Source organism: Gymnodraco acuticeps, unplaced genomic scaffold (assembly GCF_902827175.1).
Source record: "Gymnodraco acuticeps unplaced genomic scaffold, fGymAcu1.1, whole genome shotgun sequence".
NCBI lineage: Eukaryota > Metazoa > Chordata > Actinopteri > Perciformes > Bathydraconidae > Gymnodraco > Gymnodraco acuticeps.
The window spans coordinates 146,135-290,313 of NW_022990963.1; the positions used below are offsets into that span (position 1 = coordinate 146,135).

At 41.3% G+C, this 144,179-nt stretch overlaps 3 protein-coding genes across 4 annotated transcripts in view; 1 reads left to right on the top strand and 2 right to left on the bottom strand.

Annotated features, from left to right (window-relative positions):
* The first annotated feature begins 12,001 nt into the window (after positions 1-12,001).
* On the top strand, positions 12,002-60,896 carry kcng2 (potassium voltage-gated channel, subfamily G, member 2). The gene is made up of 3 exons (XM_034235178.1): positions 12,002-12,375; positions 25,555-26,431; positions 58,960-60,896. Exons 2-3 carry the CDS (start codon positions 25,640-25,642, stop codon positions 59,782-59,784), a joined length of 1,617 nt encoding a protein of 538 aa, XP_034091069.1. The 5' UTR covers positions 12,002-12,375; positions 25,555-25,639; the 3' UTR covers positions 59,785-60,896.
* A 4,652-nt stretch (positions 60,897-65,548) lies between these two features.
* Positions 65,549-118,939, bottom strand: LOC117558791 (solute carrier family 66 member 2). 2 transcript variants are annotated; one of them, XM_034235182.1, is made up of 5 exons: positions 118,222-118,939; positions 117,084-117,217; positions 110,039-110,089; positions 85,163-85,379; positions 65,549-67,646 (listed from the first exon to the last, which is right to left on the bottom strand). In XM_034235182.1, the coding sequence occupies exons 1-5, from the start codon at positions 118,422-118,424 to the stop codon at positions 67,436-67,438; spliced, it is 816 nt and encodes a 271-aa protein (XP_034091073.1). In that variant the 5' UTR covers positions 118,425-118,939; the 3' UTR covers positions 65,549-67,435. The 2 variants fall into 2 exon arrangements, with proteins under 2 accessions (XP_034091073.1, XP_034091074.1); XM_034235183.1 differs by lacking the exon at positions 110,039-110,089 and having other exon boundaries at positions 118,222-118,935.
* A 3,270-nt stretch (positions 118,940-122,209) lies between these two features.
* arid1ab (AT rich interactive domain 1Ab (SWI-like)) overlaps positions 122,210-144,179 on the bottom strand; it is a gene marked incomplete in the record, with an annotated part of 91,880 nt that continues 69,910 nt past the window's right edge. Inside the window, 9 exon segments of the mRNA XM_034235179.1 lie at positions 122,210-124,224; positions 127,511-128,596; positions 129,127-129,257; positions 129,817-130,609; positions 132,174-132,270; positions 133,613-133,732; positions 135,029-135,158; positions 135,422-135,597; positions 136,752-136,878. Of these exon segments, the coding sequence (XP_034091070.1) occupies positions 123,529-124,224; positions 127,511-128,596; positions 129,127-129,257; positions 129,817-130,609; positions 132,174-132,270; positions 133,613-133,732; positions 135,029-135,158; positions 135,422-135,597; positions 136,752-136,878 (3,356 nt within the window).

The following is a 144,179-nucleotide window of genomic DNA, read 5'->3' on the forward strand; positions in this document are numbered from 1 at the left end:
AAAACGTCCCTTTAGGTAGAATCTGAGCCAGTCTGAACAAAGGGACCCTCTGTTTTCACAGGATTGGCAATGAAAGCTTCCATTTCCCAAAAGCCTTTCATGTCCTTTTAAAAGCAAGACAACACTTTAATCTTTTGATTGTTTTGAGACAGGGGATTAAAATCAGGATTAATCCGTTTTGTAACCACTGAAAGCTATAAACTCCACAGCGTCTCTGCGGTTTATTATATCACCTTGTTTTGGCAAAGAAATTGGCAGCAAGTTTCTGACTTTGGATGTCTGTATCTTTTTGAAAAATAATTGCCTATTCATGCATCCAGCAGAATTCATGAATCCACATAGCAATATTTTGGAGTTGTGTTAGTTTGGATAAAGTTAACTTTAAAATTCACTCGTCTTTCAGTTCTGTGTTGGAAAGTTTTAAGTCAATGTACTGCTCTGATTGGTTAGCTGGCCGGCTCTGTTGTGATTGGTCAACCGCTTAGGGATGTCCCGCCCTTTGGCCTATCACGTACCATGTAATGGAGTAGTAGCCATTATAACGGAGCGTCCACACGGCGGCGTGCGTTGAAGCTTGCCGGCGGGCGTGTCTGACGCTCGACCAACAACCAATCACATGAATCTCCCGCCCCGGACACACAAGCATGCGGTTTGATTGGCTAGAGCTTGTACTGGCATATGATTCGATTGGCTGACGCTTCCATCGAAGCTTCAAAAGTAGAACATTGCTCTACTTTTGAAGCGATGTGGGATGTGCGTAGCTTTGCGTCACCCCATTCAAAGTGAAGCTTCAACGCACGCCGCCGTGTGTAAGCTCCGTTAGTGTTACATAGTGATATCACACTTTTATGGGAGCAAACAAAGGAGTCCAATGGAGGTGTTTCATGCTGACCATGGAAAAGGAAGGCCAAATGTTGGTACTACACTTGTGTTCTACTCTGTGACGTCATTTGGGCCTAACAAGACTTTTTCCCATTGGCTCACATTGTGAAAGAGAGGTCTGTCAGTGTGTTTTTTCAAAAGCCCTTTAAATCATTAGGGTCTAAAAGTTGTAAAATGCGCTAAAAGCCGAATCCAGAGTTATTTCCCATCTCCATTCTTTTGGTCCATTCATTGGAGGCGGAGCTTAAGGAAAAGACAAGAACACAAGCTCTATTGGTACTTTTGTTCTGGAATCAGACCATTTTGGCTTCATGCGCCACTGACCAACTTTCATAGGATTGAAGGAGGCCCCACCTCTTACGCTGTATCCATTTCTCTTGATACATCCATGGGAAAAGCACGTGTGGGCTGTTAAGTGCACGTTAGCTACTTGTACGTTAGCTACGTGTACAACAGCTCAATGCAGATTTTTTTTATGTCTACAGATTGGTGTTGAGCAGATTTGGTTTCTGCATTTTATCTGGAAAGAACTGCCTGAATTAAGGTTGTTGACAGCAGTGAAACTGATTTGTAAATGTTGGAGTTATAAAACCAAAGCAACTGGCTTGAAGACACAAAGTTTAAAAGAGGGTAACTAGGGTGATACTTCTCTGTGGTTCAGTCATACCTAGCAACCGTGTGCACATAACACTTCAGTCATTGTATCCATTGTTGCTGTAAACATATAGATTCTTTATATGTTACGTATGGATGAATAAGAGCATTTTATTCAACATGTACAACTTTGGCTATAGAGCACATGCTTCGGCCTTGGTTGATACTTTCTGAATCCACCTCCTATTCAAAGTGGAATGACATTTAAAGAAAGTGTCTACAAAAGGGCTCACATTACATCACTTGTTAGACGCTTGTATCCAAAGCGACTCACATACTCAATACTGTGGGCAATCCCCACAGGAGCAATTTGGGGTGAAGTGTCTCAGGGACACAACGACATGCTGACTGCAGTGGGGTTTGAACCTGTGACCCCCTGATCCGAACACCAACGCTCAACCCACTGCACCACACGCCTCCCTACCATTAAAACCGAGTTACCTAATTTATTCAGCTCTAAAGTGCCTTTGTTCTAAACTGATTTGGGCATTATGATTCATTATTTCAGAATAATAGCTGGATGTTGGAGAGCCAGACCTTTCAAAGGACAAATACATCTCTCTACTTAAAAAGAAAATGCAGTTAGAAAGAGTAAATGGTGGCGAGGTTCATGTGGGAATGAATGCCATTCGGACCTGACATTTGCCCTGTTTCCCCTCTCTCTATAAGCATTTATTTTACCGCTTTATTTCCACTGAGATCCTCATTAGCTGTTTCCACAGTGACCAATGCTCTCGCCTTGATAAACAGAAAATAATAATAATAATAAAACAGCTCTTTTCTATTATGTTTGACTGATATCTGCATTTTCATTTGTGTTGCACTGTCCAAATGTGTTTGTTGTTGCAATTGTAATTTGTTTTCATGAATATGCAAAGTTCAAAAGTCCTTGGAAATGGGCTCGGATAATGAAATGCTATTTAATTGGAGCTATTTGGCTTTGAGTTTGTAAAAGGACCTTGACAAAGATTTAAAGAAGGGCTTAGCTTAAATATATATACCCTAAAACATTGAATAATAAAGAAAATGCAAACAAAGGAGTCCAATGGAGGCGTTTCAGGCAGGGGGGGGGGAAGAAACTCTGGAGGGAACATAGACATTTTAGCCTTTGCAGACCATTTACATGCACTAAAACCTATATAACACACTACAGGGAAATACATATAAATCCTAATAAGGCCTCTTTAACGCATGCTTTACCTTTTAATTTAATGTATACACTTACTCTCCAAAATCGAGGTTCTTTCCGGGCCAACAACCGGGCTGAGTATGCTGAACTAGTGAGAGAATCGCTGGCAACTCCAACAAAATGAACATATTTGACCGTGATTTAATTGTAATACACGTTTCTAAATGATGCCGAAGTAACAACATACTGATACCGGTTATTACAAACATGAATTAATGCTTTGACAAGTCTGCAGACAGACGGCAGGCGAAACACCTTTTAAAATGTGTGTTCTCTAAATGGAGATCGGCTAAGCTAACGTTGTATATGCTCCGACCGTCCACACTCACAACAACGGCCTACAGACATAAATAAACCAGCGACTGTATTCGCCATGACACAGACAGTCTGTGGTTTGTACTTGTTTCACTTTTGTCTAGTTTCTCATCGGTATCATCGGAAGTTGATTTGTCTCCGCCATCTTGAGTAGCGTCCCAGTGGCCTTATTTTTTCCGGAGGATCGAGGAGTGATAACGGAGGAGCGATAATCGAGGAACTACCAGACCGTACTGTGTATCGCTCACTGATTGGATGGTGCAACACATGCACTGATCTGGCTGCTGTCAGACGATCAGCTGTGCGGAGTCATCACAAACGGAGCGTCGCTTCACGTGACGCTCCGGAGGAAACGACGTCCCATTGCTCTTAAAACTAATTTCCCTGCTTCTCGTGGTTTCCTTGCGTCTCTCCATGCTTCCCTGGTGGGAGGGACTAGTCGCAGGGAAACGACGCAAGTGAGGGACGCAAGGAATCCATTTAACCGAAGTGAGATGCAGCTTAAATACACAGAAGGGTAATCACAGGACAAGACACAGCTGGGCAGGGGAGGCAGAAACACAAGGGCAACAGGTGAACACAATCAGACAATCAGACACACCAGGGAAGCTAAAGACAGGAAGGCAAACACAGGAAGTAGGACCAGACAAGACAAAAGGAGGAAAACATTTCAAAATAGAAAAGGTGGAAAATGAAAACATAAATCCAAAACCATGACAGTGGCCGTTTCTCAATGTCGAGTAAAGCTGCTCCAGAGCCACTATCTCAAGCATACTACGTCCTCGAGTGCCGCCAAAGGACTGTTCCAATGTCCAGCATACTTGGAATTCTACCGAGCCCGGCGTACTTCGTAGCGAGAAATTTCGAGGCTGCACATGTGTAGACTCCGCGGTCTTAAAATCCCCACAATGCTTTGCGCACGGGCCAATTTCCCCAAATCTGTGGCGGAAAATGTAAGGCGGGGCCTCTCATGTGACGCACACTTGCTCGCCTGGTCCACTCTTTGTTTTCCGAATGCCAGGAAGGATTCTTGCCTCGCTTCTGAAGCAAGTGACTCGGAAGACATGTGCTACCAAGCAAGCGTACTCGACATTGAGAAACACCCAGAGAGACTCTCATTACATCAGCAGGTTGTAATCCTGAGGCTAAACCTGGTGTCAGCTGATTCATCATTTACATTTAGCGAGGAGTCTGTTCAGTCTATAGAGCTGCAGGGCGCTTGAAAAACAACCCACTGTGAAGAGAAAATGGATCAATACGCTCAGCAGACCCTAATGAAACGAAAGATATATTTCATCAATCCTGTAAAGAAATCATTAACCTGAAAGTTCATGAGTATTGATTGGTAGCTTATTTGGTTACATATACAATTGATTACCAAACAGCGGATCTGGAAGGATGGAAAGATTGAAGAGGAACTGAGCTGAAATATGAGATAGAAAAGTAAAGGGTTTTGCTCTTAAAATAATCATTATCGTTCAGTTATGAGTAAACGGTACATAGTTAGCTTAACATAATCAATTCCCATCGAATAGGTTACCCAAAGTAAACATTTATTATTTAGCTAGGTAGCAGAACTATTTTTAAATTTGCTATAGGCTGGTTACTAGTGCTGCGTACCTGGACTCACATTCAGGTTCAGGTCCGGACTCAAGTCCAGAGGTTCAGGCCCATGGCTTGTGTCAAGTTGTGTGAGTAACTAAAGTGAACTTATTGTGAGCTAATTATCAATTGAAAATAAACTCATAATCAACTCAAATTCAAACTCGTCAGGTTTATTGTGCTCCCTTCCAACTTGTGTCTACATTTCTCTATACGCATTACACTGTTACACACCTACTATACAGTATACACTGTAGTGACTGTACAGTCAGAGTGTACTGTACTGTCTGTACACCATGTCTTTTCTACAACTCTACATGTGTACATTATACAGTACATACTACATACATAGTGATGTACATACATACATACAATTTTGATACAAATGTCATACATAGTTAACTTAAGCATCTATCATCCATGTCACTCGGACAGTGAGGAGACTGTGGGCTGTCAAGACTCAAGACACTATGTCTAAGCCAATCACATCGCTAGCTTCCCTTGACGTCACACAGATCTCGCTAGCAGTTGCGATATTTTGCGAGACTTCGTGAGTTCAGTAATGGCCGCCATATCAGAAGCCGATACGATGTTTTTCGTCTTTTCTCAGCGCACATTTTCTCGATCTATGGAAGGTTTTAGATGGTTTAGAACAAAAAGGAGAATATACGTAAGCGCTAGTTTTTTTGCGAGTCCAAGTACCGGTTCCCGACGTTCCGGTTTTAACCGGACTTGAACTGAAACTTTTTACAAGTCCAGTACCGGTTCGGCGTACCGGTACGCAGCACTACTGGTTACATTTGATGACAAAATGAACATAGTCAAAAGAAATAGCTAAAAGATGACGTAGTTAGCCGAAAAATAATGTATGGTGAAAAGTGGTAGCTAAAAAAGAATGGGTTTTACATGCTAAAGATAATGGGTAGTTAAAATGGATGACTAAATATAGAACATATGGTTAAATAGATAGCTTACAGTCAAAAAAGTCAGACTAAACTAATGGTTTAAGGGTTAAATGTGAGGACAAACGTAGCATAGTTGAAAAGATGGCAGATAGCCAACAAATCATGAAAACAGTTGGCTAAAAACGATGGTTGGGAAATCCAGCTCTGCTAATCCAAGGATATTAAAATGTAGTTTGACCAAACAAAGACAATGATAGTACAATACATGCTTTTACGTAATTCATCTAAAAATAAACACATAACAACAAGACAGGTTTTCCACCCTCTAAGGCGCTGAATACAAACATGGCTCATGATGACTTTGAGACCAATAAAATGCTTCTTAATCTTCTTCATTTTTTTGGCTGCAGGACAGTTTCAGGCTTGAGAGGACAGAGGCTTGAAACATGTTGTGAACATAATCTCACGTTCAGTGGCTCGTTACTCACGGCCCAGTCACTTCAGAGGGAGGGAGGAAGAGGGGGAGCCGAGATGATGAAGTGTATTACTCACACACATGCTGATGCAGCATATTCGGAGCAAGGTAATTCATCAATGTCAGGCGCTGGTGGTGTGTGGTAAATTGCAGAATCAGTGTAAATCATATAGTTACTTATCTCTCAGACTGTACACACATTGTGCTGATGCTTTTTTCTGTCGCCCAGAGTATATAAGCTTTTAATATAATGGATGAAAACCTAAAATAGCTCCCTGACTCAGAATGGTTAAATTAAATATGATATTACACAACGAGAAACTTGCATATTTACTTCATTTTCAAGTGGCTTGTGGACTAGGAAACACCTTGAATAACACTGGGGCGGGGAAAGTCAGGAGTTTTGCTCATGAAGGAGGAAACGGGGGATACATAATGTCTGTAATGCAGAAAAATGTGCCTGGGAGAATCATTTACCTTGATGTAAGCTGGAATAAACTGTAGAAACTAAAGTCAGACATAAACAAGAGGGGAAAAGGACTTTTGGAGTTCAATACGCCTCGAGGGGACGTCTGAAGAGTTTCTCTTTTGGCTGACTGTGTAACTTTCCTAATTCCATTCAAATGTCTAATTAACTCTCCCCAAATTTAAACGATCTTCTACTATCTAATCTTTATGGTCTTTTCTCCCTGTAGATCCATTTAATTGGGGTAATTTGGATTCAAGCGAGGACATTTTCTAGTGTTACCTTGCAGATTTAAAAACTGATGTTATCACGCTACAGCATGCGCTTCTTGATTCGAAACTGCTATTGAACAGTAAGAAAACCAAAGCAAAGCTTTTTGCTCCCAAGTCAGCGTCCTCTTGCCTCTCCATTGACACCCGAGACTCTGTTGAGTTTGTCGATACATACACATATCTGGGCTTTTAGTTGGACAGAAATCTGAACTTTAAACACCACATTGAAGTTCTAACAAAGAAATTGAAATTCACTCTTGGCTTCCTTTTCAGACTTACATTTTGTTTTTCAGCTTCATCCCGTAAAAGGTTGCTCTCTGGCTTATTCCTGTCCCAGCTGGACTGCGGTGATACCATCTATAGATTTGCCTGTCCCACTGTTTTGGCCAAACTTGATCCACTCTACCACGCTGCACTGCGTTATATATCAAATGCACCCTATAGGACTCATCATGCACACTGTATAGCCTAACTGGATGGTCCTCACTTAGTATGCGTAGGATGCAGCATTGGTTTTTATTAATGTATAAAGCCATTTTAGGAAAGCTTCCACATATGTGCCAGATTTGCTCCAGTTTGTGACTCTTACAGCCTCAGACCCAGTGCCTGGATACGGGTCCAGGTTCCTGCCGTGCGGACTGAGGCTGGAAAAAGGAGTCTTTTTCATTCTGGTCCTTGGTCTTGGAATGACCTTCAATCACGCCTCAAACTGACGGCACTTGTCCCGATAGCCGGTTTTAAATTGAAGTTGTCTGAGGTCCTTACCACCAGCTGCTCTTGCAGTAATAAGTAGTGTACCTTTCTTACTCATTTCATTTCAAGCCTTTATTTACCCAGGTGTATCTCTTGAGATCAATGATCTCTTTTTCAAGGGAGACCTGCTCAAGTAGGTTCCACATGAAACATAAAAACATAAAACAACAGAACAACAAAAAGGACATCATACAGCATCATTACAGGGGTTACAATTTACAATAACTATCCACATGAGCAGGTACCAACAGCTTCCGATTGAGTAGCATCCAACCGAGCTTTAAAAACATTTAGTGGCACCAGATTGTTCAGTTTCCATTTCAATTGCAGACTATTCCAAGACAGAGGAGCTGCGCATCTAAAAGCTTTCGTCCCTAAGACAGTCCTAGCAGTTGGCATATTTAATAAAACTACAGCATGCGATCTCAGGCAGTAGCCACTTACAATTCTCCGTGAGATCAGGGAGCAGATGTAGGATGGAAGTTTCCCTAACATGGCTTTGTAGATGAAAATGTACCAGTGACTGAGCCTCCGTACAGTTAGTGAAGGCAAACCAGCCCTTGTATACAGGGTACAGTGAGGGGTTAATGCTTTACAGTTTGTCACAAATCTCAGTGCGCTGTGATACGCAGCATCTAACTTGACCAGGCAATTGGCAGGTGCATTCATATAGATCAAATCACCATAGTCCAGCACAGGTCAAAAGGTCACAGAGCCTTTTCCTGGCCTCAAGCGAGAAACAGGACTTGTTCCTGTAGAAGAAACCTAGCCTAACCCTCAGCTTTCTAAGCAGGTTATTGACATGAAGTTTAAAAGTGAGACAATCATCAAGCCAGATACCCAGGTATTTGTAACAGGTAACCACTTCAAGTGTTATTCCTTGCGTAGTTACAATATCTAAAACAGGCTCTGGTGTCTTTTAAATGTACTGTCCCAAATGTGCACAATGTAGTGACTGCTTTTTCGTCTTTTGTTTTCTTAGTTGTGTACTCTGTATTTTATATGTCTGTGTTATGTGTTGGTGGGGGCGTGTGGCGCAGTGCGTCGTGCATTGATGTTAGAATCAGAGGGTCACAGGTTCAAACCCCACTGCAGTCAGCATGTCGTTGTGTCCCTGAGACACTTCACCCCAAAGTGCTCCTGTGGGGATTGCCCACAGTATTGAGTATGTGAGTCGCTTAGGATAAAAGCGTCTAACAAGTGACATGTGATGTGATGTGTAACGTTGCTGCCTTCTTGGCCAGGTCAGCATTGGAAATGAGATTTTATCTTTTTATCTGGTTAAATAAAGATACAATGATTCAACATGTTTCTTCTTAGATGCATTCAAGGTCAAGACTAAGTGTAAAAGAAAAGTCCACAAAAAAGAAATCCACATACACTAAACTGAACAATCAAAAGTGGTGTGATTACTTATTTTATACCTTGCATTTTAAGTCATTTATGTTGTATTTGAATGTATTTAAATGTATTCCTATTGCTTTCAATGTGTTATTCGTCATTATCCAGCCAATAACACTTCCAAATACATTTTCTCCTTAGCAACGGTCTGTTATTAAGAATTAGCAACCTTTGGAATGTCCGAATTGACCAATTAGAATCGAATATTCTACTGTGCAGTGTAATAATAACAATTGCAATTATTGGCGTCGGGCCGAACCACGCCCCTTAGCTGTGATATAATGACCATATACCAGCCTGTCGTGAGCTATTGCTTAAATAACACATTGTTACACTTATGTATGTATAGTTGAACTACTTAAACACATATTTGCTCATTTAAATTAAGCCCATGTTGGTTGGTATGGTTGGTATGACCATCAGTGTACAATATGTTGAGTTAAAGGTCACCTATCGTGCTATTTTTAGGCAATAGCATAGGTCTCAGATATATACAAATATATAAAAAACATGTCTATGAAGTGTTTTGCTCAAAATACCAAACAGATCATTCTAGCCATGCCTCATGTCCCTCTATTTCACTTCCTGTTTCAAAAGTGCTGATCTGGGGTATAAAGCTTTTTTTTTTTAAATAAATTGATACAATAAAATAAAAGAGGAGGGGTCTGAGCTCATGCGGGACCCGGCAGCTACTGTCTAAACTAAATACTGCCGTGATGAAACGCCATATCATGGATTATCAAGGATTCTCTCTGAAACAGTTTGGAGCTCAAAGGCTTTCTCTCTTGCCGGTTATACCACAAGGTGAGTTCCTTTTTACTTCCTGCTTCTTCACACACATGCTCTCCAGTACAGGTTAGCTCTGAGTGTTAGCGATGCTAATGTAAACACCGACCATATTACGTCCAAAACAGTCGGGCATTGTTTCTGATAGCAACGTTTCTGATTGGGCCGTGGGTCCACATTTCAGATATTACGTCATATCGGACACAAATCTGGATCAGCTCCGTTGTTCCCCCGTTTTTAGAGATTTGGGTACGGAGGAAAAGAGAGAGGGTTTTATTTTCTGACGCTGCGTGAATTCCCCGACACACCGGGGACACATAGTTATGTAGAGAAGACATCACAAAGTGCATTTCGCATGACAGGTCCCCTTTAACAAACTTTGGATATCAATAAAGTTGATTATTTTAAGCTAATACCGAGATTCTAAACAAAGCTTAACTTTGTAGTTTCGTTGCCTAAACATTACCATATATTTGTTTCAATTGACATTAACCACATGTGTAAAACTGCTGCTATAATAGGAGAGAAAATATTTCCATTGACATTTTATTGAGAATGCAGTTTACTTATTTATATTTAAATACTCATTACAGTACATTTGTTCAATAGATGTCAGGCTGGGAGTTTGCTGGATTTAAAGTGGAACATTTTACTTTATTAGTCATTGAGTTTTCTTCTTTACTGTTTTTTTTATCTAAAAGAAGCTGTTAATAAAGTTTTCCCCCATATGGAAAAAAGGTCAGAAGACAAGCAGCACAGACCTGACAGTGTAGTGTTTTGCTCAAGGACTCTTCAGCAGGATTAACGGTTCTCCATGTGGTTGACAGGTTATTTTGTACAAGCAACACACTGTCACTTAAAACAATGTGTCCTTCGTTCTTTTTTGAAAAATGTTCCTTTTAAAATCTGGCCTGAATCATTTCGATGTCACCACACACCGTTTAGATATCCTGCAAATGGACATCTGTAGTGCCATCACCACTGTTTACTTTGGCTTCAATCAGACTCCCGCAATTATTGCCTCTCTCCTGTCTCTCGCTCGGGTCAGCTGACGTCGTGTTGACAGAGCCGGCTGCAATTAAAGAGTCAGAGAGACGGGCTTTCAGCTGCAGGGACACAAAGCCACAATATCAACATTATTTACACTCTGCATGTCCCAAAGTATTAGATTAATCCTAAAGTTGTTTTTCCTGTTTGGAAATAACTGGTGTCTTTGGAGAAATTGGGGTTTCCCAATATTGAATTAATGAACCATGGGCAACACAGATAAATAAATACCAATCATTGTGTGATATTACTCTATACTGATCTACACATGTTGAAATCTTGAACACTGTCTTTGTCTCTTTGGTGAAGATAAAATACAATCCAATTATAACATTCTGTCAGACTAGAGGAAAGAACAAAATCACATTCAACACTTTTTGTAGCTGTAGAGTTCTCCTAAATACACAACAAATGTGCATCTTATTTGCATACATTTTCAAAAACCTTGTAACACAATAATCAACTGGATAAGTGTAATATTGACATGTATTACTTTGCAATTTGACAAAGCAATTTGCTCATACTCTTGACTTTCTAGATTCATTTATTTCTATATTCTGAAAACGCTTACTGAACGATTTGTTTGTACATCCTTCATAGCCTGGTTTGGTTTTGTGCTGATAGGGTCAGTGCAACTCAAGTTAAAGCCTTCTTATTGATATGTCTTGTCACTATTTGCATTGCCTTTGATATCGAGGCAAGTAATGGATCCGGATACTTTTTTTACATTGTGATACTTATTACATAATTCCAACATGCAAATATAAAATACAATAAGTGCAAAAGACGAAATACATCAATACGTGATAGCCTACAGTATATGTCGACTGCACTCAGATGACACACACACACACACACACACACACACACACACACACACACACACACACACACACACACACACACACACGCACACACACACACACACACACACACACACACACACACACACACACACACACACACACACACACACACACACACACACACACACACACACACACACTCCCCCTGACGCTAGTCTCGGTTTCAGACACGCAGTTTGACAGAGCGAGACGCACCGAGGAGAGCGCACTGTCTCCGGACTCACCTGAAGAGAGAGAGCGGTGTGTGTGACCATCATCCAGCTGGAACCTGCTCTGACACACACACACACACACACACACACACACACACACACACACACACACACACACACACACACACGCCACACACACACACACACACACACACACACACACACACACACACACACACACACACACACACACACACACACACACACACACACACACACACACACACACACACACACACTGCCCAGCTACATCTGCCACGTCGCCTCTCATGGACAGCAGTCTGCGGAGTGAGGATGTGGAGAAACATGTCTCCCTGTTTGGATTCTCTTGTGGATCAAAGCCTTCTTCTTCTTCTTCTTGCTGATATTTTAACCGCGTGAAGAGCGACTTTAAGGACTCTTTTAAAAAGCTCCGTAAATCCAGCTTTTTTGCTATAACAATGTCCCAAAACATTTGCGTGGAAAAGTTGGAGGCATGCTGCAGGTTGAAGGCTGCGAAGGCGCGAGACTGAAACTGAAGCAGAATGACACGAGCCTGGCAGCGAACTGGGTAACTAGGATTGACGTTTTTTTTAATCGCGTTCCTGCTTGTTTTAGCCTGAATAAAGCCATGCATATTGTCTAATGCGTTAACCCAGGACACATTGGAATAATAATAATAACATTGAACACAAGCGTTTGTTATTATAGCAGATTGTATTCCCTATGTGACAAACGTATTCCCTGTAATATCCTATTAGTTTACTATAGAGAGTAGACGGCGTGAAAAGAGCCACACATATTGTCTAACACTTTAAGCCAGGACTAAGCAATAACATATTAAACATAACTCTTTATTATATTAGCAGCAGTGTAATTTCTCAGTTGATGTGACAAACTTATTTCCTGTAATATTCCATTAGTGCACTATAGAGGGTAGTAAAGCGGCTGCAGAGGCTAATGGTGCTCAATTAATGCTTTCCTCATACATTTATTTATTTATAATAATAATAATAATAATTCAATTATGTTCCGCAATGGACTCTGAGTTTCCTAATGGATCTCACCATGTTATTTTATTACACTGTTTCAATGGAGGTAGCCAACTGTACGTTTTTCCTATCATTTACACTGGATACATTTCTTTATTTACTATAATACTGCTTGTTTTAGATTGAATAAAGCCACACATATTCAAGCCAGGATAAATTAGAACCATTATATATTGTTTAATAATATAAGTAGTATATTTCCTCAGTGTTCCCCTATGTAACATACTTATATGAGACTTACATTTTCCTGCAATGTCCCATTGGTTTACTTTAGAGGGTATGGGCTAATAACCATCAATCAATGCTTTGCATAATGTTTTTTTATTACTATATTCATCTCATGATGTTCCTGAAGGCACTTTTAGTTTCCTTGTGGTACATTGATGTATCTCTTCCTGTTATTTTATTACACTTTTTCGTAGTTTTCCAATGATTTATGGATGCCTCCTGTCTTTTACATGTACACTTTGTCTTCTCTCTACTTACTAGTGATTGAGTAAAGGAGTTTTCCTTTAAGTAGATGAGAGGCTTTTAAAGCAACTGCTTTTCTTCTCTGTTATGGATTGTCCATATAGACATGTCACTGCCCCCGTCCCCCCGTCCCCCCGTCCCCCCGTCCCCCCGTCCCCCCGTCCCCCCGTCCCCCCGTTGTGCAGCCAGGGATCATTAACCTGTTCTTGTGTGCAGTATATTCTCTTAGTCCCCAGAGTCAGAACTAAACATGGAGAAGCAGCGTTCAGTTATTATGCTCCAAATATCTGGAACAAACTCCCAGAAACCTGCAGGTCCGCTGCAACTCTGACTACTTTTAAATCCAGGCTGAAGACTTTTCTTTTTGTCGCTGCTTTTAATTGAACTATTCATATCTTAAGACTGCACTGTAACTTTTATCACTGTAACTTTGATCCATGTATTTTTTCTTTTAATGTTTATTTTATTAGCTTTTCTTTTTAATGACTGATTTTAAATGCCATTTTCTTAATCTCTTTCATTTTTTGTAAAGCACTTTGAATTGCCTGGTGTTGAAAAGTGCTATATAAACTTTCCTTGCCTTGCCTTGCCTTGCCTCGCCTTGCCTCGCCTTGCCTCGCCTCGCCTTGCCTCGCCTCGCCTTGCCTCGCGTTGCCTCGCCTTGCCTCGCCTCGCCTCGCCTCGCCTTGCCTCGCCTTGCCTCGCCTTGCCTCGCCTTGCCTCGCCTTGCCTTGCCTTGCCTTAGGATGAACTAATTAGAAGGAATTCATATGTTTTTTTTTACCTTGTTTTGTTAGCGTTTTTCTTACTCCTTATATCCTTAACCCACTCATTAGTCTTCCTGTAGCTAAAGGTCAGCTAATTTTTCGTCTTGGCAAAATATAGAAAAGAGGAGAGAGAAGGGAAAAGCTCCACATTGCTAATTGGACTCTAATAGGACAGATGACATTGCAATATACAATTATAAGTACACAGTACACGTGAAAAGACACAAGTTCAAAAGACAGAATTGTGTGCTACATCTCAAGTTGTGCCTTATTTATTTTCTGTAAATATAAGATAAGATAAGATGAACCTTTATTAATCCCAGAGGGGAAATTCAGTTGTACAAAGCAGGACAGCAATATATGCAAATTAGCCCACATTAAATAAGATTATTCTCACATCTAAACATAACATTTCGTTTAGCGTGTGATACAACATGTAGGCAATCAAAGAAGAGAGTTTCATGGAGATATGTAACCCTCATCCCATAGAGCGAGGTAAAAGGTTAAGAAAGTATGTTTAGTCTAAGAAATATACACGATAATCCACTATATCAGAATACAGATACTGATTACAAACCATTCATCTTATATAATAAGCAGATATAACATAATATTATTCTTGTGTGGGCAAAGAACGCTAATGACACAAATGAGATGTCACATGGTTCATTTGACTGTTCTTCTCTGCTGTGAATTATAAACTCTCGGTCTTAATAACTTCAACACATACTCCACTTTTTAGGCTTCGGATAGCTTCCTTTTCCCTGCCAGCTATTTTTTGAGCACATTATCTCCTCTCTGTCTCACACACTGTTAAATCCAGCTCTTTCAATCAGCTGTTTGTCGCTGAGGGGCAGGCTCCGAGAGCAGGTTTCAATTTCAATTAGAGATCAGCACGGAGCTTCTGAGCAGCGCTACTGACGTGAAGTGAGAGAGAGTGGTGGTTAAAACTGAAGTCTTTAGCAGGGGAACAGGCAGAGAGAAAATAAGTGGGACAACTTTAAACTGAAAGAAAGAGAAAGGCTGGAGTTGAAAGTGCAATAGGAAAAAAATACATACTGGGAACTTTGCACAACTTGTTTCAACAGTTTTGACATAATCAGAAGACACATTCGACACAAAAACTCAGAAGAAAATCAAGTTTAGATTACTTTCTTGATATACTTTATGTCGATTTGTATTAAAGTGGACATATTATACTAATGTTCAGGTGTATATCAGTATGTAGTGTCTCTACTTTAAAGAGTCCTCTCCTGCTGATGTTCAGGTGTATATCAGTATGTAGTGTCTCTACTTTAAAGAGTCCTCTCCTGCTGATGTTCAGGTGTATATCAGTATGTAGTGTCTCTACTTTAAAGAGTTCTCTCCTGCTGATGTTCAGGTGTATATCAGTATGTAGTGTCTCTACTTTAAAGAGTCCTCTCCAGCTGATGTTCAGGTGTATATCAGTATGTAGTGTCTCTACTTTAAAGAGTCCTCTCCTGCTGATGTTCAGGTGTATATCAGTGTGTAGTGTCTCTACTTTAAAGAGTCCTCTCCTGCTGATGTTTAGGTGTATATCAGTGTGTAGTGTCTCTACTTTAAAGAGTCCTCTCCTGCTGATGTTCAGGTGTATATCAGTATGTAGTGTCTCTACTTTAAAGAGTCCTCTCCTGCTGATGTTCAGGTGTATATCAGTATGTAGTGTCTCTACTTTAAAGAGTCCTCTCCTGCTGATGTTCAGGTGTATATCAGTATGTAGTGTCTCTACTTTAAAGAGTCCTCTCCTGCTGATGTTCAGGTGTATATCAGTATGTAGTGTCTCTACTTTAAAGAGTCCTCTCCTGCTGATGTTCAGGTGTATATCAGTATGTAGTGTCTCTACTTTAAAGAGTCCTCTCCTGCTGATGTTCAGGTGTATATCAGTATGTAGTGTCTCTACTTTAAAGAGTCCTCTCCTGCTGATGTTCAGGTGTATATCAGTATGTAGTGTCTCTACTTTAAAGAGTCCTCTCCTGCTGATGTTCAGGTGTATATCAGTATGTAGTGTCTCTACTTTAAAGAGTCCTCTCCTGCTGATGTTCAGGAGTATATCAGTATGTAGTGTCTCTACTTTAAAGAGTCCTCTCCTGCTGATGTTCAGGTGGATATCAGTATGTAGTGTCTCTACATGTCTCCATGCTTTAATGTTCAAAAAGCTCTTTATTTTTCTCATACTGTCTGTGCTGCAGCACCTCTTTTCACCCTCTGTCTGAAACCAGAGCTCAGTCTGCTCTGATTGGTTAGCTGGTCAGCTCTGTTGTGATTGGTCAACCACTGAGAGATGTCCCGCCCCTTATCTCCTATAATGTGATGGAGCGCTAGCCAATAGGAGCACAAGTGTCCCATAGTGATGTCACTATGTTCCGGATCATTTTTCAGTTACGGAAACAGCCTTGGCAGAGATCTTGGCTCTCCAAGTGTTCTTTAAGTTACAAAATGTTTTACGATCAAACTTGGCTGGTCCACTGTGTAGTGTGTGTGTGTGTGTGTGTGTGTGTGTGTGTGTGTGTGTGTGTGTGTGTGTGTGTGTGTGTGTGTGTGTGTGTGTGTGTGTGTGTGTGTGTGTGTGTGTGTGTGTGTGGATACATAATGTATTTATTTCTCCAAGCCTTTGGTTACTTACTGCTAACAGAAAATGCTCCAGTGGACCTCGCTGTAGTTTCTCGTCCCTGCAGAGCTGAACAGCCTCTCAACATGAAGAGAGAACGCCATTGACTTTCAAACACTTTTCCTGTTATCATAGAAGCATTCCCAAGCTAGAGTAGTCCGTCTTTCATTAACTGAAACAATGTCCTGTAATACACAATATTTAAAATACATTTCTCTCAGTGTGGCCACAGAGGAAGCACTCTGCTGTGTGGAAAAGATGAACGATAATGACTGATCTTTCTCTGGGAATATGAGGGGCCAAAATCGAATAAAAACGTATTTGTGTGTGTGTGAGTGTGTGTGTGTGTGTGTGTGTGTGTGTGTGTGTGTGTGTGTGTGTGTGTGTGTGTGTGTGTGTGGGTGTGTGTGTGTGTGTGTGTGTGTGTGTGTGTGTGTGTGTGTGTGTGTGTGTGTGTGTGTGTTTGTGTCACCAGAGTATTTTTGCAAAAGCAAATCTCCCAATAACTCATCCACCAGCTCCGAACTCCAATAAGTGGATAGTTCAAGTTCCTCCTTTAAATATCTTTCAAGGCAAGGCAAGGCAAGTTTATTTATATAGCACTTTTCAACACAAGGCAATTGAAAGTGCTTTACAAAAAATGAAAGACAATAAGAAAATGGCATTTAAAATCAGTCATTAAAAAGAAAAGATAATAAAAGAAACATTAAAAGAAAAAGTACATGGATAAAAGTTACAGTGCAGTCTAAGATATGAATAGTTCAATTAAAAGCAGCGGCAAAAAGAAAAGTCTTCAGCCTGGATTTAAAAGTAGTCAGAGTTGCAGCGGACCTGCAGGTTTCTGGGAGTTTGTTCCAGATATTTGGAGCATAATAACTGAACGCTGCTTCTCCATGTTTAGTTCTGACTCTGGGGACAGAAAGCTGACCAGTCCCTGAAGACCTGAGAGATCTGGATGGTTCATCATTTAGCAGGAGGTCAGAAATGTATTTTGGGCCTAAACCATTCAGTGCTTTATAAACCAGCAGCAGTATTTTGAAATCTATTCTTTGACACACAGGAAGCCAGTGTAAAGACTTCAGAACAGGAGTGATCCACTTTCTTAGTGTTAGTGAGGACTCGAGCAGCGGCGTTCTGAATCAGCTGCAGCTTTCTAATATATTTTTTAGTGAGACCTGTGAAGACACCATTACAGTAGTCCAGTCTACTGAAGATAAAAGCATGGACAAGTTTTTCCAAATCCTGCTGTGACATTAGTCTTTTAATCCTAGATATATTCTTTAGGTGATAGTAGGCTGATTTAGTAACTGTTTTAATGTGACTGTTGAAACTCAGGTCAGAGTCCATGACTACACCTAGATTTCTGGCTTTATCTATTGTTTTGAACATTGCAGACTGAAGCTCAGCGCTAACTTTTATACGTTCTGACTTGGCTCCAAAAACCATTACCTCAGTTTTGTCTTTGTTTAATTGGAGAAAGTTCTGACACATCCAGTCATTGATTGGTTCAATGCACTTACTCAGTGTTTTAACTGGAGAATAGTCTCCTGGTGAAATGGTTATGTACATTTGTGTGTCATCCGCATAGCTATGGTAACTTATTTTGTTGTTTTTCATTATCTGAGCCAGTGGTAGCATGTAGACGTTAAAGAGAAGAGGCCCCAGGATGGAGCCTTGAGGTACCCCACATGTCATATTTGTCAACTCAGATGTGTATTTACCTATAGAAACAACGTTTTTTCTGTCCTTTAAGTAGGATTCAAACCAATTTAGAACTGTTGTCCCACCCAGTTTTCAATAGGTAAATAAATGTCATTTGTGTGTAGAAAGACTCGTTTACTTGGATCAACAGTTTATAATTCAAACTGTAGAAACCAAGCCATGATGTTTTGTTATTTTTCCTTGTGGACATCAAGATCCTGTCTTGCTGTGACTCGGAAACTAAAAGGAGCTCTCTGTCTCGGCCCTTCAGACTGCGATGATCCTGTAATCATGAATGAAAACTCTTTCCAGGATAATTGCAGTTCAGGAGAGACATTCTGCATCACTCTACATCATGAAATCATATTCTCTCAGCTGATTGCTGTGCATGTTTTAAAGTAAGGAGCCGTTCAGGTGATGGTTCAGAGTCATTCAACACCTCTCTGTCCCAAAATACACTTCTGCTTCAGGGCTTTTATGAAAATGAAGATGGAGGCATACTTGCCAACCCTCCCGATTTTCGCGGGAGACTCCCGATTTCATTCCCCTCTCCCGGTTTCCTCCCGGGGTCATATTTCTCCCGCATTTCTCCCGATTTCTGACAAAATCAGATTTACTCAGGACTGTTTCCACTCTGACTTTAATACAGGTACACCATTGTTTGGTTTCCATGGTAGCGCGTCTCTTTAGTAGCACGCGCAACTGGAAGTCTGAGAGGCTTAGGAAGATAGTCACATAAAACAGAACAAGAATCGACAACTCCACCCTCTGCTCACTCCTTTCCTGCAAAATACAGTTCCAGCCCACACATATGCTCCATCAAGGATGGTGCTTCAGGCCGCAAGGCAGTGCACTTACAACTACAATAGGCATGTTAATGTTAATCTAATACAGCTCCGGCGATCCCCTCCTCCCCCCCCCCCCCGCGGTGGTTTTGAAATGCTCCCGATTTCTGAGGTCTCAAGGTTGGCAAGTATGGATGGAGGGGATGTGGAAAGGCGGATGTTTGAGTGATGCATGAGTTGCAGATATATGCAAAGAGGCATTTGAATTGTACAGTGGTGGAAAAACAGAGCAGAGTTTAAAAGTCCTCCACCTTTTAACACTCTGATGAAAGAAAATAGTTTCTTTAAAGAAGCTTGTGTGACCTCCAGCTTTTAAGGAGAGAAGCAGATTATGGAATGTTTTTACCTTTTATCACATCGATTAACATCTTAACCCCAAGCTAAGAGGCGTTCAGGGTCGCAAATCTATAGCAAAAACCTTTTCAAATAAAGATTAATTCAACTAATGAGGACAAGAGAGATTTAAAGTACACACAATGAAATCAGTTTTTCACTCAGCAGGTAAATTGTGCACAAAGAAATGCTAAAACCGTTGTATGCTTAACAAATCTTTACAGCTCATTCGCTTTTTATGGAATAAGTGTATACTTAGCTACTGTACACCACTGGCATGTATACACAGAGATGGGGTCGTTACTAAAAAAAAGTAATATATTACATATTACATATTACTTTTTAAAATAGTAAAATATATTACACTACTTCGTTACTCTCTACATAAAGTAACTCGTTACTTTACTCGTTACTTACTCGTTACTTACTCGTTACTTTACTCGCAGGGCCGGCCCGCCCCTCCCTACAGGCAGATCACGCAGACTGCGGCGCAACCTACAGTGTAAGCGTGCCACAGTTTTGCCTCTGCGAGACTCCACTTGCACCCGCAATTACTATTGCATTAAGGAAGACATAACACAAGTCTTTCTTTTGATATGCTCTAAAATAGGCTACCAGCCACACAACAAGCTAACAGTCTGTGAAACGTCAAGACACTAATGAATGAAACCAGTTCAAGACGCATTATTCTTATCATTCTTTTTGAGCGCAGTAACGGTAAGGTAACTAATTACTTATTTATTTAGTATTCCATAACTTAGTAACAGAGATGGTCAAACTAAAGTGGTAGAGACATGGCAGAATTCCTACAATGAAGCGGGGCATTGAACTGTTCACCCGTGAGAGGGCGATCAACAAAAGAGAGCGAGCGGCCCCGTTGAGGGAGTTCACAGATGAGAAGACTCAGCCATGTTTATGCAGCACTGCACGTGGAGATGTGGTCTCGCAAGTCGCGCAGATTACATAGGCCTACATGTATATAAACCTGCGGCGGAAACCCCTCTAGTCTGTCAGTGAGTGTGATTATTTTATAAAAGTAACGAAGTAACGCGTGTCGGGGCAATGTTAGTAACTGTAGTGTGATTACTGAATTATAAAAGTAACGCGTTACACCACTCCGTTACCGGCAAAGGTAATATTATTACAGTTACTTATTTTAGTTGTTATTATTGTTACACCCAACTCTGTGTATACATATACTGTAACATATGAAGTATTCCCATGATTCAATAAGCCTCGTTGGCCTCTCTGTGAAGCTCATCCTATAGAAATATATTCTCTCTGTGCTCCTTTAAACCCCCCCCCCCTAGGTTCAGTGTCATGCTCAATAAACCTCTGCTGTCAGAAGCATTTTGCTGAGTCGCTGTGGAGCTCTCTGACCCCCCTCCTTTCGAGAAAACAGCAAATGACTGGGCATATAATATAAAAGAGTAAACTCTGAGGATAGCTGCAGGGGTCTCACTCTTAATTTGATCTGACGATGCCCCCGCTTCATCATCTCTTGCCTCAGGTGCAGAACAGATATCGTTAGATGGCCTGTTGCTATAAAACAGCCCTAGTTATGTTTATTTTGCATCCAGATGTTCCTGTATTTAATAAAACAAGAAGTGTCTCAGCTTGATACGGCAGCGTGGCTTCAGAAGAGTGTAATTGGATCTAAAGAGAGGGTTTTTGTGTGAAGAGAGTCAACCCAAACAGACATTTTCACTATTTGATCAGCGAGTGATGAGTCAGCAAAAGCAGCAGGGGGTCCGACTTGCTGTCAAGATGAAATAAAAACGTATTTATTATTAATGTGATAAAGTAACATATTTGTACTGTGAGGTTGTTGGATCGTTTACATTTTGCAGCTGGTCTGGGAGAGAAAATTCCTCTGGTCTCCAGGTATTAAAAATAGTTTAAAAAAGTGAAATAGTGCAATAAGAGTCTATATAATATGCCAGTTATTGGAATGATATATTAGAGAAATAGATAAATAATGGCTAAGTAGATGAATGTTATGGATGTTGTTTCAGCAGTTCAGGTGTTTAACAGTCTTATGGCCTGTGGGATGAAACTGTCTCTGAGTCTGGTGGTTTTAGTCCCGGATGCTGCGGTAACGCCTGCCAGACGGCAGCAGACTGAACAGTTTGTGGCTGGGGTGATGCAGGACTTTTATAATCCTGAGGACTTTCTTCCTGAGCCGCTGGGAGTAAAGGTCCTCCATGGATGGCAGCTCCGTCCTGGTGATGTTCTGTGCAGTTTTCACCACCCTCTGTATAGCCTTACGATTGAGGGTGGTGCAGCTGCCGTACCAGGCCGTGATGCAGCCAGTCAGGATACTCTCTATGTACCTGTAGAAGGTGCAGAGTATCCTGGAGTCCATGTTGAACCTCCTCAGCCTGCGGAGGAAGAAGAGCCGCTGTCGAGCTTTCTTGGTGATGGTGTTAGTGTGAAGAGTCCATGTCAGGTCCTCAGTGATGTGGACACCGAGGAACCTGAAGCTGCTGACTCTCTCCACCGTAGTCCCATTGAAGGCGATGGGGGCGTGTCCCTCTCCCTGCTGCTTCCTGTAATCCACAATCAGCTCCTTGGTTTTGCTGACGTTGAGATGGAGGTTGTTATCCTGGTACCAAGATGTCAGATTTTCAACCTCCTCTCTGTACGCCGTCTCGTCGCCGTCTGTGATCTGGCCGATGACGGTCGTGTCGTCAGCAAACTTCACGATGGTGTTGGAGCTGTGTGTGGCCACGCTGTTGTGAGAGAACAGGGAGTAGAGGAGAGGGCTGAGCACGCAGCCTTGAGGGGCTCCGGTGTTGAGGATCAGGGTGGAGGATGTGATGTTTCCCACCCGCACTGCCTGGGGTCTGCCCATCAGGAAGTTCAGGATCCAGTCACAGAGGGCACTGTTGAGCCCGAAGTCTCTGAGCTTGATGGCCAGCTTGGAGGGCACAATGGTGTTGAAGGCTGAACTGTAATCAATGAACAGCATTCTCACATATGTGTTCGTCTAACAGCTACTGTACAGTTACGTCATACATCCCTTAAAAAATGTCAAACTCCTTTACAATCAACTTAACTACATCCTTAACCACATAAATAAGTAATGCATTGTTCTTATAAAAGCCTTGTCCTTTTGATCCTTTCTCATGTGGACAGAAAAGCCTGTTTTGAATAATGCCTTCAGAAGCTGTGTGTTCATATGAAATGAAACATGAATAAACCATAACCACATACATTTAACATGTGTTTGCTTCACATATGTTGTATGTAGCCGTTGATGCGTTGCTTTTAGACCATCCCTGCCTCATTGTGCTGTTTTCACAGTTACTTATACAATGCCTGGTGGTGCATTGAATGGAAAAACAACATTATTAGTGTTTACGCTTTTGGTTCAGGCTGACATAAAGTGGCTTTTCTTTGATCTTCCATTGTAATTAGAGTGCAGAGAAGATTTACATATACACTGTTTTTGTCTTGCGGGTCTTTTTCAACATTATTTATGTGTTCTTCTTTCATTCAAACAAGAGATGTAGTTAAAAACAAGGATTGTACAGTTGACAAAATGTGTTTTCCTTTGTGAGGACTACAATATATATATATATATATATATATATGTGTTTCCTCTCTAAGTCTGATGCTGTCCAATTTAGGTGGATTCAAAGTCACAGCACATACCATGGACCGAATGTTTTATGATATAATAGAAAGATGTAAACACATTGAATACATGTATTTGCTGGCTATTCTTGATGTTCTGATTTGCTGAATGGTCTCAAGTCTCCTCACATACCGTGTGAAGCAGGAAATATTTTCTTTAGAGATTAACATTGTTGTCTGACTGAAAGCGAATGCGTCATAGATTATACTGAAAGAGACCAAGTTAGTACAGTCTGTCCATGTCTGAAAAGAAAAGTGTTTATAGGTTTTGGTAGAAAGTGATGCACCAAAATGAATCCACTCATTCTAGGCACTTATCTAATATAATGAACATTGCTAATTGTGCAATACAGCTAATAAGCTACGATAGCTTCCTCAATTCTGGTTCGTCAAGATGGCTTTCGTTTGGTCAAAATGTTAATGCAATTGTATTTGCATGAGCAAATGCACAAATCAAGGCGATTCAACTAGAACTGAAATGCTTTGTGACCAGGTCTAAGAGATGGACTAGACACAATAATCATTCAAATGGATATAATGTTTCTTCAGCCATTCAACTAGTACTTTGTCTGAGACATACTGACTTCTTTAAAACTTTTAAAGACTGACGTATCTCAAGTGTTTGCTGAGGAGATAGATGGATGAATGGATGGATGGATGGATGGATAGATGGATGGATAGATAGATAGATGGATGGATGGATGGATAGATAGATAGATAGATAGATAGATAGATAGATAGATGGATGGATGGATGGATGGATGGATAGATAGATAGATGGATGGATAGATGGATGGATAGATGGATGGATGGATAGATGGATGGATAGATGGATGGATAGATAGATAGATAGATAGATAGATAGATAGATAGATAGATGGATAGATAGATAGATAGATAGATAGATAGATAGATAGATGGATAGATAGATGGATGGATGGATGGATGGATAGATGGATGGATAGATAGATAGATAGATAGATAGATAGATAGATAGATGGATAGATAGATAGATAGATAGATAGATAGATAGATAGATAGATGGATGGATGGATGGATGGATGGATAGATAGATAGATGGATGGATAGATGGATGGATAGATGGATGGATAGATGGATGGATAGATAGATAGATAGATGGATGGATGGATAGATAGATAGATGGATAGAATTAAACCATGCAATCCTAAAAAGCCTGCATAGACACTGAGTAAATGTAATAATAATAATAATAATACATGTGATTTATAAAGCGCTTTTCCTGGTGCTCAAAGCGCTTTACAAGCAAGTAAAGAAGAAAAATAACAAAAGTAAAAAGTGCTAAGCTAGGTGGAATAAGGGTGAAGGCTTAGTGGATTAGGAGTTGAAGGCAAGAGTGAAAAGGTGAGTTTTGAGGGATTGTTTGAATGAAGTGAGAGTGTTGACAGATCGGCCATGGCTGTAATGGTTGTCTTTATCAGGGTGAGCGAAGCAGGCAGGACCCAAATGCAGGAATTCAAGGTTGAACTGAAAATACTTTTATTTCAAGGCTACAAAATACACATACAGAGCAGAACTCTCTCCCCAGTGAACACATTCAATTTAGATAAGGATCTCACACCAACTGAAAGATGAACAGAACTTAAATACCAGCAAGAGTTTATGTTTATTAAGGATCCCCATTAGCTTTTGCTCTTGACAAAAGCTACTCTTCCTGGGGTCCGACACTTAAAACAATACAACAATAATACAGCAACATTCAAGATGTAAGTCCTGACATCATTAACAACATCTCCAACATCATCAACAATGTCATCCACTTTCAATATCAATCTCAGCCAAGGATGAGTGCACAAGACACCCACCAGTACAAAGCTCACAGCTCACAAGGGTACATGGTCATTAGTAGATGGCCCTTCAATCTCTTCTTGAAAGAGGCTCTGGACTCTATTTCAGCAAGGTAGTTTGGAGTTCCATTCCTTTATAGCTCTATAAGACACAGAAGAGTTCAGAAGATTTGTCCTGGGTTTAGGTGCCAGTAGATGGCCTGATGTAGCTTGTCTCGTCTTATGGTCATGCTCGTCTCTTGTGCAAACTATTTGATCATAAAAATACAGTGATCACCAAGACAAGACACAGGTGGGGAGCGAGAGAAAACACAGGTGAACACAATCAGGTAATCAAACAGGAGGGAAATCCAGAGACAGGAAGTAAGAGCAGACATAACTAGGGGGGTGCACCTTTCAGAATAAAACAGGAAAACAAAGACAGATCTTAATAATACAAAATAAAACACAGACAGATCGTGACAGTCTTTTCTTTTCTGTCCCACAGAGACGTTCTGTGTTGCTGAATGGGTGACAACATCTAGTCACCTCCCCTGTGAACACCATCACATTGTGCAGGAAAAGTGTCCGTGATGTACCAGGAGGTGGCCTTCCTGGCAGGTAGCTCCGAGCACCAGTTCACCACCTTCCACTTCCAACCTGTGGAGAACAAGAAGGAGGTCCTGGCCAAAAAGGGTTTGTTCTACAAGCGAGCCAAGCTTCTTCTCCAGCCTCAGCCTCGACAACAAGATGGAGGAGAGATCGGCCTTTCTGACGGGGCGGCCATTATCAACGTCGGCGGGATAAAGTACCAAATCCCTTGGTCTACGTTGGACGAATTCCCTTTGACTCGATTGGGGAAGTTGCGAAGCTGCAGCAACGAGGATGAAATCATGGATTTGTGCGACGATTACGACAGCAGCCGAAACGAGTATTTCTTCGACCGAAGTCCGTCGGCTTTCCGCACAATCGTGTGTTTCTTAGCCGCGGGGAAACTGAGGCTACTGAGGGAAATGTGCGCCTTGTCGTTCCAGGAGGAGCTGCTCTATTGGGGGGTGGAGGAGAAAAATCTAGACTGGTGCTGCCTTAGGAAACTGAGGCTCAGACAGGCGGAGTTCAAGGAGCAACAGAGACTGGAGGAGGAAGAGGAAGCAGAGCTAACAACGCCACAATCCTGCCAGGAGAGTCCACAACCGCCTGAGATGGAGGCTCCAGAAGAGACTCGAGCGGGGGGATGCATGAGGAGATTAAGGGACATGGTGGAGAACCCACACTCTGGTTTACCCGGGAAGATCTTCGCCTGTTTGTCGGTTATATTTGTAGCCATCACCGCTGTGACGCTGTGTGTCAGCACCATGCCAGACCTCAGGGAGGAGGAGGAGAGGGTGAGTCTCTTCGCTTTTACTTTCAGTCATAACTTATATATCCTTGCCCTTCTTTTTCACAGATTCAGGTATCCAAAAAGTCCAATCTCATATGTTGTTTGCCAATCTTCCGTTTCTGGAATGAAGTTTTGTCTTGTGTAACCATTAGCCAATCAGCAACCAAGGTAACCCCCCCCCCCCCCCTCTCCTCTCTTATCACTTGAATCTCCTCCTAGAGCACCATTGAGTTCTTTGTAACCAAATCTCTCTCAGAGGGGCGTGGGTAGGGGCTCCTTATTTTCATCTAAAGCAGGGGTGCCCAACCTTTTTTGAACCGAGAGCTACTTTCAAAGTTGCCAGTCTGCCGAGATCTACCAGTCCAAATAGAGAGGCGTAGCCATTACTGACAGCCTACTACCAGGTAAATACACACTTCTACTTGTATAAAACTGACCTTTGTACGATGAATACTTCATAAAATACTGCAGATCCTTTATCTTACCTCTTTCTAATCTACACACATACAAGTATTTAACTGAAGTTACACAACAGTGTTGTTGATACAGAGTTGGAGTTTATTCACACGTCACTACAGTGGGTAATGTTTTCAAGAAACATTGAACAGTGCTGCCACACATGACACAGGAAAACAAGAAAAGACTCTGAACCCATTCTTTGCCATTATATACAAATAGTGTTGCTACAAAAGTATACATTCGGCTTACTAAGACAACTCAGATCTGAAGCTACACAGGAATCTGCTGCCAAAATGCAATAAAAAAGACAAAATTAATAGAATCAAACCCTTTTTTTGTTGCATTTTAGTAGAATATAAAAATAAATGCCTTTTAAAATAGGATGCAAGCAACACTAGTTTCTTAACCTGAATTGATAATAGACTATAATCAATTTAAACAGAACAGATCTTAATGTTTGCATTCTTATACAATTTTGTACAATAATTATAATGAATAAGTTCAAACAAACTAAAACTTACAGCTGATTAATAACGGTATCAAACTTGAGTTTTTATCAAAAACCTGTTGAAATGCTGCTGTTATTTTTACTGTCCCCAAAAAGCCCGTCGGCAGCCTCCAGGAATGCTTCTTTCACAACTTCGCCGTCTTTGAAAGACTTCATGTGTTTCGCAAGAACGTGACTGACACGATAAGATGCTCTGGTAGCAGCCTTGCTCTTGTTGTTGGGCCTGGTGGAAATGGACTGCTGTGCATTTAGCTGTCCTTTCAGGCCCCTCCCCTTTTGGGAGCGTCGGGCAGAATTAGGAGGGAATTCCGTCTCGTAGCGTTTGTGCACTGTTTTGAAATGCTGCTCCTAAATTACCCTTCTTCGATAAAGCCACGCTCGCATTGCAGATGAGACAGATGGACTTTGAATTGGAATAGATACAAAAATAATCATCCTCCCACTCGGAGTGAAAATTATATATTTTGGGCTTTTTTGCTTCTGCCATAATTGCGGTCTTGTGTGTGCGGTCTGTCACTCCTGTTGACAAGGTCGGACAACAACGTCAGCGAAATACTGCCCAATGCCCACCAGCCACGCCCCGACACATGGGGTCACGCCGGCCAATCACAAAGCTTTGATGCGTTCAAGTGCATTATTCTGGCACAGGAACATTATGTTACAGGACATTAACGATAAAACAGAATGTTGTTGTTCTATTTTTAGACACATCTCGCGATCGACTGGGAATCTCCTCGCGATCGACCGGTCGATCGCGATCGACTGGTTGGGCACCCCTGATCTAAAGTAACAGACAGAGAATCAGCACTTTGGAAACAGGGCTGAAACAGAGGGGATTATGGGTAATGCTGCAATGATCTGTTTGGTGTTTCAGCCAATCAGAGACATGTTCTGTATCTGAGACCTGTAATATATTGATGAGAAACAGTACAATATGGGACCTTTAACTTGGAGTGATGTAACTGTTCAAAAGCAATCGTCTTCAACATTTCTATCTATCATGGACACAGATTAAAATCCCAAAATGTCCTGAAGTACAGTTTTTGAGGAAATGCACTTCACAACATTCACCCTCTAAATCAGTGGTTCTCAACTGGTGGGTCGCGACCCAAAAGTGGGTTGCGGACCTGTTAGTAGTGGGTCGCGGATGTGTGAGTGAAGAAAAAAAAATTGGAAAAAAAAATTGAAGCATTAAAGCATGGAGACAAAACATTTAAAAAAAAATTTTGGGGGAAAAAGTCAAACTTTTATTTTGAAGGCCCGATTTTCTTACGCTGTGCATGCATTATACATCCATGGTGCATGCAGTCGGCGATGGACTGGAAGTACCGGAGACCATAAACGGTTTTGAAAACTTCTGTCACAGTGATCATCTTCTCAATAAAATATCTTTGCTGATGTTTTTTCTTCTGGCCAATCAGAATCAAGATTGTTGCCGGAAGTCCCCACGGAGAATAACTTAGCGGTAGAACTCTTCTTTATACATCCATGGTTACAACTTCAGATACAAATGAACATATAATGAAATATGACCCCCGGTCTGATGACTGACAGGTCACAGAACAATGGGAGCTATCTACCCTTACCCACAATTTAAAAGTAAGTCACACAGACTCTCTCCTCTTTGCTCTTCTCGCAGCAAGATGTCAGAACAAAGTGAAAAACAAACAATGGTATACAATATTAACATGTCGGGTAGTAATACATCTATTTATTTTCTTCTCAGAGTGTACCAGAATGCATAGTTTATGTTAGTATTTCTAAAAATCTCCTGGGGGAGAATCCCCACAGACAGCATGCGCCTTTTTATACAGTTCAGCTTTGATTCCATCATCTCATTAAACCTTTTTTAAAAGCATACTTTAGTTCTGTGAAGGGATATAAGGGATATTTGCACTGTACTTCACTTTAATTAATATTGTATGCTATGCTATGTATTGTATGCAACAATAAAACTGAACTCCTTCTCATCGGCTCCAAATCCACCCTCAGCAAAACCCCCAACCTGACAGTCACCATTTATGGCACCCCTGTTTCCCCCTCCACCCAGGCACGCAACCTTGGCGTTATATTTGACCCCACCCTCTCCCTCGAGCCCCACATCCGTCAAGTTGTAAAAACCTCATTTTTCCACCTCCGCAATATTGCCAAACTCCGTCCCTCTCTCACCCGCCCTGCAGCTGAGCGACTCATTCACGCCTTCATCTCCTCCGCCTTGACTACTGCAACTCACTCCTCTACGGCAGTGGTTCCCAAACGGTGTGCCGTGAGGCAAGTCCGGGTGTGCCGTGGGATGTTGTGACAACCATACGTTATTATTGCAATATACAACTACACAAAAATAATTATGTTTTAATTTACTATATCAGTACTTTGTAGGTTTATATGTACGCAATCTGCGCGATTTGCGCGTCCACATCTCCACGTGCAGTGCTGCATAAACATGGCTGAGTCAGCGATAACTTTCGAGGGGTGGAGGTATGCCCATTATTTTGAGTTCGTCCGAAGAATAGACAGGAATGTGACGGTGAGGTGCAAACTGTGTCCAGGCCAGCAGCTGTTATCCACTGCTGGAAACACCACGTCACACCTCAACAAACACCTGCAAAGAACTCATGCTAAGGTGAAGCTACCGCACAGCTATTTGTTGTTTGTTTATATCACGCAGTCTGTTCTTCTTCTCTGTACATTACATTACATTACATTGCATTTAGCTGACGCTTTTATCCAAAGCGACTTACAATAAGTACATTCGACCAGGAAGACACAACCTTGAAGAAAACAGAATCATATAAGTATATCAGGTTTCATAGAGCCAAACATTTCAAGTGCTACTCAACTGGCTTTAGGTAATCCAGTCCTTTATTAGTATAAAAGTGCTTCGTTAATAGTTCTAACGCTCGAAGTGGAGTCGAAAGAGATGAGTTTTCAGTTTGCGCCGGAAGGTGTGTAAGCTATCTGCTGTCCTGATGTCAATGGGGAGCTCATTCCACCATCTTGGAGCCAGGACAGCAAACCCACGTGTTTTTGCCGATGGGAACTTGGGTCCCCCTCGCAGCGAGGGCGCAACGAGTCGTTTGGCTGATGCAGAGCGTAGTGCACGCGCTGGGGTGTACGGTTTAACCATGTCCTGGATGTAGGAAGGGCCAGATCCATTCGCAGCACGGTAAGCAAGTACCAGTGTCTTGAAGTGGATTCTAGCAGTTACCGGAAGCCAGTGAAGGGAGCGGAGGAGCGGAGTGGTGTGGGAGAATTTAGGAAGGTTGAAAACCAGACGAGCCGCTGCATTCTGGATGAGCTGCAGAGGTCGAATGGCACATGCAGGTAGACCAGCCAGGAGGGAGTTGCAGTAGTCTAGGCGTGAGATGACGAGAGCCTGGACCAGAACCTGAGTCGCTTTCTGAGTCAGCTGGGGACGTATCTTCCTGATGTTGTAAAGCGTGTATCTGCAGCAGCGGGTTGTAGCAGCGATGTTTGCAGTGAAGGACAGGTTGTTATCTAGGGTCACACCCAGATTCCTTGCAGTCTGAGTCGGGGAAACAACTGAGGTGCCGATGTTGATTGTCAGGTCAAGAGTTGGACAATCTTTTCCCGGGAGGAAGAGCAGCTCAGTCTTGTCAAGGTTGAGCTTGAGGTGGTGAGCAGACATCCACTGAGAGATGTCAGCTAGACAAGCAGAGATGCCTGTCTTCCGGTTGTTGCCTGTTTTGAATGACAAATACACACTACCGCCACTTGCTGGTAAGGAAAGTTATTGCCACTCACGCGCAGTTCGTACGTGCTCGGCGAGTAAAGTAACGAGTTACTCTATGTAGATAGTAACGAAGTAGTGTAATATATTACTTTAAAAAAAAAGAAGTAATATCTAATATATTACATTTTTTTAGTAACGACCCCATCTCTGGAGTTGGCGTTCTCTACTCTGATTTACATGAAGAACAACAGGAGGTCACGGCTCTCTGTTGAACAGGACTTGTGAGTGGCCCTCTCCTCAGTGCCACCAAGGATTAAAAAATGCTGCGCGCCCCGACAGGCACATGTATCTCACCAATTTGTAAGTCGGCAAAAATATTTACAATAGCACATGTTTCAATGCTGATTGCTGAAATGTTACATTTATAATTTGTAGTTCAGGACCATGCAGTGCAGCTTCCTTGCATTGACAGTTCTCTGTGCTGAATTTCTGCTGACTTTCCTTTGCCTCATTTTTTATTTTGTGACCTGTCTGGTTTAAATGAGTGTGTTGCTGCTTTGATGAAGCCTAATTTGATAACGTTTCAAATTAATTTCTGAAATATTTCGTTAATAAATATTTCATGAGTAATATAGTTGTCTTTGTCACATTTTATTTGGCATTAGTAAATAATTATGCACATTTACAGATATTTTACATGATATGAGTGATAACACATGTTATAAGGGCTATTTTGCACAATAGGTGTGCCTTGAGATTTGTACTTGTCCTTTGGTGTGCCTTGGGCACAAAAAGTTTGGGAACCACTGCTCTACGGCATCAGCTCCACCTCCCTCAGTAGACTCCAGCGTGTCCAGAACGCAGCCGCCAGACTCCTCACCCACACCAAATCATGGCATCACATCACCCCGGTCCTCAAAGAACTCCACTGGCTCCCCGTTTCACACCGCATCCACTACAAACTCCTGGACCTCACTTTCAAAGCCCTCCACCATCTGGCCCCCCCCCTACCTCACTGACCTCCTCATCCTCTACCAACCACCCCGGTCCCTCAGATCCACCTCAGCCGGTTTGCTTTCCACCCCCAAGGCCAAACTCCGGAGCTTCGGGGACAGAGCCTTCTCTGTGGCAGCCCCGAAGCTCTGGAACTCCCTCCCCCAATACCTCCGTGAGTCTGAGTCCCTCACCCTGTTCCAGTCCCGCCTCAAAACCCACCTCTTCAACTCTGTATCCATAAGCCCCCCCCCCCCCTCTCAACCAACTTCCTCCTGACTGCTTTTCGGTTTTGTTTCTTTTTGGCATTGTCTTTGTTTTGTTTGTCTACCCTCCCTCCCAAATGTAAAGCGTCTTTGGGTTCAAGAAAAGCGCTATAGAAATAAAATATATTATTATGCTGAAAAGCGTATATTTTACAGCACATTTTTTTGTTGAATAGATTTGAGTGCTTCAAAATGTTGGGTATTAACCAAGTAAAAAGTGGGTCCCGAGGCCTGACCAGTTGAGAACCACTGCTCTAAATATTATGTCTCCTGCAGAGTAATAGAGTTCTCTGTGTGGTGTTTAACAAAAGCTTAAACCCTTGCATGCTCAACAGATCTTCCAGATTAACCAACACATCCTCACTCCCAAGTCGGCCTATGTTGACGTTATGTCAAGTCCTGTGTCGGCTTTTTCCAACGTAAGGGGGGGGCCTTAGCGTCCATTTTCAACGCAAGGAGGGGGCCCTTAGCGTCCATTTTCAGCTTTCCGGGATGTCCATATGCTTCTATGGACGCTCATGGAAGCACGGCATTCGTTTGTGTCGGCTGCCCTTAAAGGCAATGTGAGCGTCCATTCTCATTGGATAACGGAGAATTGTACACCCGGAAGTAAGTATTCCCCTTACTGTCGATTGAGTTTACAGTGATATCTGCACTACTCATCGACTAAAAAACACCAGATTATCCTTGTTAATTACACAACATTGATTGGTTTAAATTGTGTGCAATGCTTTTGTATTTTTCCCCTTCGATTCGGAGAAACAAATATTTTTTCGGAGTAAAGGATGGCAGAAGACACTACACTACCCAGAATCCCCAGCTATCGTTTGGCCTACACCATGTGCTCTGTTTGACGTCACGTGATCTTCAAATTTCTCCCTGCAGAAAAAAAAACATGGCCGAACTTCGTTTTATTCTCGGTGGAAAATGCCTATTTTAAAGTTAGTTTGGCCATTAAAATGCGTTTTGATGTCCTTTGATGCGAGAAATATGAGTTGTTATTTCAGATTATGTGTGCAGTGGATGTACATGATCTTTAGTTTGCTAGTTATTACGAAGATTACTTCAGGAAATTGCGTCCATAACGTTTTCATTGTTACCAAGGTGGTTGCTAGGGACGCTGCTATCGATATTATTTCTGTTATGTTGTGTAACTATTTAATGGTGTTATCTTTATTTCTACCCCCTTCCCCGTCAATGTATAGTGTTGGTACACAGCGCAAACGTATTAGTTTAACAAAATCCGCATCTAAAGATACGTTATTTTCCCCTGTGCAATTCCAGTCTCACATCTCACAGCACATCGTCATTAACAAATACCGGAAACAGACCGAAAACATTTAAAAAAAATAAAATAATACTTTATTCCGAGTGTGCTTGCTTTTCTCTTTGGAAGTCATCACATAACGGCATTGTAATACACGGTTCGGCTGCATTAAATATGACATATCTGCCGTAGTTCTGTATTTATAGAGCCCTGATGAGAAGACTTCTAGACAAACATGAGGAACTGAAAACGTGACGTGGATCATAAATATATCAGCCATTAAACAACATCTTACATTTATTTTCACACAATACGTCTCCTTGCAGTATCAACACTAATTCGGCTGACTTTTATATTTGATCCAATTGGTAGATAGGCTGTATTTACACCATAAAGGTGCACACCTGATATAAAGGGACACCTAGTGGTTAAAGCATGTTATTGAATGTCATTATTTTTATTATTAGATATTAATAGGATCCCTATAAAGTATATTCATTACTCGTTATTCTCTACTAATAGTTAATTAAAGACTGTATATAATGACTATTTTGCACATCCCTTTCAAGATTTCAAGATTTTCTAAGGTTTATTGACATATCATATAGGCCTACACAACTATGGTGTAGTTATGCATTGAATGAAAAACTTGGGTCGCAGGTTCCTCAATAGTGCATTACAAGACATCTATCAATATTTGTGCATACCTCCAGCAATGTTAACTATGTTGAAGCACTTATTTTAACTGATATTATACATAATGTATTATACTCTTATAAGATGTATGTAGATATTTCATCTCCGGCCTTGTCAGGTATTGAACAATCAATAAATAAAGAACACAGAATTGTTGAATATAAAACACAGAATTTGTGTGATCATACTAAATGATTTACAAATAAACACCACTGCATATTTAACTGTTACACATGCTGATGTAACGCAAATGTTCCAACTTGGGATCAATAAAGTATATTTTATCTTAAGCTGATCGATGGCTATACTGCCATATTTGCAAAATGTGCCTCTGAACCTTGACAAGTGCATGTTTCAGGCTTATCAATTAATGTAATGTAATGTAATGTTATCAATTAACAACAGGGGTCACAAACATAAGACCAGCTGTTAAATAAAGCTCTTCTGACCTTAGCTGGCATGTGTGTATATATATTAATGCTGCCCATTATGGGCACAAGCAATTTTCACCCATTTATTAATTATATGTTTTAAATGTAAGTGTTTCCTATCCCCTAAACCTCCAGGGATGTACACAGTTTAATACTGGCAACTTCTTATTATGGGAAATACGAAAACGTCTTTTAAAACTACAACTCCCAGTAGAGACGTGCCATAGATAGAGAACATGTTGCGAAACAGAATAGCCAGCATGTGTAGTTCTGGGGACGGGGTGGGGGAGGGGGGGGACGCGGTGGTCCCGTTCAAATCCAGTTTTGGACAGTCTGCCGTTCGAGGCTCGGCGTAACCCTCGGAGCACACTCTCCAATCACAGAGCTTGAGGACTATCACGGGGTTTGTCAAACAGAGCACATGGTGTAGTCCAAACGATAGCTGGGGATTCTGGGTAGTGTAGTGTCTTCTGCCATCCTTTACTCCGAAAAAATATGTGTTTCTCCGAATCGAAGGGGAAAATACAAAAGCATTGCACACAATTTAAACCAATCAATGTTGTGTAATTAACAAGGATAATCTGGTGTTCTTTAGTCGATGAGTAGTGCAGATATCACTGTAAAATCAATCGACAGTAAGGGGAATACTTACTTTCGGGTGTACAATTCTCCGTTATCCAATGAGAATGGACGCTCACATTGCCTTTAAGGGCAGCCGACACAAACGAATGCCGTGCTTCCATGAGCGTCCATAGAAGCATATGGACATCCCGGAAAGCTGAAAATGCGTTGAAAATGGACGCTAAGGCCCCCCCCCTTGCGTTGGAAAAAGCCGACACAGGACTTGACATAACGTCAACATAGGCCGACCTGGGAGTGAGGATGTGTTGGATTAACACAGCATTATACAACACACGTAAATTTAAGGAACCTTGCTCACAGGATTAGTTTTTTATTCCTAACAGCCTTAGGGATGAATGCAGAGGCTACAGTAGGATTCAGATGATGTTGATGCAGCACACAGTCTTCCTCCATTGTAAATCAAAGTGACAGAGACAGAGGCGAAGGCTCAGGGACACCGAGGCTTACTCTCCTTTCACTTGAATACCAGATTAATGTGGATCTCCTCTCAATGTTTCTGCAGCACACATTGCTTCATAAAAATCTAACTCCCCCCAAATCTATGCAGTAATTGAAAGTGCCTATACAACATGAAGAAACATATTTTTTTGTTCTGGGATTCAGATTCAAAATCCCACAGATATTCTCTCCGTGCAGTTGATTTTAATTGACCTGCTTTCAAAAATGAATATGAAATAGGATCAAGTGAAAATGAAATAAACTCATTATGTTATATAACATGATGATTATGGAAATTGTAGCCATGAAGTCTTAATTCGCAGAGTAAAAAGCGTGTTTACCCAAAACCATATCTACACACCAGCTGACCAGTAAACAAATTAGGAGCTTTAAATGGAAATTAAATGGATTCATATTGTGTGTCGTCTCCATGCTGAAGCTTCATTTAAACAGATGTCTTTTAACCGTAGACTCTACATGGCTGACTATAGAGGCATGTATTTTTTCTCCCACAGATTTGGTGTTAAAACAAAAATGTCACCATGAAAAACAGGATAGAAAATATGTTACTCTTGAAGGGGAATTTCACAATTCAACATGAGCGAACTTGTCTCATTAAAAAAAAGTTTGAAAACATCTGCATTTAAAAAAACATGCTCATATTCAGGTGTGTATCAGTATGTAGTGTCTCTACTTTAAAGAGTCCTCTCCTGCTGATGTTCAGGTGTATATCAGTATGGAGAGTCTCTACTTTAAAGAGTCCTCTCCTGCTGGTGTTCAGGTGTATATCAGTATGTAGTGTCTCTACTTTAAAGAGTCCTCTCCTGCTGATGTGCAGGTGTGTATCAGTATGTAGTGTCTCTACTTTAAAGAGTCCTCTCCTGCTGATGTGCAGGTGTGTATCAGTATGTAGTGGCTCTACTTTAAAGAGTCCTCTCCTGCTGATATTCAGGTGGATATCAGTATGTAGTGTCTCTACTTTAAAGAGTCCTCTCCTGCTGATGTTCAGGTGTATATCAGTATGTAGTGTCTCTACTTTAAAGAGTCCTCTCCTGCTGATGTTCAGGTGTATATCAGTATGTAGTGTCTCTACTTTAAAGAGTCCTCTCCTGCTGATGTTCAGGTGTATATCAGTATGTAGTGTCTCTACTTTAAAGAGTCCTCTCCTGCTGATGTTCAGGTGTATATCAGTATGTAGTGCCTCTACTTTAAAGAGTCCTCTCCTGCTGATGTTCAGGTGTATATCAGTATGTAGTGTCTCTACTTTAAAGAGTCCTCTCCTGCTGATGTTCAGGTGTATATCAGTATGTAGTGTCTCTTCATGTCTCCTTGCTTTAATGTTCAAAAAGCTCTTTATTCTTCTCATACTGCCTGTGCTGCAGCACCTCTTTTCACCCTCTGTCTGAAACCAGAGCCCAGTCTGCTCTGATTGGTTAGCTGGCCGGCTCTGTTGTGATTGGTCAACCGCTTAGAGATGTCCCGCCCCTAAGCACCATATTGGCAATTTGAAAAGAAAGTGGTTGAATGTTATGCTAAAGTAGTAACCTGTTAGACATGCCTAAATAAGAGGATGGTACTCATTACTTACAGCCTCTGTTCTCTAATGAGGTCTGAAAGTGAAAGCAGAGCCTTTCCACTTGTTGCTGCATTTAGCTTTCATCTTGCAGGAAGAAGAAATATATTTCTACCTCAGGCTTCTGTTCACACTCACTACACATGTTGCCACAGTCAGTGACAAGTGGAGCAAAAAGACGCAAATTCAATCTGACAATGTCTTCCTCCTCGAGCCTTTTCATGTCCGCCCTTTGCAGACAAAAAAAGCTTTGGAGATGTGGCTGCAGATCATCTTCTCATCGTGCTAATTTAACACTTGAAAGACGTCCAGTGTGATTAAAGAATAGCTTTAGCATTAGCATCCGTCAAAAATGTGTCTCCATCAGTGTTTGTATGCGAGCTTCAAAGGGAACATCAATCAGGAAAACAAAGCAGATGAAACCAGCTTAAACGTCGTCTCATTTGATCTCAAATTAAGAGTCATCTGTCGCTACACGGCTGGTGAATCTGCAGCTTTAATTACTTGAATCAGAAGAGCAACAGGTGTGATTATGCCTCAGATTCTGGACAGCTGGAAACAGTGTCACAGTGGAGCCAATTAGCCACCTGGAAGTGGTAAAACGAGGTGGTGGCGGTTCATTCGAAGTGAGAACCCAATCTGAACCAGCCCCAAAACGCAAAGTTGTATGGGTATAATGAGGAGGCTGTGTCATTCTTGGCAACTCAGGATAACACAATGAAGGGAGGCTAACCACAATATGACATTTATTTTTATATTCTTAACTATCAGGAATATTAGAGATGGTAAAAATAAAGTAAAAGTGCCAAACCAAATGCAAAACCCTGCAAAGATGTGTTTAACTGAAGTGTGTTGTGTAAGAAAACAGAACAATGTGACCTTAGAAGAGAAGAAACTATATTAAGTATAAAAAATGATTCTATTGATAGGAAAACCTGCCTTTCATTAAGCATATTCAGGCTGTAGCCCAAAATTGAAACACTTGAGCACATACTACAGTTTAAAAAAGCCGATATAAAATCTGAGCTGACAGAAAATCCTCCGTTTTAGTTTAAAGGGGACCTATCATGCAAAATGCACTTTTTGATGTCTTCTCTACATCAACATGTGTCCCCGGTGTGTCGGGGAACTCACGCAGCATCAGAAAATAAAACCCTCTCTCTTTTCCTCCGTACCCAAATCTCTAAAAACGGGGAACAACGGAGCTGATCCAGATTTGCGTCCCATATGACATAATATCTGAAATGTGGACCCACGGCCCAATCAGAAACGTTGCTATCAGAAACAATGCCCGACTGTTTTGGACGTAATATGGTTGGTGTTTACATTAGCATCGCTAACACTCAGAGCTAACCTGTACTGGAGAGCATGTGTGTGAAGAAGCAGGAAGTAAAAAGGAACTCACCTTGTGGTATAACCGGCAAGAGAGAAAGCCTTTGAGCTCCAAACTGTTTCAGAGAGAATCCTTGATAATCCATGATATGGCGTTTCATCACGGCAGCATTTAGTTTAGACGGTAGTTGCCGGGTCCCGCATGAGCTCAGACCCCTCCTTTTTAAAGCTTTATACCCAAATCAGCACTTTTGAAACAGGAAGTGAAATAGAGGGATATGAGGCATGGCTAGAATGATCTGTTTGGTATTTTGAGCAAAACACTTCATAGACATGTTTTTTATATATTTGTATATATCTGAGACCTATGCTATTGCCTACAAATAGCATGATAGGTGAACAGGGAGGCGTGTGGTGCAGTGGGTTGTCCGTTGGTGTTTGGATCAGGGGGGTCACGGGTTCAAATCCCACTGCAGTCAGCATGTTGTTGTGTTCCTGGGCAAGACACTTCACCCCAAATTGCTCCTGTGGGGATACTGTATTCAGTATGTAAGTCGCTTTGGATAAAAGCAACTTACATGTAATGTAATACACACAGTCTTGGACACTTTCTTGAAATCTGCTCTTAATTGGTAAAGTGCTTTTGCTAATTGCCACTGTTAAGTATGCCGCCATTGCAGAACCTGTATAACTCCATTAGCTTTGATCGCCATCCATTTACATCTGTTCAGAAACTCCCTATAAAACGAATGAATTGATTCCTCAAATATATTGTATGTTTGTTGACCAAATGTTTTTGAGGCTTCAGTTATTGCAGTATAAAGATCATTAATATAATAATGCTAAACCTACATAAACCTTGACTTGTAAGCTTTTAAATGATACTGCTTTAAATGCAATACTCAAGCTTTTGATTTGACTAAAATGGCTATTAAGACCATTTAATTGAGATGAAATAGATACACTTTTATTTTAAACTTGAATAAATGTTTTTGAACTGTGGAAACAAGCTTTAAAACAGCACATTTTAAATGTGTATGGGTAACAAGTTAACAATGGCGGAGCTAGGCTTGGGCTCAAGCCCCGGATGTTTTCTGAAAAGCCCCGGATGTTTTCTGAAAAGTCCCGAATGCTTTCTGAAAAGCCCTGAATGCTTTCTGAAAAGCCCCGAATGCTTCACGTAAAGTAATGTGCAGTACCGGAGTCCAACAGAGAGGCAGCAGCTGCGGGACAGTATCCTGCGTACTGCGTAGCCTTCCCAGCCCTGAAGAAGAAGTGATCCTTCGTTTGCGTGAAGAGTCTGCTTTATGCGCTCCGCAGTAGCCCCGCACAGACGAGATCACAGTACATGAGCGTGCTCCATTAGCACCCCCCCCCCAACAACTTGAACAATCTGGCTAAGCCCCGGATCTCCTACAATCCTAAATCCGCCTCTGCTAGCAAACAGGGACAATTTTCACATCCAGGCAATATGATTCAACATTTGCCATCATTCTGTATATAGAGAGGTGAAGTCCAGCCCATCTACTTCCGGTCCATGGGACCTTATTTCGGAAAAATGATGTATTGAAGTCAATGGGGAGAGAAAACGTATCTTTCGATTCCGTTTGAATTGTGCCACGAATTACACATATGATGTTTGTCAATCTTAAAAAATAATTTCCATGTAAAAAAAGTCACAGTTTGTCGTAAAACTGTTGAAATATAAGACTATGAAAAATACGCAACTAGAAAGACTACAAATCCCAGAGTCCCGGTCCCGCATGCTGGCTCTCACGGAACCGACTAACTCCCCTTGTGTGTATGCACAGCTCACAACGTGCCCAGACTTGGAGTGATTTCCACCTCTTTTAATACTTTCCGCCTCATTCTGAAAGAAAGAAGTGAAATGTTTCAACGTGACGGCCGTCTTGGTGTGTGGTGCGAGACGGGAGATGTAGTTCATTGAGCGGTTTCACACAAAACAAAGTGTTACTTCACAGTTTTACGACACATTTAAAATTATCTTTTAAATTGACAAACATCATATGTGTAATTCGTGGCACAATTCAAACGGGATCGAAAGATAATCTTTCTCTCCCCATTGACTTCAATACATAATTCTCCCGAAATAAGGTCCCATGGAGGAAAGGGAGGGACTTCTCCTCTCTATACTTTATATCAAGAGAAACATAAGGATGACCCCACCTTTCACAAATAAATGCAAGGCGCCCACAGCATTTGTATTTTCCACAAAATGAAGTCATGATGCTTTCAGACGTGTGTTTTCCCGCCTAAATTAAATTGCAGGGTGCATCACGAGGCCAATGCAACCTAAACCCTGCAGGAAGCGGCCTTCTGTATGCGCTCGGTCACTTGAGCCGGAGGAGAGAGTTCCTGTAGAAAAACATTTTTTTTTAGAAAGCACTTTGCTGGCTTTCTAATTTAATGTGGCTCTTTGAGAAGCATTCTGTGGTTTTCTCAAGCCCTCTCTCAACAGAAAAAAGGAGCTTTATTACATTTCATATTTCATGGTCGCTCGTTGCACTCTCTGGATGAATAGGGGATTAAACATCCCAAGTGTTTTGTCGATGCTTATTCTTGCCCCACATAAGCATCTTTGAAACTTCCCATTTTTCTCCCGGCTGTGGATATAACCTTTCAGTGACTCCGCTCATGTCTCTGAGCCCTATATATACTGCTTTGTGATGTAAATCCCTGACACTTTAAAGTACACCCTCACCACGGTCATATATCATCACAGGGGGAGAGGGTGTGGACGGATGGAGAATAAAAGTGTGAAAAATAGAGATTTTGTTGTAGTGTATGCTGAAAAAAGGTGGAGATCAGTCATTCCTCCTGATGGTGAGAAGGGTGAAATGCTGTTCATGTAACCCATCATGGAGGAGATGATTTGTGTTCCTCGTTCAGAGCTCGACATATCATTTTCTGTTGGGTCGGAGAGAGATTTCTTACCAAGTACTTAATTTAACCCTCCTATTGTCTTCGTTTCCCCCCCTTACTTTGGTGTTCGCGGTCAAATTTGACCGGTCCTGTTTTAACTGCTATTACATTAACACAAAAACCATTAATTACATGTCATTTGTTAGACGCTTTTATCCAAATTGACTTACATACATTCAGTACTGTGGGCATTCCCCACAGGAGCAATTTGGGTGAAGTGTCTCAGGGACACAACGACATGCTGACTGCAGTGGGACTCCAACTTGCTACCCCCTGATTCAAAGTCCAGCACTCTACCCACTGAGCCACAACCTCCATTAATCATCACCAAATGTCATTTAACACCGTTTCAAACTGTAGATATTGTATCAGACTACTGGTATACATGAAAAACTGCAGTAAATATACAAAGAATAGACACTGAACATATATCGCGCGTGCCAGGTGTGATTCACATGGGGGGATGGGCACATAAGGGGGGGGGAACACATATACACTGTAAAATGTTTGGCTGTAAAATTACAGTAAATTACTGGCTACTAGTTGCATGGATTTCACAGTAATTTACTGTAAATATTTCACAGTAATTGACTGTAAATATTTCACAGTAACTTACTGTATATATTTTACAGTTAATTAGAATAAAAGTACAACTAAATACTGTGACTTTACAGTTGCCATGCCCATGGAATTACTGTGATATAGCAGTACAGAGCTGTGGTATTATGGTACCTTGCTGTACATCAATTACAGTAATTACCTGTATGTTCACACTATTACTGTAGAAGTAATGCAACACAGTAGCCAGTAATTTACTGTAAATATACAAATCTAAATAATACGATAATATATTGTAAATTTGACTGGGATTGTACCATAATTCAATCAGCTCAATCAACAAAGAAAAACAAAGAAAATGCCCATTGTAACTTTGTATTACTCCATTGAAGTGCAAAGTACATTTCACAGTGTCTTGGAAATGTTGTTACGGCCCCAACCTCTACTCCGTAGTGGCTTGTGCTGAGACCCGCAACATGAAAGAATACACGCAATAACCGGTACTTGGTAACGAGCATTTATTGATAATCGTTTGCTCACACAAGCTAAATGGGAAACAAAAAGAGGTCTGGAGGACTGGCCAAAAGGAACAAACAGAAGGAGGGAACCCGAGCCAGCGATACCACGGACCGTAGGACCCAGAGCTCCCCCCCCCAACCAGAAATCAATTATAAACCCTATGGGAAACAAAATAAAGCCGCAAAAACTGGACTACCAGGTCCTCCAGGCTAAACATAAACACATCTGCAAAAATATGGCCTACAGCTCAGAATGGCAAAGAGGTATTCTAAGGACAGTGTCTCCGGCGTTAGGATAGGCGAGACATCCTTCTCCTCCAGCTTCTCTTTATATATAGACACGGCTGAGTGGAATTTGGAACACCTGGGCAGAGGCGGAGCCAGGGGCAGACCAGGTGCACCTGGGCAGAGGCGGAGCCAGGGACACAGAAAACAAGGAGGGGAGCACTTAACACATGTCTACACAGACATCCACTCAAAGTCAACAATTTTTCTGAAGAATGTGCTGACATGGAGGTTTAAATTGCCATGCCTCTTTTTGGCTTTCCAGCCCGTCTCAGGATTAATGCCCAGGATGCACCTGAAAACACTAAGCCAAGACAACAATTTCAATTTTACATAGATGTATATGTTGCCTCATTTATTTTAAAGCAGATGCAGCGGTGCCCCTTTCAATTTAAGTAAAACCTGCACCAAAGAAAGAAATTAGTATTTAAAGCCAAGCAAGAGCGATAAAAGCAAGAAAATCACTTAATTTGTTGTGTTATCACAGAGGATGTTCTGAATACAGTATTTTACTGTGAAATAATACAGTAACATGTTGTGAAATCCTGGTAATCATTTATCCTGTACATTCACAGTAATTAACTGTGCCTGTATTGATTTCACTGTGAAATTCTAAATTACAGTGTTATATTGTGAACATCACAGGTAAAGACTTTAAAGTGGTAAAACAGTAATTTATTGTAAAATATTACAGCTAAATATTGTGAAATCATGGTAATATTTTACAGTGTAGAGTATGTGTGGTGTGTGTGTGTGTATGTGTATGTGGGTGTGTGTGTGTGTGTGTGTTTTATCTGATTCGGATGGTTACTAATTCCTTTTCTTTATGGCGGTCACCATGGGTGTTACAAAGTTGACTAAATCATCCAAAATTCAATGAAAGTGGTGATCAGCAATATTATATGTTCAGAAGATGTCTACTGTGAAGGATATCATACAGCCTTAAAGGTGCGGTAGGTAATTTTGGAGAAACCAGCTCGAGTGCGCTAGAATTTGAAAATACACAGCCGGAAGAAATCTGCCACTTCCTTACAGAGCCCCTCCTCCAACACACACGAACACGCACATGACCAATGAGGGCACGAAGTTTGTGCCCCGATGGAAGGCTGACAGGCAGGTAGGCCATCCAGTTACTTTAGCCGGGCCGGCTCAGATGATTGGTCGTGCTTTTTACAGAACTACGGCTTCAACAGATGACATTTTTTTATGGATTTGTTGTCAAAGCACTTCAGATATTCATTGCTATCGGGATATTAAGAGCATTCCATGGAATATAACAATAAGTGTATCTCGAGCCGGTTTCTCAAACTTACCTACCCCACCTTTAATGTAATCGAATGTAAAACTAAAAAAGTTATGATTGATAAAAGTAGTAAATCGGTCAGATTTGACCCGAAGACAACAGGAGGGTTAAATCCCCCGTAGGAACATGGTCCAGATTTCTATCTGAACTTCAGTAAACCTTCTCTAAAGTAAGACAGATTAAGATAAAATAAGGTAAGATAAGACAAGATAAAGGAAGGGAAAGGGAGATAAAGTAAGATACGAAAGGATATGATAATGTAAGGTAAGAAAAGATAAGGCAAGGTGAGGTAAATTGTACTTAAGTTAAGTATTTTAGTAAATGTACTAACTAACAATGGTTAAACGACTGAACTACTTTCCAAATAGTAAAGTCAATAATAGTTGCCCAACTGCACTTTATCATATGTTAATCATCTATTACATTTGTATTATTATTATTATTATTATTATTATATAGAGAGGCGAAGTCCCTCCCTTTCCGGGGGGGCTCCATGGGACCTTATTTCGGAAAAAGTAAGCATTGAAGTCAATGGAGAGAGAAAGATTATCGTTTGATCCCGTTTGAATTGTGCCACGAATTACACATATGATGTTTGTCAATTTAAAAGATTCTGGGATTTGTAGTCTTTCTAGTTGCGTATTTTTCATAGTCTTATATTTCAACAGTTTTACGACAAACTGTGACTTTTTTGACATCATGTGTGATTCATGGCACAATTCAAACGGGATCGAAAGATACGTTTTCTCTCTCCATTGAATTCAATACATAATTTTTCCGAAATAAGGTCCCATGGGTCGGAAGTAGATGGGCGGGACTTCGCCTCTCTATTATCAAATTAAGGGTCATAAAGATTGAAATGTTGTAAAATAAGGATACGCTGTGATAAAAGTGTTAAAAGTAGAAGTACATTACATTTAAATGTAAATCTAAATGCAAAAAGGCACACGTTAAATTCAAATGCAATGAAGTACAGTATTTGGTTTCAGGATTTATTTAGAATCTTGAACAACTGATAATAAAGAGGTTAAATAATGTATTTATTTCTCCAAGCCTTTGGTTACTTACTGCTAACAGAAAGTGCTCGCTGTAGTTTCTCGTCCCTGCGGACATGAAGGGATAACACTTTTCCTGTTATCATAGAAGCATTCCCAAGCTAATGCAGCCCCAATGTCCTGTAATACCCAACATTTAAAATACATTTCTCTCAGTGTGACCACAGAGGAAAAGATGAAGGATAATGACTGATGTTACTCTGGGAATATGAGGGAACAGTTGGGCCAAAATCGAATAAAAACATTTAAAGTCCCAGAAGACGGAGCTTTGAAGATGTGTCCAAATGGTTTACTGTGTGTGTGTGTGTGTGTGTGTGTGTGTGTGTGTGTGTGTGTGTGTGTGTGTGTGTGTGTGTGTGTGTGTGTGTGTGTGTGTGTGTGTGTGTGTGTACCGGCTATAACAGGCTGTTCCTGCCGTTCATGTTCGGGCCTTTAGACCTCGTCTGCTCCTGCACCGTCCCCGGCTGAACACTGTGTGTGTGTGTGTGTGTGTGTGTGTGTGTGTGTGTGTGTGTGTGTGTGTGTGTGTGTGTATATACACATGGATGTACAGAATACGTGTACTCTATTTATTTACGTAAAAAAATGCTTTTGGATTTAAGAAATACTGTTTCTTTGTTTTGTTTAATTTATTGCTGCCATAGAATAAATGTGTTTTATATTTTGAGCAAAGTACATGTATGGACAGACCAAGTCAATGAATAAAAAACTGTCCACATTTTCTAATTTTCTCCTCATCAGTTATGGTTGTGTATTTTATCACAGAGAGGGTAGAGAGTGTGTGAGAGCGTACATATCGATATATAGTACATTAGATTAAATCAGAAGAAATGTAAGGACCCCCATGGGGAATATGAGTGGTCCACAGAGGAGAACAGGCTATAAATAACAGCGTACACACAGAGTGGTCCTGTTGTTGCAGGAGGTAGAGGGTCAGCTATTATCAGAGGAAAAGCACATATTGTACTTTTTAAACATTTGAAACAAACATTAGACATTATACATATTGGCCAAGCCTTTAAAAAAAACTTCAGTGTTGCAAGACATCAGTTCCAGTATTCCTTAATCTTCATTTTTGTTTTAAGTCAATGCAAATGCACCAATTTGCTTTGGGGATTACAGGTTCAAGGGAATACAACTATTTTGTTCAGAAAGCTCCTGCTGTAAAGTTATGCTGCATACCCAGTATAATAAATATTTATTGACAAGCAGCCAAACAGCTTGGGTCGAGGCCAATGCCCCCGTGCGTTTGAGTTATAGCAGGCTATTGAAGAATAAATAAATGACCTTAATGATTAAAAAATTGGATCAAGCTCAACGGTGGATAAGAACTCTTTATCTTGTTCCCAAGGCCGATGTTTTTTAAAGGGCCCATGTCATGCTTTTCTGGTTATCACCCGTCCCCTTGTGTTATGAAGGTTTTTCTGCATGTAAACGGTCTGCAGAGTCACAAACCCTCAAAGTGCACCCTGTAGCGAGTAAAACTCTAACACAGAGAAGACCTGTCTGTGCTGCCCCAGAACGCCTCGTTGGAGATTTCTCTTTTTCCATTGTTTGCTTCCTGGGTTCTGTGACGTGTGAACACCCAAATCAACAACAAATGAGCGGATTGGCCCAAATGGACCAATCCGTGGAGCACCTCACACACCAGGACCCCTTGGCTAACTAACAGGGAGTCTCCATTGACTTGCATAGAGCTCCCTGGTTGGTAATAGAGGAGTTGGGATGGTGGAGAAATGCTCTCCGCAGCAGACCCATTCTCACAGCGTTATAAACCTTTTTCTTTCTCAATATCAAGCCACACTTATTGTTTTTACTTCGGCTGTTAGTGTTTGTGTGTGCTCAGGATGAGTTTAGCTTGTTCTCGCTGTATCGCCGACACGGAAACCTGTCCGCTTCTCGCAGCAGCGACCCTCGCAACGTCCCGACCAATCAGAGCACACTGGGCTCGCAGGGAGGGGGGGGGGCAGGAGCTCCAACAAGCCGTTTAGGACAGAGAGTGAATACACATACTATACAGAGATGCTGTATGAGAAACCAATGTGAGTTTGGAAAATTGCACAATTTAAATCTATTCTAGTCGACCTTAACAATGGAAATATGATCAGTAGAAATGGCCGTGACATGGGACCTTTAAGATTTCAAAAGTAATCATGCTTAGTGCATCTCAGAGTACTTTGATCCTGAATCGTAATCACAGGAAGAAACTCATGGAGGAATGACTGAGAATATTACGTTTTTTGGTCATTTTTAGAAATGATTAGACACTCAGCAGGTCACTGAGCGATTAACTCAGTGGGAACATCAAAGTAATTTGTAAAGATTGGTGGAAAATGACTCATCAGCTCAGATTTCTCCCTCAGGCAGGTTTCCCGTTAACTTGCAGTAATCTCACACTCTGCACTCTGAATGAAATCATTTAAAATATAATTATGAAAAGGATAGAAAAAGTAGTTTGACTGACAGGGTTGAGATGCAGCAGACAGGCCTGAGGCGCTCTGAAGACAGTGATTTGTGACCGGTTACATCAGTACTAATGATTATTTAATATATAGTGGGGTGCATGAGCATATCCCAGCATGCACTGTGTGAGTGGCAGGCAGCCGTCAGTATTTAACAGTGCTATAAATAGACTGACTTATATACAGTGTGTTTTCCATCGGCTATGTTTCCAATTCCCCAAAACTTCAGCCAGACCATAAGTGACACAAATCAATTCTGCATGTGAAGGGATTCAAACGGAGCAACCATATCTTCATTTGTTATTCTTCAGTTGTATACAATTATCACCTTGCATACCATAATGATTTTTGATGGAATAAACGAAAGAAAGAAAGTTACACCCAGACCAACTTTCAGACGGAAGATGTACTTCCTGTGTGGTGGGAATGTATGTATCAATGTGGATAGAGAATCAAACCATTCAGCAGTCTTTGTCGTATTTTATTTCTTGCAAGAAAGTTCAGTCAGTCACACAGAGAGCATACAGTCTGCAGTGTGAAAGACCAAGAATAGAGTTTAATATTTAAACACAGAGAGAGGAGAAAGGGAGGGGTTGAGTTTGGTGATAACAAAGGGGCATTCTGGGAGTTAGGGAGGCCGTATCAGGAAGGTCATACTGCTGATGCACAGAGAGAGTAACCAACAAAACTGCAACACATCTTCTTCATAAGGAATGTTCCGAAGCTTAGCTAAGAAGTGTGAGAAGTAGTAAATACAGATTAACATTAGCAAATAAGAATCACACAATGATATTATTAAAGTAAGTAAGTGTCGTAGCAGCTTTCTAATCAGCTGTGGTCTAGAGAGAATAATCAGTAAGGTAACAAACGTACAGCAACACAATATTCGTATTAAAAGCAATAAGGATCTTTATACTTGCAAGTATGACGTCTCCTCCAAAAGAGCACGTACCTTTCTGAGTGAAACAGTCTCTCTTTATAGGAGGACATCAAAGCAGATTTACATTACAACAACATTCTGGGAAGCCAGCTGACACCCCCTCTGATACAGTATGCAAAACCTTCACTCAATACAAGACAATGGGATATACAGATACCCCTCAGCCACAGTATGCAAAAACCTTACCCCCTCTGTTGACCACACATACATTTAAGAATCTCTCCCATGCTGTGACCTAATCAGAGGAACAGTTTACAGTCTGCAATGTTAATACACTTGATCACACAATTTCCATAACAGTAAGTGAGTATAATATGTTTCTATTACACCTGTTTTTTGGTTGGCCCTCAACTTGTGTTAATTAATTGGTTAGTCGGGTTTACTCACTAATGGCGCATTTCCACTGCAGCGCGGTTTAAGCGTGCCGTGCCGTGCCCAGCCCGTTATTTTGTTGCGTTTCCACTAGGGGTAGTTCCGGCTAACGGGTACTCGTTCACAGTTTTTCTGGCTCTCCAAAATCCAGGTTCTTTCCAGGCCAACAACCGGGCTGAGTATGCTAAACTAGTGAGAGAATCGCTGGCAATTACAACACAATGAACATATTTGACCGTGATTTAATTGTAACACACGTTTAAAAATGATGCCGAAGTAACAACATACTGATACCGGTTAGTAAAAACCATGAATTAATGCTTTGACAAGTCTGCAGACAGACGGCAGGCGAACAACCTTTTAAAATGCATGTTTTCTGAATGGAGATCGGCTAAGCTAACGTTGTATATGCTCCGACCGTCCACACTCACAACAACGGCCTACAGACATAAATAAACCAGCGTGCTAAGAGCTAACGGCTGATGTTGGTTTTGTGTTTTGCATTGAAGATGACGTCACGGCTCCGCCTACACTGCGTTACTATAGTTACTGCCCCAGTTCCTAAACTGTAATGGAAACGCAGCATAAAGTGAGCTTGGCCTACCAAGGCCTAACTATACCGTACTAAGCCGTGCGAGGCCCTGCAGTGGAAATGCACCATAAGACTGTGTCCTAAGCAGTTGTCAGAGAAAAGGCTTTGTGTGGCTGTTGACACTAAATCTGCATTTGGTACAATATCTGCCGTGGCTGACAGGGGCAGACGCATTACAACTACCCAAAACATTTCCATTAGGAGTTTACTAAAAACGCTGCAAATACAAAACATTGCAAGAAGCTGAAAACACAACGGAAACCAGGGGACACTAAAGAGTGACGCACACAGCTGGAATCGAAGCACATGTTGACGTATTGGGATTATAAAGTTGGCCAACTATCACTGTCCCTGGAAACTTACCTAAAGTGTACATTTGGCTTATTTTAACAATGTGTGTGATTCCTTCTGATAATATTGCAGGTCTGCAAGCTAGCTATCCTAGTCCTTTACAAATATTCTGACCAAACACTTACAACAACAGACTAACTCTGTCAACAGTGACAGTGTATTAAGATTAGATAGATAAGAAGCACTTTATTCATCCCAATTTGGGAGATTTTTGATAATTTGTATTATCCCTGAACGTCAACAATTGCTCCGGTCCCAGTTGTGTGCATCACTTTTTAATGTCCCCGTTGTTTCGTTTGTGCAGTGGTGGAAAATGAAAAATGTTTCCACCGCTACATTTCTGAAGCTACATTGGTTTCTCTTAAAGGTCCCTATTATACTGTTTTTCATCAAAACATATATCTCTGAAGTGATTGGCTCCAAACACCAAACAGATCATTGCTGCATTACCCATAATCCCCTCTGTTTCAGCCCTGTTTCCAAAGTGCTGATTCTCTGTCTGTTACTTCAGATAAAAATAAGGAGCCCCTCCCCACGCCCCTCTGAGAGACATTTGGTTACAAAGAACTCAATGGTGCTCTAGAGGAGATTCAGGTGATAAGGTGGGGGGGGGGGTACCTTGGTTGCTGATTGGCTAATGGTTACACAAGACAACACATCGTTATGACATCATAAAGTGGCCAAAATCTGATCAGCTCATTTTCAGACAGGTTTTTATAGAAATGGATCAAAAAGAGAGAGAATCTTTGTTCCTGAAACTTTCAGAGTCTCTTTCCACAGAGGGGACACATGTTGATGTAGAAGAGACATGAAGAAGAGGGGACACATGTTGATGTAGAAGAGACATGAAGAAGAGGGGACACATGTTGATGTAGAAGAGACATGAAGAAGAGGGGACACATGTTGATGTAGAAGAGACATGAAGAAGAGGGGACACATGTTGATGTAGAAGAGACATGAAGAAGAGGGGACACATGTTGATGTAGAAGAGACATGGAGAAGAGGGGACACATGTTGATGTAGAAGAGACATGAAGAAGAGGGGACACATGTTGATGTAGAAGAGACATGAAGAAGAGGGGACACATGTTGATGTAGAAGAGACACGAAGAAGAGGGGACACATGTTGATGAAGAAGAGACATGAAGAAGAGGGGACACATGTTGATGTAGAAGAGACATGAAGAAGAGGGGACACATGTTGATGTAGAAGAGATATGAAGAAGAAGAAGGGACACATGTTGATGTAGAAGAGACATGGAGAAGAGGGGACACATGTTGATGAAGAAGAGACATGAAGAAGGGTATTTTTCACAATAGGTCCCCTTTAATGGAAGTGTTTTTGTCACCTGACAGCCACCATATGTCCAAACCCTGTTGTTTGGTTTCCATGCTTCAGCTGTATCGGGGTCAGAGTCCCCTGATCGCTGAGACAGATAATTGTGTGCTTTTAATTTGATTCCTCAGTGTGAGCTGGAAATGCACTCAGACAGAAAAGCCTCTGACAGAGAACATCACAAACACGCTGGTCGAATTCAGGGAAAACTGACACACTCCCATGTGAGAGAATGAAAGAGGAGGTGTGAAACATTCTGGTTAGCATGTGAGCTCCTTAAGGATTTGGACAGAAGCACATGTATTGGTTTTGGCTGCAGGCTCATATTACTTTGGATGGGAAATGACAGCATGTGGTTGTTAGAGGGAGGATTTCAGCTCAAATGCTTTAACTTCAAGATTTGCTGCAGTGCTTTAATGTAGCCTCATTATAGGAAGTCAAAAAATACTTTGCATGAAGAGTCAAAGGGGGATTCATAGACATTAAGCGTCTAATGGGCTATAGAGAAACAGGAAATATGAAACTACTGCAGTTGCTTCTATAATCTATCAAAAATGTTTTTGGCATTCTGAAAACATATGGGAGTAAAGAGTGTTATATTCTGTATCTCTCAAATGTTTGGTTATGTTTGGCTTAAAGTCCCCTCAGAGGGAAGCAGACAATCTGTTCTCCTAACCACCTAAAAGATATTTTATGATATCACATTTCAAAATAAGTGTATGTAAGCACTGCAGCCGCTTTGCCGCAGACATGTAGTAGAGGCTCAAAATAGCTTAAAATGGATAAAAACCTTTATCACAATTAATAATAATAATTCCTTACGTATATATATAGCGCTTTTCCAGATGCTCAAAGCGCTTTACAAATACACATTACACACATGTAACGGACAATACCCACAGGAGCAAATTCAGGTGAAGTGTCTTGCCCAAGGACACAACGGCTTTACAGACGCAGTGGCGGCGGGTTTCGAACTGGTGTTCCCCAACACCCCCTTGATTTGAAGATCAACGCACAGCCACTCCGCCCATCTTCACACCTCGAAGTCATCAAGGTGCTTTACAAGTACACATTACACACATATATATACATACATTCATACTTACATATATACATACATGTAATGGTCATGTACTGTGGACAGTACCCACAGGAGCAAATTCGGGTGAAGTGTCTTGCCCAAGGACACAACGGCCTGACGCGGTGGCGGGTTTCGAACTGGAGTTCCCCAACGCCACCCTTGATCTGATGATCAACGCACAGCCCACTGCGCCACTCCGTCCCGACTAGACTTTTAACAATAAACTTTAAAATACTGAATCCCCACTGCATCATTCACTCTATGGAAATATTTAATTGTCAAAGTTGCGCTTATAGTATTTTATTGCAATAAAATAAATCATAGACTGCAAGTTTGAGAATTCATAATCGTAAAGTGGTCTTTTATAGCGCATTCACAGGGATTTTGGAACAGCTGCATCTGAAAATAAGTTTGATATTGCCACCACAGAACTAAAAGCACAACACATAAATCGACCTACAGATCTATACCACATTTTCCTCATGATGACGTCTTTCCATATTGCAGTTTATTGCTGCTGCCGCTCTGTGAATAACTGCAACCCCAGCGCTGCCTATCAGTGATTTACAAGCTCCTTAATGGATTTAGCAAAGTTTGGTCTCTAGGGCAAAAAATGCTATTTGCAATATAGGCTAAGTGTAGGCTACACTCTGAAAAATGCATGAAGCTCAATCTGAGAGCAGGACTTCATTTCTGAGAGGGCAGTCTCTTGGAATGACTTATCCTTGCTAGCACAGCTATTGACTGAGCAAATAGTAAAGCAAATGTTTAGTTTATATTTATATTCACGCTTGCACACATTCACACCTGGAGGAAAAGCTTTAAAGGGGCCCTATTATGCTCACTTTCAGGTTGATATTTGTATTCAGTGTCTGTGACATGTCTCGCTTTAATGTTCAAAAAGCTCTTTATTTTTCTCGTACTGCCTGTGCTGCAGATGCAATGCAGAGCCAATTTAAATGTTTTAATATGCAGGGTATATTAGGAGTACAGTAGCCTACTGCATCGTGTTATGTGTTTTCACATGTAAAAGCATCTATTAATTACCATCCATCATCCATCCATCCATCTTCTCCCACTTATCCGTGGTCGGGTCTCGGAGGTAGCAGTTCCAGCAGAGAGCCCCAAACGTTCCTTTCCCTGGCCACATCAACCAGCTCTGACTGGGGGATCCCAAGGCGCTCCCAGGCCAGCGAAGAGATATAATCCTTCCACCTGGTCCTAGGTCTACCCCTCGGTCTCTTCCCAGCTGGACGTGCCTGGAACACCTCCCTAGGGAGGCGCCCAGGCGGCATCCTTACTAGGTGCCCGAACCACCTCAACTGGCTCCTTTCGACGCGAAGGAGGAGCGGTTCAACTCCGAGTCCCTCCCGGATGACTGAACTTCTCACCTTATCCCTAAGGGAGACGCCAGCCACCCTGCGGAGAAAACCCATCTCGGCCGCTTGTATCCGCGATCTCGTTCTTTCGGTCATGACCCATCCTTCATGACCATAGGTGAGGGTAGGAACGAAAATGGCCCGGTAGACAGAGAGCTTTGCCTTCTGGCTCAGCTCCCTTTTCGTCACAACGGTGCGGTAAAGCGACTGCAGTACCGCTCCCGCTGCTCCGACTCTCCGGCCCATCTCACGCTCCATTGTTCCCTCACTCGAGAACAAGACCCCGAGATACTTGAACTCCTTCACTTGAGGTTACCTATGATTGTTAAATAAAGTGGTCAAAGTACAATCATTTCCTCTAAATTGTAGTAGATTAGAAGCATTAAGTATAGCATGGAAATACTCAAGTAGCCTACTCAAGAACTAAAGTTCAAATATTTAAAAATAATACTTGAGTAAACGTTATTTCCACCAATGCAATTGAACACATTTCATTGTATTAAGTAGGATTTAAAAGTTTTAGAGAGACAGAAAAAGTGTTCTTGATTGCTCCACAAATCCTAATTAATCCACCAATAATTAACTGACGAAAAGTGAAGCAAAGAATATTTGTTCTGCAATTAATAACACTTAAGTAAGTGCAGGAAAATGAGAAGCACACCATTTTTTTTCAAAGTTTCCCCCAGGGGTGACTTTGCTTTAATAACCAAGTAATCTCTTATAATTTAAATTATTTATGAATCGCTATTTCAGCAGTCGTGGAAGAATAGATTAGCTTTAAAAGAGAGGATATTTCAGATGTGTTTTTGTTAAAGCTCACATGGTGCAGGCTCGTCTGTGAACGACACCGCTGACAGTTAATTATCTGCGTAACATCGGCGGCGTAACTTCAGATTTCACCTCTTGAACGCTCTGGTTTGATATGTGGTCTTTCCTAAATGAGATAATCAAAGCCTTTTGTTTTACACTTCATGAATCTTCCAGCAGATTCTCGTTTGTGTTTGTGTTGTAAGATCAAAACGCTTCAACCTCTGTCAATGACGAAGCCATGAATCAAACGGCAGGCTTTGAAATTGATTTTTAATTACTGACTTCATATGAACCCTTTTCCACTGAGATTAGTTCTGGTTTAGACCTCTACAAATGTGTATTTTTGTTCAGTTCTAACTAACGTAATAAAGGATTATATATTTTAAAGTTTCTCTTGTATTAAATGGATTATTGTAGCCTATGCACCAAAGCCTGTCAGACTTAATTACAAAACTCAGAGAAAAAATAAATAAAAGGTAAATGTCATATTTGATGACATTTAGTTCAGTCTCATTTAGCTTTTGTTAGTAAACTGCAGTTTTTGTTTACACATATACAAGCTATACAAACATGCACCAGTGGGGTAATTAGTGACGTATTTATGTCGTAGAACAAAACATGAAAATCTCCTCAGCTTGTTTCAGGCATCTAACGAAACATACATTCCAAAAAACGCTGACTTTGAGGCGAGGGAACCAGAAATTGTATAATACTGACTCATTCCTGCACCACTCAATGGGGTATTTCTGCTGTTGTGTAACGAAACCATTAAAGCTCCCCAATTATACTGTTTTTCATCAATATATTACAGGTCTCAGATATATACAGAAAATAAGGAGCCGCTCCCCACGCCCCTCTGATGCCCCTTTCACACCAGCGCTTTTACAGCTCCGGCTCGGAGCTGGAGCCTGAAAAGTGCCGGTTTTTCCTGTTCACACCGCAGTGGCGCCGGCTCTTAGCTCCGGAATCCGGTTCACTTCCAGCTCCAAAAAATTGTCGGTCTAGAGGCAAGAGCTTCGGAGCTAAGAGGTAGCGTCGCTTACGTCTCTCTTACGTCGAGGCGTGCAGGAAACTAAACCCTCCTCCCCTGAACATGGGTCGACTGTCATGCCTGCCTACAAGCAGTAGTGCTTATAAACACACGTTATAAAGTCAGGCAACACTAACCAGGCTTCGTGTGATTCTGTTTATTTGTACCTTACTTTGACCATCCGTTCAGTCATTGATCATTGTGGAGAGGGGCAGACGTGTTGTTTTGTATTATAGCAGCTATCGGATGGAATCAATACATGGGCTGCACAGGTTGTCGTGTCCGACTATCACAAGTAGAATCATAATAAAAATACGCTGGTAAAATGTGCCTGTAGAAAACGGTTTATGCCACAATAGGATAGCAATAGCAAGTAGTCCCTTTAGCTTCGGTTGCTATGCTAACATCACCCATTTTATACCAGAGAAACTTTCATAACAGCGTTGTGATGCCAAACAGCGTCAATTCAGACTGACACACATTCAGGGGAACTGGGGATATGTATCAGCTGCTTGTGTGAGTCAGACAGTGAATACTTTAGAGCGGCCGCAGCAGTGTGAGCTAATCGAGCTAATCGGGAGCTAACGGGAGAATAAACTCCCGTGGAAGAGCAGCCAACACTGCAGCGGTCGGTAAATTCTGCAGAAACACATTAATAAACAATGAACCACGGCACTCTGGAGAAAAGCATAAGGTTGGAGAAGTCGTTATTTAATTTAATCTGGCTTCGTGTGATTAAAAGCAACACGATCATCGACCCGACGCAGTTGTTGTTGTTGTGAGCGCCGTAACGCCGTTGGGGAGCAAATCAGCCACGTAAACGGTGACGTCATGACGCAGCAGCGGCAGCACCAGTCGGGTGCTGGGCGGTGTGAACAGAGCGGGAGCAGAAAAGGGAAACCGGAGCTGAACCAGAAAAGCTCCCGCTCGGAGCTAGAAAGGGAAAAGCGCTGGTGTGAAAGCCGCATGAGAGAGATTTGGTTACAAAGAACTCAATGGTGCTCTAGGAGGAGATTCAGGTGATAAGGGGGGGGGGTTACCTTGGTTGCTGATTGGCTAATGGTTACACAAGACAAAACATCGTTATGACATAATACTGTGGCCAAAATCTGATCAGCTCATTTTCAGACAGGTTTTTATAGAAATGGATCAAAAAGAGAGAGAATCTTTGTTCCTGAAACTTTCAGAGTCTCTTTCCACAGAGGGGACACATGTTGATGTAGAAGAGACATGAAGAAGAGGGGACACATGTTGATGTAGAAGAGACATGAAGAAGAGGGGACACATGTTGATGAAGAAGAGACATGAAGAAGAGGGGACACATGTTGATGTAGAAGAGACATGAAGAAGAGGGGACACATGTTGATGTAGAAGAGACATGGAGAAGAGGGGACACATGTTGATGTAGAAGAGACATGAAGAAGAGGGGACACATGTTGATGTAGAAGAGACATGGAGAAGAGGGGACACATGTTGATGTAGAAGAGACATGAAGAAGAGGGGACACATGTTGATGTAGAAGAGACATGAAGAAGAGGGGACACATGTTGATGTAGAAGAGACATGGAGAAGAGGGGACACATGTTGATGTAGAAGAGACATGAAGAAGAGGGGACACATGTTGATGTAGAAGAGACATGAAGAAGAGGGGACACATGCTGATGTAGAAGAGACATGAAGAAGAGGGGACACATGTTGATGTAGAAGAGACATGGAGAAGAGGGGACACATGTTGATGTAGAAGAGACATGGAGAAGAGGGGACCAGTGTTGTGCTAGTTACTGAAAACCAGTAACTAGTTACCATTACTAGTTACTTCATGTCAAAAGTAACTCAGTTACTTTACTAGTTACTTACACCCAAAAGTAATGTGAAAAGTAACGTTTTCGTTACTTGAAAAAGGGTCTCCCATTAATGCCCTTATAGCCTTCATTTCAGTACTGTTATTGCATTGGAGAATAATACAATCTGTTAATCAACTTGACATGCATTATATGCAATCTGGATTGCATCGATATTAGCTGGCTTTCCATTTTTGTATATTCTTTCTCCAGGTAGTTGGAAAAAGTTTTCCGTCCCATATGCCGTGTCCCTGAAAGCGGGTGACTCCACTGTAGCAATAGCCTGCATGTGTTCTACAACATACCGTGCAATGGCTTTATCGACTTTTCCCTGGCTAGCAGTCCCTTGGTTAAAATCCAGCCGCTGTTGCTTATGTGGAGGTGGAGTGGCGTCGGCTGAGTCTCTGTGGTCTTAGCTACTAGCTTCGTCCCAGCATGTTGTTTTTGCAGATGTTTCAAGATATTTGAATTACTGGTTTGGGCAGTAGATAGGATCTTTGTCCCGCCAAGACACAACTTACATTTAACAGAAACGTTATTTTCTTTGTGCTCGACAAAAGTGAAATAGTGAGAATATCTCCAGGTGGAGAAACTAGACTTGAGCTCCGCCGCCGCCGCCATGATAGTCTTGTTAGTAAACAACACAAACACGCCCACAGCGCGTCTCCGCATGTGACACAGGAAGTATCAAAGTACATTTACTCAAGTACTGTACTTAAGTACAGTTCTCATCTCTGTTCGCCTGGCTGTTGACTATATAAAAAAACTAACGCAGTAACGCACCATGTAGTAACGGTAACTGAGTTACTGAATTTAAAAAGTAATGCGTTAGAGTACTAGTTACTGCCAAAAATAACGGCGTTACAGTAACGCGTTACTTGTAACGCGTTAGTCCCAACACTGGAGGGGACACATGTTGATGTAGAAGAGACATGAAGAAGAGGGGACACATGTTGATGTAGAAGAGACATGAAGAAGAGGGGACACATGTTGATGTAGAAGAGACATGAAGAAGAGGGGACACATGTTGATGTAGAAGAGACATGAAGAAGAGGGGACACATGTTGATGTAGAAGAGACATGGAGAAGAGGGGACACATGTTGATGTAGAAGAGACATGAAGAAGAGGGGACACATGTTGATGTAGAAGAGACATGAAGAAGAGGGGACACATGTTGATGTAGAAGAGACATGGAGAAGAGGGGACACATGTTGATGTAGAAGAGACATGAAGAAGAGGGGACACATGTTGATGTAGAAGAGACATGAAGAAGAGGGGACACATGTTGATGTAGAAGAGACATAGAGAAGTGGATTTTCGCATAATAGGCGACCTTTAACGTCTATCTGTCTATGTGCTTTTGTTTCCCTCTCCGCAGGGTGAGTGCTCCCAGAGGTGCTACAACATCTTCGTTCTGGAGACGGTGTGCGTCGCCTGGTTTTCCCTGGAGTTCCTACTGCGTTTCATCCAGACTCAGAGCAAGTGGACGTTTCTTCGTACGCCTCTGAACCTCATCGACGTGTTGGCCATCCTCCCGTACTACATCACTCTCATCGTGGACTCTTTTTCTGTCGGCGGGAAACAAACAGGCTCCGGGAACAACTACCTGGAGAAAGTGGGGTTAGTTCTCCGAGTCCTGAGAGCTCTACGGATCTTTTACGTGATGCGTTTGGCTCGACACTCTTTAGGCCTGCAGACACTCGGGTTAACAGTGAGAAGATGCACGCGAGAGTTCGGACTTTTGCTGCTTTTCCTTTGCGTAGCCATGGCTCTTTTCTCCCCACTTGTGTTCCTAGCTGAGAGCGAGTTGGGCGCCAAGCAGGAGTTCACAAGTATCCCCGGGAGTTACTGGTGGGCCGTGATCTCCATGACCACAGTAGGATACGGAGACATGGTGCCAAGAAGCATCCCTGGACAAGTGGTGGCACTCAGCAGCATTTTGAGTGGAATCCTCCTCATGGCGTTCCCCGTAACGTCCATTTTCCACACCTTCTCACGCTCCTACATAGAGCTTAAAGAAGAGCAGAATCGCGCCTCGAGGCACAAGCCGGGTTCGCAGGATAGCACCAAGTCTCAAAACAGTGAAGATTCTCAAGAGACGGACAGTTATCATGGGATCACTGAGGCCTCGGCTACATCACTGCAGAGGAGGAAGTTCCTTGCTGCACAAAGGGCTGCTGACATTAGAGCGATGAAAACTTAGCTGCTTCGTTTGTGTTTCATGTGGGACTCCAAAGGTTGACAAGCTGCAGGATGGTGGGATTTTCCTTCCCGGGAGATTGAGGTCCCGGCTTTGATCGTGTGAAGCGCTTGTGCTCCAGGGTGTATCTGAGTTTCTTAAGTTTTACTGAGGAGCTGCAGAGCATACATTTGAACTTGAAAAGACTGCAAACAGTATAACATTCATGAATAAACAACCAGTCAAATGAGATCTAAAAAAATGACAGTTCTGAGTGACTGTGATTCACATAAGTCTGCAAAAAAAAGGGAATTCCAACACCAAAACATCACACGTTGTTATTCAGACCTCAGACTAATAATTTATGTTCCTCACGTAGCTACTTATGAGAATAAAGGTGTTTGCTGAGACTTCAGACATGGAGCTTCATTATTGATGTGCCATATCATCTCCATGTACTCTGTATTTGCTCAACCTGGGGCTCTAAGGTTTCACACACGTTCATAATGATGTCAGCACTTTTATTTGCAATGATGCAAAGCTAATTCATATCCAGCATGATTACACAAGAGTAATTTCTCTTTCAAAGGGCTATGCAGTCAGTTTGGGACATTTTGTTCACTGTGGAATGACAAGAGGATGTTTCTACACTTACCAACATCCAGTTATCTTACCATATATGTGGGTAAAAGGCCAGTAGAACATTAAGAGGGTTGTGTGACTGGTTAAACATCATCATTCAGGCACTAAAACCCACAGACCTTTTAATGACTAAAACCATTTCAGATAATTAATAATAATGTAACCAGTCTTACACGATTTCCTCTAATTGCTCATACAGCACTTCATTTCATTTCACTTGAGTGCCTTGTACTGAAAAAACCCCACAACATTCTGCTAATTATTGTAACTCATCAAGTGCTCGAGAGTGCAAATTAGATATGTTTATAAGCACGGGCATGTTTATTCTCAAAACTCTGAACTCACTGAATCATTACAAAAGCATGGAAATATTAGAACACTTAAAACAAATATATCCACTACAGTATATGCCAGTTTTTAAGAAGTTAGAATATTGTTTTGATTAAGTGGATGGTGAAATAAGACATAATTTGAATAAAAAAAAGTTAAATGGATCTCTGCTTTGCGTCATGAATCGGTAGCCTCTTCTGAAAAATGTAATAATGAAAACAGTCCCCAAGTGGAGAGGCTTTGATTTTACAATTAAATTATACACAAGGAAGCTCTCAAATTTGCAAGAGTGCGTGCTGTGCTTCTGCAATTATGACATCCTGAATTGGTCCGTCTGCGGCTTGAGTCATGTTTTCTTTTCCACATCCGTTATTAATAATGAAATAATGATGTTTCCTGGAGTGGTGTTGGCACAATGCGATGTAAATCTGATCAATACTGACAGCACTTTGAAAAAATGAGCCTGTGGAAGTAGTAGCTCGAGCTCTTGATCGTGTTGCTAACGGGTAGTGATGGCAAAATGAAGCTTTGAATGAAGCGTCGAACCACTTGGACAATTGTGTCGGAAATAGGTTCATTTCTCGAAGCTTCAGTTACAGCGACCTCTCCTGGCGAAGTGCAAGGCTGCAGTGGGTTTAACGTATCTTTGCCTTGAAAAATATTCGATGCACACACACACTAAGACTGAATTGAATATCATGTTCTATTTGCAATTAAAGATTGATAATTGTGTGTATTGGGTTATTGAGAAGAGACTAGAGAGTGCTGGAATTTTCTTTGGGAGGAGAGGGCCTTTTATCAGTTATTAAAGTTGAAAAGCAATGATTAAAAATACATCCATTCCGGGCTTTGAACCAGCTGCGCGGAGGACATCGCCGCATTCGGGCCGCCGGCTCGACCCACTGGGCTATCTATTCCTTAACATATTGAAATGTTTTTATATTACTGATAATTGTCTTTTTGTTCACAACTTCTCCACATTTCGAAGTGTTTCCCGAGCCAGAACGACCTATCTTTCTTCCTGGCTTGCTCTATAATGATATCAAATGCAATACCAACAACAACTCAACAGCAACAACGCAAACTACGACAACAACCCACACATTGCGCATTGTTTAGAGCGGTCATAAAGTGTTGAAGCGCTCACATTTGAAACTGTTTCAACCTGTCACCTGTCAGAATCGAGGCAGTGCATTGAATCGCGTGATAGGACCGCGAACCAGTCAAGTGATTCATTCAGGAAATGAAGCAGTTGCTGCTTCGGACGTCACATGTCACGTGATTTGAAGCAGTTGCTGCTTCGCACGTCATATGTCACGTGATTTGAAGCAAGCTTCGAAGCACTGCTTCTATGGAATAGAAGAAGTCCAGGGTTGAAGCTCAGTGTTGCCAACTTGGCGATTTTCTCGTTAAATTTGGCGGCTTTCCAAACCCTCCGGCTACTTATTTGAGTCAAAAGCGACTAACGACTAATCTAACGATTTATAATGGTGTTATTAGGGACTTTTCTGGTGTTTGGAGACTCACGTATTGTTCTGCAGTTAACGAGCCGCGGGTGCTGCCGTGAGCCCCGCCTCCCTCCCATAGTACTCACAGGCGCTCAGACTGACAGTTGCCTGGCCGCAGCAGAGCTGTTGCTGCAGTCAGAGCAGAGAGGAGACAACCACACTCCCCCGCGTCGAGACTGCAAATGAATTGCGCATGCGCCAACTGCCAAGCCGTCCTGGTTTTGAGCGGGATTTAAATGTAAATGTTTCCTCACTCACTTTCACACTATAATAAAGTTATGTTCTGCTTAAGACGGGGAAGCAACAAAGTAATTGTACCTTGCAGAATAGAGACATTTCTGATCTACTGTCGTCTGGATTTAACTCCGGTGGTTTCGAGTTTTGATCCTTGAAGGGTTGGGAACGTTTTTTGTACTCCCCTCTGCCATGCTCTCTCCTACAGCCGCCATTACATGATATGCAAATTAGGCGATGACGTCATTTAGCGACTTCTGGCGACTTTTCGGACAGCCAATAGCTACTTTCCTTACTATGGAGTTGGCAACACTGTTGAAGCTCCGTTCGAAGCTTCAGTGTCAAACTGCCATCACTACTAACGGGAATAAAAGACCCTGAACTAAATTCACCTTATGGCCGTGATCTCAAGCAGGTTATTTTAGACTACTCTTCTTCAAAGTATGTTATTAAAAGGCTTGTGATTAAATCAGAGATAGATCTTTTGATTTTAAAGATAGAAGACACCATTCTGGTTCCAAGGATGAAGGCCTTTACACAGCTAGCGTGTGACATACATGCTAACGTCACGAAGCAAAACAATTCTTATCAGCAGCAAATTTACAACTGAGCTGCCTCAATTTGCATCCCAAAATATCAGCAAAATAAAAATGTTACAGTTTGAATTGATTATTACCACAGGAAAAACACTCCTGGTGTGAGCTAAAGGCCTTTAGCATTAGCGTATTAGCTAACAGTTGCTAATGCACACATCCAGGCAGACACAGAGCATCATTAGCATTTATTTGGAGTGTCTTTATGACAGTTAGTCCAATATTTACTTCCCTTTTCACCGTGGTTTGTGGTTGCCAGCTCCTGAAAATTATCTGGATATTTAGCTGCTAAATGCTGCAACGTGTTCACCAGCTAAATGCTAAATTAGCTACCATGGCTTCGGATCTTTTCCATTTACTGAAAGGAAATCAATGGGGCCGTATTAAGAAGACTCATTACAGTATTTTTACAGTAGAGTTAATAAGGTGAAAGACCTTCCAAAACAACTAAAACATTTAAAGAAAGGTTATTTTGTTTATCTACTACTAAGATATATGCATTAGGGGTGGGCGGACCGATCCCAAAATATCGATACCTCCGATATTACGTTACGTTTCAAAATATCGATACTAGAGCCAATAGGATCGATACTGTTATACTTTTTTTCTCGTCTCCTCTACTCGTCAATTTCTTCAAAAAACGATGTGCAGACGAACACAAGTATATGCTCTTTTCTTCTCTCTCCACTGCTGTCCTCTTCTCCTCGAGGCTCCCTGCCTGAACGCCGATTATCAAGCTGACTGACAGCAGCCAGCAGGGCAGGACAGCAGCAGCCAGCGACTCGCGAGTGCAACACACACACACGCGCATGATGGCTGAGAGAAAGAGCAGCGTTGTGTGGAGCAATTTCACAACTGGCCATTAAAACTTAGCGAACTGTGATGTGTACAAGAAGACAGTTCGCTACTTTGGCCACTTTGTATTGTTATTTTTCATGTTTGCACTTTAAATTTGCAAAAGTAAAACGTGTATTTGTCTATAAAAACTGTCCTGTCTTTATTCATGAAAATGAATTCAGATTTAGTCTATTTATGATGATTTCAGCTCAAAAATCATGTCATGCAGCTCTCCCCTATATGAAAGTACATTAGACGCTTTTCATTAAAAAAAATATATCGGTATCGATATCGGTATCGGCGATACTGGCCCTGAAATACTTGGTATCGGATCGAATCCAGATTTTGTGTTATCGCCCACCCCTAATATGCATTGCAACCCAGTCTCACGGCATTTCGTGTTATAGCAATGTATTTCTATTGGTAGTAGCCTATGTCTCGTGCCTGCACCACGTCTTTTTGTCCGGTCGGGTCTTGGAATACCAGAAGCTGTGTGGTTCATAAAAATATTTTCTTACTCAATATCTTACCCTAAGCCTAACCCTATCCCTTTTATTTTAAATTGTATAATGTCGGACTTTTTTTGCCGTCCGCGAGGAAAATAAATGGCTCAGAGCCTCAGAATACTGACATTTCTTAAATCTTTTTTTCTTTCTAATGTGTTATTATTTGGTGCAGGCACGAAACACGCTACCAATAGAAATACATTGCTTCTAAAATCGTTCTGTGTCAGAATACTGAAATCTGTATTTTTTAAATCTCTTTTTGTTTCTAATTTGTTATTATTTACATTGCTTTTAAAATCGTTCTGTGTGACACGAAATAAATAGGGAAATCGTGTTGGTGAACACGAATCAATAGATTACATTAATTTCGTGACTATAACACGAAATGCCCTGAGACTGTGTTGACATAGCTTCAGATTGTTTCCATTTACTGAAGTGAAATTCATGGGGCTGTAGTAATAGGACTCATTACAGTATATTTACTGTAGAGTTAATAAGGTGAAAGACCTTCCAAAACAACTAAAACATTAAAAGAAAGGTTAGCTACTACTAAGATATATGAGTTTAGAAAAGTGCACCATCACTTCCAATATTTGCAAAAGTCCATAGCAGCCGTTTTTAAGTATTTATCAGTCAGGGAAGCACCACTCAAATCCCTCAGGAAGAATTGTATTTGAGTGTTGTGTTTTTATGACCTTGAGTATGAATTCAAAGTCTTTATATCATGAAGCGCAGAAGTTTATTTGTTCCATCATCTTCCAATTTTCTTTAACAAATTGATGGTTTAACAATATGCATGAACAAAAATGCACATATCTTATTTAATCTATGAGGGACAGACCATCTTTGTTAAAGGCACTTGGTGACCTATAAAGGGAATATTATAAATCTGTATCTGCTTACATAATCTGACGTCTTTTCAAATCCCTCCTTTCACCCGTTCTGTGCTGGCACATTTTGTCTGTCTCCCCGCTTACAATTAATGTGCTTAATATTTAGATTGCATATGCCCAGAGACGGACCTCGGCTTATTCTTCCTTTGACAACTGATGTCTGCCAGAGCTGAATCGCTGACGGGAGAAATGATGGATGTCTGCACAACTGACACAAACATCTCCAAACAAAACATGACGCATGAGTCTCTCCGTGTCCTCTTTATTGGGTGCAAATGCCATATTATTCACTGGGATGGAAAAAAACTAAAATGTAACATAGTAAAAAAATTGCTTAAAATATATGCTGGTAACGTGTTTTTTTTGGTACATAAACAAAACTATACGTGGGTTGCACAAATAAGAAAATGCACAACATGGCAGTTTGTGGGGAAAAAAAACCTTCACGTGACAGAATCAATATAGAAATATAAAAGAATAACCAAGTGAAACCTACCACATGTATTACAATCACCCTCACCACTGTCTAAATAAACAACAGTCATACACTAGATTCATATTTAATAAAATGATAACCAAATAAATAGGGTGACTACAAACGTGTAAACACAAAAGAAGTACGAATCCACAACTAAGAAGTGACCTTTTTGGGGGATATTTTAAGAGTGGGGAAAGAAATATTCTGCTGCCTCATCCCTCTGGAACAAAAAAAGGGAAGTTTTCATTTCTTAGGGCTTAGCAGAGGAGGACAGATTTGGGTCTGCTCGGGTACACAGTTCACTGAAGAGCTGACAGTCCTGACACCTCCGAGTTTAGCATTCCTCACCTCCCCAAAGAAAGATTACAAACAATAACAAAATAAAACTCGTGAACGTGTTATGTGACTTCCTCTTCCCCGTCCTAAAAGGAAATGACTGTCTTGTGATAAAAATGGCGATGAGGTAAAACCTTCCCAAAGCAGCAAATGAGATTGTATTTGTATTAACAAATAATATGGTTATCCACAGCTGATTGGAAGTGAGGTTTCTGGACATATTCAGAAGTAGTCTGGTATAAAAAGGGTTTCTAAAAGAATAATTTGGCTGTAATTATAATTGGCAAGTTATAATCTCTCTTAATTCGGATTTAGAAACCTACGGGATAATCCGGATTTAGCTCAAAAGTACGCATTTATTAGCCTGTTCTTGCAAACTTGCGTTAATGACTTTGCATGCAATTGTGTTCAGTCTTAACGCACCTGAACTACTTTGGGGTTTCAGGATTTTGTGGAATGAAAAATGTCCTTCATGGCTTCAGGACAAGTAGTCCTGGGTTTGGCTTTACGACAAACTGTGCAACCTGAACATGGGGTTGATGATTGTTCCGACTTCAGACAAAAGACTGCCCTTATGTCTTCAACAAAAGCTCTCCGTTACCATCAAGGCCTCTTGTGTTTATTATTATTAATTGTTAGTTTAACCCTTTTGGGATTTTCCTTTATTTGGTAAAAGTCTGATTGCCTCTAGTTTCCTACGATCCCATTCCTCCCCAACTATCCCACACGATTGAGTTTGTCACAGCACATTATCACCAGCTGTCCAACAAGTGGCAGACTGACCAGCATTTCTCCACTGTGTTGGGAGATCATTTTGTACATTCAGTAATGTTGAATATTATTTTGATTGATTCATACATTTGGATTGCTCGTAAATGCAGCAAGCCATGTTTGAATGTGTGTTTTAAGGCCGAGGGTCCATGCCACAATCACCAGCTATGGTTCACATTTCGTTGTGCACAGATTATAGTGCATACATCTGCAGTTATTTACCGCGTATATTCTCACGAGTGTGTGCATTATATTCTCCACATGCACAAAGATAAACTCTGCATTCCATCATGTCCAGTTTGAAAACAAGTCAGTAGGATAAATAAAAAGGAACGTTCGTTTGTAACAAGTGTCCGTCAGGTACCGTTGAAAACACAGTCTGTGTATCTTCATGCCTTATGGGTGTGTGTGTGTGTGTGTTTATTTATACTTAAGGGAGCAGCCTGCATCATCTCAAGGTGCTTTGGTACTCCTGTGTGTTTATACTTGTTCACAGCCCCTCTTAAAAGTGCTTCCTCAGTCACTGTTGTGTCTTCAGAGGGGGTTTTCAGAGGGCTTTGGCACTGGTGGTGTGAGAGGCGGTGTGGGAAACTGGTTTCTGAGGGAAGCGGCTGTAGTAATACACCTGGAAGAGGATGGTGAAGTCCACAAAGACCTGCAGAAGGCCACAGGTCCAGAACTGAACGGGAGCCTGAGTGAGCAGGAAGTATCCCGTCTTAAAGGTGTCGCCGCTGGTCCACATCAGCACCATCTTGATACTGGGGGGAAAGGGAAAGAGAAGGGAAGATTAATCTATTATTAAAGTCATTATTAACAATCGAATAATAAATGTCATCATACTTAATTTTATAACAACATTTTAAAGTTATTTCATATACTACTACGACTATGAAAACTAAATAAATAAAGTTATGATTGAAATGGATGATCAAAGTGGACACATTATCAATATATGTAACAGTATTTATTCATATGTTACTCAAGGGAAGATTCATATTTTATTTAAATTACATACTTATTTTTATAATGACATTTGGGGTTCCTACAATAAACCTCAGCTCCAACAATTAACCTCAACAAACAATAATAATGAAATTCGTTTTTGGAGTAGAGACATTCCTAATAATTGCAATTATTTCACTTATTATTTATATATTTTACAGAATGTATTCGTGTGTTTCTGTACATTTCAACTTGGCATTAACATCATCTCTTGTAAACAGACCTGTAATGCACCTTAAATAAATGTCCATACTGTTCTCATATATGTTTTTGCTGTGTCTCGATTCAATTTGTTGTTAATGACAGCAGAAAACTGGACAAAAATATGCAATATCAGTTTAGTCAAGAAGGGAACAGTACATTTTCAATTATGGGAAATTGAATAATGAATCTTCTCAGAGCGCAGGTTTCTCATTAACTCTTGTTTCCAACGATTAACTTCATAAAAGTGTTTCCGGTACACTCTGAGCTGGCTGTTCTTAGGATGAGTTACAGTAAAGCAAAAGAGTAAATGTTGGGAAAAAAGCGTCATGTGATTTAAAAAGGTGAAGAGTTCTTTACAGCCTGAGCTTCAGCCTCTCGCTGGCATTTGGAAGAGCTGTAAACTCAACTAATGAGATCGAAAAGGGAAGTCTAACAAGGGGAGAAGCCAACAACTTTCTATACAGGTCAGACTTAAGAATAGACAAAGACTGTATACACTGAAAAAACGAGGCCTCTGAAAGTACAGCAAGACTCCACTAATGGTTCTGGGTGTTTTCTACAGCATCAACACTTCTGCAGAGTCCTTTTTCTTTTTCATCAACTACTTCATGCTTGAGGCAGGAATAAATATAGGCAATGCTGGCAGAGAAAGGACTGAGCCAGCTCTAAATCTACAATGCTCCGGTCTGCAAAAGCACACTCAGGAATCCTCACATGTGCTTTTCTGAAAGTACCTCCCTACAACAATGCAAAAACTCATGCGGAGACATTTGAAGTCCTTTCACTCGAGCGTATCCCTTTGGTTAGTCAGCACTATTTGAATAAGCTACGCAGGAGAGTGTCTGAATAGGTGCTATTCAAATTCAAAGGGTTGGTTTAGGGTAAGAGATGCAAAATAGTTTGGGATTTATTTGTCCAGATTGTGAGATTTCCTGCCTGAATCTAATGCATTTTGATTTGCAGAAGTTCTCTACTCTGCAATGGAAAGGCCATTTCTCTAGAACCAACTGTGCAGAAAATACATTTTGACCTCCAACAAGAATGTTTGTTTTGTTTGTCAAAAAATATTACAGAAAAAATAACAGGTTGGATCTTCATGAAACTTGGTGGAAAGGCGTACAATTGGCCAAGGAAGAAGCCATTACATTTCGGAGCAGAGCCAAAATAGGTTGTTAATGCAGGACACTATTATATTTTAGAGCGTGTGGGTTTGGTTAGTCAGCAATATTTGAATAAGCTCTGCAGGAGATGTTTTACTCCCGGAGTTAATGCTTTTAAAATCTAATGCGAGTCTAATGCGTTTTGATTCAATGAGGTATTTTGGGTATTTACTTACGTTGTTATGTCGTAGGACAAAACTCTAAAGCTTTTTAATCACAGACATTATGTCAGGCATCTAACCACAAACAAATAAAAATTGCTGCACCACTCTAGGGTTGCTCTAAAACACAGGTGTCAAATTCGAGGTCCGGGGGCCAAATCAGGCCCTTGGTAGATTTAATTTCGGCCCGCAGGATAATTTGTAATTACTTTTAGATCTGGCCCTCCGGTATATTGCACGCACACCTTCACTCCATCCTGAGGGTCTCCTCCGCTCAGAGCCTGACCCCAAACATTGATGACCTTGCACCCAAGATGAGATGCCAAGTATCTGAACTAGCATCACAGAGCAGCAACCTGAGTTTAATGGATGCTTCCTTCTGCACTTTTTCTCTCAGGGAAATAGTTTTGTTGAAGCTGTTGTTGGCCTGTGGGAAAATGTACTCATAAGAAATGACTCTGGAGAAGCTGCAGATAGAGCCATAAGAAATGAATGCAACTGATTATTTAATGTTGTTTTTATAGGCAATCATTTAAGCTTTGTTAGTTCCAGGTTTAATATGTGCAATAAGTTCATTTCAATAAGTTCTGCAATAAACATTGAACCAGTCCGGCCCTCGACTAGTACCCATTTTTTAAATTTTGGCTCACTGTGTGATTGAGTTTGACCCCCCTGCACGAAAAGAACATACTGAAATAAACACAACAAAGCTTTGACTCCCGCAGCAGGAACAACATGGTGGCATTACGATAAAGAAAACAGGAGTATTTGTGTTTGACTATCTTTCTATAAGCCTCTCAAAGATGTAAAACATGGATGCGAGGTAATCTTGTACCATAACAAGATTACCTCGCCCTGCAGAGCGAAGTGTAACCCCAAATATCTGTCTATCAGTCTTTCTGCCTCGCTGGGGTAAAGCTGTGCAGCCAAATCTCCTCATTTGTAAAGCCAATGTGTGCAAACCTTTTTGCTCATACTTTCTTATTCTCCCCCCCCTTGCTCTTTCCCAGCACAACCTCTGAATGTCGAGCTTCAATTTTCTACAAGCCCGCTCACCACAGCAATTTCTATTCTGTGTCCTTTTGTAGTCCATTTCCTGTTGTTTGTCTTGTCTTACCCCGGCTGATACTTCACTAAATCCACTGTTTTAATTTGTAAGGTAAAATTGTAAATGTAAATTGTAAATCTGTAACCCTGTAAGGTGTCCTTGAGTGTTATGAAAGGCGCCCCCCAAAATAAATGTATTATTATTATTATTCCTCACTGTCCATTCATCTTCCCACCACCTTTCCCTCGCCCTCTATAGCTTTTTGCATTTCCTCCACCCCCGGCTTCCCCCCCCTTAGTGGCTGCTGTGTGAGTTGTGATGATGTGAATCCGCAGCTAATGACGAGAGACGCAGGAGTCGTAGTTTGATCAATTCCTCCGATGGTTCCCTAATAAGAGGTAACGCGAGGAAGGGCAGAGGAACAGGCTGCAACATGTCCTGCTACTTATCCGTCACCTTCTCCGGCACATTTATCGAGGCAGGATGAGAGAAAGCACGCTGAGAACTGGGCTGATATGAAGATGGTGGAGAAGGACTTTACAATTTGTACACTGGTTTGCAGAAGCACCGAATAACACTAGCTTTGTTTGTGTTGCTGTGAGTACATACATGTAACTATACTATATAAGGTTAAAGCACACAATGTTTTTTAGGCTATGCAAAGATGGAGGAATTTGCAGGTATTTTGAAATGTTTTCAGGGTTTTAAGAATGTGACTTTGTTCTGGCTCAATCTATTACGAAAAGAGATGCATCGATTGAATTGTCCGATTGCAATTTCTCTTTGTGCCTAGGAACTGTAATTGTTAGCAAACGTTTCACACATCGTTGTTTGTGTTGATTTTTATTGGACAAAATTGAAGTTTTAGATAAACAAAATATATTAAACTTAACTGTCAATCCTTTGTTAATATGGGTATAGCTTGATTTTGTTTGCCAGTGTTTACAGGATAACTTTTTTGGAGTTAGTAGTCATCAAGTTGGGAAATATTTCTGATTATGCCAACCTTGCTATTGTTAATCGTCGATTGGTCCGGCATTTACTTGTGTTTTAATTGATCTGATCACAAGTAGACAGATCTTTTCTCAATCAAACGACATTTCCTCCCACTCATTTAAAAGCAGCATTTGTCACAAGCTAACAGAAGTGTTGCTCTTTGGTTAGTTTAGCTACAGTCAGCAACAGCAACTCCGCTGTGTACTGGGTACAAATAGACATAAGAGCTATTCTGCTTATTTTCAGGTTCACATTTGTATGTTGTGCCTCTACGTTAACATGTTTCCATGCTTTGATGTTCAAAAAAGGTTCCATATTTGAGAAGGCCAAACCTATGTGATGTATTAAAGGTGGGGTAGGTAATTTTGGAGAAACCAGCTCGAGTGCGCTAGCATTTGAAAATACACAACCGGAACAAATCTGCCACTTCCTCACAGAGCCCCTCCTCCAACACACACGAACGCGCACATGACCAATGAGGGCACGAGGTAAGGGTGTGCCCCGATGGAAGGCTGACAGGCAGGTAGGCCATCCAGTTACTTTAGCCGGCTGATTGGTCGTGCTTTTTACAGCGCTACGGCTTCAAAGCACTTCAGATATTCATTGCTATCGGGATGTTAAGAGCATTCCATGGAATATAACAAAAAGTGTATCTCGAGCCGGTTTCTCAAACTTACCTACCCCACCTTTAATACATAATTTAAAATATATAATCATCTTACTAAACAGACTCAGTGAAGTCTGGAGTCAATGCCATTAAATGTTTTATCCTCTCTCCAGCTTTTATTCGGCTGCCTTCCAAACAGCACATGATGGAGGTGGAAGCAAAGCGTCAGCATTAAATCACTAAGCATCAATTATTAACTTAAAAACTGGAAAGTATAACCGGAAGAGTTGCAGCGGAGTTCAGAAGAAAATTGTTTTCGAGAAAAAGTGTTGAAGGAATAAGAAGAACAAAGCCATGTATCACAAAATGAGAGCCTGCACTGTTTTTTTTAATACAGAAATGTGCTTTCTGTGATTCAACAACAGCTTGCTTGCTGAGCAACAGCACACAAAAGGGGATTTTGTACTTAAGAAGCTGTAATGCCTGAAGATAACCACTTAATGTGTGTAACTCAGACTCCTGAAGCCACAGGTTTAAATTCAATTGAACTTTGAAAGCATTTTCCACAAAGACTGTTTTCTGCCTTCAATCTCTCTTCTGTTAAAGAAGATCTCTCTGGAGCCATGTTTTCAAGAACTGCAGTACAAGTTCTCAACAAATGTTCCTAAAATACGCAAAAGGAAAAGTGTTTCATCTGCTACTCTAAGGCCAAAATGAGGAGTTCGATCATCGATATGAAAAATACAGAGTGTGGATTGGCAGCTGGAAAGGTGTAAATTCACTTCTGGGGCACGAGGTGTCCTTGAGCAAAAAATAACCCCGAACTGCTCCCTGGCGCCCAACCCTAATAATAATAATTCATTACATATTACACATATTGGACATGTAACAGTGGATACTGAAAACCATGGCAGCCCTTTCGCTCGGACACCCCTCCACTGATGCATCTGTACACTTCATATGTGTGTTTATGCACTTCCTGGCAACACAACAACAACAGAATGTACCCTGAAGAAACAGAAACATATCGAGTGATTTTCATGTTTCCTGACAGATGATCTGAAGGGTCTCCAGCTGCAGGGAACCAGAGCCACGAAACAGCACGTCAATACAGATCCATACCAGCACGTGTGTGTGTGTGTGTGTGTGTGTGTGTGTGTGTGTGTGTGTGTGTGTGTGTGTGTGTGTGTGTGTGTGTGTGTGTGTGTGTGTGTGTGTGTACAGCAGGCTAAATAAGGCCCTGGCCTTCTTATCTAGCTCACTGGGATGCAGCTCAGATCCACAAGCCTCCCTTATAAGGCAGCAGCTGGACGTCCCATCTCTCTGTTTCTGTGTTGTGTTAATCTGTGTGTGTGTTGTGATTTATTTGTTTAATGGCAGGCTGCTCAGTATCAGAACATTCCTCTGGCTCTCTAGGCTGGGAACCATCTCTAATAATAGCTGCAGCCTGAAAACCACACACACACACACACCTTCCTGTATTTACAGAAGCACTGGCTGAGAGAGTTTCCATTGGTGCCAAAGTTTCAAATATTATTTATTATTGACATTACTTACTACTTATTTTCACTATGTTTGTGTACTTCTATAATTTATTACACATTTGTTTTGACAAATTCTGCTGATGTTCAGGTGTATATCAGTATGTAGTGTCTCTACTTTAAAGAGTCCTCTCCTGCTGATGTTCAGGTGTATATCAGTATGTAGTGTCTCTACTTTAAAGAGTCCTCTCCTGCTGATGTTCAGGTGTATATCAGTATGTAGTGTCTCTACTTTAAAGAGTCCTCTCCTGCTGATGTTCAGGTGTATATCAGTATGTAGTGTCTCTACTTTAAAGAGTCCTCTCCTGCTGATGTTCAGGTGTATATCAGTATGTAGTGTCTCTACTTTAAAGAGTCCTCTCCTGCTGATGTTCAGGTGTATATCAGTATGTAGTGTCTCTACTTTAAAGAGTCCTCTCCTGCTGATGTTCAGGTGTATATCAGTATGTAGTGTCTCTACTTTAAAGAGTCCTCTCCTGCTGATGTTCAGGTGTATATCAGTATGTAGTGTCTCTACTTTAAAGAGTCCTCTACTGCTGATGTTCAGGTGTATATCAGTATGTAGTGTCTCTACTTTAAAGAGTCCTCTCCTGCTGATGTTCAGGTGTATATCAGTATGTAGTGTCTCTACTTTAAAGAGTCCTCTCCTGCTGATGTTCAGGTGTATATCAGCATGTAGTGTCTCTACTTTAAAGAGTCCTCTCCTGCTGATGTTCAGGTGTATATCAGTATGTAGTGTCTCTACTTTAAAGAGTCCTCTCCTGCTGATGTTCAGGTGTATATCAGTATGTAGTGTCTCTACTTTAAAGAGTCCTCTCCAGCTGATGTTCAGGTGTATATCAGTATGTAGTGTCTCTACTTTAAAGAGTCCTCTCCTGCTGATGTTCAGGTGTATATCAGTATGTAGTGTCTCTACATGTCTCCATTATTTAATGTTCAAAAAGCTCTTTATTTTTCTCATACTGCCTGTGCCGCAGCACCTGTTTTCACCCTCTGTCTGAAACCAGGAAGAAGACATAGATTTAGGTAAAAGTTTGACTTGAAATAGTGCTACTTGCAACTTGTGGAAGGAGTAGATACAGTAAACACAAACATGGTTATCATGAGCCAAAGAGGAAACAAAAAACAAGCCAAGACTGAGGATGCATTTACAACATCCTCATTAAATATGAATAGTTTGAAAAAGGATACCGGTCCTATTGACAATGATGTCATTTGCCTGTACACTAACACAGAGGTATTTCTTTTACCACAGTATGCTATTGTTTTACAGTGAATACAGCTGATACTTCCAGAACAAAGCATACAGTGTCCTCTAAATCTCTCACCCCGGCACAATTATTCTGTCTATTTGTGGATTTCTCCACACACTAAAGTGGTTTTCATGTGGCTGCAATAAAAGGCACCTCACTACTTTAACAGTGGGGTCTTTTTCAAGCCTGTTATAAATGGAAAAACCCAGTGGTATAAGTGCAGAAAATGGATTAAACAGTGTGATTTCTCAGCTTTAAATGTTAAGGCCCAGACAGAGAATTTGAATCTTTCTTTCGTCATAATTGTCATAATATCTTTTGGTGCAACAGTTCTCATTTCAGCCAGTTTAAATGTCAACTGTGTCCTTGTTGTTGTTGGAGAAAGAATACGTTAAATGTAAAAGAGGGGAAACGAAATGGCACTGAGGGTCAAAAAAGAAAAGAAAATTGAGAGTAGGAGAGGATATGGGACATCGCATACACACAATGCATGAGGGGCATTAACGCATATCTCCAAGGAGCCATCATGGATGGTGTCAAACAGCATCAGTGAGGTTAACAGAGGACGTTGGGGTCAATAGGGCCACAGTGACGCGTCCTAAAACCCGGAAGTACGTTAGCATGTTACCACTTCCGGTTCCTTCGACAAAAAAGCAATTCAATCTCTCCATAGGGTTTTGGAAACTCTCTGGAACTAAGGTCTGTGGTTGAGACTCATTGAAGAGACGGATCACGTTTTGTTCTACGACATTAAATCATCAGCAGTGACCCCACTGGTGATTTCTGAAGAGTGGACGTGTCTGAGAAACGATGGTTGTTACCAAGTGGCTGAATAGGACTACAGAAGTTGTCGAGGTCGTTGTACGTCATTACACCAGATCTCTCAGGTCTTCAGGGACTGGTCAGCTTTCTGTCCCCAGAGTCAGAACTAAACATGGAGAAGCAGCGTTCAGTTATTATGCTCCAAATATCTGGAACAAACTCCCAGAAACCTGCAGGTCCGCTGCAACTCTGACTACTTTTAAATCCAGCAAGAAGACTTTTCTTTTTGTTGCTGCTTTTAATTGAACTGTAACTTTTATTCATGTATTTTTTCTTTTAATGTTTATTTTATTAGCTTTTCTTTTTAATGACTGATTTTAAATGCCATTTTCTTAATCTCTTTCGTTTTTTGTAAAGCACTTTGAATTGCCTTGTGTTGAAAGGTGCTATATAAATAAACTTGCCTTGCATTACGCCGAACACGTAAACACTCCTCTAAGTTAGTTTCTGTTCTGCTTGAAAGCAAGTCCCTGCCTCCTGCAGAGTGTTCAAACAAACGCTTCAACTCGCTCCATTTAGAATCTGTAGTTTGAATATGGATCTTAAGTCGGCGTGACGTTGAAGACGCGACCCTGCTGTAGTTCGTTCATAGCTTAACGTTAGCATTTTGCTTCTGGCGACTAGATTTATAATTCGAAAATGATAAAAGTAGGGTAGACACGTGGAGATTATCCGGCTGAACAAAACGTGATCCGTCTCTTCAATGGTTCTCAACCACAGACCTTATTTCCAGCTGTTTTCCAAAATCCTATGGAGAGATTGCATTGGTTTCTGTCGAAGGAACCGGAAGGAGCTTGCTTCCGGGTTTTAGGACGCGTCACTGTGGCACTCTATATACATCAGAAACAAAACCAAACACCTTCAGCTGTTTCCTCATAGGATTCATCTCATCTGTCCATATTTTATTATTAAAAACTGCTCTGCTGCTGCTTCTCTGACGGTGCTGGTAGTGACAATATGAAGTATTTTTGGAGGGCTCCCTCAACAAAAGCAATGAGATCTTTCTATTATTTTTGGCATTATTGCATGTAATCTATCTCTGAAGGGAACACAGGGATTGTAGCCTTTGCAGACCATTTACATGCACAACAACTTATATATAAACCCACTAGGAAAAATACCAAAAAGCACAATAGGGCCTTATTTCAGCCATCCAACCAAAAATAGGTTCTCACTTCTACTAGACCCATTCCTACACCACTCTATATGACAGTTTGCATCATGGCTACAGCTCTGGAAGTAGTTTGACACTTGTTAAAAATGTGTCTCCAGTTGGAGCGTGGGCTTTAACTTGGAGGATGTTTTTTTTTGGGATCCTATCAATCTTTTCTTCCACCAACTTACAGGAAAAGACACCTTGTTTTACTTCTCCTGCCTGTTAGTTGTTGTGTCTGCTAAATGCATGTGTGCACTTGTTCATTCAGACTTTCATTAATTCCCTAACCCTTCCTTCTGCGTGCATCAACATAACCAAATTATTCGTGATTTAAGTAATTTATTTGTGCTTTTAAAAATAGCACGTTGAAAGAAAAACATCCTCACTTCATGGGATCTTGCTTTCTCTCCTTGCACACACACTTCATACATACACACAGAAACCTTGAACGGAGTGGTGAGGTCTAAGTAACCTAGCAACAGCATGCCAGACCCAACAGGTTGTGAAGGGAGAGAAGAGGACACAAACAATATCATCCGACTACTATGGCAGCCTTGTACACACACACACACACACACACACACACACACCACACACACACACACACACAACACACACACATCACACACACACACACACACACACACACACACACACACACACACACACACACACACACACACACCACACACACAGCACACACACACACACACACACCACACACACACACACACACACACACACACACACACACACACCACACACACACACACACACAAAATCATACTTCCTGCTGTTGGGTTTGATAGCACGACAACTTGAAGGCTCTTTCTAAAACATCCATAGCAATCAGGAGGCTTTTTGTGCCAAGACTTCAGAATAAAAGTGCTTTTTTCTACAGGTTCCATCAATCAGACGGGAGGAAATCCATCATGGAAGTGGGAAAAAAACCAGAAGGCATTGCAACCTCAGGAAAGTTAAGTGTTTTGATTATAGGCTGTATTTAAAGATACCATTATGTGCACCCTGGCTGAAAGCATGTTGACGCATAGAGTGGGGCAGCCATGACATATGTTTTGCAGTTAGCACTCCCTGGTTCCTCAATAACTAAATAAATAAAAAATAATGTTTTTTTTATTATGCACGAGTCAATTGACGGGTATTTGAAACACTATTATAAAATATAAAACCATGCCTTCATGATGTCATTAATTGCATACAGCCTTTCCTATCAATTGTTTTTAATCTTAATAATAAACCGAAATAATATTTAACTGGATTTCGGCCATTTGTCAGACACATTGACACAAGTTCGCAAATGTTTCAATGGGAAAAACGTTTATTTTAAGTCTGGGTAATATCATATCCACCCTGACTGAAAGCATCTTTACGTACAAGCCCAAGTAGGACATTTGAAACAGCGGCGTTTCGCAAAGAAGAAAAACAAACCCCGACCATATTAATCTGAACGAGAGAGAATTATTGTTATTACAAGGTAATTTTTTCGATTATTTGAGAAGAGATCCTTTTAGTGTACATTCTTAGAAGAAGTGAGAAATGGATTGAACTTCTGGTTGACGGCTATCAAAGGGGAAAAATAAGAAACTGTAAATGTATGCAATCATTTATGGCATTAATATCTAATTATTTTCAGTTGATTGATAAAAAAAAGTTGATTCAAGAACAAAACTCTGTTATTAGATCCTTATTCTTCTTGTATGACAGTTATTGCTCAATCTGAAAAGCCTTTCCCAGCTTTGGAATTTCTCTGTTAGCGCAAGATAACCAGAGGTGGGAAGTAGTGGAGTTCAAATACTTCGTTACTGTACTTAAGTACATTTCTCTGGTATCAGTACTTTACTCCACTACTTATTTTTCTGATGACTTTTTACTTTGACTTCTTACATTTTGAACACAAGTACCTGTACTTTCTACTTCTTACATGTTGAACACAAATACCTGTACTTTCTACTTCTTACATTTTGAACTCAAATACCTGTACTTTCTACTTCTTACATGTTGAACTCAAATACCTGTACTTTCTACTTCTTACATTTTGAACCCAAATACCTGTACTTTCTACTTCTTACATGTTGAACTCAAATACCTGTACTTTCTACTTCTTACATGTTGAACCCAAATACCTGTACTTTCTACTTCTTACATGTTGAACTCAAATATCTGTACTTTCTACTTCTTACATGTTGAACTCAAATACCTGTACTTTCTACTTCTTACATTTTGAACCCAAATACCTGTACTTTCTACTTCTTACATGTTGAACTCAAATACCTGTACTTTCTACTTCTTACATGTTGAACCCAAATACCTGTACTTTCTACTTCTTACATGTTGAACCCAAATACCTGAACTTTCTACTTCTTACATGTTGAACCCAAATACCTGTACTTTCTACTTCTTACATGTTGAACCCAAATACCTGTACTTTCTGCTTCTTACATGTTGAACTCAAATACCTGTACTTTCTACTTCTTACATGTTGAACCCAAATACCTGTACTTTCTACTTCTTACATGTTGAACTCAAATACCTGTACTTTCTACTTCTTACATGTTGAACTCAAATACCTGTACTTTCTACTTCTTACATTTTGAACCCAAATACCTGTACTTTCTACTTCTTACATGTTGAACTCAAATACCTGTACTTTCTACTTCTTACATGTTGAACCCAAATACCTGTACTTTCTACTTCTTACATGTTGAACTCAAATATCTGTACTTTCTACTTCTTACATGTTGAACACAAATACCTGTACTTTCTACTTCTTACATGTTGAACACAAATACCTGTACTTTCTACTTCTTACATGTTGAACACAAATACCTGTACTTTCTACTTCTTACATGTTGAACTCAAATACCTGTACTTTCTACTTCTTACATGTTGAACACAAATACCTGTACTTTCTACTTCTTACATGTTGAACACAAATACCTGTACTTTCTACTTCTTACATGTTGAACACAAATACCTGTACTTTCTACTTCTTACATGTTGAACTCAAATACCTGTACTTTCTACTTCTTACATTTTGAACCCAAATACCTGTACTTTCTACTTCTCACATGTTGAACACAAATACCTGTACTTTCTACTTCTTACATGTTGAACACAAATACCGGTACTTTCTACTTCTTACATGTTGAACACAAATACCTGTACTTTCTACTTCTTACATGTTGAACACAAATACCTGTACTTTCTACTTCTTACATTTTGAACCCAAATACCTGTACTTTCTACTTCTCACATGTTGAACACAAATACCTGTACTTTCTACTTCTTACATGTTGAACACAAATACCGGTACTTTCTACTTCTTACATTTTGAACCCAAATACCTGTACTTTCTACTTCTTACATGTTGAACCCAAATACCTGTACTTTCTACTTCTTACATGTTGAACCCAAATACCTGAACTTTCTACTTCTTACATGTTGAACTCAAATACCTGTACTTTCTACTTCTTACATGTTGAACCCAAATACCTGTACTTTCTACTTCTTACATGTTGAACACAAATACCTGTACTTTCTACTTCTTACATGTTGAACCCAAATACCTGAACTTTCTACTTCTTACATGTTGAACCCAAATACCTGTCCTGTACTTTCTACTTCTTACATGTTGAACACAAATACCTGTACTTTCTACTTCTTACATGTTGAACTCAAATACCTGTACTTTCTACTTCTTACATGTTGAACACAAATACCTGTACTTTCTACTTCTTACATGTTGAACACAAATACCTGTACTTTCTACTTCTTACATGTTGAAGCCAAATACCTGTCCTGTACTTTCTACTTCTTACATGTTGAACACAAATACCTGTACTTTCTACTTCTTACATGTTGAACTCAAATACCTGTACTTTCTACTTCTTACATGTTGAACACAAATACCTGTACTTTCTACTTCTTACATGTTGAACACAAATACCTGTACTTTCTACTTCTTACATGTTGAACTCAAATACCTGTACTTTCTACTTCTTACATGTTGAACACAAATACCTGTACTTTCTACTTCTTACATGTTGAACACAAATACCTGTACTTTCTACTTCTTACATGTTGAACTCAAATACCTGTACTTTCTACTTCTTACATGTTGAACTCAAATACCTGTACTTTCTACTTCTTACATGTTGAACTCAAATACCTGTACTTTCTACTTCTTACATGTTGAACACAAATACCTGTACTTTCTACTTCTTACATGTTGAAGCCAAATACCTGTCCTGTACTTTCTACTTCTTACATGTTGAACACAAATACCTGTACTTTCTACTTCTTACATGTTGAACTCAAATACCTGTACTTTCTACTTCTTACATGTTGAACACAAATACCTGTACTTTCTACTTCTTACATGTTGAACACAAATACCTGTACTTTCTACTTCTTACATGTTGAACTCAAATACCTGTACTTTCTACTTCTTACATGTTGAACACAAATACCTGTACTTTCTACTTCTTACATGTTGAACCCAAATACCTGTACTTTCTACTTCTTACATGTTGAACTCAAATACCTGTACTTTCTACTTCTCACATGTTGAACTCAAATACCTGTACTTTCTACTTCTCTCATTTTCCAAACAGCTGGTTCCTTTAGTCTGAATGTGTGTTTGGTGCGTGATCATTATTCTTTAGAGTCATTGCGTGCCTATTGATTTGAACACGATCCGTGTATCCATCATTTCCTGGTCTTCTCTAAAGAAGAGGGACCAATGGAAACGTTGTCATGTTGCCGTTGTTCAGCATGGAAACATTCATTAGCTAACAATGACATTATTGTTCTATTAATATAAAGGGAGGTCAGGTACTCTTTAAAACAGCTGCTAGTTATGGGTACTTTTCACTGAAGTACATTTCAAAGCTTCTTTACTTTTACTTGAGTAAAGAATATTAGTCAGTACTTCTACCAGAGTATTTTTAAACACCAGTATCTGTACTTCTACTTGAGTAAAGGATGTGTGTACTTTTGCCATCTCTGCAGATAACTAAGATTATTTTTGTTGACTTCATACATTATCATATACAAATGTGATATACGTTTACGGCAGACCAACTCGCAAATTGGGTAGTCACAAGCTCCGTGAACAATGAGGGTGGCAGACAGAGGGTAGGAAGTACAAACAAACAAAAATAAATAAACAATAAACAAGGCATGGGACAGAGAGGGAGCTGTTATGGCCGGTTAAGTTGACATGAAGCCCTGCTGGAGTTTTGTTATCTTTCTGCTGCAGAAAGCAACTGGGGGGTTTCGTATCAGTGTGTTACATTGCAAGTCTTTTGACATATAGATTCATCATTTCAATTACTTTGAAAAGGCCCTGACACAGCAAGCTGACACCAAAGATCACGTCCCGACGGACCCGATTGTTGTGTCGCCTCACGTCTCCTGCGTCTTGGCCAACAGGAACACACAGCAAAGACTTCAGCCGACGGCCAAGTAGCACGTACGCACTGCGCATGCGGGAGTGGAAATAACTCTCCTTACCAGCAGGCGGCGGTAGTGTGTATTCATCATTCAAAAGAGGCAACAACCGGAAGACAGACTGCGTGATATATACAAACAACAAATAGCATGCGTTCCATTTTCACTCTCGTCCATCACGGACTGTTTCACATCACGACTTATAATCGAAAACATGTTTAGTGCTCTGTCAGTTGGGGCTTGGACTGGGAGCTGTAGGGTCGCCGGTTCAAGTCCCCGACTAGACCTAAATATGGAGTGTGGTCTGCTACTTGGAGAGGTCCCAGTAAACCTCCTGCCCTGCCGCGGTGCCCTTGAGCAAGGCACCGGACACCCCCCTTCCCCCCTCACTGCCATTGCTCCCCGGGCGCTGTACAATAGCTGCCCACTGCTCCTGGTGCTAGACTCCTGGCGCTAGACTCCTGGCGCTCGACTCCTGGCGCTAGACTCCTGGTGCTAGACTTCTGGTGCTAGACTCCTGGCGCTAGACTCCTGGTACTAGACTCCTGGTGCTAGACTTCTGGTGCTAGACTCCTGGCGCTAGACTCCTGGTACTAGACTCCTGGTACTAGACTCCTGGTGCTAGACTTCTGGTGCTAGACTCCTGGCGCTAGACTCCTGGTACTAGACTCCTGGTACTAGACTCCTGGCGCTAGACTCCTGGTACTAGACTCCTGGTACTAGACTCCTGGTGCTAGACTTCTGGTGCTAGACTCCTGGCGCTAGACTCCTGGTACTAGACTCCTGGTGCTAGACTCCTGGCACTAGACTCCTGGCGCTAGACTCCTGGTGCTAGACTCCTGGTACTAGACTTCTGGTGCTAGACTCCTGGTACTAGACTCCTGGTGCTAGACTTCTGGCGCTAGACTCCTGGTGCTAGACTCCTGGTGCTAGACTTCTGGCGCTAGACTCCTGGTACTAGACTCCTGGTGCTAGACTCCTGGCACTAGACTCCTGGTACTAGACTCCTGGTGCTAGACTCCTGGCACTAGACTCCTGGTGCTAGACTCCTGGCGCTAGACTCCTGGTACTAGACTCCTGGCACTAGACTCCTGGTACTAGACTCCTGGTGCTAGACTTCTGGTGCTAGACTCCTGGTACTAGACTCCTGGTACTAGACTCCTGGTACTAGACTCCTGGTGCTAGACTCCTGGCGCTAGACTCCTGGCGCTAGACTCCTGGTGCTAGACTCCTGGTGCTAGACTTCTGGCGCTAGACTCCTGGTACTAGACTCCTGGTGCTAGACTCCTGGCGCTAGACTCCTGGTACTAGACTCCTGGCGCTAGACTCCTGGCACTAGACTCCTGGTGCTAGACTTCTGGTACTAGACTCCTGGCGCTAGACTCCTGGTACTAGACTCCTGGCGCTAGACTCCTGGTACTAGACTCCTGGCGCTAGACTCCTGGTACTAGACTCCTGGCGCTAGACTCCTGGCGCTAGACTCCTGGTGCTAGACTCCTGGCGCTAGACTCCTGGCGCTAGACTCCTGGCGCTAGACTGCTAGTACTAGACTCCTGGTACCAGGATGGGTTAAATGCAGACAATACATTTGACTGTGTGCTGTGTGCTCTGCATGTGCGACCATTAAAGAGGGTTTCATCCCTCTCAATTCAATTCTATACTGGAAAATGAAAAATAATAGCCGTCTGTGTGTGCCTTCTTCACTTCCGTTTCGCTTCTCATGCACTGATTCGCTAAGCTGAACAGCCAATCAGAGTGATTTATTTGGCCGACGGCCTTTAGCCGACCGCCTCCCGATTCAACATGTTGAATCGGGAGGCGGAAGGTGTCGGCACGGCCGAAAAGACACAACGGTGCGGGACACACCAATCTGAGTAGGGCGACAGGACGCTCATCGACGGCCAGACATCGGCTCGGTGTGTCCGGGCCTTAAGACGTTCCTCTTTGTCATATTTCTTATCTGCTTGAAGTCTGTTCTTTGTCAAGTCATTCATTGCGTTTCATTTTTAAACACACTCACAATGACACCAGAGGAACGTTGCTTCATTGTTTACGGCAGGCTAGAGAAATTAAAATGTAATATGATGAATTTGTTTGTTTATGTGTCTTTTGAATACAGCACCTCTGTGTTGTGATGTACGTATAACCTTTAAATATAATGTTATTGAAAAATGTAATAACAAATATTGTGTCAAAAGAAAGTACTACACACTTATAGACTAATTAAAAAATATTTTCTTTGGGCTTGTCTCCAGCTTAAAAGGCTAGTGGTAAATATGTTCAACCTGCATAGGATATAGAAACATCTATATTACGTCAATGCCTCTAATTACAGCCTGAGACGTGATGCATATCAACCTTAATGAGCCCAAATGACACATTAGCTGAAAGACAGAATACCTCATTAGCATATCGATTTCCAGAGAAACTTCAGAGGGTTAAATGTCATGTCAGCATAATAATTAGTTGTCAGGAGCCCGGCTTTATTTCCTGTTCGACAGGTGCCAGAAATACTTAATAAACATGTGTCAGTGTTAATGATCAATACAATCTGCAGCCTTTGCTTTCGAGTGAGAGCTGCTTGTGATGGAAGTGGCTCTCGTAAATAAAACAGCACTCATCATCAGGATAAATCATTAATCGAGGATGCAACAAGCTTTGTTTTGATTGTCAACCGACTGATTGTAAATTATACTCAAGGCTGAGGACAAAGAAATTACAGTAATGAAGACATAGTGGTTCATGCTGTTACATTGTTTTTTGTTTCTTCAAACACGAGTAGTTCATTTTCACTACATGCAGGACTTTCAGTGTGCGGATACTGCAGTATTAGTATTATTATTAAAACATACCTCATGCCCTCTGTGGATTTGTTCTGGTAGTTGCAGTAGAGCTGCGGGGTTCCCAGCATCGCCTCAGTGAAGACAGCCAGGAAACCGAGGGTCTCCACGAAAAGCATCGAGTCCAGGAAGAGGTAAGTGGCGTAGGAGGCCATCAGCGTGAAGGACAGCACGCACTGCATGTAGTCCAGGAAGCGACTCCACAGCCAGAAGGAGCTCCAGTCAAAGTCTGAAAGGCGCACGACATACAGAGATAAGTACAAGAACTATAGCAGCTCAAAGGAGTACAACCAGCTGGACAATTGGGGCAACAAAAAATAATAAAAGTATGAAGTTATGTTGTTCCTGGAGATGGAAAAGTACTTTTTAGACACATCACAGTGGAAGTTTTATTCCAAATAACTTAAAGAGGACATATTTTTGCTTCCGTTTCAGGTGTATGTAGCGTCTCTACTTTAAAGAGTCCTCTCCTGCTGATGTTCAGGTGTATATCAGTATGTAGCGTCTCTACTTTAAAGAGTCCTCTCCTGCTGATGTTCAGGTGTATATCAGTATGTAGTGTCTCTACTTTAAAGAGTCCTCTCCTGCTGATGTTCAGGTGTATATCAGTATGTAGCGTCTCTACTTTAAAGAGTCCTCTCCTGCTGATGTTCAGGTGTATATCAGTATGTAGTGTCTCTACTTGAAAGAGTCCTCTCCTGCTGATGTTCAGGTGTATATCAGTATGTAGTGTCTCTACTTTAAAGAGTCCTCTCCTGCTGATGTTCAGGTGTATGTCAGTATGTAGTGTCTCTACTTGAAAGAGTCCTCTCCTGCTGATGTTCAGGTGTATATCAGTATGTAGTGTCTCTACTTTAAAGAGTCCTCTCCTGCTGATGTTCAGGTGTATATCAGTATGTAGTGTCTCTACTTTAAAGAGTCCTCTCCTGCTGATGTTCAGGTGTATATCAGTATGTAGTGTCTCTACTTTAAAGAGTCCTCTCCTGCTGATGTTCAGGTGTATATCAGTATGTAGTGTCTCTACTTTAAAGAGTCCTCTCCTGTTGATGTTCAGGTGTATATCAGTATGTAGTGTCTCTACTTGAAAGAGTCCTCTCCTGCTGATGTTCAGGTGTATATCAGTATGTAGTGTCTCTACTTTAAAGAGTCCTCTCCTGCTGATGTTCAGGTGTATATCAGTATGTAGTGTCTCTACTTTAAAGAGTCCTCTCCTGCTGATGTTCAGGTGTATATCAGTATGTAGTGTCTCTACTTTAAAGAGTCCTCTCCTGCTGATGTTCAGGTGTATATCAGTATGTAGTGTCTCTACTTTAAAGAGTCCTCTCCTGCTGATGTTCAGGTGTATATCAGTATGTAGTGTCTCTACTTTAAAGAGTCCTCTCCTGCTGATGTTCAGGTGTATATCAGTATGTAGTGTCTCTACTTTAAAGAGTCCTCTCCTGCTGATGTTCAGGTGTATATCAGTATGTAGTGTCTCTACTTTAAAGAGTCCTCTCCTGCTGATGTTCAGGTGTATATCAGTATGTAGTGTCTCTACTTCATGTCTCCAGGCTTTAATGTTCAGAAAGCTCTTTATTGTTCTCATACTGTCTGTGCTGCAGCACCTCTTTTCACCCTCTGTCTGAAACAAGAGCCCAGTCTGCTCTGATTGGTTAGCTGGTCGACTCTGTTATGATTGGTAAACAGCTTAGAGATGTCCCGCCTCCTAGCCTATCACGTACAATTTGTTGGAGCACTAGCCAATAGAAGCGTGAGTGTTACATAGTGATGTTAAAGAAAGGAGTCCAATGGAGGGAACACAGGGATTTTAGTCTTTGCAGACCATTAACATGCACACAAATCTATATAAAAAACTTCAGGTTTAAACTACTCCTTTAAACAAAACTACTTGGTTTGTTTTTAATATGCATATTTAGTAACTTAAGTGACAAATTAATTAAGCACAAATTCCGTATAATACCTTAAAATGTAAATTCAAATCGAATCAGGGATTTGGAGAATTGTGAAAAATACATTTTGGTTTCAATTCTAAAAAAGGCGAGTTCCTCAGCTGGAAGACTCTTCTATAATCTTTTGTACCTGCTGCATGTAATCATATTTTCCACTCTCTCTTCACATCTTCAGGACTGCAGGATAGTAATCACATCTGTTATTTTTCGTGCTGTAACAAGTTCAAAAAGGAAGCAGAAACTCTATTATTGAGCTGAGAATTCATACGACTCCCACTCCAAAAACAATATGTCGACACCACAAATAGGCCGTCTGAACTGCGTACATCTTGGTCTCATTAAGATTCTTGTAGAACAGAAGCTTTTAAATTCCTGTCTGAACGTGTTTATAGTATTTTCCTATCACTAGTAATTGGCTGAGTGGTATTCTGGACACCGACGCATGATTTAAACCCTGCTCTAACACCTCTCCTGTGTGTTCCTTTTTACAGCAAATGACTAGATAAAGATTCTGAGCACAAAACAAACGTCGTCCTGTAATAAGTAACACAGCCAATACTCATCGTAGAGCGATAATATCTCAAGGCTACAGAGCGTCAGGCACTAAAGCTGACGAGGGAACAGGTACAATAAGACAACTCCGACACCTTAAACTTCTCATTTCCTCTCTGCTCAATCTTTAGGGTATGAAGGTTTGGAGAAGTACATGATGTGATGAGTGATCAGAAAACATTGAAAGAGTTTATCGTGAAAATCTAATCATGGTTGAGAGCCAAAGAGGTTTCTTCACTGCTTTATCGTAAATACGATTTTACAAGCCTCAAATGTATTAAAGACATCCATCTTCTCCCGCTTATCCGTGGTCGGGTCTCGGGGGTATCAGTTCCAGCAGAGAGCCCCAAACGTTCTTTTCCCTGGCGACATCAACCAGCTCTGACTGGGGGATCCCAAGGCGCTCCCAGGCCAGCGAAGAGATATCATCCCTCCACCTGGTCCTAGGTCTACCCCTCGGTCTCTTCCCAGTTGGACGTGCCTGGAACACCTCTCTAGGGAGGCGCCCAGGTGGCATCCTTACTAGGTGCCCGAACCTGCCTTCTGGCTCAGCTCCCTTTTCGTCACAACGGTGCGGTAAAGCGACTGCAGTGCCGCTCCCGCTGCTCCGATTCTCCGGCCCATCTCACGCTCCATTGTTCCATCACTCGAGAACAAGACCCCGAGATACTTGAACTCCTTCACTTGGGGTAAGGACTCATTCCCTACTTCCGTATTAAAGACGATTCGTTTAATCATGTTTTAATTAAGTTCTCTTAATCTAACAAGCACATCTAAACACTTTAAGGAGGCCTGCTGCAAAGGCCTCCAGAGAAGTGCCTATACAAATAAACTAAAACAAAAAGAAAGGAATTATTGTGTTGTTTGGAATAACGTCACAACTCATTACGCTGCCTAATTGAAAAAACCTGCAATGCATCAAGACTTGATAGAGTCAGAAGTGAAAGAACAGAATCGTTTATGACATTTCGGCTGCCCATTTAATTAAGTATTATTTAATTAGAGAATAAACTGTGACTGATTCTGACATTTAGATGGCATTTCAACATGAAAAACGCATGGCAGGCTCGTTTGCTCGAGGTTGAAATATTGGGTCAATTCAATTGTTATTTCTTCTGAAAGACACGTCAAATAAATGTAACCGAATAAACCTCAAAGAGCAATTCAAAACCAGGTCACAGCCTGCTGTCCACCAACCACACGCTCCAAACAACAAGCTGTACCATGCAAAGACTTGCAGCACAATGAAAGTTACAAAGCACAATATATCCGTTTTCTTTTTATATTACTGCCGAATTTTATTCCATATTTTATTCCATTCCATTTTTACGTAAATACTGTTATATTTCACAATTTTTAAATATTTTTTGATGTTATTATAGTTTTCAAAAATAGTTCACAATCTGTGTTTTTACATTTTTGTTTTACTTTGATGTATGCACCATGACATCAAGTCAAATTCCTCGTACGCGTCAATTCTGAAAACAAAAGCAAAATGTACCGAAAAGCTATAACAAGGCATGCATTTCTGTTCCGAGTATAATTAACACTTAGAATATCCTTTGAGGGCAGCTTTGCATACTGTAAATCAGTGTTTATTCTGTAGGTGTTGTAGCTGCAGATGCCTGTTGTGGTTTTGGAGCCCTTCTGGCAGGAGGACTGTAAATCTGGGCCAACTAGCACCAGGCTGACGCTGCCTGATAACAGCCGAGCACAGAGGGAAGCAATCAGGGGGGCAAGAGAGCGGCGATCAACACCAAACTGCTGAAGGCATACACAGCTTGGGCATGATACATTTAAAGGGGACCTATCATACAGAATCTACTTCTTCATGTCTCTTCTACATCAACATGTGTCCCCTCTTCTTCATGTCTCTTCTACATTAATATGTGTCCCCTCTTCTTCATGTCTCTTCTACATCAGCATGTGTCCCCTCTTCTTCATGTCTCTTCTATATCAGCATGTGTCCCCTCTTCTTCATGTCTCTTCTACATCAGCATGTGTCCCCTCTTCTTCATGTCTCTTCTACATCAGCATGTGTCCCCCTCTTCTTCATGTCTCTTCTACATCAGCATGTGTCCCCTCTTCTTCATGTCTCTTCTACATCAGCATGTGTCCCCTCTTCTTCATGTCTCTTCTACATCAGCATGTGTCCCCTCTTCTTCATGTCTCTTCTATATCAGCATGTGTCCCCTCTTCTTCATGTCTCTTCTACATCAGCATGTGTCCCCTCTTCTTCATGTCTCTTCTACATCAACATGTGTCCCCTCTTCTTCATGTCTCTTCTACATCAGCATGTGTCCCCTCTTCTTCATGTCTCTTCTACATCAACATGTGTCCCCTCTTCTTCATGTCTCCTTCTACATCAGCATTGTGTCCCCCTCTTCTTCATGGTCTCTTCTACATCAATATGTGTCCCCTCTTCTTCATGTCTCTTCTACATCAACATGTGTCCCCTCTTCTTCATGTCTCTTCTACATCAGCATGTGTCCCCTCTTTTCATGTCTCTTCTACATCAATATGTGTCCCCTCTTCTTCGTGTCTCTTCTACATAACATGTGTCCCCTCTTCTTCATGTCTCTTCTCATTCAACATGTGTCCCCTTCTTCTTCGTGTCTCTTCTACATTAACATGTGTCCCCTCTTCTTCATGTCTCTTCTACATCAACATGTGTCCCCTCTTCTCCATGTCTCTTCTACATCAACATGTGTCCCCTCTTCTCATGTCTCTTCTACATCAAGCATGTGTCCCTCTTCTTCATGGCTCTTCTACATCAGCATGTGTTCCCCTCTTCTTCATGTCTCTTCTACATCAATATGTGTCCCCTCTTCTTCATGTCTCTTCTACATCAACATGTGTCCCCTCTTCTTCATGTCTCTTCTACATCAATATGTGTCCCCTCTTCTTCATGTCTCTTCTACATCAACATGTGTCCCCTCTTCTTCATGTCTCTTCTACATCAACATGTGTCCCCTCTTCTTCATGTCTCTTCTACATCAACATGTGTCCCCTCTTCTTCGTGTCTCTTCTACATTAACATGTGTCCCCTCTTCTTCATGTCTCTTCTACATCAACATGTGTCCCCTCTTCTCCATGTCTCTTCTACATCAGCATGTGTCCCCTCTTCTCCGTGTCTCTTCTACATCAACATGTGTCCCCTCTTCTTCGTGTCTCTTCTACATCAACATGTGTCCCCTCTTCTTCATGTCTCTTCTACATCAACATGTGTCCCCTCTTCTTCATGTCTCTTCTACATCAACATGTGTCCCCTCTTCTTCATGTCTCTTCTACATCAACATGTGTCCCCTCTTCTTCATGTCTCTTCTACATCAACATGTGTCCCCTCTGTGGAAAGAGACTCTGAAAGTTTCAGGAACAAAGATTCTCTCTCTTTTTGATCCATTTCTATAAAAACCTGTCTGAAAATGAACTCAGATTTTGGCTACTTTGTGATGTCATAACGATTTTTTTGCTTGTGTAACCATTAGCCAATCAGCAACCAAGGTAACTCCCGCCAACAGTAGGCTATAATAAGGGACCTTTAATGTATTGCTCAAAGTAATGATACATCTGCCCCGAGCCTGAAGAATACAACAGAGAAACAGAAATAGTGATAGTAGTTTGTAAGAAGTGGGATATTTACACTGTTTTGCTGTCCTAGCCTGTTAGCTACAGTAGATAGCTAGCTAATGTTGTTTCACTTCTGCAGATTCTGCATTGAATTAGAGAGCAAGGCTAATGCTAAACGTAAAACCCTTTTGGTTGGGAAGATTCTGAATGTATTCTTTTATGTATCATGAGTCCACATCATAACAAAGGCATCCCAACTGTAGCTGTGTACATGACAGGATGTATGATTACCTAGAAGAGCATCAGGACTGTTTTAGGCATATGATAGCTATGTGATTAACCAACACAGTCTCACGGGATTTCGTGTTATAGTCACGAAATTAATCTATTGATTCGTGTTCACCAACACGATTTTTTTTTCTTCGTGTCACGCAGAACGATTTTAAAAGCAATGTAAATAATAACAAATTTGAAGGAAAAAGAGATTTAAAAAAATACAGATTTCAGTATTCTGACACAGAACGATTTTAGAAGCAATGTATTTCTATTGGTAGCGTGTTTCGTGCCTGCACCAAATAATAACACATTAGAGGGAAAAATAAGATTTAAGAAATACAGATGTCAGTATTCTGAGGCTCTGAGCCATTTATTTTCCTCGCGGACGGCAAAAAAACTCCAACATTATACAATTTAAAATAAAAGGGATAGGCTTAGGGTAAGATATTGAGTAAGAACATGTTTTTATGAACCACACAGCTTCTGGTCTTCCAAGACCCGACCGGACAAAAAGACGAGGTGCAGGCACGAGACATACTACCAATACAAATACATTGCTTTTAAAATCGTTCTGTGTGACATAAATTTCGTGACTATAACACGAAATGCCGTGAGACTGGGTTGCTATAATGGTAGCTGGTTAATAATAATAATGTTGGGCTAACATCCTGTACAACAGTGGTTCTCAAATGGGGGTACACGGACCCCTAGGGGTACGTTGGAGTACTGCAGGGGGTACGTGAGATTTATTTTATGTTAATGAAAAAAAAAAATTGATAAATATACCAATTTTAGGAAAAGTAAGGAAGTTTGAGCAGTTTGGGTTTTATATTCATAGACTGGTGTTACACATATTTCAAAAGGCGAAGTGTAATAACTGCAGTTTGCCTCGCTGTCAGAATGACAAAGATCCTCAGTGAAGCACAAGCCCATGTTTCTCACTACATTGTAAGTACAACTTATTCAAAAGATCAGTTCAATGTCGTCTCAGTGTTATTGCATGATGTTCAAATTGGTTTCCCATGAATTTAGTGATGGATTGTAAACATTTGAAATGTAGCATTTAAGTGTTTCTCAGTTACAAGGTTGTTGTTTTAATAAATCAGACACCGATGGTGCAGCGCTGTGCTGTACCTCTTTATATAGGCTTTTTTCCCCTAACAAATAGTTTTGCGCTGATCAGGGGGTACTTGGCTGAATTTATTTTTCAAAGGGGGTACATTATTGAAAAAAGTTTGAGAATCACTGCTGTACAATACAAGTTGAGTATTATGTACATGTTTTTCTTTAGGGATTCAGTAGAGTTAAGTCTCAACATTGTAACTCATATTTGACATCATAACAGCTCAATCATCTGGAGACCTTTTAATGAATTTAAATAAATGATAACTTATTCTAATCGCAATGCTTGAGGACATAATTGCAAAGACTGCATATGCATGAGCAACTTTTTATCTACCAGATATCCTTTTTAGTTTTTAAAATAAAACATAACTTCCCCCCCCTCTCTGCTGTCATTGTGTGGGAGGAAGGGGAGGAGGAAAGGGTCAAATTCAGTCTGTCGAATTTTAGGTTCACCAGAGATTACATGTCAATTGAGGCATCTCTGATGTACACACACTCTATGGTTCTCTCACACATCACCTACTGTTTAACTACCTGGTCACATGCCAGTACAACAACATTAAAACCACTGGAGTCATTGTACAAACAAACACTCAAAATACTGGACAAAAGATCGGTTTTTTCGCATCACTGCCCAATACTCAAAAAATCCAACTTGCTAAACTGCGAAAACCTCATTAAACAAATGCTTGCCTCTCTGTCCCCAGAGTCAGAACTAAACATGGAGAAGCAGCGTTCAGTTATTATGCTCCAAATATCTGGAACAAACTCCCAGAAACCTGCAGGTCCGCTGCAACTCTGACTACTTTTAAATCCAGGCTGAAGACTTTTCTTTTTGCCGCTGCTTTTAATTGAACTATTCATATCTTAAACTGCACTGTAACTTTTATCCATGTACTTTTTCTTTTAATGTTTATTTTATTAGCTTTTCTTTTTAATGACTGATTTTAAATGCCATTTTCTTAATGTATTTCATTTTTTGTAAAGCACTTTGAATTGCCTTGTGTTGAAAGGTGCTATATAAATAAACTTGCCTTGCCTTTTTTACAAGATTGTCAACGGCCTTACCTCACCTCCTCTTAGACAGTTTATTAACATACGCACAACTAGGGTAACAAGAGGTGCAGCGAGAGGAGATTGCATTATTCCACTCAGAAAAAGTTCTTTCAGTCAGTCTTCATTTTCTGTTAAAGCTGCTCAGCGATGGAACTCAATCCCACCTCCAATCAGACACCAGACCACATTCACTTTATTTAAATCAAAACTCAAAATATACTTAGTGAGGAATCAGCTCTGCCAACACTGACCCAATCTCCTGCTCCTTACAACCCACTGCCTGTGTGTTCTTTTGTTTTGTTTTATTTGTTTTGTTTTAATGTTCTGTATTTTAAATTGTTTTATTTAAGTATCCCAGTAATGTCTGTTGCATGTTTTAAATGTCTTGTATTTACTTGTTTAAAATGAAATGTGTTTTAGGTTGACTTTTCAAATCTGTCCAGGGACTACAGATGAAAAATAGCCTCTTGGCTAACTCTGGCACGTTTACAGAAATGTTCATTAATCACAAGCACTGTCCCTGTTAAACAAATGAATAAATAAAAAATATAAAAGAAACTGCATGATATTCCCTCTTTTGGTGAAATTAAAGATTTATATATTTTCCATTTTGCAACTTAATTTTGTGGCTGGGGATTCTGCGGAAGAACAGAACAACTTTTCTTACAAGCGCTTTTGTCTCTAACAAAAAGGGCAACATTGTGATTATGACATGTCTTTAAATTATTTGTGCAGTCGTCGTCTCCTGGCTCATGTTTTAGTGATTACTCTGCTGTGCTGTCAACAACCCTAATCCTGCAGACTGGGAAGATGCACGAAAAAAAACCCTTACTCCAATTCTGAGCAGTGGACACAATATGTTGCATTGAAAACTGGACACTAACGGCCCGTCCACACTACAGCTTCGACAGCTTCAAAAACGGTTTCCAACGCGTCTGCCCTCACTTTGAATGGGGTGACGTCACTTTTCGCCGAACTGCATTGTGGGAAGCAGAGCGGAGCTTTCCTGGCGTTTCAGGCTGCAAAAGTTGAGCAATGTTCAACTTTTGAAGCTTCTGAAGCTTTCGGTGGAAGCGTCAGCCAATCAAATCATATGCCAGTACAAGCTCTAGCCAATCAAACCGCTGCTTGTGTGTCAGGGGCGGGAGATTCATGTGATTGGTTGTTGGTCGAGCTTCAGACACACCTAGCTCCAAGATTTTTTTGAAGCTGTAGTGTGGACGGGCCGTAAGGGAAGTTTATCCCTGTACTGTACCTCAGCCGTTTTGCTGTGCAACGCCACAGTAATTTAGAGCTAAGGCAAAACATAAAACCTTTTAAAAGCCCAGAAAAGAAAGCTTAAAGAACGGTGAGTACTAAATGTGTCAGTTCAAAAGCACCACTGAATGAATGTAAAGACTTACCCACATTTGACCCACTTGTAATGTGTGATTGTTGTTTAATTGCTCGATTTTGACTATATTTAATTGTTATCCTTTTCTTTACTACTTCTGTAAAGCGACTTTGAGCACCTGTAAAAGCGCTTACAAAATACATGTATTATTATTTTTTGAGTGAAGACTGCTAATTTTATATATTTTTTGTTGTGCCTTTTTTTATTGTGTGTATGCATGTATATTAGGGATGGGAATTTGAAAGCAAATGTATATTCGAATATTCAACAAAAAAAAACGGTTAACCGATTAACCGAAATGTAAATATCCTATAAAAAAAAAAGAAATGTGGGAAAAATGTTTACAAAAAAAACCAAACATGTTTAATACATGTTCAAATAAGTATAGAAACCAAGTCGAATTCGTCAAATGTATTGAACTGGTGATCACAGTTTGAACAGTTGACTGTTTTAACTTGGTTTTTAAATGAAAGAGGGATCAAACACGAACAACGGGTTAGGGTAACGTAACCCGTGACAACAGAGATCAACCTATAACAGGGCCTATGCACAGAATGCAGCTATTCAATACTCTAGTTTAAGAATATGAGCATGTCTACTCAGGGGAGAGGCGGGTGCGGAGGCGATTCACAATCAGGCCAGCTGTAGAGGAGACCCTCTCAGCTGGAATGTGGGCATAAGATGAGGTTTGAGTCTGCGTGGGCTGCGTGTAGGGAGGGGCAGCAGCCATATCGTTAGCTACAACTCGCTAGATCTGATGGATTTGGACATAAACGCGAGTGAAGTATAACCGGACGCGAGAGAGAGGGATCAGCACTTGCAGCTCTGCCCGCTGTGAGGGACCGTGAGCGGAGCAAAACACACCTTTAGACCTAACACACTTAGCTATGGCACTGTCGCATACATTGAATTATTCCATTTGATAATATCTAATCAACTTAGGCACCCTCCCAAAAAAAAAAACTAATTTTCGAATATCTGAATAATTTCGAATAATCATTCCCATCCCTAATGTGTATATATACACATATTTCTATATATTTGTATTCTTTTGGACGGTGAGAAATGTTGATACAACACACACAGAAATTGATGATAAAGTTGACTTTGACTAATGTAGGTACATTGCAGCAGAATTTGTAAATAAGTTTACGAACACATTTTCTTTTTGAATGCCACTGTTTGTCTGTGTGGGAACAGGCTGTAACAAACAATGGACTCCCTGTGGTGGAAAAACATCTTGAGCAGCACAGCTTGTTTAAATTCCCACAGAGTTTTGGTACGTGTTGTGTAGGAAGACACAGGTCAGACGTTGCAATCGCTTGTTTACCAACTGCACGCTTCGGTGCCCCACAAAAAGTCTACAGGTGTAGTTGAAATAATGGCTCACTGTCACTCAAAAAACACCCGTGGGAGAAGCACTAGTTTCCTGTCTGTCAAATAACTGATTCCTAAAATACTGATGCTGGTTTATAAAGCATTGAATGGTTTTTAGGGCCCAAATGCATTTCTATGGGCTTCTGTTTCTGATTATCCTGGTCATGTGATGTCTGATATTTGTAAAACAGGGCAGAGAATTTATATTTTATCCCGAGAAACGTTCAAATATATAAAAAAATGCAAAAGCCAAAATACATTTCTGATCTCCTGCTACATTATGAACCATCCAGATCTCTCAGGTCTGCTTTCTGTCTCCAGAGTCAGAACTAAAACATGGAGAAGTTCAGTTATTATGCCCCAAATATCTGGAACAAACTACAAGAAACCTGCAACTCTTACTACTTTTAAAATAAATAAACTTGCCTTTGCTATTATCAGGGTATATGCAGGAATCCTGAAGTCAGATGTAATACCTTTTAAGACCTTTTCTAAAGACCCTTTCCGTACATTTTAAGACCTCATCGCCACTTGGAGTTCTAACCGGTTACCTTGGCGACACACTTTACCTCACATTGACTGTATACAGTATCGATTGTCCTTCCTCCTTATCTTCCAACCATTTGGACGCAGACTTGCATTTCCCCATAACGATGTTGCTTAGCAACCGGCGTAAACGGACCTTCGTGCGCTATCAAGCAGTGAGCGTGCGATGTCCTGTTCAGATGACGTCATATCCGACGGGATGCCATAAATAAACTACACAGAATCACACTACACACCTACGCAATGACTACATTCAAGCAGACTGTAGAATACAACCTCTTTGGACCATTTATATACTTATTGAAAACAAGCTACAACATTTAATACCTTGGGAAATGCCGTTTAATACTTTTTAGTCGCCTTCATTTTCGCTAAATTGACTTATCAACTTTTAATACTTGTTAAGACCCCGCGGACACCCGGATAATGATTTCTAACAGCGCGAGAACCTACCGAAGATTTCAACTGGCTTTATTTTCTGGAATTTGGACAGGGAGCTTTTTCACAATGAATAATGGGTTGTCGTTGCAAGGCCAAAGCACAGCAACTTTCCTGCACCTCCACCACAACTTAAGTCTCTTTAGGGGCAAAGTTAGGCCTCCACCTGTCCTGAGGGAGAGCAACAGGACAAAGTGATTTATTCTAAGCTGACAAACCCAACAAAGCTGGAGGTACAAAACCCCCATAGGACCAGAATGAGCAATGAGCCAAAAAACAATAGAAAGAAATGGAAATCTCTTGTATTGCTGCCTCTGTGATATCGTTAGGCCGACATCTCTTCAGTCATTGTGACAAGTTTACTGTAAATTACATTCAATTAATTTCAAACTGTTGTATTTCAGAAGGAAAATTAAATTCTTCCCAATTCATTGTTTTAAAGCGCCACAGCTCTATGCTAAGATCCACTATCGTTAAATTAAGAATGAAACGAGATGAATACATTTAAATCTTTCTGTACAATAACCGCTATTTGACTGTAAGGGAGCCAGGAAGGGACAATTTAGTGAATTTCGCAACTACAATACTTCGCTTTGATAAATAACAATTGTTATGATGCAGTAAAGTCACCCTTATAGAGTCACATTTTATTTACCAGTTCTATAGATGTGTCTTCAATATTTTAGTTATTTTCCTGGTGACCAAGTGAACCTAAAAGTACATGAAATAAAAAATCAAATACGATACATTTGTCAAATCAAGCCATTTTTGTGTTTAACGTTAAAGTAATTGAACGTTTTTTGAGATTTCACCAACGTTTTTTCAAGGGAGAGCAAAGGTAGACGCTCAAATGGAAGTACATTTTTCGTATTCCTTACCAGGTAGATGTGCTGGTAGAAATGCAAATATTTCAGAATATTTAAAGCTCAAAAAGGAGGAAAGCGGATGTGGTAGTGACAGATAGAGCTGGGGGAAAATGAAATTCTTCCCGTTTGAAACCACAAAGTATTCACAGAAGATTTTCAATCACGGAGCAGAGTCCCATTTGATGGCTCGCTTGTTGACGTAAAATAATTTAAATGCTGATGGAGAAAAATCCAATCGGGGTTTAATTTAAATCGGGTCTTCAAGTCTAGCACACGAAAGATAAAATCCCTTCTGTTGCCGTCAGAACTTTTTCAACAAATATATTATCTTACATTTTCTCCTTCCTAACTATCTCCACCTGCAAGCATTTCTGATCCCGACACAGCCAAATCATATTTTAAATCCAGCTAGCAGTCGTGTCTCCCATCTCAAAACTACCCATCCTACATTAGAGAACAAACTGTACAGTTGAGGTAGAAGCACCACAGGGATCCGCTGAACTTCACTTACATGATGTTAGCTCAGATACCAAATGACACAGTATAAAAAGCACCATGTCTCTCCACCTGGTGCCATATCTACGGTAACAAAAAGCCATGACAGGAAGTTCTATTAAAAGTCAGCTGCACTTTGTCTCCCTTCCCGAATGCAGACGTCCCGCTGCTTGATGGAAGTGCATGTGGCGATAATGATGCTGTGAGAACGAATATGTACTGTGATAGAGAACATAAAGGGAACAGGCTGAACAATAAGAGAAACTTACAGGTTGAGAATGTGCCCTGCTGACGATATTACACTATGGTGAGTCACTTCAGAACAGATAGGGACAATGTGAAGCTGTGGATGTATAATGTTAGCTCTCTTTAAAGAGGATACATAATGCTAATTTTCAGGTATATCAGTGAGTAGAGTCTCTACTTTAAAGAGTCCTCTCCTGCTGATGTTCAGGTGTATATCAGTATGTAGTGTCTCTACTTTAAAGAGTCCTCTCCTGCTGATGTTCAGGTGTATATCAGTATGTAGTGTCTCTACTTTAAAGAGTCCTCTCCTGCTGATGTTCAGGTGTATATCAGTGTGGCTCTACTTTAAAGAGTCCTCTCCTGCTGATGTTCAGGTATATATCAGTGTGTCTCTACTTTAAAGAGTCCTCTCCTGCTGATGTTCAGGTGTATATCAGTATGTAGTGTCTCTACTTTAAAGAGTCCTCTCCTGCTGATGTTCAGGTGTATATCAATATGTAGTGTCTCTACTTTAAAGAGTCCTCTCCTGCTGATGTTCAGGTGTATATCAGTATGTAGTGTCTCTACTTTAAAGAGTCCTCTCCTGCTGATGTTCAGGTGTATATCAGTATGTAGTGTCTCTACTTGAAAGAGTCCTCTCCTGCTGATGATCAGGTGTATATCAGTGTGTAGTGCCTCTACTTTAAAGAGTCCTCTCCTGCTGATGTTCAGGTGTATATCAGTATGTAGTGTCTCTACTTTAAAGAGTCCTCTCCTGCTGATGTTCAGGTGTATATCAGTATGTAGTGTCTCTACTTTAAAGAGTCCTCTCCTGCTGATGTTCAGGTGTATATCAGTATGTAGTGTCTCTACTTTAAAGAGTCCTCTCCTGCTGATGTTCAGGTGTATATCAGTATGTAGTGTCTCTACTTTAAAGAGTCCTCTCCTGCTCATGTTCAGGTGTATATCAGTATGTAGTGTCTCTACTTTAAAGAGTCCTCTCCTGCTGATGTTCAGGTGTATATCAGTAGTGTCTCTACTTTAAAGAGTCCTCTCCTGCTGATGTTCAGGTGTATATCAGTATGTAGTGTCTCTACTTTAAAGAGTCCTCTCCTGCTGATGTTCAGGTGTATATCAGTATGTAGTGTCTCTACTTTAAAGAGTCCTCTCCTGCAGATGTCCAGGTGTATATCAGTATGTAGTGTCTCTACTTTAAAGAGTCCTCTCCTGCTGATGTTCAGGTGTATATCAGTATGTAGTGTCTCTACTTTAAAGAGTCCTCTCCTGCTGATGTTCAGGTGTATATCAGTATGTAGTGTCTCTACTTTAAAGAGTCCTCTCCTGCTGATGTTCAGGTGTATATCAGTATGTAGTGTCTCTACTTTAAAGAGTCCTCTCCTGCTCATGTTCAGGTGTATATCAGTATGTAGTGTATTTGAGTAATGCACTCGTCTGTATTTCCATTTCAATAAGGTTTTGAGTAATTGTGCTGCCCTGGCAGAGCTGAGATCACAGAACAAGGCGTAATGTTTATCTACTGACACTTGACAGAGTTTAATAATCAATGACCATTCATAGAGGCGCCGCAAAACCAGCGTCAACATCCAGGCAAAACAGACATAACTGTGCTCTAAAGAAAAGCTAATATCCTGTTTTCCTCTCAGGGTGAGTCACAGAATTGTTGGTAAAAACAAATTCTACTTTCCTGCAAATGATGCAACAAAAGGGAACAATAGGAATCCAATACCAGGAAATCGAGAGTGCATTAGTGAGTCCCAAGAGGAGAGTTTGTAATACATTATGACTTGCTGAGTGTACTTCCTCACACCATACAATTACTGTTTCATACTGTCATCTAGTGTCCATACCAGGAACTACAGCCCTTTATTCACCAACACTGTGTCCTACTTCCATAGTGCATACTTATTGTTTACAGAGTCAGGGAAGAAATAACATAATTTCCAGTTTTATCCAAACACCTGCATCGATTAAACTGTTGTTATTTAGAGTAACAACATCACTTAAACAAAAAAACGCTATGTTTCAGGGTTTTTGCAGTTGTGCCTACATTTGTGCATTGCATTGTGGGATATATCCATTAGCAGCATTCGTGCGTCAAGTTTTTTTCGATTAAGTGTTTCTTTTTTCGATCATCGTGATGTCTAATATTTGTAAAACAGGGCAGATAATTTCAAATGTATCCCCGAAAGCTTCAAAAATATTAATAATGCAAGGAATGAAATACGTTTAATTCAATAATTCTTACAAAACAATCAAATTATTGGTGGATTAAACAACCTCTCTCCTGTTTAAACTGCAGCTGTTTCCGCATGATACACCCAGCAAGATTTACTGACATACCCATTACATAAAGGGGCATTGTGTTGAAACCTAGTGTCGTTCACATTTTAAAAAGCTGGTTAGAAGACAACATGAACTGTCACAAGTCAGCCATTAAGGCAGGGGTGTCAAACTCAATTTCATCACGGGCCACATCAGCGTTTTGGTTGCACTCAAAAGGGCCGGTTGTAACTTTAAGACTATATGAAAATACATATGTAAATATTTAATATAAAACGTATTATATGACATGATTGCCTCTGCATTGGATCATTATCTGATAGGGTAATAACTTCATAATTAACTACGTCTGAAAGCAGAAGTCTAGGGCAAATCATTGGAAGTCTCTTCAGTGAGAATGTCACAAAATTATTTCTTTTTTTAAGCCAAATTCTGGGAAAAAATTGAAAATGTAAAAAAAGTGAAATCATATTTGAGATGCATTGTGGGACATGTAGTTTATGGGCAACGTGCTTCTTTAAATCGGCATGTAACCGTATAATAAACACATTATATTCTTTCAGAGCTCTTGTGGGGCCGCATTAAATGAAGTTGCGGGCCGGATTTGGCCCCCGGGCCTTGAGTTTGACACCCCTTCTCTAGAGATATCAATCATCATTTCACACTGCAAAGACTAAAAGCATAGCGTTAGAAGATGTCATTAAAATGCTTCAAAAACAGGTTAGTTGAAGTTAAATCCATGAGAACTAGAAACGTGTCTACATGCAGTCAGAATAACGAGCTTCTGATTTGTTCCATAGCTGGAATTTCATATCAATTATAGATTCAAGCACAAGCAACACATGCAAATATGAAGTCCACACATGTTTTCTTAATGAAGGCTGATCTTTCAGGTTATACCATGCTTATATTATGGCCATTGTGGGTAAAAAAAACTATACATATTACAAAGAAAACGTTGATATTAAAGTATCGAAAATGACTAGAAAATGTGTTCAATTATAGGAAAAAAGGGAACGTTTTTCTCTCAAATGTCCACTTTTATAATCTAAAGGTTATCTGTGAATGTTACCAAATTGTTAACCATTTATCAAAGATTTAATAGACTTATATATGAAAAATTAACAAAATGGGAAAACAAATTCTCTAAATTGTAAAAATAATAGTTTTCTCTTTGCATTAAGTTTTAATCTCTGAATATTACCAAATGTATCACCATTATTAAGTTGTATTGATTAAGTGGCCAAATATAGAGGGGAAAACTAAATGTTGGGCGTGAATTACATTCCTCTTAAATGTATAAATGAAATCTCTTAATCTCTCAACATTTTCCAATTTTCTTTCCTGGAAATAAAAAAATAAAATCGAATAATCTTTGAAATTCTCAAGTTTTTGTCTTTTCATTTTACCCATCTCTCTAAAAAATAATAAATCCACAATGGCCCTGTAATGCTGTTATACTTTTGCACTGATGGTGTGAAATGTAACATGCATTGAAATCATCGCAGCATAAAAGGAAGGAGCGTAAATATTCTCTGTGACAGAAAACATGGATGAAGCAGCGGGACTACATGCGTGTGAATTAATGGAGTTAGTCATCATGCTAGTGCTCATCATGCTAATGTTGCTAGTGCTCATCGTGCTAATGCTCATCGTGCTAATGCTCATCGTGCTAATGCTCATCGTGCTAACGCTCATCGTGCTAACGCTCATCGTGCTAAGGCTCATCGTGCTAACGCTCATCATGCTAGCGCTCATCATGCTAAAGCTCATCATGCTAACGCTCATCATGCTAACGCTCATCATGCTAAAGCTCATCATGCTAGTGCTCATCATGCTAGTGCTCATCATGCTAAAGCTCATCATGCTAGTGCTCATCATGCTAGTGCTCATCATGCTAATGCTCATCATGCTAGTGCTCATCATGCTAATGCTCATCATGATAAAGCCCTCATGCTAATGCTCGTCATGCTAGTGCTCATCATGCTAATGCTCATCATGCTAGTGCTCATCATGCTAACGCTCATCATGCTAACGCTCATCATGCTAACGCTCATCATGCTAGTGCTCATCATGCTAACGCTCATCATGCTAACGCTCATCATGCTAGTGCTCATCATGCTAGTGCTCATCATGCTAGTGCTCATCATGAAGCTCATTGTCAAGCCCGTGGGTATATTTGCAGTCTCCCCGCTTGAAAGAGATGGTTCAGTCCATAGGAGGTTTTAACTGGGTTTCACTCGTACAATGACCACAACTTTGTTTCTTTTGAAACCCAGTTAAAACCTCCTATGGACTGTACCATCCCTTTCAAGCGGGGAAACTGCAAATATACCCAAGGGCTTGACAGTAAAAAACCGGCCGCTTCTCCAGCTTTTTATGGCTGCACCAGTGCTGCTTCTTCGACGTTTATTCTGCTGGTTCGTTGCTGCTGCTGGACGCACGCTCTTTAGTTTGTCCCTCTCCAGCTTTGATTACTCCCTTCTTTAAGGTGCGTTGCTTTTAAAAGGTGCAGCGACGCTGATTAGCAATTAGAGACTGATTTCAGACAGCTGCCACTCTGTCAATCAGCCCGACTTTTTAACCCCTTGATCTCCTGTGAGGATTTTTCAAGTTGACTTCACACCTCCCACTCGACTTTCCAGTGGAGACACCTGGGAGGTCGCATGTTACAAAGGTAAACTTGGGTCAGACGCTTTGTTCTGCTCTTCAGCGGGAAGCAAGACGACCAGTCGCCTGACGTCTCTGTGAAGAACTGTCGCTGGGATCTCCTCTTTGAGTTTTTTTCGATCTTTGGAGATTTGCTTTTGCTGTGGTAGGCCTTGTGACAGGAACAGGGTAGCTTGGGAATGTTCTGACGTTGACATCCCTCACAATTCCTTTGCTGTCTGAGTTGACACTGACCACTCTTGCAATCCTGAACTGACCCCTCAGGGCGTTTTGGTCTGCAATCCAGACGATGTCTCCGACTGCGACATTTCTCTTGGCTGTATGCCACTTGTTCCTTACGAATAGATTAGGGCCAGCGAGTTGACTCCAGTGCCTCCAGAACTTGTTCACTTGCGCTTGCATTTCTTTAAGCCTTTTGTAGGGATAGTCACTGAAGTCCAATGTTCTGACATCTCCACTCTGCAATGCTCGTCCGAGCAGGAGACAGTTAGGAGTGATGAACTGAATGCTGTCTTCTCGGCTCTGTGTTCTGGCGTCAATTGGTCTTTCATTCGTAAGATTCGCTGCTATGTAGAGAGTTGTTTGGAATTCACTCCAACTTAGCCCCGACTCTCCTCCCAGACTCTGCAGTGCTCTCTTGATGATGCGCACAGCAGCTTCTGCAGCACCGTTCCGGGGTGGAGAATCGGCAGGATGAATTTTCCATGTCCATTCTGTTCCATTCTTGGCAGCTCTCTCTTCTAGTGTAGCTTTGTCAAGATTGGTAAGGAATCTGTACTGTTCTTCTAGGACTGGCTTAGCCCCTACGAAGTTAGTACCTGGATCTGACCAGATCTTCTTTGGATGACCTCGTAGTGCTGTGAACCTCTGGTAGGCGAACAGGAAACTTTCAGTGGATTGAGAGTTCACCAGCTCTGTGTGAATAGCTCTGGAAGCCATGCAACAAAACACAACTCCCCAAACCTTCAGTGACACTCTTTTCTTGACATCATCCTTGACTTGGTACGGTCCGAAGAGGTCTACTGTTGTGTATTCAAAGGGGGCAGCTGGTTCTGCCCTCTCTGGAGGTAGATCACCCATTATTTGCTGGCATCTTTTTGCTTTAGTTTTTCTGCAGAGCATGCAGTTTTTGATCACTTTCTGAGCAATCCTCCGACCCTTCACGACCCATGCTCTTCTGCTCATCTTGAGCAAGGTTTCCGGCCACTCCATCGTGGTTCTCCTCATGGGCTTCTCGTGCTAACAGCGTTGATACCCAGGCTTCATACGACAAGATAGGGACAGCAACTTTATCTTCATTGAAGATCTGCACGCGACCCCCACAGACCAACAAGCCAGTCTCTTGGTCTCTGTACACCACTAGCCTGTCTGTGGTTGTACTTGGGAAGGATGCACCTTGCTGTGCCGCAAGAAAGATGTCTCTTAGGGCATCTTCTCTCTCTTTCACTGAGATGACTTGCGAAGATGCCACTGCCTCCCACTTTGGACTGTTTGCAGTTTGCCGTTTCCCTCTAATGAACTTCTTTGCTGCTCTCCAAATCCAAGCAACTGTCTTGACGAGTCGATTTAGGTTGCTGAACCGCTTGACATTCACAAGGTTTAGGACAGCTGATCCTGCTGGTGGCCTTTTTGGGTGTGTTTGGGTTTGTTGCTGATCTAGCTTTAGCTCTGATGGGTTTTGTGTGTTGGCATCGTTTGGATCTGATGGCACTTGTGCCTTGGCTCTGGTTAGTGCTGCAACAAACGCTTTCTTTTGCAGTCTGTTGACACTGTCTCTGGCAGCTGTCACCAAATCTTTGGCAGATTTCATTGGCCAGTCATCCACTGGAAACTTCAAGAACGTTGGTCCGTTCTGCCATTCTGAACTTTCATCCAGGTCTTGAGGACTGGCCCCTCTGGTTATGATGTCAGCAATATTAAGAGGACCAGGAACCCACCACCAATCTTGGATCGCTGTTGTGTTCTGGATCTCTCCGATTCTGTTTGCGAAGAAGGTCTGATAACCATAGCTCTCTCTCTGGATTGCACCGAGGACTGTTTGGCTATCAATCACATGGAACCACTTTCCAACCTGGATCTTGCTGTGCTGCTCGAAGTATGTTTTGAGACGTGAGGCAAACACTGCTCCGCATATCTCTGCCTTAACAGCATCACCTTTGTGGTCTAAAGGAGTTAGTTTCGCCTTGGACTCCACCAGAGTGACAAATGGGCCTTGGTCGGTGTTCCACCGGAGGTACATCACAGCACCGTAAGCATGCTCGCTTCCATCGGAGAATGTTATTGCCCAAGGTTTTCCAATGAAGCTTGGAGGCGTTATGGCCCTGGTGAATGTAACCTGCCCGAGTTGCACATACTCTTCGAAGAGTCGGATTGCATCTTCTCTGAGGCTGTCTGACAATGCTGTATCCCAGGTGTCTTTGACAGGGCAGTTGTCGCTCTTTGCCTCCTGGAATGCTCTCCGCACAAGGATGGCACCCTTCTGCTTGGCAGGAGTTACCAGACCAACTGGATCATACAACCCTGAGACTTGACTCAGGAGGTTCCTTCTTGTCAAAGGGTTTGGGGTTTGCGCTCTTACTTGGTCTAGTAGAAGGTCTTGGCCAAGTCGCATCTTCTTCTTTCTCTTTGAGAAGTTAATGGATGCCATTACATGGATCTTGTCTTCTTCCACAAGGTAGCCTAGACCAAGCGCTTTGTTATCTTCATCCCTCATTTGATTCGGGAGGACCATGTTATTAACTTTGGTCTTCATTGGTTTGTTGTTGTTCCCCTTCCTCCCACTTTGGCCTGAGAAGACCCAAGGCTTCAACAGGAAACCTCCAGCTTTCAGGATTTGCTCCACGTTTGCTGTGATGGTTTTCAGCTTCTCGAAGTCGTTGTGAGACGTGAGGATGTCATCAACGTAGCTATCATTTTGTAGTACCCCTCGCTCCTCTTCAAGGTGGGCGAAAGGAGGTAGGTTGGCTGTTTCTCGCATTGCGAGCTGTGCGATGCATCCTGCAGGCTTGTCACCAATATTGCCTCTGGTGATTGCGTACTCCTCCAACTCTTTGTCCTCAGAATCCCGCCAGAGGAACCTGTGGAGGTGCATCTCTCTATCTTCCAACCATACAGAATTGTACATTTTCCTGATGTCCCCTAAGGCAGCGTTGGTTCCCCCTCTGAACCTCAGGAGGACAGCACGTATCTGGTTAAGGACATCTGGCCCTTTTCATCAGCAAGTCGTTCATGCTGGTGCCTCTGAACTTTTGACTGCTGTTCCAGACGAGCCTTACTGGGGTTGTTGTAGAGTGTGGGTTTGGTGCAATAAGGTGACTCACGAACCATACTGGTCCTTTCCAGGTCATGATCTGCTCTTTAGTCAACTTGATTGCAGCTCCTCTGTCGATCATGTCATGCACTTGAGCTTTGTAGGCAGACTTCCACTCTGGTGCTTTGGCTAGCTGCTTCTCTGTTCTTAGGAATGTTGCTTCAACTGCACCTCTGTTGTTCGGCAGTGAGGCCGGATCCTCTAGCCAGGGATACTTTGCATGCCAATGTGGTTCTCTGCTGTGATCATCGCTCATGACATAGGTGAGTCCATCCTTTACCACCTCAAGCTCCCTTTCCTCTGCAAGGGTCATTTCTTTACCACCGGGCTGGCAGTTTCCACACCGGCAGCCTCCACATCTGGGCTTGCATGCTGCGCCAATGCTGTCCCATTGCCACCATTTCAGGAAACTCTCTTTGCTGGTCGAAACAGTTGATCCCTGTATTTCAGCTGCTTCTTTGCTTGAGGGGTTTTGTTCTGGAATGGGGTTAGTGAGCTCTTCATATTTCACAGCTGCTGCTCTCATTGATCTCGCAAAGTGCATCTTTGACATGTGGGCTGACACTTCAACCTCCTCAAACAGTCTGGGGTGGGTTCCTCCAACTGTTTTCCCGAGTGGTCCGTCCCACAGTACGAGGTCTCCCACGACTCTGATCCTCTGAGGAGCTAACTGGCCTTCTCTGTGGCTAATGAGAAGCTCGACTTCTTTGGGCCTCACAAGCTCATCAAGAGGTACGTCTGGGAAGAATGGCTGCAGTTGCTGAGGTGTCACACTTTTGTGGACGTCTGCAATGTTGTCAAGCCCATAGCAAACCAATTGATGTGCTCTCAGTGTGCCCTTGGGGGTGGATACACGGATTTTGAGGAGATAGCGCTTTGTCTTTACTTGAATCTTCATTCCGCCAACTCCATGTACAACGAGCATGATCTCTTCACTCTTGAGATCCAGGTGGCTCGCCGCTCTGTGAGTGATGTAATTTGTGTCAGATGCTAAGTCGATGAGTGTTCCGACTTTCTGTCCGGCGTTAGCTGTGACGACGAGTAGCATCATGATCACTGGAAGCTCTTGTTGGTCATTTGAGGTTTTGAAGACTCTGGAGGCAACATTTGAGAAAACCTCCCTACACTGCTTTGCTAGGTCTGGTGGGAGTTTTTGATGAAATCTTCTTGACCCTCTGTGTACTTCTTTTTGCCTTTATCCTTTTCAGATCTGTCACCAGACCTCTTTGACACAGATTTGGGACAGAGGTAGTAGTGATGCTCAGCCTCTCCATCTCTGCAGTCCTCATTTCTGCATAGAAAGCCAGGTTTGCAGGATGACTGGTCGTCGTGAACCTCAAGGCATCTTGTTCACGCACCCAACTTCTTTACTGAAGCCTTCCTTTCTGCTGCACTCAGAGCCCTGAACTGCTTGCAGAAGTAGAGCTTCCTCTTGTGTTTGACATCGCCGCAGACTACACAGCCTTGGTCATCAGCTGACTTTGTAGACTTGGTTCTGGCACTTTTCTGCTCAATTCTGGTGTCTTTCCAACTCGGCTTACTTGGTTTACTTGGCTCCTCATCTCGTAGCTGCTCGAGCTCCTCATAGATAGTCTCTTGCTGCTTGAGAAACTCCAAGAGATAATCAAACCTTTTATCTGGCCTCACACCATTTGTTGGATCGGCTACATATACAAGCCACTCTTTTTTGAGAGACTCAGGGAGTTTACTCTCTATCGATTTTGTTACGAGAGGATTCTTTATGGCGCCTGTGTCTCCGAGGTCACTCAGGTCCCAGAGTGCTTTCTCCACGGCTTGAATCAACTCGACAATTTTCCTTGGTTGGCTACTTCTGACAGATGGCATCTTCTGAAGGTCTTCCACTATTTCAATGGCATTAGCCATTCGATTGCCATAGCGGTTCTCCAAGACACGGAGAATGTCATCTGCGGTGTTATAAGTAGTGAGGTGAAAGTCTTTCTTGATCCTGTCATCGAGACTGTCTAGCAACTGTATCTTTTTCACTTCTTTGGAGCCTGTTGGTTCTCCCTGTTTTTGGAGCGACTCCCAGTCTCTTCTCCACCTGTGAAAATCACGCTTGTAGCGAGAGAATCTGGGGAGAGCTGTGGGTTTTAGCCTAATGGTTGGGGTAAAGATGGGATGACTGGCAGTACTTGTTGATCCCATCTTTACCCCAACCATTAGGCTAAAACCCACTCGTACAATGACCACAACTTTGTTTCTTTTGAAACCCAGTTAAAACCTCCTATGGACTGTACCATCCCTTTCAAGCGGGGAAACTGCAAATATACCCAAGGGCTTGACAGTAAAAAACCGGCCGCTTCTCCAGCTTGTTATGGCTGCACCAGTGCTGCTTCTTCGACGTTTATTCTGCTGGTTCGTTGCTGCTGCTGGACGCACGCTCTTTAGTTTGTCCCTCTCCAGCTTTGATTACTGCCCTCTTTCAGGTGCGTTGCTTTTAAAGGTGCAGCGACGCTGATTAGCAATTAGAGACTGATTTCAGACAGCTGCCACTCTGTCAATCAGCCCGACATTTTAACCCCTTGATCTCCTGTGAGGATTTTTCAAGTTGACTTCACACTCATGCTAAAGCTCATCATGCTAATGCTCATCATGCTAATGCTCATCATGCTAATGCTCATCATGCTAATGCTCATCATGCTAATGTTGGACACACAGATGGAGGGAGATGAACTACAGCTGATGTTTCATGGCAGACACAGTCAAATCTGTACATACCCACAAAAAGCCTCTTAGGGATTCTGATCTCCTCGTCCTTGCTGTCTGAAGCTACAGACAACAAATAAAGGAAATAAAACAAAAAGAGGGAAAGAGGGAAAGAGGGAAAGAGAAAGAAGAACCGTCTTCATTTTGTCAGCCAGAGGTGACCCGTGATGTGAATTGGGAGAAAAATTCAGATTATTTTGTCTAATATTGCGATACAGGAGGGATCGATCATTTTTGCAACATTAGCATTGAAACATTTATTTAAATGATCATGCTGAGATTTTTTTAAGAGCAACTGTACTAAATAAATATGTTTGTCTAAGTCTGTACGTGAGATTTGACAAATATTTAGCTTCCAGAGATTTAAATAACGACTAAGAAGCTCGACAGTAAGTTCAACTAACGCCAAAAGAATCATTTTTTTAAGTTTTAAGGACCAGCTAAGTAGTTTTGGGGTGGTATAATTTATCATGTTTAATAAAAAACAGACAGGAAGTAAACACTAGAGGGAACAGCAGAAGAAGACAGGCAGGAAGTAAACACTAGAGGGAACAGCAGAAGAAGACAGGAAGCAAACACTAAAGGGAACAGCAGAAGAAGAAGACAGATAGGAAGTAAACACTAAAGGGAACAGAAGAAGACAGATAGGAAGTAAACACTAAAGGGAAAAGTAGAAGAAGACAGGCAGGAAGTAAACACTAGAGGGAACAGCAGAAGAAGACAGACAGGAAGCAAACACTAAAGGGAACAGCAGAAGAAGACAGGAAGCAAACACTAAAGAGAACAGCAGAAGAAGACAGATAGGAAGTGAACACTAAAGGGAACAGCAGAAGAAGACAGGAAGCAAACACTAAAGGGAACAGACGAAGAAGACAGATAGGAAGTAAACACTAGAGGGAGCAGCAGAAGAAGACAGACAGGAAGTGAACACTAAAGGGAACAGCAGAAGAAGACAGACAGGAAGCAAACACTAAAGGGAACAGAAGAAGACAGATAGGAAGTGAACACTAAAGGGAAAAGCAGAAGAAGACAGGCAGGAAGTAAACACTAGAGGGAACAGCAGAAGAAGACAGACAGGAAGTAAACACTAGAGGGAACAGCAGAAGAAGACAGACAGGAAGTGAACACTAAAGGGAACAGCAGAAGAAGACAGGAAGTAAACACTAAAGGGAACAGCAGAAGAAGACAGACAGTAAACACTAAAGGGAACAGCAGAAGAAGACAGAAAGGAAGTAAACACTAAAGGGAACAGCGGAAGAAGACAGACAGTAAACACTAAAGGGAACAGCAGAAGAAGACAGACAGTAAACACTAAAGGGAACGGCAGAAGAAGACAGACAGTAAACACTAAAGGGAACAGCAGAAGAAGACAGACAGGAAGCTAACACTAAAGGGAACAGCAGAAGAAGACAGACAGGAAGTAAACACTAAAGGGAACAGACGAAGAAGACAGATAGGAAGTGAACACTAAAGGGAACAGCAGAAGAAGACAGGAAGCAAACACTAAAGAGAACAGCAGAAGAAGACAGACAGGAAGTGAACACTAAAGGGAACAGAAGAAGAAGACAGGAAGTAAACACGAAAGGGAACAGCAGAAGAAGACAGACAAGAAGCAAACACTAAAGGGAACAGCAGAAGAAGACAGACAGGAAGTGAACACTAAAGGGAACAACAGAAGAAGACAGACAGGAAGTAAACACTAAAGGGAACAGCAGAAGAAGACAGACAGGAAGTAAACACTAAAGGGAACAGCAGAAGAAGACAGACAGAGAGGAAGTAAACACTAAAGGGAACAGCAGAAGAAGACAGGAAGTAAACACTAAAGGGAACAGCAGAAGAAGACAGGAAGTAAACACTAAAGGGAACAGCAGAAGAAGACAGACAGGAAGTAAACACTAAAGGGAACAACAGAAGAAGACAGACAGGAAGTAAACACTAAAGGGAACAGCAGAAGAAGACAGACAGAGAGGAAGTAAACACTAAAGGGAACAGCAGCAGAAGAAGACAGACAGAGAGGAAGTAAACACTAAAGCGAACAACAGAAGAAGACAGACAGAGAGGAAGTAAACACTAAAGGGAACAGCAGAAGAAGACAGATAGGAAGTGAACACTAAAGGGAACAGCAGAAGAAGACAGGAAGTAAACACTAAAGGGAACAACAGAAGAAGACAGACAGGAAGTGAACACTTAAGAGAACAGCAGAAGAAGACAGAAAGGAAGTAAACACTTAAGGGAACAACATAAGAAAACAGACAGGAAGTAAACACTAAAGGGAACAGCAGAAGAAGACAGGAAGTAAATACTAAAGGGAACAGCAGAAGAAGAAGACAGATAGGAAGTGAACACTAAAGGGAGCAGCAGAAGAAGACAGGCAGGAAGTAAATGCTAAAGGGAACAGCAGAAGAACACAGACAGGAAGTAAACACTAAAGGGAACAGAAGAAGAAGACAGACAGGAAGTAAACACTAAAGGGAACAGCATAAGAAGCCAGACAGGAAGTAAACACTTAAGGGAACAGCAGAAGAAGAAGTGATTATGTATCAAGTTTAAAAATGAGTTGTTAAATCATGTTGGAGTTGTTCCTTCTGTGCAACCTCTCCACTTTCAAAAAAGTAACTTTAAGAGCAAGTAAAAAACACTTCTCAGTTTTACAGTGTTTTCCTTTAGAAAGCCTATTTGTGAGTTAGTTTTCACAAACACGTCGCTGAGACAGGTTACGCAGAAATGTCTTAAGGAGTGGCTTTCTGTTCCCTCACAATGGGAGTGGAGTAGAGTTCTGTTAACACCATGCTCACACACACACTGTAAAATAAATAGAGGTTAAAAGACAGAGAGCTGGACGTCAGTAGGGCTGTACCCGAATATCCGAATATCCGGTCGTTGGCCTACTATTCGGTTTTCAATTTCGTTATTTTTATCAATAAAGGTGAATTGCCACATTCTTATATTATATTTATACGTTTTAATTGCACTGTTAAAATGCGGAAATATATACAATCTCAGCTTGGGCGCCTGACATCGCTTTCACTCAAGGCGCCACGAACGTGAACGTCACGCTTCACACACCTGAAAACAAAATGCCGAACACTTCAGCTGCGTGGGACCATTTTAAACGACGATAAGACAAAGGCAGTGTGCAATATGAAACTGGCCTACCACGGTGGCACAACAACTATGAAAAGTCACCTGAATGCTGTAAGTAGTAGCTTAGCTTAGTTGTTGTCTAGTTGCCATGACGCAACTGCTTTATCCGCCGTTCAAACAGTAACCTTACCCCCTAATCCCACCAGGAGCGTCTGCGCTGCGCTGCGCTGCGTTGCGCTGCGGCGTTTTTAGCGATCGCGGCCACTCTAGTCAATGGGTGCTATTCCACCAGAACCGCTGCGCCGCGGCTCGAAGCGTCCCAGAAGCTCCTCGCCGCAAGGAATTTCTAAAATATAGGATGAATCCTATTTTTGACGCGGCGCAGGCAGGAAGTGGAACGTTCATCCAACAACTGCGAGGCTGCACACACGACGCTCCGCTTCCGCAACGTTTTGAAACACGCCTGGTGGGTTATGACCAACCAGATATCACGGCAAGACGTGAACATGTGACGATTTACCATGCTGGGAGACGTGAAGATGTCACGATTTCGTCCCTTCAAACGTGACAGCTACACGGTATTGTTAACCCATGTTAACCAGTGGAGAAATAACCGGAAATACCAAGCAAATGCTACCCCGACGTAATGATTTATTTTTTAATAGTCACACTCGATTACGCCGATGTTCTTGTTGCCCCAGCTGGTCGACTCCTCTTTGAGCAGAAACAAAGGCTACATTAATGTATTAAATCGATGTTAATCCGTGCGTGTGGATGTGGAATTAACGGACGTGACGTTGTGCGATTGAGTTGCCAAGCAACAGCTTCGGTTCATGTTAATTTACAAACTATTCAACTACAACCGTAGTTATATTTAAAAACATGTTAGAAGGCCTCACAAAATACTTTAATGCAAATTAAAATGTAAATGTGAAGGAATGTGTGTATAACAAAATACATCGGTCATTAAACGAAACCGGAAACAGACGTAGGCAAGATCCTCAGCTCGATGATTGGATGGTTATCCGCAATGCATGCTGGGATTTGGTGTTTATGTGATGTGAACTCTGAAAAAGTTTTTTAAAAATACAATAATTCTTTATTCCGAGTGTGCTTGCTTTTCTCTTTGAAAGTCATCACATAACGGCTTTGTAATACACGGTTCGGCTGCATTAAATATGACATATCTGCCGTAGTTCTTTATTTATAGAGCCGTGCTGAGAAGACTTCTGGACAAACAGGAGAACTGCCGCCAAAACTGAAGATGTGACGTGGATCATAAATATATAAGCAATTAAACAACATCTTACATTTCTTTTCACACAATGCGTCTCCTTGCAGTATCAACACTAATTCGGCTGACTTTTATATTTGATCCAATTAGTAGATAGGCTGTATTTAAACCATAAAGGTGCAGAGCTGATAGAAAGGGACACCTGGTGGTCAAAGCACGTTATTGAATTGTATTATTTTATTATTAGATATTAATAGGAGGATGTGCAAAACAGACAAACTAATAAGGCTTAATTTAAACATTAAAGAGTACTTTAGGTTAAGGTCTTCTTTTGAATAAGAAAAAAGCTTTAAGAAGAATATGGAGGGATGAAACCCTCTTGAAACCGCAGGTCCTTCCTTCCTGCAGCGGTCAGACTTTACAACCAGCACTGCCCCTTGTAGACCCTCCTACACACACAACACAGACTATAACACCCCTTGCTGCTAAATACAAACCAACTTTGTGCAATATGTGCAATATATATATGCCATTAATAACTGTAATTTATACCTGGCCACTAAATCAATATATATGCCGTTTTGTTTTTGATCTGTATTTTTGAAAATTATGTAATTTTTTATCTTTTTTTTAGCATATTGTTTATTATATTATAACTTAGTACTTTTTTAGCATATTGTTTATTATATTCTAACTTAGTACTTTTTTAACGCATGTAAGATATGCAACACTAAGCTGTCTGTGGCTCTTTCCTGCTGTAACGCTGCACATTTCCCCTCTGTGGAACTAATAAAGGTATTCTGATTCTTTAATGGTCACACATGCAGAGCACACAGCACACAGCACACAGCACACACAGTGACATTTGTATCTACAGATAAATATTAAGCCTGACAAAGTACTTAACGTCTAATATATTGCTTTCCTGCAATGTTAACTATGTTTAAGCACTTATTTGTTTATTATTTGTTTATTATTAAACTGATATTATACATATGTATTATACTCTTATAAGATGTATGTAGATAGTATAAGAAATGTGCAGAATGACAGTTTAATGGTGGAGTATACACACATATTGATAGATGTATTGTAATGCACTGTTGAGGAACCTGCGACCCAAGTTTTTCATTCATTGCATAACTACACAGTAGTTGTGTTGTACAATATGATATGTCAATAAACCTTAGCTTAGAAAATCTTGACATCTTGAAAGGGATGTTCAAAATAGTCATTATATACAGTCTTTAATGAACTATTAGTAGAGAATAACGAGTAATGAATATACTTTATAGGGATCCTATTAATATCTAATAATAAAATAATAAAATTCAATAACGTGCTTTGACCACCAGGTGTCCCTTTCTATCAGCTCTGCACCTTTATGGTTTAAATACAGCCTATCTACTAATTGGATCAAATATAAAAGTCAGCCGAATTAGTGTTGATACTGCAAGGAGACGTATTGTGTGAAAAGAAATGTAAGATGTTGTTTAATTGCTTATATATTTATGATCCACGTCACATCTTCAGTTTTGGCGGCAGTTCTCATGTTTGTCCAGAAGTCTTCTCAGCACGGCTCTATAAATAGAGAACTACGGCAGATATGTAATATTTAATGCAGCCGAACCGTGTATTACAATGCCGTTATGTGATGACTTTCAAAGAGTAAAGCAAGCACACTCGGAATAAAGTATTATTGTATTTTTTTTAAAGTTTTCAGATTTCACATCACATAAACACCAAATCCCAGCATGCATTGCGGATAACCATCCAATCATCGAGCTGAGGATCTTGCCTACGTCTGTTTCCGGTTTCGTTTATGACCGATGTATTTTGTTATACACACATTCCTTCACATTTACATTTGAATGTGCATTAAAGTATTTCGTGAGGCCTTCTAACATGTTTTTAAATATAACTACGGTTGTAGTTGAAGAGTTTGTAAATTAACATGAACCGAAGCTGTTGCTTGGCAACGCAATCGCACAACGTCACGTCCGTTAATTCCACATCCACACGCACGGATTAACATCGATTTAATACATGAATGTAGCCTTTGTTTCTGCTCAAAGAGGAGTCGACCAGCTGGGGAAACAAGAACATCGGCGTAATCGAGTGTGACTATTAAAAAATAAATCATTACGTCGGGGTAGCATTTGCTTGGTATTTCCGGTTATTTCTCCACTGGTTAACAATACCGTGTAGCTGTCACGTTTGAAGGGACGAAATCGTGACATCTTCACGTCTCCCAGCATGGTAAATCGTCACATGTTCACGTCTTGCCGTGATACCGGGTTGGTTATGACGCAGGAGGAGGTCGCAGCGCGGCGCAGCTGCAGCGCAGACGCTTCCGGTGGGATCAGGGGGTTACACATGATAGAAACACGCGCGACGAATATTCAACAACAATAACAGACTTGGACAGCGAAGGAAAATCGCAATAACACTAGCCTATGTTTTAATCAATATTGTGTGTCTAATTATTGATTTATTTGGAAAGTAGCCATGTACTGTAATAAGCAGGATAATATGCAGTAATCCAGCCGCTGTTGGGGTTTCTTTCGTAAAAAAGTGACCTTTGCTGCATTTTATCCCGTATTTCTTTCATCCCTCGCTCACACACACACTCTTTCATGCCTTTAACATTCAAAGAGTCACTTTAAAGCACACACACACTTCCTCACACAGTGAACTGAGATAACTGGGTTTTATCTGGTGTGCAGAGAGGTTTCTGACCTATGAAGGAGCGTCTCTTGGTGCTGAGTTCAGTGGCCGTGCGGACGTTTGTGCAAAGGTTCAGCATGATGAGCATGGTGAAGATCATGATGATGCTCTGCCACAGCAGCAGCGTCTCGAAGTAACGGCCAAATCTGATGGAGGAAGACAAAATCACACGTTAATTTACAATGCAACATGTGGCAGCTTTTATAACGTTATTTAACACCTCCAAGAAAGGTACCACTGGACTTTTTGTCAACTTCCTGTCCTAAAATAGCCATATTGTCTTTGCCCACCTGTAAGTAATCCCAATAACTTAGTGAATACAATCAATTTAAGACATTTTATAAATAATTAGAAGGCATAATTTCATTTGACATGCTTTCAATGCACCATCTGCTGGTATTCGGTTATTTTAGTACTGCCTTGGGCTAGTGGATAATCTGTTTTACATAATTGTGTCCATTTCAGAATTTGCTGTAATTCAATGAAAGCTTATGAGAAGATTCATTTTAAGCCGAACTATAGAGAATATTCCACAGATTCCTAAAACATCCCAACGTTTGTTATATGTTCCGTATAATTGGATTTATAAGCAAAAAAAGTGTTAAAATAGCAGATTTTTGGATGAAGATTTGCAGCTGTTACATAACTGATGACATCTGTGAGTTGTTAATCTGTTGGTCATGTGTCTCTGCCTCTTTAGTATGTTACAGCACATGGAAGCTTAGGAGATTTTCAAAAGGATGTTTGCATCCAATTCAACAGCTGCTGCTCAATGGAAAAGAGGCTTTAAGGACCATCTTTTTCAAGCCGAATAACACTAACTATCCCAGTGACCCCTACTAAAACCAAAATGTTGATCTATTAAGTATACAGTTAGATTAATCGGCAAACAAGTATTAAATATGCAGATTTTTTAATGCAGGTTTGCATCCAATTGAACAGCAGCTGTGCAATGTAAACAAAGCTTGTAAGACCATCTATTTTGAGCCGAATTATAGAACATATCCAACTGACTCTTGAAACATCCCAACTTGTGTTATATTAAGTATATTTTTGAACTTATGAGCAAATAAATGTTAAATATGCAGATTTTCCAATGGAGTTTGGTGACCACACAGCAGACAAGGGAAAGGGGGGAATTGTGCATTACCTGAAGAGTATCCTGAGGATGTTAGCCACCAGAAGGACCAGGCACACATATGTAGAGAAGCCCTCAGCGTTTTGGGTCCGGCGGATGTCTCTGTATTGCGGGATGTAGGGCACCAATCCCCCGAAAACCATGGCACCAGCAGCCACCCAAGTTACCAGGCTGTGAAACACGGCCACAATCTGATCAAACATCTCATCCTCCATCTTCAGATGACTCCCAGAAGGTGTGAAGTGACGCCACCCGGTTTAATTGACACTCGTATTGTTTTTGAATGGAGCAAGAAGAGGATATCCGTGTTTATCGTGCATAATCACATGCAAAGACAAAGAGGATGTTTTACTGCCACGACATCACAAGCAAGGCAGATAATTGGAAAGCAGCCTGGAGCTAAAACATCAAGAGATTAAATCCCAAATATGTGTTAAGGTGCAGTGCAAAGAGAAAAACACTACAAAAAAACAGCGCTGGTTTTTGCAGCTGGTACTATCCAATGTGTCTAATTCAACACTTTTGTGCAGTTAGATTGCGTTGTTTTGATGCAGCTTCACTAAACTCAGAAGAATAGACTCCCAAGGTTCCTGAAAATGTCATGGAATGTAATGTTCTGCATTAAAGGATCCTTATTGCAATAGTTTCCTCACTGACTGGCCCAGTGTGTTTCTTTTGATGAGAGCCCACACTTCCTGAAACGTAATGTGTTTAGTCAAAGATATTGGACTACGTCAAGATAGTTCTCTCTTTAATCATACACGGTTTGCAGTGACAAAAGGCTTCTTTAATTTTAAATGAATATTATATTTAAAGTTAATAAAAAATGATCCGTCAAATTGTACTAAACTGTTTTGTTATCGAAAAAATAACTGCGATACCAATGATTTAGACAATTGAATTGGCCCCGTTTGTTACTTCAGGAAACGTCACGGGTTACAACAAAGATATTCAACTCAACCAAGATAGTTCACATCCTACCAGAAATGATGTGTTTTACCGCCTGATGCTAAATTACCTCAGGTTTCTGAAACTGTCACGAAACTTGAAATAAAACAACATGTTTTTCTTCAACTGGCTCTTATTGCTATTCGTTTCTCACTGACTGGCCAAAAGTAGTATTATTATTTGTATTACAGCCCACACTTATGGAAAAGTAGCGCGTCATGCTTTACGACAAAGATGTTCGACTGAATCAAGATAGTTAACATCCTACCGGAAACGATGTGTTTTACCGCCTGACGCTAAATTAGCTCAGGTTTCTGAAACTGTCACGAAACTTGAAATAAAATCAAACATTTTTCTTCAACTGGCTCTTATTGCTATTCGTTTCTCACTGACTGGCCCAGAGTATTATTATTTGTATTACAGCCCACACTTATGGAAAAGTAGCGCGTCATGCTTTACGACAAAGATGTTCGACTGAATTAAGATAGTTAACATCCTACCGGAAACGCTTTGTTGAACCTCGGAGAGCAAATATTGGTTTATTGAATATGGAATGAAAGTTGAAATAAAATATATATTATTTGTATTGCAATTGTTTCTCACTGAAAGGTGTTTCTTTTTATTAGGTCCAACACGTCTAAAAACGTAATACATCAAGGGTTACAACAAACTCAGCCAAGATAGTTCACAGTCTAACATTAGCGCTTTGTTGTAGTACCCGAAACTAAATTGTTTTGGGTTTCACGTGTCTTGACACTTGAAATATAATATATATTTGATTTTCAGTGTCTCAGTGTCACTGACTGAGCCATTTTGTTGTTTTTATCAGGTCCCATACTTCTTTTAAACGTGATGCGTTTAGTCAAAGATATTGGACTACGTCAAGATGATGCCTACACTTCCAGTACCGTAATATGTTGTGCGTTACGACAAAGATGTTTAACTCGATCAAGAATGTTCACATCCTACCTCATCGAAAAATCATCCCAAAACAAAATGATTTGGGTGTTTTTTTAACTGGTAATGAAACCTAATATTATATTAAAGTTTCTCTATTATACTTTTCTTCTCAATTGAAATTGTTTCCAAACTGACTGAACCCATGATTTTTTTTAGAGCCCACACTTTCTGAAACGTAATACGTCACGCGTTTGATCAAAGATATTGGACTACGTCAAGATAGTTCACGCTTTGATTGTATAGGATTTTCAGTGAGAATATGCCGAAAAGAGATACTACAGACATATTGAATAAGTTCCCCGTCATGCAGTAAAGTTTGTATAAATATACATTTGATCAAGTTTGTTTAAGGACTCTAAAAGTGTTTAACCGCCGTCTGCCGTAGTTACAATGCATTTTCTGATGTAATGTGCTGTAGTGACCACAAGAGGGCGCCATTGCTTCGGAGTAGAAAGAGAGAGCCCAAGAAAATACATAGCCTGTATTCTGTCGATTATTTATTTAAGTGTTTTGCCTTTAAAATATGGATACTTCCTGCTTTTCTCTGTTTTATATCATAATAAACTGAGTATTTGGGGTTTTAAATAAACCTCCTTCGACTTTGGTCTGCTGAAAAAGACACATTGGTTCACTTTGAGCTAATAAAGAGTTAAATTAAGATAATGTAATTATATTATTAGACCACAGAGGTTTGATTGTTTACATGCAGCTTTGGTATTACATTAGGGTTTATTATGAGTGTGTTTTATAAGCTAGTGTATCTCCCTAATTGCTCTTAAAAGTAAGGTTCTTTCACAATAAGAGCATACAAAAATAATTGGCAATATTTTTTGATAAACATTTAATTTAAGTAGTTTTTAACGCAAAATATTTTAATGAATGATTTGTTCAGTCTTTCCAATATGGAGACTTCTTGCTTTTCTCCATTTAATGTATAATTAAAAACTGATTATTATTGTGTTGTAGGCTGACAAGACATTTAAAGAAATCAGCTGGGACTTGAAAGAAGGGTCATTTCACAATAAGAGCTGCAGAAAACACTAAATATTTTGACTCTTGAAAAAAGGACATTTAAATGCAAAGATGTCAGACAATGCTGTTAAGCATTTAAATAAAAAAAATCTTGCTTTTCTTCCTTTAATATCATAATAAAGTGGGTTTAAACTGACAAAACATGTTGTATATAATGCAAAAATTGTCAAAAAAATGATGTTTTCTGCCTCTCCAATATGGATATGTCCTGCATTCTCCGTTTATATTACTATACACTGAATATTAAAAATATGGACTGACAAAAGCATTTCAATTTATCATATTTGACTTTTTGTGAGATTTTACAGACCAAGATTATTATTCAATGAATCTAGAAAAATAATCTGCATATTAATTGATAATAAAAACATTCAAACAGAACATGAAGGTCTTCTGTATGTATGATAGTTAAATATATATGTAAATATGAGCATCCTTCAATGCACAGATGGAAAAAATGACCGTGCATTTAATAAGAGCAGTGTGTGTGTATATGTGTGTCCTAGCATTACTACCCTTGTGGGGACCTACATCTATTTACAGAGTTACATGTGGGGACTCGCCTCCCTTATGGGGACATACATTTTAAATTAATACATTTTAGGGTGAAGACTTGGTAAGGGTTAGGCATGTGTTGGTTATGGTTAAGGTTAGGATAAGTCTTCAGGAAATGCATGTATGTCAATGTAATGTCCCCTGAAGTGATGTATACATGGTGTGTGTGTATATGTATGTGTGAGGCCTAGCATTACTACCCTTGTGGGGACCTACATATATTTACACAGTTACGTGTGGGGACTCGCCTCCCTTATGGGGACATACATTTTAAATTAATTAATTTTAGGGGGAAGACTTGGTAAGGGTTAGGCATGTGTTGTTTATGGTTAAGGTTAGGATAAGTCTTCAGGAAATGCATGTAAGTCAATGTAATGTCCCCTGAAGTGATGTATACATGGTGTGTGTGTGTGTGTCCACATATCAAAGACATCAGCAGAACACACTCCAGGTGGTTTTAACCCTGCTGTGTGCATGATGGTGGAAAAATAAATGAATCCACAGCAAACGTCTTACGAAGATTTAATGTACATTTATTCTTAACACGTGGAACATATAGTATAAAGATTTCATACTGAATAAATGATATTCATTAAGCCAAAAAAAAGGGGGAAAAGGGAGGAATTTACATCAAGTTTTTAGCTACATCATCTGAAATACAAATATGCAGAATCCGCATCACTGGAGAAAAAAAATGAAAAAAATAAACAAAAAAAATAAAAAATGGTTTCTTCATCAAGGTTGTCATTTTATGGGAGGAGCTCAAATGGATCATGATTTTTGTTATATTTCTCTAAAACCCAGTCTGTTGAGGAGGAGGAGGAAGTCAAGTAATCACATGACTTGATGCAAAGAGGAGGGGGAAACTCGTCAAAGATTAAAAACGGTGAAGAGCAACAGAAGAAGAAGGATAGAGAGGTGTAATGTACAACATCATATTTACACGCAGCTCGGACTGCATCTAGCATCGAGTCCTAAAGAAGTGACTTTTTCAATATAAGGGTCAAGTCATACAATCAAGGGACAAAGAGTAAAGAGGTCGGGGTGTTGTAGGTTCACCAAACTTTGGGGGGAAAGCCGTTGTTTTTCTCTCTTTAATAATAACTAAAACTGTCTTTTAAAAACTACAGTTTGCTGCCAAGCCAGCGTATCTCAGTGTGAAACAGTATTATTATTACAGTATGTTTACAGTTCTTAAAGGTACAGTACAGAAAAAAGTCCTACAATCTAGGCCTCCCCATGGCAGCCAATAGTGTGGTTTCTCTCCTGTGGAGTAAATATAGCATCCAGAGTTTTACAGCAACACCACAGTCCATAATATCGTTTAGTCCGTGCCCCCCCCCCCCCCCTCCCCCTCTGCCGACCCCCCCCAAATTCACTGTAAACGAGACAGCAACTTTGGTTACAGTTTTTTTTTTCTAGAGTTTTTTTTATATCTTTTAATTAAAAAACAAAGTCCTTTATTCGCCCCGCCCCCCGTCGCCCCCCCCCCCCGTCGCGTCCTATATGCCCGATGTTGATTTCTGCTCTTTTTCAGAAAATCCACAGCTACTTCATGATATTCCTTCCTTTTTAGTGAGAAGCAGGAGAAAAAGGGGGAGGGGGGGTGAGGAGGTGAAAGGGGGGGAGGAGGAGGAGGCAGAAAAAACAGACAGTGGAATCCGAGGTGATTTTGCATAAATAAAAAAAAAAAACAACAAAAAAAAGTCAGTTTTGCTCTTTTTCACTCGCAACAGACACACCGAACAAAAAGGGGTTGTTGTTGTTTTTTGAGGAGGAGGAAGTCGGGGAGCGAGAGGCAGAACGGAAACCTCCCCACGGCTGTCATGACTGTCCGATCAGGAAAAGTACGTCACAGATCACCTGGGTAACGGAGGAGTTCATGAGGGGGGAAACGGAGACGTCCAGTAGCCTCGACTCGAATAAAGTGAACTCCGAGTGGTTTTCCTCCACCTTCGCGAGGGCGTGTAGCGCTCGGGCCGCTCGCCGCATCATGTCCACGCTGGTGGGCTCGTACTGATGACCCGTTTGCATCATGGAGCTCTGGTTCTGCTGCTGGTACTGAGTGGCGGCCAGACTGTCCTCCAGGAAACCCAGAAGATTCCCCACGCTGGCTTTCTGCACCGCGATAGCCCGCGCCGCTAAGCTATCTCCCCGCGCCAAGTTAGCCAGAAGCACAACGGCCATTTCTCGACACACGGGAACTTTTCGCTCGCCGACTAAGCGAACCAACGATCCGTACAGTTTCTCCAGGCGGCTGAAAGGAGGCGTGGCCAAGATGAGATCCACGTTGTTGTCCTGGATGCTGAGTTTGCTGAGAGTTTCCAGGACGAGTCTCTGCGGGGAAAGAGAGCTGAGGGGTCCTAAAGTCGGGAAGGGATCGAGAGCTTCGGCTGACGGACAGACGGCCCAATGGAGCAGGCCGTCCAGCAGAGGCAAACAGATGCTTTCTGGGTAAACTGAGAGGTTCAGCTGGCCCGAGATGTTGGAGAGCGTCACCAGGCAGTTCTCACGCAGAACCTGTGGGGAGAAAAGGAAAAAACACTTTTAAAAATAGACAATGCAATGCATGAAGAAATTGCGGTGTGAATGCTGTATGCTGACATCTGATTTAAAAGTTGTGTCAAACGAATAATGTCGTAAAAGATGTGTAAATCTAATCTATAAAGTTTGAATGAAGTTTACAAAAACCTGTCCTCACTGCACCACAGTGTGATTAATCTCTAATTTAGAAACACTTGCTAATCATTGATAAATGTAATTCATAATCCTCATTCATATATCAACTTGTTGACTTGCCAATGCCATTGTATAATGTTTTTCGGCTGCCTTTTGTTGAAAGACGCTACATAAATAAACTTGCCTTGCATATCCGCCCTCTGAGGGTATTCTCTAATCACCCTCTCAACACTCATCTATTCACTCTAGCTTTCAAACTCTGATCAACAACCCCACTTGTCTTACGCAGCGTCCACACGGCGGCGTGCGTTGAAGCTTGCCGGTGGGCGTGTCTGAAAGTCGACCAATAACCAATCACATGAATCTCCCGCCCCGGACACACAAGCACGGTTTGATTGGCGAGAGCTTGTACTGGTATATCAATCAATCAATCAATCAATGTTTATTTATATAGCCCAATATCACAAATGTTACATTTGTCTCAGTGGACTGCATATGATTTGATTGGCTGACGCTTCCGCCGAAGCTTCAAAAGTAGAACATTGCTCAACTTTTGAAGCAAGTAAAGCGAAGCGACGGAACCACAATGCAGTTCGGCAAAACGTGGCGTCACCCCATTCAAAGTGAATGGGCACGTCGCCGTGTGGACGTGCCGTTAGGACTACTGTTTCTGTCTTTTTGTTTTCTTTGTACTAGTGTTGCTCTATGTCCCTCCCCTCTCAAGCACGCTCTAAGTCCCTCCCCTCTCAAGCACGCTCTAAGTCCCTCCCCTCTCAAGCACGCTCTAAGTTCCTCCCCTCTCAAGCACGCTCTAAGTCCCTCCCCTCTCAAGCACGCTCTAAGTCCCTCCCCTCTCAAGCACGCTCTAAGTCCCTCCCCCCTCAAGCACGCTCTAAGTCCCTCCCCTCTCAAGCACGCTCTAAGTCCCTCCCCCCTCAAGCACGCTCTAAGTCCCTCCACTCTCAAGCACGCTCTAAGTCCCGCCCCTCTCAAGCACTCTCTAAGTCCCTCCCCTCTCAAGCACGCTCTAAGTCCCTCCCCTCTCAAGCACGCTCTAAGTCCCTCCCCTCTCAAGCACGCTCTAAGTCCCTCCCCTCTCAAGCACGCTCTAAGTCCCTCCCCTCTCTCGTCCCGCCCCTCTCTCGTGCACGCGCTAGCTGCCAGAGCATGTGAGAAAACGAGAAGCATGGCTGCAAGTGGGAGTGCAACTGCCGCTGCGCCTCGGCTTGTTGACAAAAAAGACGGCAGAAGCTAAATTTGGAAGTATTTGAGCGATATCTCTGACAGTGAGGGCAAGCCTACGGACTCCACGAGGCCTGTCTGTGAGACATTTATTAATGTTATTTAATACGAACTCTTGTCATTTATTGTTCTCATTGTTAAAAAGTGTGTGTTCTGGTTCTGGTGTGAAATAAAGCACAATAATTACATTTAAGACTGTTTCCCTTTTTTTAAGAAAAGTATCGAAAAAGAATCGGAATCGCAATTCTTGACTTGGTATCGAAGCCAAAATGTTGGTATCGTGACAACACTACTTTGTACTGTTTCTGATTTTATGTAAAGCGTCTTTGAGCACTAGGAAAAGCGCTATAACAATCCAATGTATTATTATTAATCCAATTACTTGTATATAGACTGTTCTGCACTATTTCTATTATATTATATTTACTTGCGCTATAGAGAGGCGAAGTCCCTCCCTTTCCGGTGGAACTCCTTATTTCGGAAAAATCATGCATTGAAGTCAATGGAGAGAGAAAGATTATCTTTCGATCCCGTTTGAATTGTGCCACGAATTACACATATGATGTTTGTCAATTTGAGAGCCAGCAAGCGGGACCGGGATTCTGGGATTTGTAGTCTTTCTAGTTGTGTATTTTTCATAGACTTATATTTCAACAGTTTTACGACAAACTGACTTTTTTGACTTGGAAATAATTTTTTAAGATTGACCAACATCATATGTAGGGCTGCTCAATTAATCGTATTTTAATCGTATTTTAATCGTATTTTAATCGCGATTACGATTACGGCTTGCAACGATTACGAAAACAACGTAATTGAAATAAAACGATTATTTTTTTATTATTCTTAAAATTATTATTATTATTTTTTGGTTTTTCAGTTGAGTTATACTTAAAGTTCAGGGTAATCAACTGTTCAAAACATTCTGTTAAAAAAAAAATCCAATAAATTGATGTTTTCAAAGTAAATGGATAATCGTTTTTAATAATCGTGATATCAATTATTGACCCAAATAATCGAGATCCTGGTCTCAAGTACAGGTGGCAATATCGTCCCCTGCCTGCGCTCATCTCTGAAACCAGACCATGTAAACAGCCTGGTGTTTATTGCAAAACATCTTTAAGAGATGACATGAGCAGCCCTACCAGCATTTGCCATGGTGGCCAAAACATTTTTATTTGGTCTTAAATTGTAGTTCAACATTTATTTCCTGTTACTTCTGGAGCATGACGGTTGGCCAGACTTTAATGTTTAACTGAGTGGAATATGTTGAATATGTTTTACCAAAATGTTGGCTATATGTTAAGGAGTTTTCAGGTTGCACTGCAACATGTTTGTTGATCTTGTTTATTGGTATTTATTATTTTGATATTTTTTATTTAAATGTAGACATGAATGTATAATTTATTTTGTATTGGTTTTTCAGTTGGTTACCCTGAACGTATAATTCAACAGTTAAAACGTTCAAATTATTATTTGTATTTGTTTTAAAGTACAATAAATGGATGTTTTCAAAGTCAATGAATAATCGCATTTAATAATCGTAATTACAATTATTGACCCAAATAATCGAGATTATGATTTTTCCTATAATCGAGCAGCCCTAATCATATGTGTAATTCGTGGCACAATTCAAACGGGATCGAAAGATACGTTTTCTCAATACATACTTTTTCCGAAATAAGGTCCCATGGAAGTAGATGGGCGGGACTTCGCCTCTCTATTGTATCTGTTTTATTTTGTTGCTCTGTTAGAGGAGCCTGTGACCCATCTACACTGTAGCTATGAACACATGATAATAAAAGCCTTGAATCTTGAGCCATTACCCTCATAAATGAATACCCACGCTAATGTATTAAAGTACGTTAATTATTCTTCCACAAACCTCCAGGCAGTCCCACCACCACTCGTCCCGTTCACAGCTCACTCCTTCATCCTCCTCTTCCTCCTTTTCGTAGGTAACGGGCGCCTGCTTCCTCTCGGGGTGCCTGTGGTGCAGCAGCACGAGGCGGCCCAGCAGCAGCAGGAGGCCCGGGTGTTTCGACATCTCCAGGTCGTTTCCCGGCACGAAAGAGAGGCTCCGCAAGATGTTCGAGATGCAGATGGAGCGGCGAGAAAGCGAATCCTGCCAGTCGGACAAGGAGCTGAGCGGCCTTTCGTCTTTGCTGTGAGGCTCGTCTTCCAGGATCTTGATGTTGCGTCGACTCTGCATTTCGGGGTTAATACTGAACAGATATTTCCCGTTTTCTTTCTGCTCTTCGGCGCCTCCTCGAACCACTTCTTCCGTGACGGATCCAGGTAGAGCGAAAAGGACGTCGTCGATAGTGGCGGTGACGGGAGGAATAAGAGTAGGCGGCGGTTTCTCCGTGTTTTCCGACTCGTCTCTCGTGCCCACCTTCTTGCGGTTCTCGCTGTTCGTCGTCGGTTTGCGTTTCCGCAGCTTCAGGAGGTCCGATCGGCTCTCGAAGTGCGTCTGGATGTGCTCCGTCGTGTCTCCTCCGCCGATGCTCCAGTGGGTCAATCCGCTGTCGAAACTCTGCCTCTGCAAAGACGCCAGATTCAGCAGGAAGGGGTTTCTCTTTCGCACCACTTTGAGCGGGAGTTTGTCGAATTTACTCGCCTGTTTGGGCTTTTCCGAGTCAGAGTTCTGCGAAGTGACGGGTTCTTTAACAGGTGACTCTTTCTCCTCTTCCTCGTCCTCTGAAGACGGCTGTTTCTCCTCCAGCTTCACCTGAACCAGCGACGAGGGAACGACGACTTCCTCTGCCTCCTCCTCGTCGTCTTCCTCGTCTTCTTCGTCCACGTCCATTTCCTCGGAGATTGGGTTTTCGTCCACGTGGTCCTCGGCGGCGTTTGGGTCGATGAGCGTTCGCTGGCCGGGGTCCCCCACTTCGTACTCCTTTAAGATGCCGAAGATCTCGATGAGGCAGCGTCTGAAATATTCCACCACCAGCTCCAGGAAGCCCGGCAGCTGAGGAGCAGAAAGAAACCAAAACTATAAACTCACTGCGAAACTCCTCTCAACTACTAAAGCACTAAATGGAAAGGCACCATCATGTCTGTATAGTGTGTATAGCTGTGTGTGTATTGCATGTGCACCGTCCTGTGTGTGTGTGTGTGTGTGTGTGTTAAACAAAAAAATATATACAAGCCAGAGTGCTACATTTTATGGTATTTAATTTTATTGTTTTCATTGTATTTGTATTGGTGTGTTTTGTTTGTATCTATATTAATTGTATTTCACATTCTGTCTGTCTGTGTGTGTGTGTGTGTGTGTGTGTGTGTGTGTGTGTGTGTGTGTGTGTGTGTGTAGGTGTGTGTAGGTGTGTGTGTGTGTGTGTGTGTGGGTGTGTGTGTGTGTGTGTGTGTGTGTGTGTGTGTGTGTAAGTGTGTAAGTGTGTGTGTGTGTGTGTGTGTGTGTGTGTGTGTGTGTGTGTGGTGTGTGTGTGTGTGTGTGTGTGTGTGTGTGTGTGTGTGTGTGTGTGTGTGTGTGGCGCGTACCTGGCACAGGTTGAAAGTAGTGATGCTGTTGTCGTCGTACAGCAGGATGTTGATGGTGTCCAGAGCCCAGGTGCTCTCAGCCAGTAATCCTGACTTTAGAGACATCATCACTCTCCAGGCCTCAGGGGTGCCTGTGGAAAGAGAGGAATGAATAAGTTATACTCTTAAAGCTCAGGACATTTATATAAAAAACATGTCTATGAAGTGTTTTGCTCAAAATACCAAACAGATCATGCATTTTAGACATCCCGCATATCCCTCTGTTTCAGCCCTGTTACTAAAGTGCTGATTACACATACTCTCTCCAGTACAGTACAGGTTAGCTCTGAGTGCTAGCGATGCTTGCTAATGTAAACAAAGACCATATTAGGTCCAAAGCACGTCAGGCATTGTTTCTGATAGCAACAATTCTGATAGGCCCGTGGGTCTAAAGCCCGCCCACATTTCAGATATTACGTCATATCGGACGCAAATCCGTTTTTAGAGATGTGGGTATGGAGGAAAAGAGTGAGGGGTTTTGTTTTCTGACACTTTGTGAGTTCCCTGACACACCGGGGACACATATTTATGTATAATGGGAATTAAAAAAGTGCATTTTGCATGATAGGAGAGCTTTAAAACCTGTTTTTTTATTATTATAATTATTATTTATCATTAACAATGAGTTAGATGTAAATAAAGTCTCAGTACCGATTTCTTTGACGGTGAGTCTCCTTCGGGGCTTCAGATGTGGCTGCGATGCTTCCACAGATCCGGGGGGGAAAGCCACGTCTCTCCGGATCATCGGCTGCTGAACGGGGGCGTGTCCAATGTGAGAGGCGGGTATCGGGGGTCCTGCTTTCTGTACTTTGATGCCCGGGTGCATGTACGGAGACTTGCTTGGCGACGTCCTACTCTCCATGGGTCGTGGCATTGGCGTTGGACTGCTTCCCTGAGGAATGTGGTTCTGAGAGGTCTGATAGGTGGACGGTAGGGGGCGTGTCATGGGGGGTCCGGAGCCCCCGGGGCCAAAAGGAGGCTGCCTCTGATGACCCGGCCACTGACCACCATCGTGATTCATCCGCTGGTCTCCTGGCATCATTTCCTCTGAGCGATTCATGCCGTGATACCCGGGGTTTTGACCCGCTCCTTGTCGATTTGGGTAATTATAACCCATTTCGTTGCGTCCCTGCCACATGGGACCCTGGGGGCCTTCGGGGCCCGATGGCATGGCGCTCGCCATCATCTGAGGAGGCATGGGAGACTGGGAGTTTGGCCCTGAAGACGAGGGGACGCGCTCTCGTCCGAAGGGGAAAGGGAACTGGTTCTGGGGACCTGGGGGTCTTCGTTCTCCTCCAGGATACGCGTTGTACTGGTTGTACATCTCCTGTTGGCCCGGGGGCCCCGAGGGCTGGGGGCCCGGCTGACCGCTGTAGTTGTACATTTCCCCTTCGTGGCGCTTCGCAGGAGGGCCGTAACCCCCGTCTACTGGACGCTTGTAGTTCTGTGAGGAAAGAAAACCAAAATAGTCATTAAGAAAATTAAAATAACAATATATATTATTTCACATTGGAGGAAAAAAACAAAACATTTCAATTATTTCAGGTGGGTTCTCAGTCTGAAGACATGTATCTGATCCATATTGTCTTTACACAAACAAAATACCTTTATGATGATATGTTTACTACATTTCCATAATAAAAAACACCTGCATCCTTTGGTTTAATAACTTTATTGCTTAATGCCATCAAGGACAAGACATTAATCTTTTTTCTATATCATGTTCTAATTACATTTTCATGTTTTTCTTTATTTTGCCAAATTGTGATTGTATAAAATCTTTAAGGACCCCTGTTGAAACCAGATGGTTAATCTCTTTTATTAAAGGTCACCTATCATGCTATTTGTAGGCAATAGCATAGGTCTCAGATATATAAAAATATATAAAAAAGATCACCCATTCTAGCCATGCCTCATATCCCTCTATTTCCCTTCCTGTTTCAAACGTGCTGATTTGGGGATAAAGCTTTAGGAGGGGTCTGAGTTCATGCGGGACCCGGCAGCTACTGTCTAAACTAAATGCTGCCGTGATGAAACGCCATATCATGGATCATCAAGGATTCTCTCTGAAACAGTTTGGAGCTCAAAGGCTTTCTCTCTTGCCGGTTATACCACAAGGTGAGTTCCTTTTTACTTCCTGCTTCTTCACACACATGCTCTCCAGTACAGGTTAGCTCTGAGTGTTAGCGATGCTAATGTAAACACCGACCATATTACGTCCAAAACAGTCGGGCATTGTTTCTGATAGCAACGTTTCTGATTGGGCCGTGGGTCCACATTTCAGATATTACGTCATATCGGACGCAAATCTGGATCAGCTCCGTTGTTCCCCGTTTTTAGAGATTTGGGTACGGAGGAAAAGAGAGAGGGTTTTATTTTCTGACGCTGCGTGAGCTCCCTGACGCACCGGGGACACATGGTGATGGGTCGAGGACATCAAAAAGTGCATTTTGCATGATAGGTTCCCTTTAAAGAATGTCCCTACTTGAGTATCTTAATCAATAAAACAATAATTATGGCTTAACACATTTTTCTGTCTGATTATTTTGTAATTCTTTACTTAAAATATTTGGCTAAATTGTGCTATATTGAATAATAATCGTATTATCTTTTGGACCCCCCCTTGAAACCAGATGGTACATCTCAAGGATTTATTCCAAACAAGATTAAAACATGTATGGCCTGCCTCTGTTCAATAGGATGCAAACACAGGTAGGTAAGTGTGCGTTGACCGTCTTCTGGTAATGTTGTATTGTTTTGTAAGCGTACTGTTCAATGTATCATAGGTCCAATTCATAGTGACTTTGTATATTATATATTAAAAAGTTTTAGCTTGTATTGTCAAAATGACACTCATACGGTCTGTTATGTGTGATTGCACCATCGGGAATGCTTGGAATTTCGCTGTACTCTGTGTAGTGACAATTAAGGAATCTAATTTGACGCATTTATAGTTAAATATAAGGATAAATAAGATGGAATAAGAGCGCTGAACAAAATGTTCTCACCGGCTGCTGCTGAGGATACATTCCTGGCTGCTGATTGGGATACGGGCCACCAGGGGGCGCTCCTTGGCCTGGATACTGATTGGTGTAGGACTCATGCCTGGAAAAAAACAATAACAAACCATTATATTTCACCTTTCATCATCACAGTCAACAACACTGTAATCCTCCTGTCTTTTTAAAAGCGATAACGAGCAAGATATCTTTAAAAAAAACATTTCTCTCCTTAAAAAAAATACGGTACATGTTCCGGTATTAAAGTAAGAGTAATACCACAGTGTAGTAAAACAACCTGCATTCTATATTTTACTTACAATTACAATTTAAAAGCACTCATTATGCAGAGTAGCCCTTTTCGTAAAGAACAAAACAACAATGAATTCCATCCTGTGTTCATCGTTTTAATTCCGCAGCTGGAAAAGGTAAAGCTAATTTAAAGTGGACCTATCATGCTATATTGGAAACATATTGTAGGGCCATACCTATACAAAACTGGTTGTGAAGTTTTGTGCTTAAAATAGCAAACAAATCCCCCATTGTAGCCATTGCTCATACCCCTCTATTCCAGCCCTGTTAATGAGCTAATGCCTGATCAGAATTCTGCCGGAGATAAAGTTAAATTCTGCTGTGATAAAACGCCATCCTGTTCTAAACCACATCAAGGATTATTTCTGAAACAGTATGGAGCTCAAATGCTTTTTCTCTTGCGGGTTTATCACAAGGTGAGTTCCTTTTTTCATTTCCTGCTTTTTAAAAACACATGTGCTCTACAGTACAGGTTAGCTCTGAGTGTTAGCGAGGCTTGCTAATGTAAATAAAGACGTCCAAAACACGTCAGGCATTGCTTCCGATAGCAACTCTCTGTGGGTCCGCCGCCGATTTGACGTCATATCGGCAGCAAATCTGTATCCGCTCGTTGTAGCCCCGTTTTTAAAGATTTGGGTACGGAGGAAAAGAGAAAGGGTTTTTTTTCCTGACGCTGCGTGAGTTCCCTGACGCACCGAGGACACATATTGATGTATAAAAGACACTGTTATACTTCCAGGTATATTTATCCAATTTCATTAGTTGATTTAATTAAAAGAAAATGTATAATATGAACCAAAATGTAACAAATCTTATCAAATTAAAGTCAGCTAAATGTAGCATAAAATGGAAAACAAACAAGAAATTCTCCACAGATTATTTGTTAAGAACTTTAAAAGGTACATGCAGCAACATGTAACATTTAATCAGGTTAATAAACACAAGGAGGTCAAAGGTAAAAAATGAAATAAAATAAATAATGGTTTCTCTCTGACAGATATATATATACAAGACAACTGAGTCGATGCAACAATATAAAATATACAATTAAAATGTATGCTTTGTGAATATTTTCTTAAAATGCAAATAAAAAATGGAAATACTCAGGTTGAAGTACTCGTCCTAAATGTACTGACCGTTGCTGTGGTGGGGGGCGGCTGGGCGAGTACATCCCAGTTTCGGCTCCTGAAGGCATCATGTTGGGCTGAGGGGCTCCGGGGCCCATGCTGCCTTCAGGGCCCATGCCTGGCTCCTGTCTGCAAACACAACAAACAACACAATTCATTAGAAACGTCTCATCACATTTTATTCAACAAGTACGACGACGACTTCTTACATGTTGAACTCAAATACCTGTACTTTCTACTTCTTACATGTTGAACCCAAATACCTGTACTTTCTACTTCTTACATGTTGAACACAAATACCTGTACTTTCTACTTCTTACATGTTGAACACAAATACCTGTACTTTCTACTTCTTACATTTTCCAAACAGGCTGGTTACTTTAGTTTGAATGTGTGTTTGGTGGCGTGATCATTATTATTTAGAGTCATTAGCCGCTTTCACACCAAGTACTTTGCCGTACTTAGTTCCCAGCACTTAGTTCCCCCATGGAACTCAGAGCCGATCGCGTTCACAACGGAATAAGTCCCTGAGGGAAGATTACGCAAATGAAGCCGCTGACGTCACTTCTTCTTCTTCTTCTGCTGCTTTGGGTTTACTGGCAGGCCGCAAACCACTTCACGGCGTATACTGCCACCCGGAGTCCCTGGAGTTGGGAAGGCTTCAGTAGAAGCTGCTGGGACTCCCAGCAGCTTCTACTGAAGCCTTCCGAGTAAATCGCCAGAGCGCCGACACCTCCTCATCTCCACCCCCCATGTTTTTTTTTGTGTTGCCATAAGTTAGTCTCTCTCCGTTGGTGCGCTGGCTAATGCTAATGCTAAGAATGCTAATGCCAGCAAATAAAATGGCGGCTTTACAACACTTTTCCGAGTTTTACGGGGCGTGGTTTGCAATTCGCCCAGCCAATCAGAAATTGGAACTTTTTTCTCCCCAGGAAAGTACCTTCTCTCTAGCAGGCACTAAAATGGGGGTAAAAGTTCTCATGAACTAAGTTCTCTTTTTGGTGTGAACGCAAAATCCCAGGAACTATCGGAACTAAACGGGAAAAGTACTCCGGTGTGAAAGCGCCTATTGCGTGCCTTTTGATTTGAACACGATCCGTGTATCCATCATTTCCTGGTCTTCTCTAAAGAAGAGGGACCAATGGAAACGTTGTCATGTTGCCGTTGTTCAGCATGGAAACATTCATTAGCTAACAATGACATTATTGTTCTATGAATATAAAGGGAGGTCAGGTACTCTTTAAAGCAGCTGCTAGCTATGGGTACTTTTTACTGAAGTACATTTCAAAGCCTCTTTACTTTGACTTGAGTAAAGAAGTTTAGTCAGTACTTTTTAAACGCGAGTATCTGTACTTCTACTTGAGTACAGGATGTGTGTACTTTTGCCATCTCTGGTTAATAATGCCAATAACTCAGATTATTTACCTTCGGTCATATCCATAAGGGTACTGTTGTCTCTGGCCCATCTGCATGTTCCCCATTGGTCCTGGGGGGCCTCTGTTATACTGCTCTCCCATCCCACTGTTGGGCCCCGGCTGCATGAACTGCTCTCCGGCTGAAAACAAGGGAAACAATCACAGATTATAATAATACCTTTCATTTTGATAGCGCTTTTCCCAGTGCTCAAAGACACTTTACACAAAATCAGAAACAGCAGAAAGAAAACAAAAAACACAAAGAGTAGTCCTAATCCAAGTGCGAGTAAAGTAAGATAAGAAGTACAAATATATCAAAAATATACATGAATGTAAAATGTGTGATTTTCCGGTCGACAGAATTTCATAGTGTTTTATTTGTTCTGCTTTAGGTGTCGCTCACCTTTCCTCATACCACCAAAGGGGTCTTTGTTTGTTTCGTAGGGGCCCATTCGAGCAATCATCTCTGGGCCCGCCATGCCGGGTTGATAGCCCTGTGAATTGGGGGTCAGAGCGTTTCTCCTGGAGAAAGCGGGGTCTCCTCCGTCAGCAAAAGGGTCCTGCAGACTCACACTACTCCTAAAAAGAGAGAGGAGGAATACAGACATGATTTTACTTCTTGTACACAAAAACCACCAGACTAAAAGTAAAGTGCCCCGATAAACATTCAACTGTTTGTCATCTTGCAATCTACTTATTTATATAAATAGTTATGCACCGCAATAAACCGTATTTAGAGATATGAAATACTATGTGGGGAATATTTACTGTGTATATTCTACAGTTCTTTTTAAGAAAAATATACTTTTTATTCCATATAGTGTTTATGTGTTTTATTGCAGTCATTTAAGCCACAAAAACTTAATTTAAAGGTGGAGTAGGTAAGTTTGAGAAACCGGCTCGAGTGCGCTAGAATTTGAAAATACACAACGGGAACAAATCTGCCACTTCCTTACAGAGCCCCTCCTCCAACACACACGAACGCGCACATGACCAATGAGGGCACGAGATAAGTTTGTGCACAGATGGAAGGCTGACAGGCAGGTAGGCCATCCAGTTACTTTAGCCGGCTCAGATGATTGGTCGTGCTTTTTACGGCTTCCACAGATGAAATTTATTTATGGATTTGTCAAAGCACTTCAGATATCCATTGCTATCGGGACGTTAAGAGCATTCCATGGAATATAAAAAAGTGTATCTCGAGCCGGTTTCTCAAACTTACCTACCCCACCTTTAAAGCATTTTTTTTTAACTATTATTGTGGAAATTATTACTACTACAATTACTTTTTTGAATTATTGTATTTATTATAATTATTAGTGTTTTTAATAATTATGTATTTATGATTGCATTTCAAATTTTCTATTTATTTCTATCTAATTTATTTTTTTATATTTTATTTTTTGAAGAGTGCTCTTGTATCCTACGTCTTTTTTTCTACAGTGTATACAAGTATCATAGGCAATATTTATCATATTTCAAATATGCCTCACTTCTTTGTAAAAAACAAAGAATAAATCTGTTTTTCTTTCTCAATTATTACTCAATTTTGTACACGTATTAACACGCCGTTTAGTTGTGTGTGTATTTTAACACCTTTCCACTACACCACTGTTTTCCTGTGTGTTGTATTTTATTATTTCCTGCAGCACGGATCACTTTCATTTCAATCTGATGACTCCTGATATCCCAGAAACACGATATATATTATATATATATTTCTAACATGGTACCTGGCTCCGGGCATTGGAGGCAGCTGGGGGGTGGAGGCGGGGGTGGGGGGCTTCAGGTCTCCCCCCTCTGCCATGGAGCTGCTGGTGGACTGAGGAGTCTGGGGGCCCTGCAGGGATCCAGAGCCAGCTGAGGAACAAGGACACACACTCAGTTAGTGCTTAGGACAGGAAAAAGATGTGTGGGTTTTATTATTTACATTTTATAACACACATAGATCCGAATACACGCATGGATATTAAAAACACCACATTTCTAACAACCAGAAAAAGCGTTATATAGAACATTATTTTTGTAACTTGACAGATATTGCCTGTATACAGGGAAGATAATCAATATAATAAAACATTTTTACTGCATTCTGGATCAATTCAAAAGCACCATTAAGTGTCACATTTGAAAGATCCCACACTAGCAAAGAACACCATGGCAGCCGCCAGACTCCTCACCCACACCAAATCATGGCATCACATCACCCCGGTCCTCAAAGAACTCCACTGGCTTCCCGTTTCTCACCGCATCCACTACAAACTCCTGGTCCTTACTTACAAAGCCCTCCACCATCAAAAAGCATATCTATGTATAAAAAAAATATTCAAACAATTATTTGACTCTGTATTTGGTCCGATCTGGACTTTAATCAGCGGCCCTTCGGTTCCCAAGCCAAGTCTCAACAGACTCAACTACTAAAAAGGACAGAAATCATCTTGGTTTGAGTTATCCTGCAGGATTCAGAGAACATCCTTTAACTCCAGGCATAAAAGGTGAGCGTTGCTGGTGGATTGTGGGTAAACTGAGCCCTGCAGTGGGGCTTTCAGGGAACACACGCTGCTTTCAGCAATCCTAAATCCCATTAAGGTATTTCTGAGCGCAGCACAGAGGAAACACAGGTCGGTGTCAAGCTGACTGGATTTGTTTGTGTGTGTGAAGACAGCAATAGAAAGTGTTGAGTCTTACGGCTCCATCACAGCATGACATAGACACCCCCCCCCCCTTTGAGTAACCAGGAAATAATGATCTAAAACATGACTCTGATGTTATCAAGCTGGTGAAAAGGGTAGAAGGCATTGAAGTCCCTGCATAGCCCCTGTATCAGGAACTATCCAGTCGCCCAGTAAATCCCCAAATTATCAATTTAAAGCATTTTATATTCGTTATGCCATCATAGTAACAACCATAAAAAGTTACATTTAACATTATTTCAGTACAGATTTGCGGGAAAATATTCATAATGATGAAATTTGGATGCAGTTTTTTGAGATATGTTAGGAGACATGAAGTGTACCATCTAAAGATCCGACCAGAGTTTCCGTTAGCTTTGACCGGTAAAAATATGCTGAAGACCGGCAAATCTAAATCTCTCGGGTCAAAAATACTTTCCCCTTAGCGCAATACCGCATCAGTTGCGCCACTTATGTGACAGACAAGAAGAGTCAATTCTAAAGTCTAACACGTAATGTGGAGAAAGAGATGTCCTGGATGGGTTGATTGTGCGTTGATCTGTTGGTAATGCCTCGGGGTTCCGGTGGGCATGTAAACAAATGCATAATGCTGCGCTATACTTTGCGGCCTCACCCGGTTGCATAGCGACGCTTATTGTTTAGGTGTCTTTTAATAAGCAGGTAGTCATATCATTAGCTAGAACTAGCTGGATCTGATCGATATGGACATAAACGCAAGTAAAGTCTAATCTGACGAGAGAGAGAGATCAGCCGGTGAGCGAAACACACACTTCAGGTTAGAATATCACACGGAGCTATTTTAATCACCTCTCAAACTACCGTAACTAGTTATAGATATGTTTAGTTTTACTGTCGGGGCACTCTGGATCCGCGAGCTGCATGATACTGACGGGCTGTCAGGAGAGGGAGAGAGCTCCGTTTATTATTCCTGTGTTATTGTAAATTACTGAACGCTTTTGAATAATGTAGTTAATCTACTATAATTAGTTTGTTTAATATCGAATCATAGCAATTAGTTTTAAAGCTCAATAAATAACAAAGAAGACCTTTGACCGGCACTTTTTTCATTTTGTCCGGAAGATTGAAACTTTAACGGCAACGGAAACTCTGGATCCTACAATACCTTACAACATGTAATCTTTATACTAAGTATTGCTTAAAGTTAGGGTTTAAATATGTCAACTTAAACGCATAAAACGAACGCAGTTAATCTAGAAACCTTAACGCGTGGCACAACAAAAAAAAATCATTGTCAGACTTCATGCCAATAATTAAGAAATCACGTCATAATAAAGTAAAAAACTTTATTCAAAGAAACAGTATTCCTTCACTACAACACCACACCTGTATTTGATTCATTTCCCTACAAAAAAAACAAGTAGATACTAGTATTTAAAACTTGTGATGAATCAAAACAAGTTAAAAAAAGACGGCTGCCTGACCTGTATAGACAGCCAGTGTGTGTGTGTGTTATTGTTGGTGTGTGTGTGTGTGTGTGTGTGTGACATCTCATACTTTACACTATCACTATTAACACGCCAGTCGGATGACTCACAGGTTCCCATTCATTAAACAGCCACACACACAGGCAAAGCGGGGTCAGTTGAAAGTCACATTTAACACACACACACACACACACACACACACACACACACACACACACACACACACAACACACACACACACACACACACACACACACACACCAACAACACACACACACACACACACACACACACCACACACACACACACACACACACACACACACACACACACACACACACACACACACACACACACACACACACACACACACACACAACACACAACACACACACACACAACACACACACGACCAACACACACACACACACACACACACACCACAGCCACACACACACAACACCACCACACACACACACACATACACCACACACACACACACACCACACATCACCACCCAACACACACATCCACACACATCACAGCACACAACACACATACACACACACACACACACACACACACATCACACACCCAGTTTCAGTTGCAGGTTCACAATGTATTCCATTTCTCACATCACTGTCTCCTCTCTTACACACAGACACATTACTCCAACTCCCTCCTCCCTCTGGGCAGGGATTTCCCTCCACTAAAGATGAAGGGGGAAGGGGAGGAGGAGGGGGATGTCGTAAGGATGGAAACAAAACGAGTAGTCACACACAGAGAGAGAGAGAGAGAGAGAGAGAGAGAGAGAGAGAGATAGAGAGAGAGAGAGAGAGAGAGAGAGAGAGAGAGAGAGAGAGATAGAGAGAGAGAGACTTTTACACACTCATTCAACCCCATTCATCATTTCTGGCTCAGCACTAATCTCCAGGGAGCTCTGTAGCCCTGGGCCGGGGGGGGGGGGGGCATCACTATCGCCAAATCACCTCCTCCTCCCACCCTTCCTCCCCCCCTTCCTCATTTCTAACTGCAGGGCTGATGCCAGCTGACGGGGTCCCTGATGTCTCCTGTATCGTTTCCCCAACGCTGACTCAGGGTCTGACAGCAGCACATGGTCTCTGCTGGCAGCTAAAAAATCGAGTCCCTCCAAAACAAACAGCTTCCAGGCGTCACACCCCCCCCCCCCCCCCTTTAACCTCTGACTGACTGCCAGTTCACACACACTGACTTTTAGTATCCGACATTCATTGGAAGATTTGGCATGATGCAAGAAACACTGATGATAGGAGATTAAAGACGACACACTCTGCTCATGTTCAGGTGTATATCAGTATTTAGTGTCTCTACTTTAAAGAGTCCTCTCCTGCTGATGTTCAGGTGTATATCAGTATGTAGTAACTCTACTTTAAAGAGTCCTCTCCTGCTGATGTTCAGGTATATATCAGTATGTAGTGTCTCTACTTTAAAGAGTCCTCTCCTGCTGATGTTCAGGTGTATATCAGTATGTAGTCTCTACTTTAAAGAGTCCTCTCCTGCTGATGTTCAGGTGTATATCAGTATGTAGTGTCTCTACTTTAAAGAGTCCTCTCCTGCTGATGTTCAGGTGTATATCAGTATGTAGTGTCTCTACTTTAAAGAGTCCTCTCCTGCTGATGTTCAGGTGTATATCAGTATGTAGTGTCTCTACTTTAAAGAGTCCTCTCCTGCTGATGTTCAGGTGTATATCAGTATGTATTGTCTCTACTTTAAAGAGTCCTCTCCTGCTGATGAAAAAAACATGACTTATAGTGAAAACCAGCCTTGAATGATGGGATAGTAGACTAAAAGCTTTAGGAATCCAAACTATAACATATAATAAGAACCCTGTATCAAGATTGATGCAAAACAAGTGACATTTTACCTTTTTAGAGAGGTTTAGCACAAAAAAAAACTTCTGGGGTCATTTGGGTGGATTTGCCATTTCTCTGGAACCCATTGGTCGATTTTGATGATTGACATCTCTTTTGAACCGTTAGAGCCAATAGAATCGAAGGGAAAGTTCCACATACACGTTACCATTGAGAAGTGAAAGCTATGCGCAGGCAGTCGAAAGCTATCTTACGCTCTGAAAACTGAAAGCTAGGTTTATTGCTGATGGATTATCAGAAATCATTTCAAAGTGACGGACACATTGGATTAACCTATGGATTAACCTTCAGCAGCGTTTTTATCGTTTTAATGCCATTGCACACGACTTTTGATCAGAACAACAGCAAAAGGTAAGACATATTTCCTCCGTAATGCTACGTGTTAAGTCTGGTTTTGTTTCCCATGTCGCGTTATGATGATGTGCACTAACCTCCAGGGAGCTCTGTAGCCCTGGGCCGGGGGGGGGGGGGGCATCACTATCGCAAAATCACCTCCTCCTCCCCCCCTTCCTCCCCCCCTTCCTCATTTCTAACTGCAGGGCTGATGCCAGCTGACGGGGTCCCTGATGTCTCCTGTATCGTTTCCCCAACGCTGACTCAGGGTCTGACAGCAGCACATGGTCTCTGCTGGCAGCTAAAAAATCGAGTCCCTCCAAAACAAACAGCTTCCAGGCGTCACACCCCCCCCCCCCCCTTTAACCTCTGACTGACTGCCAGTTCACACACACTGACTTTTAGTATCCGACATTCATTGAAAGATTTGGCATGATGCAGGAAACACTGATGATAGGAGATTAAAGACGACACACTCTGCTCATGTTCAGGTGTATATCAGTATTTAGTGTCTCTACTTTAAAGAGTCCTCTCCTGCTGATGTTCAGGTGTATATCAGTGTTTAGTGTCTCTACTTTAAAGAGTCCCCTCCTGCTGATGTTCAGGTGTATATCAGTATGTAGTGTCTCTACTTTAAAGAGTCCTCTCCTGCTGATGTTCAGGTGTATATCAGTATGTAGTGTCTCTACTTTAAAGAGTCCTCTCCTGCTGATGTTCAGGTGTATATCAGTATGTAGTGTCTCTACTTTAAAGAGTCCTCTCCTGCTGATGTTCAGGTGTATATCAGTATGTAGTGTCTCTACTTTAAAGAGTCCTCTCCTGCTGATGTTCAGGTGTATATCAGTATGTAGTGTCTCTACTTTAAAGAGTCCTCTCCTGCTGATGTTCAGGTGTATATCAGTATGTAGTGTCTCTACTTTAAAGAGTCCTCTCCTGCTGATGTTCAGGTGTATATCAGTATGTAGTGTCTACTTTAAAGAGTCCTCTCCTGCTGATGTTCAGGTGTATATCAGTATGTAGTGTCTCTACTTTAAAGAGTCCTCTCCTGCTGATGTTCAGGTGTATATCAGTATGTAGTGTCTACTTTAAAGAGTCCTATCCTGCTGATGTTCAGGTGTATATCAGTATTTAGTGTCTCTACTTTAAAGAGTCCTCTCCTGCTGATGTTCAGGTGTATATCAGTATGTAGTGTCTCTACTTTAAAGAGTCCTCTCCAGCTGATGTTCAGGTGTATATCAGTATGTAGTGTCTCTACTTTAAAGAGTCTTCTCCTGCTGATGTTCAGGTGTATATCAGTATGTAGTGTCTCTACTTTAAAGAGTCCTCTCCTGCTGATGTTCAGGTGTATATCAGTATTTAGTGTCTCTACTTTAAAGAGTCCTCTCCTGCTGATGTTCAGGTGTATATCAGTATGTAGTGTCTCTACTTTAAAGAGTCCTCTCCAGCTGATGTTCAGGTGTATATCAGTATGTAGTGTCTCTACTTTAAAGAGTCCTCTCCTGCTGATGTTCAGGTGTATATCAGTATGTAGTGTCTACTTTAAAGAGTCCTCTCCTGCTGATGTTCAGGTGTATATCAGAATGTAGTGTCTCTACTTTAAAGAGTCCTCTCCTGCTGATGTTCAGGTGTATATCAGTATGTAGTGTCTCTACTTTAAAGAGTGCTCTCCTGCTGATGTTCAGGTGTATATCAGTATGTAGTGTCTCTACTTTAAAGAGTCCTCTCCTGCTGATGTTCAGGTGTATATCAGTATGTAGTGTCTCTACTTTAAAGAGTTCTCTCCTGCTGATGTTCAGGTGTATATCAGTATGTAGTGTCTCTACTTTAAAGAGTCCTCTCCTGCTGATGTTCAGGTGTATATCAGTATGTAGTGTCTCTACTTTAAAGAGTCCTCTCCTGCTGATGTTCAGGTGTATATCAGAATGTAGTGTCTCTACTTTAAAGAGTCCTCTCCTGCAGATGTTCAGGTGTATATCAGTATGTAGTGTCTCTACTTTAAAGAGTCCTCTCCTGCTGATGTTCAGGTGTATATCAGAATGTAGTGTCTCTACTTTAAAGAGTCCTCTCCTGCAGATGTTCAGGTGTATATCAGTATGTAGTAACTCTACTTTAAAGAGTCCTCTCCTGCTGATGTTCAGGTGTATATCAGTATTTAGTGTCTCTACTTTAAAGAGTCCTCTCCTGCTGATGTTCAGGTGTATATCAGTATGTAGTGTCTCTACTTTAAAGAGTCCTCTCCTGCTGATGTTCAGGTGTATATCAGTATGTAGTGTCTCTACTTTAAAGAGTCCTCTCCTGCTGATGTTCAGGTGTATATCAGAATGTAGTGTCTCTACTTTAAAGAGTCCTCTCCTGCTGATGTTCAGGTGTATATCAGTATGTAGTATCTCTACTTTAAAGAGTCCTCTCCTGCAGATGTTCAGGTGTATATCAGTATGTAGTAACTCTACTTTAAAGAGTCCTCTCCTGCTGATGTTCAGGTGTATATCAGTATGTAGTGTCTCTACTTTAAAGAGTCCTCTCCTGCTGATGTTCAGGTGTATATCAGTATGTAGTAACTCTACTTTAAAGAGTCCTCTCCTGCAGATGTTCAGGTGTATATCAGTATGTAGTAACTCTACTTTAAAGAGTCCTCTCCTGCTGATGTTCAGGTGTATATCAGTATGTAGTGTCTCTACTTTAAAGAGTCCTCTCCTGCTGATGTTCAGGTGTATATCAGTATGTAGTAACTCTACTTTAAAGAGTCCTCTCCTGCTGATGTTCAGGTGTATATCAGTATG

Excerpts from the sequence above, each read along its gene's own strand:
- kcng2 (XM_034235178.1), top strand. The coding sequence starts at position 25,640 with ATGTACCAGGAGGTGGCCTTCCTGGCAGGTAGCTCCGAGCACCAGTTC. Across the intron at positions 26,432-58,959 it reads TCAGGGAGGAGGAGGAGAGG|GGTGAGTGCTCCCAGAGGTG; the intron begins GTGAGTCTCTTC and ends CCCTCTCCGCAG.
- LOC117558791 (XM_034235182.1), bottom strand. The coding sequence starts at position 118,424 with ATGGAGGATGAGATGTTTGATCAGATTGTGGCCGTGTTTCACAGCCTG. Across the intron at positions 117,218-118,221 it reads ATCCTCAGGATACTCTTCAG|ATTTGGCCGTTACTTCGAGA; the intron begins GTAATGCACAAT and ends TTCCTCCATCAG. Across the intron at positions 110,090-117,083 it reads CAAGAGACGCTCCTTCATAG|CTTCAGACAGCAAGGACGAG; the intron begins GTCAGAAACCTC and ends TGTTGTCTGTAG.